Genomic DNA, 144179 nt, shown 5'->3' with positions numbered 1-144179 from the left:
TCCTTTGTATTCTCCTGGTACCTTGTTCTCACCCCTCTCGTAGCATTTGTCACAATGATTTGACTATTTCCCTTGTAAATGATGGATTTCCTCAGGATAGGCAATATATCTTTATCTCTGTATCACTGTTGTATAGCACATAGTCCACACTCACACGTTTAGCAAATATCAACTATCATTTATGTAGCGTTTAAATGCGTTACCTCATTTGTTACCTATAATAATCCATGATGTAGGAGCTATAATTAAGACTATATTTCTGTATATAATCTATATTTGTATTTATATAATATGTAAATATTATATATTGTAAACTTATAAAATATATTTTAGATAATATACATGAATTATATATACTTACATATGTAAATCTATTTTATATGTAATTATAACTAATTAAAATGAAGAAGCTGAGGGAATTTGGTAACTGTCTACTTAGAAGTGTAAAAGTTGAGACTCAAATCTATATCTGTTTGATTTCAGAGGCTCAACTCTTAACCCTGACATATAATAGACAAATGAATATCAAGAACAATTTAAAGTACAGTTCCTTCAAAGAAAGAGACATCATACGATGATTAGTTAACACAATCAATACAAGCAATATGAAGAACGTTGTCATGGAACATAGTTCTGAGAAGTGCTATTTTCCTGCCTGGGCTCTGAGCTAGGGGTTTCCAATACCTCTCATTGGGGTCACCATAGTCAGACATGTGACTACAGAGTTGCTGCAGGTGGGGTAGGACTTTCTTGAAGCAGATAAAGAAACATCAAGATGCCTAGTAACTAGTAAACTCTTGGGGATGAAGATTTCTGGTGAAACAGGAAAAATCCCATCATCTTCACAGCATCCTCTGTTACGGGCTGAATTGTGTCCCCTCAAAATTCATATGTTGAAGTCTTAATCCCCTGGACCTCAGAATGCAACTGTAGTTAGACATGGGGTCTTTAAAGAGGTAATTATGTTCAAATAAGGTCATTAGGGCGGTCCCAGTCCAATCTAACTGGTGTCCTTATAAGAAGAGGAAATTAAGACATAAACAGTTGAACGGGTGAAGACACAGGATGACCAGCTGTCTATAAGCAAAGGAGAGTAGCCTCAGAAGAAATCCACCTAGTTGATGCCTTGCTCTCAGATTAAAGCCTACAGAACTGTGAGAAAACAAATTTCTATTGTTGCTAATCTGGGATCTATGGATAGAGTTCAGGAGGACTTTAATGGATAAAATAAAAATAAATATTTATATTCACTAACCCTTGACCAAAATTTACTCTTTCCTTCAATTTTCAAGCTAGGCAACACATCATAACAGCATTAGCAATAATTGTGGTTGCTATTGTGGATATTTTCCTATCACTCTACAGAAGGTCCAGATAGGTCCAAGTATCTTTATAGTCATCACTATTTTGAAATTGTAGGCTTTACTAGCCTCACCATCAGATCTTGTTAGGTAAAGCATTTATATTAATACATCACAAACTTATTTAAATACTTTATTTACCATATTTTGATAGAATTGGCTTCTTTTGTAATTTTAAGTATTTTATCAAATTCATTTAAAAACATTGTCTTGAGATAGGGTCTTTGGGTTCCATCAGACTGACAAAAGTTTTGGAGCCCATAGAGTAACCATTTCCTGCCCTTGTTCCCTCAAGCCTGGTGGTGGTAACTGATTCCCAATCACTAGCCTGAGGGACCTGCACTTGCTGTCTCTCTATACCTTGCCACACCTTTGTAGCTACTCTATGAAACCCTCCTAAAATTATCCTAAATTCTGCATGCCATCTGTGTCCTGCTGGGATGCTGATTGATATACCTTGCAAGGGACTTTAGCTTCATAGGCAAGAGTAGCTGTGAGACCTAGGGCAGGTGACTTCTCTGAGTTTCTGTTTTTCTCATTTGTAAAATGGAAATAATACCCAGGCTACTAATATCAAAACATACAGGAGGTTGTCAGGACAAGTCAATGCAATTTGTTTGAATACTAATTGACATACTGAAAACACTGCATAAGCCCTGTCCTTTATATCTCAGTTATTTTTCCCTTCCTTCCACCTTTTTTGCTTGACCAGCATGTTGGCAGAACCAAAATATACTACTGCAACTTGAGATAAGGATCATTCCAGAGAATAATGGCACTTGCATTGTTTCTGTCATTAAGGCTTCGTGGCTGAGGCAGGGGAACTATCATCATTTTTAGTCTCTCTCTCTCTCTCTCTCTCTCTCTCTCTCTCTCTGTTTTTCTCTCCCCCTCCCTCCCTCTCTCTCTCTGTAATTTTTGAATCAAGTCTAGATGAAATAAGTGCTCATTTAAAAGCCCAGAAAAATATCTCTGAAACAGGGCTAATAAGTAGATGCCATTCCTAAGAACATTTTTTTAAATGATGATTTCTCTGTGTTGTTCAATTATTTCAATTGTAATAATACTTAAATGTGTACAAATAAGCTGGATACATATCCTTATGCTTATAATTCTTGTATAGCTATGAATCAAAAATAAATCTGTAAATTAAATAGAGGATATGCTCTTAAGATGATGAACTGAGCGTATGCTACAGTGTCCTTCTCCTCCCCCAAATATGCAGAATAAAAGGAACCATAACAGTGCTGTAAAACAAGAAGGACAAATCTCCGTAGACCAGAAATTATAAAGAATTCCTGCAAGGCTAGAGGCAGATGGGAGATATGAATAATTGATGAAGCTGTAGCCCTAAACGCACCAGGAGGGGTCGGCTCTTAGTTGGGAGTGGCTTCAGATAGGCTGTCTAAATGCCGAGGATTGGATACTGGAGCAGGCAGGAGCTTTTGAGAGTCAAGGTGACTTCTACAATGCTATACTCGGAGGGACCAGATGGCTTACACTCTCTCACCACCACTGCCGTACACAACACACTTGTGAGGGCAGCAACAGGAGGGTCTGTCCCTCGGCAGGAGCAGTAAGTGGAGGCATTGGACTTGAGAGGCAAAATAGCCCACTGGGTGGTTAGTGAGAAGGAGTCTCCAAGACCACAAGACTAGCTACAGACCATCCCACCTAGCAGTATATCCTCCTTCTGTTTATCACTGACAGGCAACAGGTAGTATAATACAGCTCTCAAATAGGCAAACAGAGAGTCAAAGATACAAAGACTAGCCCCAAACCAAGACTCAGCCAATGTTTAAGAAAGTCAATCTAATAAAACACAATCTACAAACTCAACCAACACAAGTTCTGAGAACTAAGGATATGAAGTAAATGTAGTAAATGTAGAGAGATGAAAGAGGACATTGCATTCAAATAAACAGCCTCAACTAGGAATCTTGGACATAGAAAGTTGTTGAAATAAAAGGAAAAATTAGTATGGAAGAACAAATAGAACTAAAAAGAGAACTCATAGTTAGAAGATCTAGTTGAGAAATTTTCTCAGAACAAAGTAAAATGACAAGATGAAAACACGAAAGAAAAACTAAGAAATTAGAAGAAGAAATCAGAAGTTTTAAGAAGAGTCTGGAAGAAAAGAACACAGAAAATACATAGAAAAAATAGTCAAAGAATAATAGAAGAAACATATCCAATTTGAGGTAGACCTGGGTTTTCAGATGAAAAGGAATTGGGCAGACAGGATATTAAATAATTCACATCTACAGATATTGTAGAAAAATTTCAGACTACCAAGATAAAGAGGAAATCCAAAAACTTTTCAGGCAAGGGGGGAAAAAAGCTTCTCTACAAAAGAATACAAATCATATTGACATAAGTCTTATTAGCAACATTGGATGCAAGAAGAAAACGTAACAGTGTCATCAGATTTCTATACTCAGTCAAAATACTGTTCAATTTAAATGGTAAGGCAACTTTTTTTGTACCATTCTTAAATTTTAACTGAAACAATTAGTAGAAATTATACTTGGCAAAAGAGAACAAAATAAATCCAAGAGGAAGATGTGGGGTATAAGAAGAAAAGAGAAAACAAAAACAGTAAAATATATTACAAAGAATCAATGTTTTGATTATTAAAATATCTGATAAATAAATCTCAGATGATCTCAATATGGTATCTTAAAACAGACCAAGGAAATGTGGTAATTTAAAATTTGATTAACTTTTGTCCTATTTGGGAAGAAGTTATAGACACCAGTTAACTTTAGATACTGATTAAAAAACAACAACTCAAAATAAATGTGTAAGTTGGGAACTATGAACTCACATATGGCATAGATGGCTTGTTTAAACACTGTGCCAAGAGATTTGACCAAATTTTAGCCTGGTTTCTATCTGCACTAGCTGTGTCCCTAAAGGTGACCCCATCCCATGGGCTGAGTCTTTACTTAAGAAAACACAATAGTACCAAATCACAACACGTATGTTTTCCCAACCAGCACTGCCAAACTATTTTCTGTAATTCTCCACTTACACCCCTTCTGTAGCCCATTTCTCCATAGCCCACTATTCCCCCTTTTTTCTTCTCTGTTCTCCCTTTAAAACCTCAGTCACCTTTCTTTTTCTTTAAAATTATTTTTCTTTTCCTTTTTTTTTAAATTAAAGTTTATTGAGGTGGCAATTATTAGTAAAGTTACATAGATTTCAGGTGTACAATTCTGTATTACATCATCTATAAATTTATTTTTCAATTACAGTTGACATACAGTATTATATTAGTTTCAGGTGTACAATACAATGATTAGACATTTATATACCTTACAATCACCCTGATAAGTCTCATACCCATTTGTCACCATATATAGTTATTACAATATTATTGACTATATTCCCTATGCTGTACTTTCCATCCCATCAGCCACCTTTGTTTTAGTTGGAGTTGAGCTCAGTGCATACCGGAGACTCTCTTACTGCAGTAGTCTAAATAAAATCTGTCTGCTTGCCTTTAACAAGAGTCTGACCCTATTTTTCTGGGACAGTGTTAAAATATTTTAGATAAGGATTAGAATAGTATAGGTAAAATGTATAGTTTCTGAGTCTGAGGAGACCTGAAAATAGGAGGAGACATTTAAGCCAAGAGCTGAAGGATGAAGGTGAGGTGATATGACAAAAGCTGGGGATGTAATGTTTCAGCCAAAGGCCACAGCAAATGCAAAGGCCCTGAAATAGAAAAATGCTTCGCAATTTGGAGCAACAAACAGAAGATAAATGTGAAAAAAGTGGAAAGTTAGCAAGAGGGAGAGTGGTTTGAGGTGAGGTTAATAAGGGAGGCAGAATGGCTTGTAGATCACTGGGCTGCTTGATTTGAGGGGCACCCACATTTTTGGCTAGAGGCCTGCAGTAATTCTGAATGATTTATAATTCAGTTGTGTCCTTGTCCATGTCTCTCCCTAGGCAGGGAGTTTGAAGACGGAAAAGTCTGTGTCTCATCATTGATAGTTTTCCAACATTTCACACAGTAGCCAGTCCATATTAAGTGATCAATAAATGGATGGTTGTCAATTCTGGTGTTTTTTTTTTTTTTTTTTTTTGTGTGTGTGTGTGTGTGTGTGTGTGTCTGCCTCACAAAGTCTATAATCCTGCCAGATTTAAGATTTAAAAGGAAAGAGAAGCAGCAGATGTCTTCTTATGTTTCTTCAAAGAATCCTTAGGCAGTTTAGAAAGAAAGGCTATAGCTGCAGGAAAGTTCTCAATAAAAGGTGCAGCTCTGAGGGTGGGGAACTCCCCAACACTCAACTTGTCTCTGAACCTTCTTGCCCCCCTTATTTCCCCATTCACCTTAATATACAGGGAGCTTAGACCTGAGAAGCTGAAAAACAGGCTTCTACGTTTAAAGTACTCAGCATCTTCCCGGGATATGTGCCCACACACTACTCTTCATCCCACCTACTAATGGGAGATTGACTCATAAAGATCTACAACTTTTAACCAAGATACAATTAGGTGCCACTGGACAAAGGTAGATAATGGGCAGCAGTCGGCTGGCCCTTCCACCTAAGAGAGGTTTTGCAAAGAACTCCCTGTTCCCTTTGATCAGACAAAATGGAATGAACTAAGAAACAACTCAATGGGTTTGTATTTTCTTGGAAGAAAGAAACACTAGGAGAGACGATTTCCTTCTTTTTTTATTTTTGATGACTTTCTATAAGAGAGTCTTCTAATTCTGGAGAAAAGTCTTCTGTTCCTTGGGGAAATCTAGAGGGGTAGACAGGGGTCCTTTAGTCTAATTCTCGCCACATTAGGGACCAACATTGTGTAAACCTTGAAGTCAGTGAATACCCCAATCTTAATTCAACTGAAGGTGATGCAAGATTATAAGCATAAAGACCTCATGATTGGGAGTTTTGAAAACAAGAAAGCTCCCCAGATGATTCTGATATGCTCCCATAGTTAAAACCATCACCTAAACAAACAAACAAACAACAGAATGCATCCAATTTTTGGTGTGTGTGTGTGTTTGAGGAGTGAAGGTGTGGAGGTGATTTCTAACTTATGTTTCTCACTGAAGGCAGTTTTGAAATACATTGATTCCTGGGAAAAGTTGATCTTACAAACTTTCTTACTCATCTTCTTAAGACCTGGGTTAGACGTATCCTTCATGAAGTCTTTTCTGATTCACTCAAGCAGACTTAATCCTTTTTCTCTTTTGACCCTACTCTACCAAGAACAAACATTTATTAGGATACTTATAACTCTGTGTAGTAATTTATGCTTATCTGTCTCTCCCCATCCATAAAGACCTCCATAGGCTGGGGTATGATTCTTCCTCTCTATAACCCTCGTTTTCTATAAATGTTTGCTGATCACATGAAATTTAATGGGTTGGGCAATCATTTCCAACCAAGGGACCGCTGATCTTCCAGACATTTACAAACGTAATAACTAGCATTCAAAACCTCTTTACAATGTAAAATCATTTAAGTGAATACTGAACATCTACTGCTAAGAGTTTAGCTCTAGCTACATGAAGTGCTTCTTTGTTTGGTGGTTATTTTATCAATTCTGTGCTAGTACTGCTGTCATTTGGGATACCATTGGCTATACGTGAATCAATAAAGAAATTATTACTTAGTCAATAGGATTTTCTTTCTTTGTAGACAAAAATCATTGAAAACATTATATCTTTGTTGAGAAAATAAAAACAATAAGAAGAAATGGACAACCGAACCTTTGGGGCACATTGTCTCACCAGATCTGTAATGACTAAGGGTGACAGCTAAGTAGGAAGAGTTGCTTTGCTGACTGTCTCACATAAAGCCAGATAAATGAGACTTCTGGGTGTAGAGAACGATGGAGGCACCTTGATTTTAAAACTTTCCCACACTATCCCCAAAGGGAGATGCATAGAAATAAGGAGAGTAAATAAAACTACACATTCTCATGCCTTTGGCATTACTAGGAGGCAGAGACACCTGCACCTTTAATTTACCTGCAAGTAGAAGACAGCATGAATTCCAACAGAGTCCCTGCCTGTAGCGGAGACAGTAGAGAAGAGAAGGCTTAAAAGAAGTGTAGAGGAGAGCACAGAACCTAGACAAAGCCCAAACAGAAATAGAAAGGCCTATTTTAAATGCTCAAGTATGAAATACAGGCTGCAACTTGGAAGTTCACAGCACTGGATAGTGGGAAAGGTTTTGAATGTGTGAGAGAATAGAAAGGCAGAATTTTAGAAACATTACTTCTGGGGGAGACAGAGATATGTTAGAGAAAAAGTGGTACCCCTTGAAGACAAATCAGTGAAGGAAATAAGTAAGAAGGATCAAGAAGTTTCCAGGAGAACAAAAACCCTTTCTTTCCCTACTCCACCATAACCAAAATCATCCATAAAAGAAACTGCACAGTAGAGGGAAGAACTGACATAAAGAGGAACTTTTAAACTAGGAACCATATTCAAGGAAGAAATAAGAATCTAGAAAAGCAGACCATATTCATATAAACCTACCATAACTAGTGAGAAGAAAAGCATTTCTGCTGATAAAAATTCTTACCGGGAAATTTAACTAAAAAGCAGAAGAAAAGCATAAAATAACTGTAAAGAAACAGTTCAAAATGAATTAATTTAGGGATATGAAATAATATTTTTAATAAACATATAAAAGCTAAGACCAAAAATAGACACCCCCCCCAACAACAACAAAAAAACTCCCCCCAAAACTAGAAAGAAATAAAATGAGTGAAAACTGATTGGAAAAAACTTGGGAAAAAAAATAGAGAAAAAGATAAAATTATATGAATAATGAAGACTAAATTACAAAGTACCCAACAGGATAATAGAGTCAAATAAAAATTTAATAAAGGTTATTGAAGAAAAATCGATAAACAATCAAAATAATAAAAATGAAATAAAGTACAAAGAGTTGGAGAAAATGTAGTTGAAATGAAAAGCAATTGGCAGAGGTGGTCTAACATAACTATGATTGCAACCCCAAAGTGAAAAACATCAAAACAAAGAAACTAACCTAATTTTGAAAACCGTAGGCCCAGAAAAGTTCCCGAAGTAAAAGAAGAACTGAACCTACACGTAAGTAAGGTCAAAGGGTAATAGGGAAAACTGACCTGGAATGATCAACTGTGATACATGAACTGGTGAAATGAACAGTCTTCCAAGAAAAAGAAGAAATATATTTTTTTTTTTTTTTTTTTTTTTAATTTTATTAAATTTATTGGGGTGACAATTGTTAGTAAAATTACATAGATTTCAGGTGTACAATTCTGTATTACATCATCTATAAATCCCATTGTGTGTTCATCACTCAGAGTCAGTTCTCCTTCCATCACCATATATTCGATCCCCCTTACCCTCATCTCCCACCCCCCACCCCCCGCCCCCGTTACCCTCTGGGTATCTACCCAAAAAATCTGAAAACATTTAGAGATAAAGACACGTGTGCTCCAATGTTCATTGCAGCTTTGTTTACGGTGGCCAAGACATGGAAACAACAAAAATGTCCTTCGATAGAAGAAGAAATATTTTTAAGTCCTGCAAGTAGAAACATGGAATAATTTAAAAAGACAAGAGAATTACATTGGCATCAGGCTTCTTAAAAACAACATACAAAGCAAAGCAACGGTGAACCAGCATTTTCTATTAGAGAATGGGCTTCATTCAAACAAGAGACGACCGGAAAAACTTTGGCAAAAGGATAGATTAAAATTATATGTAGACATTACATGTTCTGATAAAGAAGAAAGAATGCAATTTTATAAATGGGAGGAGACTTCTATTTATAGAACGATGGAAAAGACATAGTTTTCTATGTTCTTACCACTACATAATGTGAAAAAACCTGAACATTATATATAAAATGAACATAAGAAGACTCTGTTAGGTGGGGAGAAGAAGACAGGAAGACAGATTTTCTAGGGATCTTGGACCCTGGAAATGACATGATGGCAAGTTTCCTGGTTTATTTTTTGCCTGGATAGTGGAAAACGATGAAAGGAGGAATTTTAAAACATTGGAAGGAAGAAAAAAACAACAAAAAGAGTAAAAATATGGGTAAACAGACTTTCCTTTCCTCTTAAGTTTTTGTGGCATTGTCTGATGTGGTTCTCAATGGATGAAGGGGAAATATATGACAATTTTATTATAAACAGGGAGGACAAAGGGACATAAAGAGAGGCAAGGTATCTACACTTCCGTCAAACTGATGCTATGTCGTCAACAATAGACTGCGATGTTGTGTATGCTTAATGTAACGCCTAGGGCAATCACTGAAAAGGCTATGCAAAATCTTCTGCCAAAAGCTGGGGAAAGAATGTTTCAGTCTGAGGGCAGAGCCAGTACAAAGGCCCTAAATTGGACAAGTGCACCAAGTCATGCCAGCACCATAGATATATCAGAATGGAATTCTCAAAAAATATTCAAGGGATCTATCTACAGGAAGGCAGGGGAAAAAGAGAGAGAGTTGAAAAACAGAGGAAACGAATAGAAAACAAACAAACAAACAAAAACCATGGTAGATTTAGGCTTAACATATCAATAATTAAAGGTAATATTCTCAAAATTACAAACTATAGGCAGAGGACAAGTGAATGATTGTCATTGTTCAAGGATATGGGGAGGGATGGCAGCGGGTGTGACTAACGTGTAGCATGAGGGAGATTTTTGTGCTTCGGAATAGTTTTGTGTGATTACACAAAATAGTTTTGTGGCGATTACGCAAATCCACACATGTGAAAAATGACATGGAACTATACACACCTCTTACCAATGTCAATTTCTGGCTTTGACATTGTGCTGTAATTTTATAAGTTGCAACTATTAGAGAAACTGGGTGAAGAGTACCTACGACTTCTCTGTAATATCTTTGCAACCTCCTGTGAATATAATTATTTCAAAATTAAAAGTCAAAAATAAATTTGAAACATTTTAAATGGGAAGAGAAGGGAGGTAGTGGGAAAATAGAATAAATATTTTAGATGTAAAGAGATACTTTATAAAACCAACAGCTTAGACCATAGCAAAGGTTAAGTAAGAAAATAGAAAATGAGTGGAACTATGAAAAGTAGTGTTACCAAGAGAACCATCTAGGAATGAAAGTTTTTCTAATACTAAAAAACAAAACAAAAAACAAACAAATGAACAAAACAACACACCAACTAGAGAAGGAAACACAGTAAATATAATGTAAGAGATACCTATATCAAAATATAAGATAATAAGGCAAAATTGAGACAAAACATGTCAGACAAAACTGGCCCAACTCATCTACTAAAAGAAAATTATTTCAAATTGGTTTATAAAGTAAAACCCAACTCTATACTATATGCAAGAGCCACTCTTTAAATAAGTGTTTCAAAAGAACTACAAATGAAGGGAGAGACCAAGGTTTACCAAGCAAATGGAAATAAATGAAGCTGAGTACTTCTACCGTGTGAACTGATTCAGAGCAAGGCTATGGAACAGACTCTCTGGCTGTGAACCACTGCTCATTCCCTCTCCGATCCCATCTCCTACTATTTCCCCCTCATTTATTCTGCTCCAGTCATGGTATCCTCAGAAATCCCAAGTACCCGCCCATCTCACTGCTTTCTTCCTCCATCACTCCTTCTCCAGGTACCCACTTAGTTTGCTTCTACACTTTTTTAGTATTTCTTTCCTAAAGTCTCCTTATCAGAGAGGCAGAACCTAATCCTACCATAAAATGGAAACCCCTGGCACTGAAATATACAACAGCATTCTCCATAGCACTTACTGCCTTGACATATGACATTTATTAGTCAGCTCAGGTTATGTAACAAAATACCACAGACTGAGTGGCTTAAGCAACAGAAGTTTATTTCTCCCAGTTCTGAAGACTGGAAGTTCCAGATGAAGGTCTGGCAGGGTTTGGTTTCTAGTTTTAAGGGGGACACAATTCAGTCCATGACATGACATATTTATCCTATTATCATCTGTCTGATGCGGGTTTCATGAGGGCAAGAACTGGCCTGCATTCTGTCCACGGCTGTATCCTTATTGCCTCAGATATGGCCTGACATCATTGGAACTCAACAAAAATTGTGTATTAATGAATACATAAAAAAATGGCTGAAGTTTTTAGTGTGTCCTTGCCCTTGTTAAGCTTGCCTTTTCTTATCTATAAAAAGAGGATAATAAATGTGATAATTTATGCAAAGTGCTTCGATTGTACCTAGCATAGAAAGCCCAATATAGATTACTTATTGTTGTTATTATTGTTGTCTCCAGTGTGATTATCATGAGGTAAATCCTTGACTGCATTCTTTCCAGAAGCAAGCGAGACTAAATGGTGCCGACAGGAAGAAGCCAAGGCCAGCATACTTTAGATGGCTGCTGGTCGGCTCTTTCACAACGTGTCCCATGTAGGTAGTCCTGGTTTTAGTTTGTACTTTGATATAGAATTTGCGATGTTTTCCTGGCTTCAGAACAAAGACTCTTGTCCGTGGTTTTATAGTCCATGTGGGCAGCTCTCCTGCACCACCATCCTGTTTCAGGTTTTACAGTGTGGCTATTATCTGATCTGTAACCATGTTGCCATTTCTACACCATATTGGTAAGCTTCATTTGCAGTTGGGATGGTGGGGGTGGTTGCTCAGCTCTCCACCAGCTCCATTTCAGTGGGGAAGACCTTGGTAGTTCTGGGCTGATGCACTAGAAGGCCCAGAGCCAGGCCCCCCTGGGCAATAGACCCCCTTAGAGGAAGAAAACCAAGCGGATGGGCTTGCCCAACCCTGAGACTCAAATGGCTGCTACTCTTTATGTTATCTCAGGAAAAAGAAAGCATTACCATATTTTCCTGTCACCACGGTTCTGTTCCCAAATCCTCCCTGCCTGACACAAGCACTTCATAGAATTCATAGCCAAAAATGAGCCCTAGCTGAGCCTTGACTCTTTGAGCTTTTTTCTTGAGGGAGAATTAATGATGGTGAGATTTGCGTTTGTGCCTGGAGCCCATCATCCTCCCAGCACTCGGGCACCATCCAGTTGGTGGAGGTCGTCACCAGCTGACAAAATATCCTTCTGGAACATTTAGGTCCATACTGTCCAATCAGCTAATCCGAAGGGTGTTTTCTCTTTCTCTGTATAGAAGGCAGTTACGCCCACACAGACTCCTGGACTGAGGCCTGGTGGCCACTCAGACGGACGCTTGGTGTGCCCTGGTGTCAGATTCCAAAGCTTCCTTAACAACTGCTCACCTGTCCCCTGTTTTTGCTGTTGGGAATAGAAATATTCATCAGGCAATAGTTATTAATATCTTCTGATGACAATTACCTTGAGGAAAGGCAAACTTTGAAGGAGGTCTTAAAATATAAACAAACACATCTGAAAACTCCATCTAATTGAAACTGGTATCACTTCCCACTGCCAGAAGACGGCGCCACAGCTATTTAGCTTTGTCCTTTTGCTGAATACAGGTACTGTGCGTAAGTGGTTGGGGTGGGGGTGTGGGGGTTGGGGAAAACCTGTGTTGGTAGGTTCATTCCACAGGAAATGGTTTTAGTCTTGGCTTTATTTTTGCTCTCTTCTCTTCTCCTTTCCTTTTTTCTCTCTCTCTCTTTTCTTGTCATTTTTTTTTTGGTCACTGCTTTATTTTTAGGAAACTATTGGAGACCCCCCTACACACCATTCTTTTTTTTTTTTTCTTAAATATACATAATGACCACCCCTTAAGTTTGTCTTTGAAAATAAATAAAATGGAAGCCTTGGCCCCTCCACTAGGGTGTCACTTCCTTTGTGTTCTACTCAGAAAAATAGAAATGTAATAACATCTGCTAAACTTATTCAGTAGAGCCTTATTTAGGCCACTGAAAGCTTTGGAAGGAAGGTGGAACACCAACCAACAAAGAGTCATTGTCTCTTGTCAGGGACCAGTTTGGGGACCTCATTATCACGCCACTCCCACAAAGACGGGAGGTAATATAACAAAAGGAACTGAAACTAAGGCTACTATGAGTGTTTTGGAGGGTGAAGGGGGGAATCTTTTGAAGGATGAGCAGAAGGAATGGGAAATGAGCAAGAACTGGAGAGAAATGCCACTTTTTTAAGCTTTATAATTTACTGTATTCATCTTCTAAAATGCTCCATTGTGGTTTTCGTTTTTTCTTTTTTTCTCAGTTACAAGCCTAATTTCTCCCTTCATTCAATTCCTCTGCCCTACTTTAAAAAAGAAAAAAACACACACCATTGATTAGAATCAAGTATAGTGATAATTTCCCTGACAATATTAAGAGTTTCAAACTCAGGCTCACAACTTTGGAGCAAAATTACACGGTGGCTCCTGTAAATTAAAATTGGCTTCACAGAGTAGCTTCTGGTAAATTCTAATCTGGTTTCCAATCAGCACAGCACACAGAGAACCCTTGTCAGCAGAGGGAAACATCGTTCCTTGGGTCTGATTGGGTGGCGAGGCCAGCCCCTCTCAGACTTCTTGGCAGTACAGAATACAAGGAACTTACAGATTTTATTGTGCAATTTAGTTCCTGATGGAGGTTCATAGGCAAATGGTCTGGCTGTGGTTACATCTTGCTTGTCTTGGAACCACTCTCTGAATGGAAATTGCCAGTTTCCTGTGTTCATATTTTCTATTTAAGACACTCTGGAGTCTTTTAGTGTCAGTAAGGTCTTAGATTTGCATCATTATGTATAAGATATTCACTGGCTAGAGACACCTGCCTTATATACCTTGGTTTGTGGGCTAGCTTAGCGAAGGTTCTTTTGGACTTGATTCAACACCCTGAGTTCTGAGCCATGTTGTGGCATTCTGGAGAGGTCAGTGGTGTTGCCAGAAATGCTAAACTCCCGGAAGGTCTGGTCTAATTCAATGCAAGCCCAGTTTTCTGTCAGACTCCAAACAATCCAGTCAGAGAGATAAGAACATTCACCACCCATGGATGTTACAGACCTTTGTGTCCCAGCCTTTTGTCCCTACAGATGAGTTTAGGCTTGACCAGCTGGCCGACCCACCTTCACCAAACAGTTCTGGGAAGGCCGTATGCCCTGTTTTGTCATTTGCACTATCTTCTTCTAACAAAGCAGGTGAAGTATGAGTGTGTTTCAGCTCCTAACCTTTCTCCCTAGACAACTTAAAAGGCAATGTAATAGCTAAGACACACTGACTTCAGCTCACATCTTGACTTTACTCACTACCGCACAGCCTTAATGGAAGCCCTTGTCCTCGCCTATAAAATTGTAATAATCAGGGTATCTCTAGTTAACACAGTGCTGGGCACATAGGACTCAATACCTGTTAGCCATTATTCTCTTTCATCCTCATCAACAGACAAAAAAATGGAAAAGCTGAGAGAGATGTCAGAGATAATCTATTCTAGTAATTTTCAAATATTTTAAAACGATGAATGTTTTATAGAAATGAAATTGTGGGTAGAAACATAAACCTGTGAAATAGAGCCAAGAAGACTATCTCTGAAGAAGATATGAGGACCTGGAAGATGGGGGATCGTACTTGTTTGACCCTCCTTCTTTCTCCTCTTTCCTAGAACACTCTTGAAAAAGTCTCTAGAATTCAAGAATTTCAAGGTTTACAGTCTGACAGTCACTCATCTAACCCAATTCCACCATTTTAAATAATTGGCCAAGAGAAAGAAGGAGACTCATATATGGTCATGTAGCTAAAGAAAGACCTAGTCAGACTTGAATAGTTTTTATTACATTCCCTTGACCTAGTCACTGGAGATAAAAATCATATATATATAAATATTTTATTTATATAAATATATAAATAAAGATATATATATATATCTTTATCTAATCTATCTATCTATCTATCTATCTATCTATCTATCTATCTATCTCTTCATCTACTTCATTTATTGATGCTAAAATCAGGGCTTATGATCTGACAATAATTTTGATTCAAACTTGTCCTGGAAAATTAGAGATGTTTGGTCACAGTCAATCTAAGGTCTACTCCAAGTATATGAGCTAGTAGCTGAGGCCAGATATCCTCATAAAAGATGATTAAGGCATCCATGGCTTGGAACCAAATGTGTGGTCCAAACAGTATTATAAGATTAAGAAAGTGGTAATAATCTGGAAAGTTTGGGGCACAGGGGGCATGTTCCATGAATGGTATTGTACCGTTTGAAGGAAGGCTAGTGCATGGGCAAGTGGAGAGATATAAAGGTCATTCACTATAGAGGGAACTCAATGGGAAATGGCATGGAAAACACAAGACCTGTGGAAAGTTGAGGAAACAACCAACTTTGTAGGAGATGAAGATTCTACTAGACAAGTTGATGTACGTAACATTGGAGATACTGGGGAAGGGGGTAGGGTTAATAAAGGGGCACTCCTGGAGATCTGAAGCATGGAGAAGCCGATGTGTGCAGAATAATGCTCTGGGAAGATTAGTGAAGTCAGAAGTACAGGAGGAAGGGAGAAATCGGGAAACAAATTAGGGAATAATTACCCGAGGTCAGGCATGACATCATAAAGGACTGGACATGGGGGTGGCAGTGAGACCAAAAAGGAGGAGAGGGTGTGAAGAAATACACAAAGGAAGAAACAACAAACTCAAGTGACTCAGCAGATGTGGACGAGGAGAGAGAGGAGATAAGAATGTGGGCCAGATGTGGAGCCTGCCTGGCAGCCTGCGTGGTAAAAACAGAAGTGTATAAGAAACTCTTAAGAAGGCGTAATTGGATTTTTGTCTGGTTGAGTGTGTAGGGATGGTGGGATATTAGGTAAACCTAAAGGGTGTGTATCAAATGGTGGTTAAGACCATGTGGCCTGGAGGCTGACTCCAGAGTCCTGTTAATTTCACCACTCCAGCAGTGTGACTTTGGGCAAGTTATGCAAACTCTCTTAAGGGTCAGTTTCCTCACCGGAAGAACTCTGGAATTTAGCCCATCACAGACACCAAGGATAAGACAAGGTCAGCCATTATATCGGCCCTTTTCCTTCATCCCATTCTCTGATCCTGAGCCTCTTCTTGAGGTTTTACCGTTCAAGTAGTAACAAAAAGCAAGGTAGGACAAACCCAAGAGCAGAGTTTGCTGCAAACATCTAACCCTACAAGGGAAGAAAATGCCCATATTATTATGACTGCCATTTGAAATTAGATGAGGTGGGGGAGGGGGAGAAGGGGGAGAGAGAGAGAGAGAGAGAGAGAGAGAGAGAGAGAGAGGTAGTGAGAACAGCATGATTTTATAAAGTTAAGATGCTAAAACAGGCCTTGTTTTCTTACAAAAGCTCTCCTGTGCCCCAGTGACATTGCCAAATGATGTACTTAGTGTGAGCAATTCAGAACTGCCATCCTGGCAGGGTACAGTAATAAAGGTGGAAGAAGTACGCTTCTCCTAGTGGATCTTGTCACCAATAGAAGCCATAAACCACACAGGAGAAGAAACCTGCAGTGCGATGGTACAGAGGAACAAGTCTAGAAAATGATGCTATCACGAGGATGAGCAGAGAAGGTGAAGATGGATGGTAAGCCTGGGAGACAGTGAACAAGGCATCCCAGAGCTGAAGAAGAAATGGGACAAAGAAACCTTTGCTGGCGAAAGACCACAGCTCTGAGTGCCCTTTCATCTCTGACCCTCACTTGAGTTAGATCTCATTTGAGGTCAGTTCTGGACACTTTTCCAGAGTCCTCTGAGTTCCAGGTGGAGCTCTCAGGACCACCGCCTTGAATTTGGATTTGGGTTGGTCCAAGAAAAAAAGCTGATGATTTAAGTATGAGCAGTAGAGACCAGAGCTAGCGAGTCCCAGATTCGAATTCCCAGACATTTTCTCAACTTACCAGCGCCTGTCATCCGGTTCAGGCCCCACAGTGTGGGCCAGCACCAGCACCACCCATCACCACAGCCAAATGGCAGTTATTCATCTCATGGTATTCAGCATTTTGCTATTTGCCAGTTATGTTGCTATAAAAATGACAATAATTATAATAACAATAGCAAAACAAAAACAAACGTTACTGTTAGAAACAAAAGGCCCTTTACAAATGATTTAGCACATCGTATTTCCTTATGTTGGCTCAAATTTTCTTCTCAGATTGGAAGTGTTTGCAGCTTTGGTCCAGGAGGAGGAATCCCAGGCTGGGAGTCAAAAAGCCCAACTTCTGATCCAGTCACACCTTTCTTGCTCTGTGACCTTAGGCAGGTAACAACTCTGAGCCACCATTTCTCCATAACAAGTGGGGTGGATAATGTAAGCTCTGTCTTTCCCAGGTTTGTGGAGAGAAGCACAAGAAATAAAGGGGTGATGAGCACACTGGTACCTAAATGTACTGATTAGAAGAAACACACAGAAGGCGTGTGGTCCTCCATTTACTTCTCAGTCACTCAAACTGCTAGTTCTTGCTATGTTTGCTGTTACTAATGTTAGGTGTTGCAGCCAACCTTCTATCTGAAAGACCACTCTTGGCAAATGTCCAAAATGACATTTATGAGGTTAATAACAGAGTCAAGTTACTTCCCTCAGGATAAGGTAAGTTATGCTGAAAACATTCAGTGACTTCAAAAAACAAAGGTGTGTCTCTTGCTGGTGCTTTAAATGTTCATCAAGGGTGTTGAGGGTCTCATCTCTGTAACTGACTGTTCAGTCTGGAAGTGACACATCTCACTTCCATTCACTGCTTGTTGGCCAGAACTGACCGCACGGCCCTCCCCAACCTCACGGACCCAGGAAGTGTCATCCTACTGCGGAACTCCTGAGACACCCACACAGACCCTCTGTTGATCCATGCTGACATGGCACTTTGACTCTTGGTGTGGTGATGGAGTAACAAGCATTTATTGAGCACCTACTGTATATCGGGGACAGTGCAACCACGGAAGGTGCAAAGTCATAGGCAAGTTCTCTGCCCTTGAGGGAGCACAGCATTAGAACTACACACTGGATGTTATATGAGCTTCAACAGGTCACTTATGCATCCCAGGGAGAGAGGAATGGATTCGTGGAGAGGTCCTACTGGAACAGTCCGCCATGGGGAGGAAAGGTGTTCCCTGCAGTCAGGACAGCATGAACCAGGGCAGGTGAGAGCCGGCACTGTGGTGTGGGCTCTCCAACAGGAACTTGTTGCTGGCGTATCAGCGGTGAGGCAGGATGTGAAGATGGGGGAGCCTGGGTGGATGGAGGACGGGGTAGGATGCAGTGACAGCATCCAGGGACGGACGAGAGGGTAAGGCTTGTTACAGGGCAGGTGAAGTGTGGATAGAGGGAGACCTTCAGGCTCCAAAGACCATGAGATGCTGGCCTTCATCTCTGAGCTCCCCCAGAAGCAGCAGAGCAGAGAGGGAGGGGTACTGTGCAGCTATTAGGAGGAGAGAACTGGCCACTGTGTCCATCCTCTTAGAAGCCAGCTTTTTTTGGTTTAAGTGCAACCTTCTCCCGGCCCTGCCCCCTTAATGGCTGTGTTACCCTGGGCAAGTGATTTGCCCTCTCTGTGCTTTGGTTTCCCCATCTTCAAAATGAGAATAATAATAGACAATTCACATCTATGAGATTAAATGGGTTAATGTGAATAAAGAGCTCAGGACAGGGACTGTAGCATTTGGCCAGGGCTGCTGAGTATGGACCATGCCTCCCAGTGTCCGAGGGAGGCTCCGGCCTCTCCCAGCCAGGCCTGGCCTGTTCTGCCAGCTGAAATGTCAACAAGGGCGGGTCCTGTCTGAAGTCCCTCCTGAGGGACAAAGGACGCTTTGCACCCCGGGTGTGGGGAGGGGGAGCCTTCGCAGTGTCCCTTTCTGTTTGCCTCACAGAGGCCTTCCTTTTCTGGCTGGCAGGGTGGGCGGCTCTGAGCTGCAGGCCAGCTTCTGCTGAGTCACACCGCCCAGGCTCTTCAGGCTGGGGTCAGCCCCGGGTTCCTAGACGAGGAGCCAGCGCCCCTGGAGCTATTTCTGTTGGTCGGGGGAAAGAATAGCATTTTATTTGGGGGTTCAAAAAGCCTTCGGAAGAAACAAGAGAGGCTTTTTTTTTTTTTTTAAATGGGCATGGAGGGCTGTTTGCCAAAGCTCAGCTTGCCAAATCATGCCCCTGGAGGACAGACTGTTGTCACTGGGCTTTCTGCCATGAATTTGCAGTCCTCGAGCGGAGCAGGAAGTAGCAGACAAGGAGGGCCTGGGTTCCCATCTTATTTTTATCGCGTAAGAGAGATGTACCCTTGGTGGAGCTTTAGAGACTCTGGATTTTACTTCCGCAGCTACGCACGTTGAGTAATAACAATCGCTGGTCGTTTGTGAGCACTTGGTACGTGCTAGGCTCCCTCCATGCTTTCAGGCGTCTCTCATTCTGTCCTTACCAGCTTTTGACCGAGGTTCTCTTCTTACTTCTCTCTGGGACACTGATTCCTAGAGATGTTGAGTCACAGGTGTGAGGTCACACAGCGGTAGGTGGGGAAGTAGGCCATCTGACGCCAGGGCCCATTCTGTCAGCAGGTACACCTGGCAAGACGCTGTGGAGACTGGTGAGCGTGTGTGCATCAGCGGGTGGGTGAGAAACGGCCTTGGCCACTGTTACTACATTATTCACTCCTTTAACACAGATGTGAGTATTTATTCCTTTAAAACAAACAAACAACAGCAAAAACACCACACAGCAATATCATTTTCTAGGCTGGTTTTTGTCCCAAATGAGGTGAGGACTTGTCTTGCTTCTGGGCACACACAGGATTATGACGTGGAGGGTCTGTGGGCAGAGAACACAGGGACAAGGGCACACCCAGCCACATACTTTACCCGGTTACATCTGCTTCTGAGCTGACTTGGGCTGACCTTGTTTTGAAGCAGCGTGACCTTCAGTCTACGTGTCCTTATTTAGTGCTTCAGGACTCAAGTGTGTAGGTTGTGGGAATTGCACAGATTCCAGACAGGCTTATGGCGTTTAAAATGCCACTGACAGGTGGGTGACATTGAGTTGCTTAACCCCACGTGGGTCAGATACACAACTCCTTAGCGAGCAAGAACTTCCCTAAACCAACTCGGAACCGGGCTATTTTGCTTGCTCCCTGGTGTTGCTTTTTAAGAGTTTCCAAGAAGGCAGATTTGCTCTTCTTCCAGTTTCCCCTCCCAGCTCCCCAGAACTAGTCCCAGAGGCTGAAGCCACAAGCACATTCTTTACTTGTTCACCGTCAAAATCAAATTACCGGGCAAGTAGGTGCTGACGAGGCTTGTCAGTACACAAAGTTAATTAAAAAGCAAAAAAGGTAAGTGACCTAGTTTCCTGCAGCGTGTGTCATTTTGGAGCTCACCCTTCCCCCACACAGTGCGTTGGCCACACCGAGGAGGATGACGTCAGCTCGCTCTGCAAGTGACAGGGAGATGGATTGACAGGATCTGCAGCTTGGAGCCTGGGATCTGACTGCCATTTGGGCTCCTGTCGGAGGTACTGTCAGGACATTAATCTTCAATTGATGGCTGCACCTTCTTGGGGGTTGAGTTTTCTTGTTCTGTTTTGTTCGGCATGGCATTCCAGATTCCTTTACAGAATTCTATGTTGGGGAAGGAAATGCAGCGTGAATTATGTCCTTGGGAAGTCACCATCTGGCCGATCTTCATCTTGCTTCATGAAATACCAAGGATATATCCGTTGGCACAGACTCCGGGCCAGATCATAGCACACGAGTGACCGCAGTCATAAACCAACATGCCGAGTGTAATTAATGCACCTGGCGCCCACTTCAGAGTCCCCATCCTGCCCTGGCACAGTGCTTGGCTTTTCTTTTTGGACGTGGGGTTTGCTTTTGTTTTCTTTCCTTTTGCGGGTGGAGAGAGAGGTTTGCAGCCAGAATCAGCCCCAGCAACTTCGGCAATAATTAAGTCACCTTCACGGGGCTGGTGAAATGGGAGTGCTTGTGTGTGTTCAAGAGGCTACCTCACATGCAAACAATGCAACACCGAGCAGCTTTCTGGGGCTTGAAGAGGCCGTTGTCCTGAGTACCTGGAATCCACCCTTCTGTTGGCACTCACTGGCTTTGGGAGGCCAGGCCCAGCCACTGGTCTCCTACCACTGGTAGTGGTTTTGTGCCAGATGGAAGGAATGAGGGCTCCCAAGCTTGAGAAAATAAAAGATACACAAAGCAGCCCACCGTGACTTCTCCATGAGCAGAATTTCACAGCCGCCTTCCTCTCTTCCTGTACCAGTCCTGCCTGGTAGGGTTTTAAGGTGGTGATGGCACTGGGAGGGATGCATCCTGCTTCTGAGGAATATACAAGTCCATGCCTATACAAGTCCGCAGAGGCTTCATAGAAGAGGAAAGACATGAGCCTTGCTTTTCTTCTTCCAGTAGACATGAAGGCAAAGGACAGTTCTAGGGTCAGAAGTACATTTACAAAGTCAGAGAGGCAGGGAACAGATAGGCGTGCTCCAGGAATGGACGTTCTCCAGGAGCCCTGGCTTCCAGGGAGTCCAGGGTGGGGCAGAGTGTAGAAGATGGCCCTAGAGACAAAGCTGGTAGCCAGGTGAATCCGGCCAAGGCCCCAGCTCCCTCATTTGGCAGGCTGCTCCCAGAATGTGCTTCTAGAAAGCCACAGATGCTCAAAGGAGGACAGAGACCAACCAGGGGTCACCATGGGAGCAGAGTTTGCAGAAGGGCCCATGGGGATGGTGACTGCTGGTCGTGGTGGGATGGGGGTGTCCACAGGCCCCTGAAGCCTCCTCCTACCCCAGGAGCCTTGTGTGGTGTTGGGGTGCAGGAGGTAGGGAAGGTCTTGATCTTGGGTTCAGGGACCTGGAGGGGACCCTGAACTGGGCTTCTTCGCAGTGTCCCCTCTGCACAAAGGGGAGGGGTGGTCCTCTCACAGTGACCTTGCTGAGGGCGGTACAGCCTGGCTCATATAGAAGCTTCAAGCTTATCCTCCCATGCCATGTCACTTCTATGCAGAAATAGAAAAATTGAAGGCAGCAATTAAAGGTTTCAAAGGCCCTTGAGTGTCATTAGGGGCTTGTCACTGCTGTTCTCTGAGCTCCACGATGAATGGTTCCCAATCGTCTCCTATCAAATTAAAGCTCCTTATCACAGGCTGGAGCGTCCTCAGCTAATTGGCTCCTGCTTACCTAACTCATCTTTTATTTTGAGGCACCTTGTCCTATCTCCTGAGCACTGTCTCCTAAGCCTTCTAATTGCCAGCTCTCTTGAAAATCAATTCCATTCAACAGATGTGCATTGGATTTCTACTCCTGAACCAGGCACTGATAGATGGGGAGGCAGTTAGGTAAATGAATCCAATGCCATAGGCATCATGATATAGGAAGCATTTTGTAGTGTCAGAGAGAGGAGGTGATAGTTTGAGTTTCAGTCCAAACTCAGGAGCTGAATCACCTTGAGGAAGTTAACCCCTCCAACCCTCTGTTCAGGAAGCTCAGGGGTTGGGGGGAATGGGGATACTAATGCAGAGTTGCTCTAGGAATTGAGTGAGATTTTTATCTGTCTATTGACTTATCTTTGTATATCACACACACACACACACACACACACACACACACACACACACACACCCCTCCAGAACCCATTGTTATTTTGACTGCAATGCAGATGGAGCATGAGGAAGGAATAGTCATCCACGCCTATACAAGTCCTGCAGAGGCTTCATAGAAGAGGAAAGACATGAGCCATGCTTTACTTCTTCCAGTAGACATGAGGGCAAAGGAAAGTTCTAGGGTCAGAAGTACATTTACAAAGTCAGAGAGGCAGGGGACAGACAGGCGTGCTCCAGGAATGGACGTTCTCCAGGAGCCCTGGCTTCCAGGGAGTCCAGGGTGGGGCAGAGTGTAGAAGATGGCCCTAGAGACAAAGCTGGTAGCCAGGTGAATCCGGCCAAGGCCCCAGCTCCCTCATTTGGCAGGCTGCTCCCAGAATGTGCTTCCTCCATCTTTTCTATATCATGCGATTTTTTTTCTCTCCTCTATACAACTCAGACTCAGCTTTTCCATGCTGACTTATCTGCTCCCAAGCACCACTCCAAGCTAGTCAAACATCATCTGTTACAGACAAGTTGTCTGGCTCGTAAAATCCTCTAGGAGGGGACCTCATAGAGGACTGCCCCTCTAACCACATTTCAACAGCATTTCGCATACAGAGGCAGTTTTGTAAATGCTGTTGCTTCACCAGGTAGACTCTTAATTAGCAGATGGGGAGTAGGGCTGGGAAGAACAGACTCAGTGACAGGACAGCAGAACCCAGATAGAGATCTGACACCCTTTTTCCGGTGACCTCAGATGAGTCACCAGCCCCTTTGATCTTAACTTTTTGTATCACCAGTACAAGGGCCACCTGTTTTCAAGGAGGTTCTGAGAAGTAGGGAGGAGGCCCAGGGACCTTGGGAGGAAACTAAAGGGGATCTTTATTTCCCTGACTGAGGTTGGGAAAGAGCCTGCCAGGTTCCAATGGGCTTGTTTGTCCCACGGGCTTAGAGTCCCTGAAGCTGCACAGCTTCCCTCTCCTTCTCTAGCAAACAAAGCCCCAGATGGGCTTTCTTTCAGTAGCCATGGTGTGTTGATGTCACACCTTGGACCCTTTATCAGGAGGTAGTGTGTGCAGTGGTAACCAATACAGCCAGTGGTGGCATCACAGAACCCTGGGAGGAGGGAGCCTGGGCTCAGACGATTGACACTTGCCTCAGTCTCAGTAAATGACTAATCTGGGATTGGAATGGAAAATTTTCTGACACCATGTCCATGCTCTTTTCCATCTCACCTAGTAAAGATGTCTATTGTGTAAAAACACATAGAATCAAGAACCCCATGGGAACGAATTATGAAGACTGGATCTTGCAATTGTCAAACTTGAGAACTGTGGGGAGTGGACATACAGCAAACAGGGAGGGGAGTGGTGACCCCTTGGTAGAGGTTGGAGGGAAAGGCTCAGTGTAGAGTATAGAGTTGGAGGTCTAGCATTAAAATCTAGGCCACCAGAGAGAGGAAAAGAGGTTGCACTGGAGAGAGGGCATGGGCTAGGTTCTAGATGATGGATGATCAGTCATGGCTCAGCAAATGCTTGGGGACCAGCCGCTGAGTGCACGGGAAGAACTATCTGGAACACCAACTGTGCACAAAGCGAAACAGAGTTGTGACTTTAAGAAGAAAGCACTCTCTCTTTAATTAAGCTCACTGTGTCTGGAAGGGCGTCGGGGCATCATCAGTACGATTGCAGAAAAAATGTCCTTGATGGTTACACCCACACGAGGTGTCTACCTGCAGTACGAAATGTGTCTTCATTTTCCCATGTGTACCTGTCCTTCTATGTACGATCAACGTGGAAGTGTCGCTAGGTGTCTCACCCTGTCTTGCAAACCTCTCCCCTTTCCTCCTCCACAGCCCCTGGGGGGCTGCCTTAGGCCCCTGATGTTCCCTGTCTGCTCTCTTTTTCCAGCCTGGAGCAATAATGCTGGATCCTCCAAGCTTCAAATCCTTCAGATTCTTCACAGAGGAGTCTCCACCACACAGACAGGCATCTCCCTGTTAATATCCTCACTCTCCTTGTATAACTTCACCATGATATTATGCCAAGGGAATCCCATCCAATTACTTGGTTATATTAAAGACCTCTGCTATGGAGCACAAGGTCCTGTTCCCCCCAAAAATATGTTGAAGCCCCAACCCTATGTAATGGTATTTGGATGTGGGGCTTTTACAATTAGAAGAAGTCACAAGGATGGGGTCCCATGATACACTTAGAGCCATATACGAAGAGAAAGAATTAAATGACCTTCCTTTCTTTGCCATGTGAGGACACAGTGAGAAGGCAGCTGTCTACAGGCCAGGAAGAGGGCCCTCACCGAGAACTGAATCTGCTGGCACTTTGATCTTGAACTTCCAACCTCCAGAACTGTGAGAAATAAATGTCTATTGTTTAAGCCACCAGTCTATGGTATTTTGTTACAGCAGTCCAAGATTAAAAGACAATAATGTCCCCTCAAAACGCGAGGGGAGAAGGAAGAAAGGAGTTCAAAGGTAAGGGACAATCCAGAAATGCTAATTCTTGAGAAAGGCATTGGATGGCAAGACATATGACCACTTCTTCTATGAAGCCCTCCTTGAACTCCCCAGATTGAGTTGACAATGACCTCACTTACACACAAAGTCAGCTGCCACCCCTGCCATGTTGAATGGCACTGATTTGTATGCTTATATTCCTCTCAGTCAACTCTGAGCTCTTTACGACTGGATCTTGCCTTATTTGTTTTGTTCTCTGTGCACACTGCTGGCACCTAATAGGACCCCTAGAAGTGCCTGCTGAATTGAACATATAGTATGAGGCACTGGAGGATAAGTCTCACAGGAATCTCACTTAGGGTCATAGACATCTCAGATCTGGCACAGCATAGCAGTTAAGAGTGCACGTGCTGTGTCAGAACGCCTGGTGTAGAACCCACCTTCTCCCACTTAGCTGCCTGACCCTGCCTGGGCAAGTTACTGGGTCTTGCTAAGTCTTAGTTTCTAAGACCATAACATACAGGTATTAAGCATCTTTACTTCCTAAGAATGTGGTGCGTATCAGCTGAGATTATCCATGGAAAGAGTATTGGGCCCATAGTAAATGCTCAATAAATCTCAGCTATTATTATTTTCCAAGGAGGCAGAGGGCAGGGAGATTGCTTTGTGTGATGCAAGGACATGGATGGTGGGGGTTGGTAGCACTGAGAACTGGGTATGTGCTAGCACCTGCCATGGGGTTGCTTATTTCATTCTCAGCCCAAGTCTGCAGAGAAGGGATTATTATCTCTGTGGTAAAGATGAACAGATTGACGCTCAGGGAAATTTTGCAAACCTGTCCAAGGTCACACAGCTACTAAATCATAGAGCTTGGGCTTAAACTCTAGCTTACCTGACCTCAAAGTAAGGCTTTATGGGCACAGGTAAAGTCTCAGGAGCAGGAAAGCCCAAGGTCATCTAGACTCTGGCTCCAAGAGAAGGTGCCTGGGCAGACAGGAGGACAGATGAGGGAAAGAAAAGGCAGGCAGGACCTGGGGAGTTCTCCAACACCAGGCTGAGGAATTTGGACTTGTTCCCATAAATATCACAATGCCATTTCATGGGCGGGTATAGGGAAGAAAGCTGATGAAAGGGATGGGAGGAGGTCTAGATTGTCTTCTAGTCCTTGTCATTTATAGTTGAAGATCTAAGCAGTGTTACATCCACAGGAACAGTCGTGATAAATAGAGGCTTGTTGGTGGCCACTCTACCTCTGTGATCCAGAAACTACCAGCCTTTGTCTTATATCCACTGCTGCCGTTTGCTCAATTTCCAACTCAAATTTCAGTGTCTGGATGCGAACAGCAGCCAGGCCTTGCTGGGAGGGAAGTGACGCCCATGAGAATACTGTTAAAAAAGCTATTGCTTCCTCTGAGAGCACCCTGAGCTGCAGAAGACTGCTGGGCAAGGGGACTCCTGTCCCAAGAGGCTGTGTCCCGGGATTCAAAGCAAGACTCCCAGCGTCGCAACCACTCAGCTATTCAACTTTGTCTCACCTCTCAGGACTTCAGTTCCCATTATAAAACTGAAAGACTACAGTGCCATCTTCTCTAACTGTTTTGATGTATCAAGTGAGCAAATTACAAAATGTGCAAACCCATGTATTTGTGAAAAGACCCAAATCATTCTCCAAGCACTCACTTTGCCATCTTGATAACTTTCTTCCTCCGGCACCCACCCCCAAGTAGACTCAATTAATTTCAATATTTAAGTTTAATACCAGAAACATGTACAGGGCACCATAGTAGGCACTGGGTATGCAGAAACAAGTGAGAAAAGTCTTTCCCTAAATATCTCCCTCAGTAATAGGGGAATTTCAGACATAGAAAATCTGGTGCTGGGCAACCTGGATGTCATCTGAGATCCCTCCCTCGCTGCTCTCAGTACCAGTGATGCTGTCATGTAGCTCCCTGACCTTTGTGTTTTTATTTAATCTTTAAAACAATCTGCCTCAGACTTTTTCAAACCAAAGTTCATCAAAAGGAATGTGCCCTAGGTCACCCAGCTACTAAGTGATGTGACCAGAATTCTAAATATGACCCCAAACCTAGAAACTTTTCTTCTGCCAGCTGGTCTTACAATGAGCAAATATTACTTCTCACACCTGCCTCCCATTCCCCATCCACACATGAGCTTCGTTCCAGGGCCCCATTGTTTCTTATAGAGATGAATTAAATAACCATTACCTGGGTCTCACTTGCTACTTTCCCACCCATCTTCCCCATGGCCACCAGAGTACCCCTTCCTGAACACAGATATAATCATGCCACCACTGTTTAAAACCCTAAATTGCTTCTTTTGTCCAAGGGATAAGGTCAAAAGTCCTTGACATGTCATGTAAAGCCCTTTCTGATCTTACCTTTGCAACCCCCTTTCCATGGCTTCCTGCACACTCTAGCCAAGCAAACAGAACCACGGATATGGCCCCACCCATCAAGTCTTTCTTGAGTTTCTATGTTGGAATTCCATTCTTCTCTTCATCTGTCTAGGAAAACCCTACTGTGCCTCAAAATTGAAGGTTTCCTCTTATAGGAAGCCTCTCTGGGCCATTATAAGCCCAGTTAACCAACCCACCCTCGTACTGTCAACTGTAATTGTTACTTCTGTTATGAGGAAGCTGATCTGATGAACAATTATGCCCCAGAAATGAGGTGGGACAGGGGAGGAGCACTTATTTCTCTGTGGTCTTGGGGAACATGTCACTGAAGAGATAGTAATGGAGCTGGATTTTGAAGGAAGAAGTATACGCATTAAGCTCACTGTGTCCTGAATTTTCAGCTGTCACCCAGGAGAATGTCAATATTGAAGCCTGTCGAGTAGGAAGAAGACAAAGCCCCTTAAATAAACCATGGACAGTGGTATCTTTGATTCCCCAGGTTTCGCTGCTAGCTGGTGGCCAGTCTGGCAGTGAGCCAGGTGTCCCTCAGCACTTGGACATTTTAAGCGATCTAGCTCAAGTGGCCAGTGTGGGTGAATTTGATATTTACTAAGACTCTCTCCCTCTAAAAATATCAAGTTCCAGCCATCAGGGAGGGGACTGTGGATGTTATCATTTTACTGACTGGGGATGTCTTTTGTTGCCATTAGAAAATAAACACCAACCTTCCAACTCTGCCTTGAGCAGTCCTGGGACTCTCATAAAACAGCGTCATTCGGGGTGTTTTTCTCAGGGCAACCAGAAGCAGCTTCCTTGAGCCCTGACTTGGCCAGTTGGAGGCAAAGAAAACAAAGAATCAGTCACCATATCATAATCATCAAAATCACACTGTATCTTCTGAGGATGTCTATAAGATGACTGAGGACCTATTTGGTCCTATCTAACCTCCAGCACGACAAGTAAGGACTTCCTCGTTTCCAGGAAGATAATTCTCTATTCCCACAATTCGTATTTTAATCCTCTTGCAACCCATCTTTTGTTTTGTTTTGTTTCCACTTTTTAAATTTCCACCACATACCTCCTACTCCAACCCCTTAATCTTAGTCCAAATGACCACTTCCGTTGTTGTTTTTTTTATGTATTTTGAATATGAATAGGCTGTAATTGTATCTTCTGCCCCTAAACACATCTTTTTAAGACTTACATTTTTGTTAAGGTCAACCCCTCTATTCTGTCCTTTTATTTACAGTGCTTCTGCTCCTTTTAGAATGTGGATCATGCTAGAAGGGTTATTAATTCCCTGCTGCTGAGGGTGGATTAGGCCATCTGTCATGGGTCCTCACCTGATGATGGTAACATTAACAGCAACTACCACTTATGATGGGCTTGGTACTAGCCCAGCACTGGATGAGACTTCTGGCCGGAATTCATTCATTGTTACAACGACCTTGCCCCCTGGTATTACTCTTGTTCCCAATTTACAGGTTTGGGAGTGAGGCGCAGAGGGGATACGTGACATGGTAAAGGTCAGTTAGTGAACGACAGAATCTGGCTGCCTCCAAAGCCACAGTTCAGCGTCCCACACAGTGCTGTATCTTGAGCTTTTGTTGATGTCTGCTTGTATTTCTCCTTCTTAAAAAACAATTACAACAAATAGAGAAAATAAAATCTGAGAGATAAAAATGCTGGACACCCTGAAATTGTCCTTACCCCCCCTTTAGGGCCTCCCTGCAGGGGTGCAATTCAATTTCCTTTGTGAAATCCATTTGAAATCCTGTGCAGGAGTTACAGTTTGACAAGCAGCTGTAACCACACACTCCAGCGAAGTCCGGGACGGCAGCCGCCTCATGTGCTAGTCATGGTCTTATTTTGTTCTCTCCTGTTTGCCTGGAGTGATTTGTCCTTTATAAACCAGCCTCATCTGGGAATAGTGTGCATTTGTTAATTACCTTTACAGAGCCAGCAGATGGTGCCGAAAGCACTGTATTGTCTGTGGACCTAAGCCAAAAGGGAGAGAAGGCGGCATCTGTTTATTTGTTTAATTTCTTTGCAAGGAAATGGTGGGTATAAAAATAAAACCAGTTGTCACTAGGCATTTCAAAACGAGCAACACTTCCGCTGTCACATAACAATGGTTTGAAATAAAATTCTCTTTGTGTCCCCAAAGCCTTGCCATCCAAAGACGTATTTGAAACCAGGAGCTGGCCATGTTGGATTCAGTGAGGGCCCATCCGCCAATCTTGAATGCTGGCTGAACTACCTGTCAAAGGAAAGCAAAATTACCAACCACAGTCCCGGTCCTATGCTAGGCGTGAAAAACTACCCAGCAAAGTGTATCCCACATACAGGCTCTCACTACGTGACCCCCCTTCTTCTCTAGTAGCCAAAGGACAGGTGAGTTTCAAATTAACAGAGGATAATGACTTCTCTATCTAAATGTTTGGGAGTAGGACTCCAGAATGTACGTCTGGACCACTGTCCCTATAATCAGAGAATATTCCAGGTGGAAGGGCCCTTAAAACCACCGCATCGAATCCCCTCATTTCAGAGAGTAGAACATTGGGACTTGTGGGGACATAGTCCCAGAGAGCAGTTTCCAGGCTCTCGGCCTCACGTGGAAAGGTGCTGGCTCAGGTAGTAAATGGCCATCAACTGTGATTGGATGGCCATCAGCTGTGACTAGTTGACCATCAGCTGTAACCAGTGAGCCATTAACCACTGATATAACTGCCGTGGCTACAGTGGTTGATTGGTTGGCAGAGAAGCAGACGGCAGGTTGTGGATCATGTGGCTCCTGCTTCTTATGTCTCCAACCCAGCCGCCAGCGAGAATATAGTGATATGACTCCCCTATCTATGGGGTCATCTATCCATAGGTGTTCCTTTTTGGCCTCACCACATCCTGCATTCTGGTGCGGGGAGCGGGACCAGAGACCCTGTATGACAGGACGCAAAGCAAGGAAGCACTTTACTTCAAGTCACTGAGCTTATTAGTGACAGAACCAGAATCAGAAGTGAGGGGCCCATGTCTCTCACTGTGCTGCCCACTTTCCCTTCCCCAACTCTGCCAGCTGAGCAGAAGGTGAGGAGAGACAGGGATGGTCTGAGAAGACTCTACGTGGGTTATATGAACGAAGTCTGAGAAACTGCCACTGTGGAAGGGACCTAAATGATCAAGCACGTGGACATAGCAGGTACATCACTGGAGAAAGGAGAACTCATCTGGAAGGACAAGAGTATGGGTATGGGAAACAGGGCAAGAAAGTTGGCTTGGGCGTCTGACTGTGAGGGCCTCGTCATAAAGCAGATGTGGCTCCAAAAGATGAGTAGGGAACAGTCATGGTTAGACCTTGTCTGACATGGTGGTGACGTGAGGGTAGGCTGGTGGGGACAAGATTGGGGCAGACGTGTCACCTCAGAGATAGATGAGAAGGGTCTGATTCAGAGCAGTGATACTGGAGAGAAAGAGGTTTCAGGGACTTCTCTGTTCAAAGTCCCCAGTGATCTCTAGCTTTGACCTGACTTTTCTTGACAGCCACTGACTTGTTCTTCAGAAAGCTTCTTAGGCTCCATGATACTGCACTGTCCTGGTTTTCCTCCTTCCTCAGTGGCTAGTCCTTCTCAGTTGATTCAGCTTTGTTGGCTGTGTCTCTAACGGTGGTGACCACAGGCTCCCACCTAGGACTCACCCTCTTCACCTTGACTCTTCACAGGGCTTTGAATATCATCTATGTACCAATAACTTCAAATTTTGTCTCTCTAGTATTCACTTTTGCCTTCAAATCTACAGATGTATATCCAACAACTTACCATCTAAAAACCAGATGGATCTCTGGGGCGCAGAATTAGATACGTGAGAATCCTTGGTTCCTTACCCACTGTCGTGGTTGAGCCCTATAATGTACACTCCAAGGGTAGGACTTGGACGGAGCTAGAAAGTTTTATACTGGCCTGTGTGCTGATCACCTGCTCACTCCCCTGTCCTTCTCACCCTGAGTTAATCACTGCCCTAAATTTTGCATTTGTCATTTCCTTGTGGTTTTTTTTAAAAAAAAAACAAAACTTTTATCGCATACATGAGTATATTTATGCCTAAAAGAGATAGTTTTTGGTTTTAGTTGTCACTGAATTGTGTTGAAAGGTGTCATGCTACACGTGGTCTTCACTGAAAGTTATGTTACTAAGATCCATCCATATCATTCTATGGAATCTCATCCAATCATTTCCACTGTTCTGTTGTCTAAATATACCACAATTATTTCTCCTGTCAATAGGCTTTTGGGTTGTTTCTAGATTGCTATTAAAATCAGCACTGATTTCATTCTCCCTTCCTTCTGCCTGCACATTTGTGACCCTCTCTCCCTTTTCCCCATGGCTTCAGCATGTGAATATTCTCCTAGCAGGAAGGTGCAAATAAGTCTACCTTTGTAGTTCTGTTTGAAGTCAGATTTCTCAAGGTTACCTACTTATCATCTGGGAACCCTCCGCCCCTTGAAATCTTGGTAACTTGATTCAAATCCCGTAATTCTATGGCCAGTGAGATTCCAAAGTCCTCCCCCACATTTATTTATTTCTGAAACGCTTAAATTGTGCCAGGCTCCTCAGTCTTGGGAAAAATATGGAAGGCTTCTGGGAAAATCTGAAGGTGAAACAAATATGAGAGGAAGAGATAATAGGGTAAATAATAGAGTCAAAATTCAAAATGATCTTGAGAGACAAAAGCCAAGGTGAAATCGGCATCATGAGATTAGACAGGGATAAATGCAAGATTCTCTGTCTCATGTTCTCTTTTTTTCTTTTTTTTAAGTAAAAGATATAAATGAATGACTAAATGAATGAATGCATATATATAGCTCTGCTTAAAAACAAGAAGTGGAATCGCTTTGAATGGAGAAAGATAACATCAGCAATGATCCAGCCTCTCTCCCTAGAGGGAGCTTCCATGGGGCCAATCACAACAGGGGGCACCTCAGTCCAGGACACAGTCAGGGCACAAGGAAAATCCTATATTTTGGATTAAAATTGAAATGAAAACAAAGCATTTAGGAGATCTGAGTCTCAGTCTAGGAACAGCTCATGCATTTTATCATCTACAGGTAGAAGTCAAAACATTCTAGCATGGCATATGAGTGAGCCTCTCTGACTTCTATCTACTTTCCCTTCTTCACTCCATAATTGCCTGTGGTAAGCCAAGCTTGCAACAAAACAACTATTTACCGTGTTTCCCCCAAAATAAGACCCAACCGGACAATCAGCTCTAATGCATCTTTTGGAGCAGAAATTAAGACCTGGTCTTATTTTACTATAATATAAGACTGGTTCTAATATAATAAAATATATAATATAGTATAATACAATACAATACTGGATCTTATATTAATTTTTGCTCCAAAAGATTCATTAGAGCTGATTGTCCGGCTAGGTCTTATTTTCAGGGAAACAGGGTAGAAAGCTAACAAAATAGGCAATATCATTAGGAGTTTAAGTTCCAAATTAAAGGAAGTGATAAACTGCATTTTTCTTCATTGATTCAACCTTATCTGGAGTTCATTCTGTATCAAATTCTATGCCTTACATATTAAAAAAGGCAATGACAAGGTGAGGAAATCATCCAGCGTTGGGAGCTCACCAGCCAGTGTAGAAGTGTGCCCTGCAAGACTAGGATGCATTTTGCTCAGCAATATCTTTAAGCTCCCTTGAGTTCTATTTTCAAATGTTTGAAAGGCTAAATGTAGGTGATGGAGCAGGCCTATTGCAGAAGAAAAACTAGGGGCAATGGGTGAATCTTGCAAGAAGTGAGATTTAGCTCTGCATAAGCCCTAACTTTCAAAGGAATTGACTACTGGGAGGGATGGCTGGCTTTCTGTATCGTCTATATCTGGGAATATCCACCTATGGAGACATACTCAGTGTCAGAGATGTGACCCTGTGCACCGGGGAATCTAAGATATTTGAAACGCAGCCTTCTCTTAGTGACCATCTGTAGGCTCTAGGGTTTCTTAGATATGTCCAGAAGAGTTGAAAAGAATTGGAGCAGTCAGGGAAAAGATTACAAAGATATCTTACTTCTACAATTTTTGCAAAAAACAGACAACATGAGGAATACTGTCTAAGAGCATCATGCAAGAGAGGGGTGAAAGTTTCTTACCTTCACTATGATTCCTCTTCTGCTCATAGCCAACCACACTTCCAGATGGCTTGTATTCACCTCATTTCACAGAACGGTACTAGGTAAAGAGAAGAGTTATCTTCACCGATTCTTTAGTGTGTGCCGGCATCTCATTTCATTCTCAGGAAACCATGAAGGAGACTGGACTAGTTTCCTGTGGCTGCCATAGCAAATCGCCACAAACTTGATGGCTTAAAGCAAGAGGCGTTTATTCTCTCACAGTTCTAGAAGCCAGAAATCTGAAATCAAGGTATTGGTGGGGCCATGCTTCTCTGCATAGACCCTAGGGGAGAATCTGTCCTGTTCCTCTTTCAGATACTCGTGGGTGCTGCCATTCTTTGGCTTGTGGCCGCAGCACTCCAATCTCTGTCTCTGTCTTCACATCCACCTTCTCCTCTGTGTGTCTCTCATAAGGACACTTGTCATTTCATTTAGGGCCCCCACGGCTAATCTCCAGATGATCTCGTCTCAAGATCCTTCATTGAATTACACTTACAAAGACCCTTTTCTAAATAAAGCCACACCGACAGCTTCCAGGGACTGGGACATGGACGTATTTTGGAGGGCCACTATTCAATCTACTAGAGAGAGAGTTTCGTTACCTTCATTTTTCTGAGTCTCAGAAATTAAGAACATCTCCCAAGGTCTCACAGCCTGTAAATAATAAAGCCAGGATTCCAACTTTTGTAAAATAGCATTATTTTGTTTTTTGCTTTTTTGGAATGTAGCATTGATTTGGAAAGTCTCTTGTTTTTCGTTTGTCGGTTTTTTTTTGTCAGTTCAGGTTCACTTAGGTGTTCTCATGTAAAACTTATATAGGAACTCTTATGCAGTGCAGACTGTGCTTTGTGTGCAAGGAAAGCTACAATGTAAGACATGTTGTCATGACAACATAGGCAATATCTCACATGACTGTAGATTTTAAGGGCTACTCATCTGACTTGGACATTTACGTTTATGATAAAGAATGTGGAGTTATAGTTAAATATTAGTAGCAATTCAGGTTTATAATGTTTGGACTAGTTTTCCCGAAGAATGAGTTTGCCAAGATTCCAAGATGAGTGATTTAGGACCTGCTGGTCCTTTCCAGCTATGTGTCTGTGTAGAAAGGAACTTTGTTCAATTCTGAACAATAAAAACAAAATTAAAAAATAAGTCAAATTCTGAAGCCTACAGAAAACCTGTAACTGTTGTGTGGGCCTTTAACTTTAATATCTTGTGTTAATTAGAAATGACTCATTGGTTTCATTGTCTTTAAATATATATGATGAGTTTAAACAAACAGTTTATGTTTGTATTAGCATACCACCTATAGTTTTAGATAAAGTTTGTGTATTTGCATGCTATGTAAGATTTCATTTGAAAACGAGACTTCACTGATAAGTAAAAATAAACAAAACAAACACACTGGGTTGGTGGAGAGAATGTGGAGTTTAGAAGTAGGTGGTCTTGGGTTTAGAGTTAATCTATGCTGGGTGTCTCTGTGTCACATACCAGGTATTAATATTTTATAAATGCTCTCTAACTAGGAACGTGGCTTTTCCACGTTCCTGTCTTTACACAGCAGCTTCCTACATGCCTAGCTTTGGATCCTCAAGCTTCTTCTGCTTTACTTTTTGTTCCAGAAAACATCTCATGTGAGGAAGACATCACCCTGCATGTTCAGAGTGCAAGAAGAACGTAGAAGGTGAGAGACATTCATGAAAAAGTGCTAGGTAATCAGGCCTGCCAGGCTCTGAGCCCAAGTGGGCAGCTGAACTCCTTAAAGAGTTTTGTTTCTCCAAGAGGCCGCCAGGACAATACAGGCCTTATGCTAAGTCAACTGACCAGACCTTACCTCCTGCCACCACCCCCGCCTCCAGCTTTGGGGACCGCCTGTAATCTTCTACCATGCACAAAGTAACAAAGGCCAGTCTATTTCCCTCCACATTGGAGATGCCATCAGGGGAAACAGACCGTGTTTTCTTTATAGTCCAAAATATTCAGTTTTCGGCTAGAAGGCCAAACTTGTTGAACTGGGAGGGAGTGGGATCAGATGGGAGGTACAGAGGTGTTGGCAGTTTTTCTAACTTTGGATGGAGCATGGGCTCCGGTGAGAGCTGTGGTGGGGGGTGGGGCTCCAGGAGGAATAAGGGAAACTCGCCAGAACTGGCTGGCTCCAATTATGCACATTCTTGGCAAGAAGAGAGAGCTTTTGGATGAGGAAATCTCAAGAAGCTGCAGAGAGGGTAGCCTTTTCTCTGCCTACGTGTTTGCAAAATCTTAAAGGCAAACACATGCTTTATTAGCCTTTAAACCAGCGAGTTCTGCACAAACGAAAACAAGAAACAATACCAAACGTTTTAAACAGGTCATCAGAAAGATTTCTCCTTCGCGTTGACAGTCAAATTTCACCTTCGTGTTTCACTGGCAGACACTAAGTCTGTCTTGTTGCAGTTTTGGGGTACGCTCCTGCACAGTCCTTCTGGCCCCAGGATTGGTCTCTTCTGCCTGCTCTGCACCTGGCAGGCAGAGTGGCCACCTCAGGTAGCACTTCGATGATGTTGTCTCGTGGCTTTAACCTCCTGTTTCTCTCCATTGCCTATAAAATAATCTTAGGCTCTTGACCCTGACATCGACAGCTTTCCACAGTCTGTCCCTAAACGATTCGGTTGGTGCAAAAGTAATTGCAGTTTAAAAGGTTAAAAATAATTGCAAAAACCGCAATGACTTTGCACCAATCTAATGTTTTTTTCAATCTTAACTTTAGTGTAATTTTAAGCAACTTGTGCCTTAATCAGTGTTGCTTTCTGTTTTCCATTCGTGCATCCTGCTTTTCAGTTGTGTCTTTCTTCCTGCCATTCACACTGCTCCCAGTACCCTCTCTCCCCCTCCCACCTTTCCATGCCTAAGTTCCACTTACTTGAAAATACCTACTTCTGATGGGGTACCTTGTGCAAAGGCTTCCCAACAAACATTTATTAAGAAAAACAGATTTACTCTAGATTTGCCCTTTCATCTACAAGCACTATGATTGGGGGTGACCTACATAACTTCCCTGAGTCTCAGTTTCCTCGGCTACAGAAGTAGGAAAATTTACAGGACAGTGTAGAATTTAAGCAAGAAAATCTTAAGCTCTTCTTCTAGTGTGTAGCACATAATGAATGCTTCAAAAGTCCATTTTAAGATTTATTTTTATGCTTACCACATTCTACCTTGTTTTACGGTGGCAAGAAATATATTCCTATTGGTTTACTCTGCCTTGGAAAGAATTCCTGCAAGACTACAAAAACAATTTCATGTAATCAGCAGAGAACTTCAGACTTACATATTTATCACCACATGCCACTCTGTGCTAATTCACATATGGAATCCTTGTGGTAAGTCTCATTTGCCGCAGACGTTTTAACTACCCATTATAGTCTACCTGCTTCCTAAAGGAGCTGTAAAATCAGCATTTACAATACCATAGAAGTCTTGTTCCCTGCTCAGATTTCCAGAACGTAGAGCTATCATCCCACATTTATTCAGCACGTCAGAGTTTTCAAACTATAAGTCTTGTTTGGTCACCGTGTCCATCCTGGAAGTTAGGGATACTTAGCACCAATTTACAAAGAAGGAAAGAAGGACTCACAGTGACCAGGCGAGACACGCAGGCTAATGACACAGCCAGCGAAGACACTTAAGTAATGTGAGCACAGGGTAGATACTCCGTAAGAATTTACAAAATGAATGAATGAATGAATGAATGAATGATGCGAGCAGTGAGCTGCCTTCTGCTCTGACTGAGAAATATAATTCATTAGGAGTTAGGGGAAGTTTATGTTCATCACAAAGTCCTTTAAAAATTTGGGGGTCTGTAACTGTTGGAGCACTTCAGTTTTGACAGATGTTCTGGCTATATTTGTTCAAGGAAAAGTGAGATTTATTGGCTCCTATAAATGGGAAGCACAAGGACAAAGCTGCCTTCTGAGTTTCAGAGTTGATTCAAGGCTCAAGTAATGGTATGAGCACTCGCTCTGCTTCTCTCTGTCTCTCTGTCTCCTCTCTCTCTCTCTCTCTCTCTCTCTCTCTCTCTCTCTCTCTCACACACACACACACACACACACACACTCTGCCAGACCAACTTCCCCCACTCAGAGAAGACGACAGCACCAGTGCCTCGAGCTCCACATCCTTCCTGTTCTGTGGTCAGGATGATAAAGAAGGGGAGTGGGATGTGCTGGGAATCAACAACTAAAACAGGGCCCTGGCAAGGCTGTATCAGAGTGATTTTAGGGTTATTTATGAGCTGTCCAAGTGACAGTGTGTATTTCATAGTGATATGAGCTTTGATTGCCCAGCCCAGCCCTGCCTATACCAGGAGACTGTAATAATAAATTCCTATGAGCGCTTACTAATCGGCAGCCCCCGGACTTCATATCTGTGTTTTCTCTCATTGAGTCCTGTCAGCAACTCTACAACGTAGTTCTATTATTAGCCTCAGGTACAGATGAGCAAAGTGAAGCACAGACAATTGAAGTGAGTTCTCCAAGGCTCTGTAGCTATTAGGTGCTGGAACTACTTATGCAGGTCTAAACGGTCTAGCTCCAGAGACAGCACTCAGAACCACCACATGTCGCCTTTCAGTTACCACCTGTGTGACTCATACATGTCATATGATTTAGTAAAAACCTCAGCTCCTCATGGATCACTATACATAACTGGTGGAAGAAATAGAGCTAATGAACGCATTCACGATGCATGATGTATAGCAGGGGCTCAGTTAATGCTGTATTCCAAGAAGATGCTTATTTATGGATCTCAGTGTACCCCAGGAAGCTCACAGGGACAGCCTGGGGCAACAATGACAGAAGTGTCACTGACTTGGAGATCTTTGTGTGAACAAGCCTAGGTCTTCGATACTGGGGTCATATGTTAGTCTGTCAAAGTTGAGATGCTGAACACTATTTGGGAGTGCAAGGGACAGCAATCTAAATCAAACTAGCTGAAGCCTAAAAGAGGAATTTGTTCTCATAAACATACTCATTCTCAAAAGCACTGGCTAGAGCCCATGTTCAAATAATCGTTTTACAAATCTGTCTTCATCTCCCAGTTCTACTTTCCTCTTTGTGGCTTATTTCTCCAGGTTGCCAAAGACGGTCATATAGACCATCTCTCCACACTAAAATTAGTGTAGCTCACTGACCTCCACCTTCCTGCGATCAGGACCTCTCTTTCCTGAAACGTCCATCAAAAGTCCTGGGGAACCTCTCATTGGTCCAGCTTAAGTCACATGCCCATCTTTGAAACAATGGCTGAGGGAGTCAGTGTTCTGATTGGCCCAAAGCAGCTCACCCTCAATTCCACAAAAGGAAATCAGGGTGTCTTTACTAAAAGAAGAGGAAGAGAGCCAGGCAGGCTTAAACAGGGCACTGTAAACAGAGGTGGAAAATTCCAATCAGTTCAGTGGAGAAAGAAAGAGTTCTTGAGTTTCATTTGGAGAGGGCATTTTAAATGGGGAAAATAAAAATTTGGCCTCAATAACTTTTCACTGTGCTTCTCCCATTTGTTCAATATTTGTTTATTAAGCACATACTATACATCTACTGTGAAAGGAACTTTGTACCTTGAGGGTACAAAGCGGAATAAGTACACTTGCTGCCAGTCTAGTGACAATTGCTGGGGGTAGGTGAGATCAGAATTCCAATAGTTATCTTGCAGCTCTGCCCTCCAGACACAAACACGATTTCTGAGTAGCATATATATTCAAATGTTAAGTATAAAACTATTAGTCACTGAAAGAAAATATAGCAATGTGTTTATGTAATGAGTTGAAAAAAACGTATTCACCAAAATCTTTTGGAAGACAGTAGTACATTTGTTTGAAAGAAACGCTTGCAAACCTGCTTGGATTGCATGTCAAGACCGTCCAGGAATGTCTACATATCAAAAGATGGTTCATTAATTGCTCTGCGTAATTAATGAACTTTTGGTGCTCACTAAGGAGGGAAATGAAGAGGACATTTGGCAAGAAGGGAAAAAATGGATGGTTGTACGTACTGGTGATGTGTCCTTCATGTGAAGCCCTCCCTTTGTGACCTCCCTACAAAACAATTGGAGTGAGTGGATCTATTGTGGAAACTGGTGAATGGGCCGAGCTTCCTACATACAGAGCCTGTGACTGCAGACGCCACAGCTGGAGTGGCTGCGCCGACATCTGCTTTACATTTACCTAATCACAGGGTGGGGATGGACTCTCAAAGCATGACCCCAACAGCAGAAACCATAAAAGAAACTGGAGCTAAATATGGCTGCATCAACATGAAACAGATTCTGAATGGTTAAAATACCATAAACAAAGTTAAATTGTCAAAGATAAACTGGAATGACTTTTTTTTTTTTGCAATGTAAATGACAAAAGCTTATTTTTATAAAAATATTTTATAACATGAAAAGAACAAAAAACCCCAGTAGAAAGAGGGAGAGATCATGAGCTGGTCATTTTCAAAAGTAAAAAATATAAATGATCAATAAACATATTTAGAAGTTTAATCTCATCAATAATGAAGGAAATACAACCTACCATCAAATAATAACAAAATACCATTGTCTATTAGATTGGGAGGAAAGGGGAGAATGATAATTCCCAGGTTTGTTGGGTTGTGGAGTGATGGACAACTTCAGATACTGATCAACAGAGACAAACTTTTGGAAGAACAGTTTGGTATTCTAAATCCTTCAAAGTGTGTACATCTTTAATGGAAAAAAAACCCCTTCATTTCTGGATATTCGTCCTAAAAAATATTTATACAAATGTGAAAAGGTATGAGCAGGGATACTCACTATAACTTATTTATAAAAGTGAAAAATTAAAAACAACCTAATAGTCAAAGGCTACAGACTAGTTTCCAAAACTGCTGTGAAACTCCAGGCAGCCACTAAATATTATGATATAGATGTATATGGATGGACATTGGACTGTAGTTCCAATATCAATACTACGAAGTGAGAAAAAAAGCAGACTAGGAAAGGGTGTGTATATTGTGAGACTAATTTTGATTATGGACACACACAAATGCACACTAGGAAAACATGTCCAAAGGGCGTCCGCCAACTAGTTTACAGAGGTTATTTTTGGGTGATTGGATTATAGATACTTTTCATTTTTTACATTTTAAATTGATCTTCATGTTCTGAGTATCCTCAAAAGAAAGCTAGATTCTGGAATCATGAAACGATAAATATTAACACAGAGTGAATTGGGCAGGTTGTGCAGGGGGGCATAAGTGTGGTGTGCTGGCTGGGGGGAGGCACAGGGGAGCGGCCCCGAACACACAGGACATTTCAGGAGCGGAATCCAAGGCGTCTTCCTCTGTGGCATTCCCTTTCCCTTGTCCTCCTGCCACAGCACAGTGTCCCTACTCCACATGTGCGTCTCTCCACTCCACGTCTGATCCCTCGTGACCATCGCCAGTGCTCGGTCCTGGCCTCCAGGTGCCCATAAAACTTACCCACCCCCTGCCCCATCCTAGAGTCAGAGCCCTGGTCTCTGCCAATGGGCTCGTGCTTTTGTGGCTTCTGCACAGGCTGTTCTCTCCGCCTGAAAAGTCATCTCTCTGTTCCTTGTCCCTTCTGTTCCTTGTCCAGTGATCTCCAAAGATTGCTGAAATGTCAGATGCTGCGTGAACGTCTCTCAGGCAGACAGAATTAATTGATCTTTCCTCCGAGCTCTTGCCACACCTCCATTCTATCACTTCCTGTGCTTTACTATCAGTTGTTCAGGTGCCAGGATCCTACCCTCATGCCTGCACTCCAACCTGCCCTGCACGCTACGATTTGGGCTTCATGGTTTTGCTGTCCTGTAAGCCCAAACTTCAACAGTGAACTGCTCACGTGAGTTGGGGGTGATTACACAGGGCCCCTCCCTGCTTTCCTGCTTGGCATAAAATCCAACCCCTTTACCGTGACATATGAGGCCCTCTTAGGTCTGACATTACTTTGTAGGTCTACTTCCTACCTCTGCTCCTGTGCCCCACTACTGGAAAGTGGCCACCACGGCAGAAACTGGAATGGTCACTTGGTGGTGTGCAAGTTATTAGCTCTGGGTATTCTGACCAGCGCCTAATGGCTGAGCAGGTGCCTGATGGTCAGGCACAACCCTGGTGTCCAGGGACATGCAAATTGGCAGCCGGACAAGGCTCATCCGTCCGCTACCATTCAGGGCTGCAAGTTAGCTTCAGTATTTCCAAGCTGTCTAATCGGTGGCCACAGGGCTTCTGAACGTAGCACTGGATGGCATTTCTCAGATTGTTTTCTAAGACGGGTTGGAAAGGCAGGTGCCCTGATGACCTGATGTAGTGGTGACGCTCAGGGAGATACCGAATTGCATGTTGGTTTTAAGAAGATCCCTTGGACTGAATGGAGGTGAGGAGACGAATCAGGAGACCCTTATCTCCAAGGTGGCCTGGACAAGAGTGACAAGCATGGAGAGGGAACAACGCAGGTTAGTTAGGGGTATATTTAGGAGGTATAAGTGACAGGACTTGCTGATGTGTACAATTTAGGGAAGGGGATATGAAAAAAAATCATGGGAGATTTTTTTTGTTTTATGGGTTGAGCGACAGTGTGAAGGGATGGTGGTATACTTACTGAGAGGTAAAGGGATGGGGGAGAGTAGGTAACCACTTTGGGACAGCTTATAGGATGTGTGTGGGGGAAGAATGGCGTTCTTCTGCTTCCAGCACAGTACTTCCATTTGGGATGCCTGAGACGTCCAAGGGAAGATGGCAGTCATACAGCTGTTTACATGAGCCTGGAGCACAAAATCTGGGCTGGAGGTTAAAATCCTGGAGTCATCAACATAGGGGTGGAATTTAAAATCCCAGGAAGGAAGGTAGAGACGGATTGTAGAGAAAAACACAAGACCACGAACAAAAAGCAGGGTCACCTTGCACAATCTTTCTGTGCCTCATCTTACGTGTCTGTAATATGGGGGTTAAAAAGTGCCTGGCATGTGGTAACACTATGGAAATACAGCTTTTATTGTTAGCATTACGACAGGTCAGCAGAAAAGGGGAGCTAGCTGTGAAAATACAAAGGCAACAGTGAGGTATGAGGGGATGTGGGACATGCAGTTCATTTCAGAGAGAGAGAGAGAGAGAGAGAGAGAGAGAGAGAGAGAGACTGTGATGAGAATGGAAGGGACACAAACACTCGAACAAGACAAAAGCCCATCTCTGTCCTTGAGAAAATCCTCTTAAGAGAGCAGACACTGTTCTTTTCTATGCTTAACCTGATTACATGCAAAGATGACTTTTGAGGCCATTGTTTGATGATGAGAACAACCACAAAATCTAACACCAAGTTCGCATGTAACATAGTCTTAGCCAGTCCAGAATGCCCATGTCCGTCCCAAAGCAGGCACACCCTGAACATTCCCATGTGGTTTATTACAATGGAGGATGGACTGGTTGTAAATTACTACTCAGGGCTCTCTCACACAGTCCAGGCCACTGTTTTGATCAGAACAGGGAGCAGAGGGAAAGCAGGAGGAGTTCTGGAAATATGATTTTAATGAGTTGATTTAATAACGGGGAAGGGATTGTGTCCCATATCTCATTTTATTTACTAATGAAATTTTGCTGAATTCTTAGATCATTTGGGGAACAAAGTCTCTTGACATAACAATGATAAAAATCCATGAACTTTGAGGAACACATTGAGGTTTGAAAAGCACACTTCCCTAATCTCAGTTTATTCTCTCGTCAGCCTCCTGTGAGGGAGGAGAGAGCAGCAGTGACAGCCCGGACTCTGAAGTATGGGTCTGACTCCAGCCTCAGTCAGTGTGTTAGTTTGCTAGAGCTGCCATAACAAGTTAACACGAACCAGGTGGCCTAAAACAACAGAAATGTATTGTCTCACAGTTCAGGAGGCCAGAAGTCCAGAATCGAGGTATCAGCAGGATTGTCTCTTTCTGTGGGCTCTGAGGGAGAATCTGTTCCTTGCCTCGCTTAGAGCTTCTGGTGTTTGCCAGCAATCCTTGGTGTTCTTAGCTTGCAGTTGCATCTCTCCTATCTCCACCTCCATCACCACGTGACTTTTCTCCTGTGTGTCCCCCTGTGTCTTCACATGGCCTTGTTAAAGAATACCAATCATTGGATTTAGGGCCCTCCCCAGTTACCGCCGCAAAGATGCGATTTCCACAGAAAGTCACATTCTGAGGTTCCAGGTGGACATGAATGTTTAGAGGGTGCTCTTCAACCCCATACAATCTCTTACCAGCTATCTAAGGTTCTCAGAGACTAAATTCCTTCATTTGTAATATGTAAGGCTTACAGTATTGGGTTGTGAGAATAAATGAAGTAAAATACCATGGTAAAGACCATAAGAGCTGTGTTACTCAGGCCAGATTCTGGCTATGCTGGCAGATCACAGACCTCTCTGTGCCTGTTTCCTATTTCAATTCAAAGCTCCTTGGAGGAAGGGACAACATTTTCCTCCATTCCGTTTCCATTGCTGTATCTCCAGAGATTTCCACAATACATGCTCAATAGCAAATGCTTACTAAATTATCTTGGCGTGAACTCTTAACATGAGAAGAACAATGTCTCTCACAGAAGTGGTTGTTGGATAAAGTGGGATGAAATGAGAGAAATTTGTGTTTGCTTCTTAATACTCAGTAAAATGTCTATTCTCTTTCTCTCCATCTTTGATAGCACAGACTGCACGTAGTACAGCCATTCAGAGAGATGCCAGTGAGAACAGGATTTATCAGTAAAACCTCAGGAAGGTGTCAGGGGAGGGGATGCTGAGCTCAGTTTAATGCCTGGGTAGAATTTGGAGGATCAGAAGGGAAAAGGGAAGCCAGCTTGACAGCTGACCAGCACACCCTCCAACCTGTCTGTCTACAGATAGATGCTCAGAGCCAGTTCCGTATCAGACATCGTACCCATGGTTTGGGATCCCAACCTGAACTGCCCTGTTCTCTTTAGCTCTTCAGTTCAGTGGAGAAAACAGGTTAATATAATGTTAGCATGCTCTGTGGGGCCATTTTACCATGGTAAAAGAATTTTATGAAATATTTTAGACATGTACAGAAGTATGCAACATTAATAGTGACCAGTTAAAGGAACGAAGCATTGTTAATACAATGGGAGCTCCTTGTATTCTTTTCTCCATCAGCACCTCTCTCCGTGACAGCTGGGAATGCTGTCCGTGAAGTAAAGGATAGAGTGAGGAAAAGAGACTGGCCCAGGGTGCCTCATGGCACAAAAATTCACCTCAGGGTTCCCTAACCTTTTATAAGGGGAATAGGCAAGTGTAGACTTGTGTTTCCTGATGGTGTTGGTTGCTTTCCAAGCAAAGGAAACAGTCTATTATTCTAGAAGTCTGAGAGTGGCATAACGATGCTTTTCTTGCTCCCCATGATGCCATTTCTAAGGTAGTCATTATCCTAGTTAATAATAACATCACAGAATGGTGAGTGAGACTTTTCCTGAACCTTGAAATTGGAGGACCAGAGGCACCAGTACCCCACATTCTAAATAAGACCTCCAACAATGGCCAAGATCAAGGATTAGCCACCCTCATCCCTGTCAGCCCTCATACCATAACACTCTTCAAGCTGTGAGAATGAAGGAGGGGAACACAGAAGAGGAGGAACTAGTGGAAACTGTCAACTTTGTGTGGGGCGAGACACCTCCCCTCTTTGGAACACAAGTGTGGAGGTGCTTTAAGGGAAACACTTTTGAAGGATGGAGGTGCCTCACTTGACAACTGAATGTGGCTGAGCTTCAGAATCTTTCCCGGTGCCACTGTTGAAGAGGAGTAACACATGGTGTGATAGGCAGGGTTTTATGATGGCCTCCCAGTCTCAGGCTCTGGTGTACACACACCTTCTCCCAGTCTTCGATCACACTCTAGTAGAGGTACTGATGTGAAGGGATTTTTCAGATGTAGTTAAGGTCTCACAAATTAGTTTGCCCTAAGATGGGGAGTTTATCTGGGGTCTGACCTAATCACGTGAGACCTTTACATCTGGGTCTAGAGGTCAGAGAAAATCAGGGATTTAAAGTGTGAAGCAGATTGGGCACGTGAGATGTTCTCTATTGAGGACTTAAAGAAGGAGTGGACCACATGGCAAGGCCATACCCTCTAAAAGATGTGAGTGAATCTGGCCAGCAGTCAATGAGAAAATGGAGACCTCAGTTCTATAACCACAAGGAACTGAATTCTGCCAAGAACCTGAATTCACTTGGAATCAGATTTTCCCCAGAGCCTCCAAATGAGAACTCAACCTGGTCAACATCTTGAGTTTAGTGTAATGATACCCTGAGCAGAGCATTTTAGACCTACAGAATTGTGAGATAATAAATGAGTATTATTTCAAGCTGAAATAATTTTTTTAGGCAACCTAGAAAATTAAAAAATGCCATAAGGTATGTGTGCCATGTAATTAGTTGGGGCTGCTTCCTATGTGAAGCTGTCTACATTCAGGAGGCTTGTGGATTCTGGACAATAGTATAATGTGCTTGGCATCCCTGATCTTTTCCCCAGCTCTCTCCAATCCTCAAAGAATGGGGAACAACATCTTGGTGGTTCCTGAGTTCTGCTTGAAGGAACATTGGAAATTAGACAGGGGGAAAGAACAGGAAGAAGGTGTAAATAGCAACAAAGTGTGGGAATACCATGTCTGGTGAAGGGATGGGGGACATGGACCATTAGCAGAGGCTGAAGAGAGACATCAACTGTTTTTCTCCAAGGGAGTACTCAGTGAATAAAGATGTGGACCACAGGACGAAAACCACATCCACCATCATTGGTACAACTGTAAATAGTGGAGGAAGACAATCAATCTGAACTTGGGAATAACAAAGTTTGTCTTCCAACTTTCACAGGGGATCAATTTTACCTCCCCCCACCCCATTTTGTGGCAGACTATATTTTCCAAAATGACTGCTCCAATGTCTCCCACCTTACATGCTCTTCTGCATGGTAATATTGCCTCTATCTCATTGAGTAGTTAAGTCTATTTTTTCTCCCTTTGAATCTAGACTGGACTTAGTGACTTGCTTGACCAAGAAGACACAGCAAAAGTGATATTCTGGGGTTTCGAAGACTAGATCATAAGAAGCCTTGATGTTTCTGCCTGAGCCCTTTGAAATGTTCTTTTCTGGGGCATTTTCTCAGGGAACATACCCACCATACTGTCATAAGCTCATACCACATGGAGAGGCCCCATATAGGCTCTCAGGTCAGCAGTCCCCAACTGAGCTGCCAGAGGTGAACCAGCATAAGATACCAAGCATTTGAGGAGCCATCTTGTGTGCCCAGCCTTCAGATAACTGCAGCTCCAGACGCCCCACATGAGACCTGCCCAGCGGAGCCCAGGCAACCTATCGAACTATGAGAGATAATAATAAAGTGTTGTTTCAAGCCAAATTGGGGGTTTGTTACACAGTAAAGAGATAAGTGGAACACTTTATTTTTTCTTTTCTCTGTGCCTTCTAACTCTTCAAGGGAACTGACACTCAAAGAAGTTAAGTGACTTATCCAAGGTCACATAACTAAGTAGCAGAGCTGAAATTGGAACCTGGGCAGATGTGACTCCATCAAACACACTTTTCTAAGGAGGTGTCTTAGTCAGCTCTGGCTGCTATACAAAATGCCATAGATTGTGTAGGTTAAACAACAAATACATATTTTTTCATACTTCTAGAGGGTGGGAAGTCCCAGATCAAGGTTCTGGCCTATTCGGTTCCTGGTGAGAGCTTGCTTGCAGACGTCTGCTTTCTTGCAAGACGTGGCTGAGAGGAGAGCAAGGTCTCTGACACCTTCTTGCATGGGCACCAATCCCATCATAGGGGCTCCATCCTCATATTTACCAAATGCTCACCTTCTAATACCATCACATTGTGGAGTAGGACTTCAATATATGAATTTTGGGAAGAAACATATATTGAGTCCATAACAGGAGGATTTTTCCAGGGTCAGATATGTGCCACCAAATACTTTGATCAGAAGCCCTGTGACCCCTGAACTTGATGTCTTAGAAACAAAAATAAATTGAAATACTGAATGAGGGGAAGGAGAGAGCAAGCCTTCGTGGGGCTGCCAATTTTCATGCCGTTTTGATGCCAGAGCGGCCCTTGAACATCAGAAGTCCCTGGTCATTAAGCCCTAACCAGCCATTCAGGCCCAAATTGGCACACTCTGAGCCAAGGACAGCTTTATCACCCTGGTAACAATTCAGGCTCCATCATAGGGACCACATTCCGGAGGCCAGGGAACAGGCGGAGATGGAGAGATGACACACAAAGCAACACTACTCAGAAAGAAGCCAGAAGAAATTCACAAAAGCCACGTTTGCTTGGGTCTAATATTTGCCATTCCAGAATTGTCCATCTGTCAACAACAGGGTTGAGCCCGTGGTCATGGACACAGCCTGGGCTGGCTGAGCACTGCTTCTTGCTCTTAATGGCTCTTCCAAGAAACAGGCTGTGGTCTGCAGACATCACATGATTTCTCTTTCAAGCCGCTCTCTTTGCTTCCCTTCCTCCTTGTCCCACTCTCTTCCCACACAGCACATGAAGCTTTGAAAGAAGACATTAGCAAATTAACATTTATTGAGCAATGCCTATGTTCTGGATGTCGTATTGGGTATGCAATGCTATTTTATTTGATTCTCATGACAATCCATGGAAAGGGGTCTATTGTTCCCATTGGTGGGCAAGAATAGTTACTTTAAGAAATGTTGAGTAAAACGCCCAAAGTTGCACAGCCCATGAGAAGAGGCACTGGGTTTAGAGCGCTTGTCCAGCTTCCCTCAGATCCCTGCTCTGTCCACCTTGCCTTTCCAGAAGAAAGCTGAAGCAAAGCAAAAGCAGAAACTGTGAGGTGGTAGGTCCCCCTTCTGGGCCAGAACTCGAGATGAAAGTCGTTTCTCTTAACACCCATCGAAGAGCGAACCCCAGAAGCATAGCCCTGTCTAAAGGACAACATGGGGAAAGGTTGTGTAGGGCCAACATCTCACCTTTCATCACGCCTTCAAGCAAACATTTTCTGAGGTCCTCAGGACCATCTGTGGAATGAGTGAGGCTACAAAGATGAGAGATTCAACTCAGTCATTTTTATAAATGTCAACAATGCTGCTGTCATTGTTTTATTGCTGAATGAAAAAAGACAAAGAAGACCAGCTCTACCCTTACGCTAATAATGGCATACGGCATTACCAAGCATTTAAAGTATTGTACTCCTTCATTATTTAATTTTCACAGGAAATCTATGAGGAAGCCATTAGTACACCCATTTTATAGACAAGAAGGCAAGAGTCAGGTGATTATACAAAGACTCACAGGCACGGCAGACACAGCTGCTGCCAGAGGTTGTACAAGCTGCACATCGCCAGTGGGAATCACGTCCATCCCAGCCACAGGTGTATCCTGGATCAGGCAACAAAAGGATCCATTTTTTGAAGACAACATCAAAACAGTACTAAAACCAATGAAAAATGCTCTATTTTTTATTAACACTATGCCCTGATAATGCTGTACAAAATGTCAGTGATCTAATATTCTGTTCTGAAAAAAAAAAAATCATTTGCCACTCAAGGTTGCAAACAATTCTGCAGTTAACATTGTGTTTCTATATATATGCCAGCTTCTGATCAGCTCATTTTTATTTCCCATACTTTAATAAATGATATAGTCTATGTGGAACTTAACTCAGAGGCCTCCCCGGCGTCCAGTTCATCCCCAACGCCCATGGACTCAGCTACACGCTCTTGTTTCAAGAGTGTATTTGTAATGGTTTGAAATCGTTCAAGCTCACTCCGCGCAAGTTTGTATCTCCAGCTCAACATATTCAGCTACTGGTGATTACTGAGCACCGCTGGGAGCCAGTCTGTGCTGGACACGAAGAAGACAGACAAAGTCCCTTCTCTCATGGGGGTCTATATTTTGGACGGAGGCAGATAATGCATAAGAAAACAGATGGAAACACAAAATGACTTCAAATGGTAAAAATATACTCTGAAGGAGAAAATAATAGGTAGGATTCTTCAGGAGCGTTAGGGGATAATGACCTCATTTTTGATAGGCTGGCCAGGAAGCCCTTTCTGAGGAAGCAGCATTTTCACAAAAGCATGAAGAATGAATAGGAGTTGATTAAGATTAAGCCCCTCAAGAGCCAGGGTATGAGGGCCCTAGCCACAGAAACAGCATGTGCAATAGCTTGTGAGAGAAAGTTCTAGCATGTCTGAGGACCTGGGGAGAAGCCCCGACAGAGCCTAGTGAGGGATGGGAAAATGGCAGGAGAAGAGTTTTGAAAAGGAAGCGGGAATCAATGACATACTGAGAACTCGAATGGGGAAGGGGCATGGACTTTATTCAGATTTTATTCCACTTGCTGCACAAGGATTTTAAGAGGGGAAGGAATTTATTCCGATTTACATTTTCAAAAGATCTCTCTTGCTGCCATATGGTGAGGACATTGGGAGTAGTCAGGAAAGATGGTGATGGTGTCCCCGGATGTGGAGAAAATGGGTGGGTACCAGACCTATTTGGGGGTATAATCTTGTGGTGGGGCTTGTGAAATCAAGGGAAAAGAGAGGGTCAAGGAATACTCCTAGTTGTCTGTTTTAAGTAGGTGCTGAAGCCATTTGTTGAAATGGAAGAAAATGGAGGCGAAACATTTAAAGAGAGAGTTGAGCCCATATACTTCCAGTCTTCTTTCTTTATATTTTATTTGAATATATAGTAAGAACAATTCTCCTTCACCATATATTTGATCCCCTTTACCCTCATCCACCACTGTGATATATAGATGATGTAATACAGAATTGTACACCTGAAATCTATGTAACTTTGCTAACAATTGTCACCCTGATAAACTTTAATTAAAAAAATAAAAATTAAAAGAAACAATTATACGCAACACAGTGTGTCACAGTAATTAGGAATTAGGTAAGCTAGAACTTACTTTACCTGCCTTGCTGTGTGACCTTGGCAACGCACTTATCCTCTCCAAGCTTCATTTCTTCATCTGTAAAATGGGAATGACACTAACCTGCAATTCAATGCATTGTTGTGACGATGGAATAAATGATGCAGATAATGCACTTGACACAATCCCTGGGGAATACTAAGCATGAGAATTGTCAATTATAAGTAACATTTATATGATTATTTTCCTAGGATAAACTCTTAGAAGTGGAATTGCTACCCTAAAGTACTATACAATTATAACAATAATAGAGAAAAGAAAACCAAAAAAGAGTAAACTTATACATTCCACAATAAATCCCTGAATTTTTTCTGACTCAATGACTCAAAGGGATTTAGGGTGGAAAAAAGGCAACAAAACATTCACATAGTAAAAAAAAAAAAATCAGTCTGACTTAAAGCCATAGCCATATATTTTCAGATTATTGAATTAGCAGGGATCAGGCATCAGAACTTTTCTTTCTCAATTATGTTAAAGATGATTCAATATTGCATTCAAGTCTGATTGGATGGAATTCTTTCCTTGCCACAAATTAGTGTCACATCACTACTCTAGGAGGGGGCATTCTACCTGGGCCAGGTGAACCAATGGATGTCTCACCTTGGCTTTGATGCTTGCTGGTAAGAGCAAACAGATGTCATGACAAGGTAAACTGGAGCCAGTTAGAGGCAAATTTCACCTGGACCTGCCATCTCTGGTTTGCCTTTACCTTTGGCTCATATGCTCTTTCTCAGTGATTTTGCTTGGCCAGATTCTCATGCTTTAATGGTGCTTCTGTTTATACCAAAGTCATTTAAAGGACCAAACAAGTCCAGCCCGGGGTTGGTGGCTGCACTGAAGGCTGGTCAAGAAGCCAGTGAAATCTTCAGTTCAGTGTAAGAATAACCCAACTATGAACTCGAAAGGGGCTTCCAGTAATGGAATGCCTTCCTATTTTTATTTCTCAGAATACTAATTTATATCTACAACAGGAGGTATTGGGACAGAATTCCAGAGAGCAGTTTCCAGGCTCTCGACTTCACATGGAAAGGTGCTGGCTTGGGTAGTAAATGGCCACCAGCTGTGACTAGTTGGCCATCAGCTGTTACCGGTTAGCCATTAGCCACTAATGTAACTGCCGTGGGTAGGCTAGGAGGTTTTGGTTGGTTGGCAGAAAAGCGGATGGCGGATTGCAGATCATGTGGCTCCTGCTTCCTGTGTCTCCAACCCAGCCGCCAGCGAGAATATACAGGTAGGACTCCCCTATCTATGGATCCATGTGTGTTCCTTTTTGGCCTTGCTGTACTCTGTGTCCACCCACCGAGAGCGGGAGTGGGACCAGAGTCCCTGCATTACAGGGGGTGGGCAACTTTTTCTGTAAGGACCAAATAGTAAATTATTTTATGCTCCATGGGTCATATGATCTCTGTTGCTGTTACTTAACTCTACCAATATAACCTGAAAACATAAATGAATGAGCATAAGTGATTGTGTTGCAATAAAACTGTATTTACAAAACAGATGGCGAATGGGTGGGATTTGGCCCATGGGCCATGGTTTCCTGACCTCTGATAAAGTAGAACATTTGTTTCCTAAAATGAAGCTTGGGTGATGTTGCCTTTTGCTTTACATTCTATTCGTTGATAGTTTACAAAGTGCTAGAGCAAAACAGGCAGGTTACCTGGTCTCTCCCACTGCAAGCATCAGCGTCTTGAGTCCAGCAGTTAGGTCGCGCCCATGCAGTAAAGCTATCTGTAAAAGTATCTAGAGGAGCTCTTTAACTGAGACTTTATAGAAATGACAGAATTAGCTATTACAGATGACCCTACGGTCTAGAATAGTTAATCCAGGCATGCTTCTGTACAAAAACCACAAAGCAGATTCTGCTTTAGTCTCCTAAAAATAAATCAGATGCAAAAAATTCAGGATGTTAAAATGGCCATGAACAAAATTTAACATCTATTTATAATAAAAATGCTTAATATGTAGGGACTTGAAGTCTACACCATTAAGGTGACAAAGTATCTTCCAAAATAGCTAACATTGTGCTTAATGATAAAACACCAGAAGTTTCTGCATTGAAGTCAAGAATGAAACCAAGCTCTTAGCATTACACTTACTATTTAATTGTATCCTACATGTCTGGGCAGCCTAATAAGACCTAATCAGAAATAAGTGTTATAAATATAGAATTGGATATCATTATGTATGGATGATATGGTTTAGTACTTAACAAAAATCCAAATGAATCAACCAAAATGCTATTAGAATTAATGAGCTTATGAGTAAAGAGTCCAGAGAGAAGATAAATCCGTATATAAAACTCAGTGGTGTTCCTCTAAGCCAGCAAATTTTAGTTTGAAAACATTAGAAAAATATAAATCAAAAGTAGAATGGCAGTTAATTATAAAATACAAAGCAGTAATTTTGACCAAAAGAAATGTGCATGTTTATGTATCTTCACTAAAATATTTGTATGATTTGAACCCAAATCTCACTGGTTCCCACTCAGGAGCAGAAAAGAGATTTGCATTAAACACCAACCCCCTGGGGACATCCCAGAAATCTCCCTACTGGGTGTCACACCAACAGAAGAATAAAAGTCAGAACTTGGGCCATTAATCTTAGGAAACTAGTGGCCTCACTAGTCATAAAGGAAGAACATTCTAGGGGTGGTAAGAGACATGAGATGGTGTTAGTATAATTAAGAATTTGTCTGGTCTTTGTCCAGAGTTCCTGGTGCAGGGCATCTGAAATGCTGCTAATTTCCCAGGTGATAAAATTGTCTTTGTTATTCACGCGTCTCTTGCACCACACCTGAGTTTATGCTAATGAAGTGACTCAGGGTTGGCCACTAGATAGTTTCAGGATGGGGACTGGTCATCAGAAAGACCAACCACATGATTAGAGGGCTGAGACTTTGAGCCAGCCTATCCTGGGGAAGGGAAGGGGGCTGGAGATTGGGTTCAATCATGTGTCCAATGATTTAATCCATCGGGCCTACATAGTAAGACTCCAGTGTAAAACTGGACACCAAAGTTTGTTGGAGCTTCCTGGTTGGCAGACACTTCGATGGGCTGCGAGAGGGATGTGTCCTGGGTCCATGGGCAGAGGGCTCTGCATTCAGGATTCTCCCAACACTTACCCTCTTTGTCTTTTTGCTTGGCTGTTCCTGAATTGTATCCTTTACACTGTAATTATAAGTATAGTGCCTTCCTGAGTTCTGTGAGTCATTCTAGCAAATTGCCAAATTAGCAGGCGTCATGGGACCTGACTTGGAGCCTGTTGGTCACAAGTAGGGGTGGCTAGGAATCTCCACTTGTGGCTGGTGTCTGAAGTGAGAATAGTCTTGTGGAGCCTTGCCCTTTGACTTACAGAGTGTGCACTCATTTTGGGTGGTTAATGCCAGAATGGAATTGCAGTACACCGTGTTTCCCTGAAAATAAGACCTAGCCAGACCATCAGCTTTAATGTGTCTTTTGGAGCAAAAATTAATATAAGACCTGGTCTTATTTTAATATAAGACTGAGTCTTTAATATAATATAATATAGTATAATATAATATAATATAATATAATATAATATAATATAATATAATATATATAATATCAGGTCTTATATTAATTTTTGCTCCAAAAGATGCATTAGAGCTGATGGTCCAGGTAGTTCTGATTTTTGGGGAAACACGGTAGCAGCTGGTATCAGAATAGATGAAGCAAATCTTTCCCTGAACAAATAATCATGTTTATTTGCCTGTTAAACAGCTTTACTGTACAATGTCTCCTAGTGTTTAATCACAGTCCACACTCTCTTATCTGAAATCTGCAGGGCCAGAGTTTTGCTTTGTTTCAGAATTTAGAATTTTCAGAAAGGTGTGCCTGAAGACTCCCCGAAGACTGTGGGTAGCACCTCACAACCAATCACTAATACTTCTACAGAGATACAGACGAAAATGCATACTGAGATCAGCAAGGACCATCAGTAGTCCCACTTCAGCTCAAATTAGGTGTTGCCATCCTCTGAGTTAAGTAAAACATTGGTTTAAGAGCTTTCTAGATTTCAGAAATGTGGACAAGGAATCAAGGACTTCTATACACTTGAAGGAGCTTTGACTTGCAGTCCACACTCATCATGAGAGAATGTGCTTATTTTTAAAAAAAATTTTTTTTTTTTAAGAGGACAAGGGTAGTGAAAAAGAAACAAAGTTTGAAATATGTAGAACCAGAAGCTAATCTTTGGAAAATTACTTTAATTTCATCCTGTAAAATCACCAACAGAAAATTCAGTAATCATAAGTGACTAGTTAAAATAGTTAAAATAGAAGCTTTTCTGCTAGGAATACATACATGATAATGTAGTGTGTACAATTATATGTTTATAGTCCTAAAGGGGATCACACTTATAAAATACGTCAGAATTACTGCATCTGGAAGGCACAAGTAATAGAGTCTCGGGAAGGCAGAATTACCAAACGGTCCCCTCAAATTTCATTTAATTATAAAATTGGAAAACCATTCTAGACCCATAGTGCTGGCCAATGTGCACACAAAGGATAATCTCCTTTTCTGCTGGGGAGAATAGAAATTGGATGGGCCTTTCTAGAAAACTGTAAGTTTGTAGCAAGAGCCTTAAGTAAATCTGTACACTTTGATGTAATTGTTGCACTTTTGACAAATATATCCTAAGCAAATAATTCTAAATATGGAAAATGCTTTATGCAGGCAGGTGTTTATTATTGTAATAATGAAAAATGGAAACAAATTAGATTTGAAACAAGCAGTGGGAAATTAAGTCAATTATGGCTCATATTCTCTTCTTGTGCAGGTATTTAGAAATGATGGTTATGAAGAGTAAAGTAACAATTAGAAATGTCTATAATTTAATATAAAAATGATATAAAATTATGTACAGTCTAATTACATCTTTGAAAAACAACAACACCAGTATGTGTAGGGAAATGCTGGACAAAGTGCAACAAAATATGAATAATCATTGGATTTGAACAGTGGAATTATCAAGTTTTTTAAAAATCTTTTTTTAACTTTCTAAATTTCTATAAGATGCTAGTTTGATAATGAATCATTTTAAAAATCAGAGCAATTGACTTCAAAAATGTAAAAGGTGTTGTATTAGTGAGTATATGCCAGAAAAACAGAATCAATAGGATATAATGAAAAACGGGAAATATACATACAGACATATATCTACATATGTAGCTAGCTAGCTAGCTAGATAGATATTATAAGGGGTTGTCTTATGAGTTTATGGAGGCTGAGGAGTCCCATAATCTGCCATGTGTAAACTAGAGAACCAGGAGAAGCCTAGGGTGTAGCTCCAGTTCGTATTCGAAGGCCTGAGAACCAGGAGAGTGGATGGTGTGAGCTCCAATCTGACTGCAGTAGAAGACCAATGTCCCAGCTTGAAAACAAGCAGAGAGTGAATTGTCTCTTGCCCTGCCTTTTGTTCTATCAGGCTCCAGTGGACTGGATGAGGCCCACCCACACCAGCGAGGGTTGTCCACTTAACTCTACAGATTCAGATACCAATCTTACCCAGAAACACCCTCACAGACACACTCAGAATGTTTAAGCAAATATCTGGTCACCGTACCACCCAGTCAAGTCTACACATAAAATTAACCATTACTGGTGTTAAATATTTGATCACAGTAGTATTGTATTAATTATTTCACTCAATCATATATATCTTAATGTCTACCTATCGATCATCTATCTAGCTAGCTATCACCTATCTATAATCTTTCTAGGTCCCAGGCACAGTTCTAGGCCCCAGAAAAATAGCAAAACAAAATCCATGTCCTTACAGAACTTACATTCCAGACAGTGAAACAGATAACTGGAAAACAAATAAAGAAAATAGAATAGTAGGCAATGAAACACACTATGAAGAAAAATAAAGAAGACTAAATGGTAGGTAAGGAGACATTTTCAGTAACATTGTCAGAGAAAACCTTCTTGAGTAGATAGTATGTGAGTGAGCATAAACGTGAATGAAGTCAGGGAACGAGCTCCATGACAAAGGGTGCTGGACAGACGGGACATTACAAGGAAATCCTGAGGAGGACACACTTGCCAAGGTAGCTGGAGCTGAGGGAGGGAGGGCATAACAGGAAACCAGGTTATGGGGTGGGCAGGTCCCAGAGCATTCATGGCCATGGGAGAGGTCTGGAATTACTTCAAGCATGCTGGGAGCCAGTGAGTGGTCCTTAGCAGGAAAATGACTTGATTGGATTTATTTTTTAAATGCTGGCTGGAAAGCTGACTGTAACGTGGTCAAGAGCAGAAGCAGGGAGAGAAGTTCAGAATCTGTAGCAGTAGCCCAAGCGAGAGGTGTTCTCCTTCACTGACAGGATATGATGCTAGGGACCCCTCCGAACTGACTGAGGCTCGGAAGTGAATGAAAACCAAGGGAACTGAAGACGTGGGCAGAACTGCCGGAAAAGCCTGGTCTGCATGCTTTGGCCACTGCAATCATAAAGTGATGTTAGCTGTCCCAGGGGAGAGTTAGCCCAGCTTGTCATGTGCCTGTTACTGGCTGGCTGGGGAGGGATGTGGTGCAGAGACAGACAGGATATGCCCCAATCAACTTCCATAGTGGGAAGTGAGCCCTGCCTCCCAGCAAGCCTACACTCAGTGGGGGAGTCTTTAAAATGGAAGTTGGGCATTTGTGGAGTGGAGAGGAGAGGACGGTTGGGTGCTGTGACAGACAAAGAGTGACATGTTCACTTTCATTTTCAACAAAATAAACTCGTCTACGTACCAGACGTTGTTCTGGGCGATTTCTCTTAGATGTGCAATGACCTGAGTGAACACTCATTGGTTCTCCCAAAATCCTTGTTGAATACATTCATTTGCTCCTCCCCATAGTCCTATATGTGTCATTAGGTATGTTTATAATATTCGGAAAGTGGCCCTCAGAAGGCATATGAATTCACTGAGGTCCTTCAGCTAGTAAAGCATCATGATTAAAGGTCAGACAGGCTTGAGTCAGAATCTCAAATCTGACACCTGCCAGCTTTGGAATCTTAGGATTGTTACTCTACCTCTCTGTGCCTCAGTTTATACATCTGTGGAATGAGGTTAATATTAGCAGTTACCTCGCGGAGTTGCTCTGAGGATTAAATGAGATTATGAACAGAGATGATGTTATTATTATCATTCCCAGTCCTTCTGGCTCTAAGTAAATGTACTTGCTCTTGGTACTTACCTGACTTCTTATAAAATTGTGTCACTACACAAAATCAAATCAACATGGTCATCTGGCATTTAATAGGAGCCAATTTCTCACAACTCCCTTGTACATGAAAGAGTCAGCTCATAACCACGAACAGCTAAGAGCTGCTCTTTCTTTTCCAAAGGACCTTTGTTTGGGAGAAGCGTCCTGGTGTGCAGGGAGCAGCCGTGCCCAGTGAAAGAACACACCATCACTCTGTTTCTCCTGCATGGGCTGGTCCTTCTGCTTTTTCCAAGTCCAGTTTCCATGAGGGTGTCATATGTCTTCCCGAAATGGACCATTGGTGTCTTGGGAACAATGTGCCAACTATTGAACAAAGACCCTGTTTAGGTCCTGCCACTAGAGAGCTGAAAGGAAGGGTCAAATTCCGTTTTGGGTTTCTCCATGTTGCATCTCTGTTCACTGTAGCACATATTTTTGGAGACTACAGAGTACACACCGCTCCCATCGCACCGGCCGCCGCACATACATAGCTCCATTTTGAAACTTCTCCTCCTCCACCATTGCATGGTGGAGCGTCCTGTGAGTCGAGGGAAAGTCTTTGTTATTGGTGCCTGTTTGGAAGCATTCTTTGCAAAAAAACTTGAACCCATCTCAATCATCACTGCTTCTATCACCACATGGAGGGAGGGTGTTTCCATTTTATTATAGTAGAAACTTATGACCCTACTTAGAACTGGAAGCGTCGTCGGAGACCGTCTTGTGGGTCTCCTTTCTGATGGTTTAGAACGCTCGGCGATGTCCTGCCAAGTGCTGACTCTGTTCTGTCTTAATTCTACTCCACAAACTCCCTATTACAATTTCAAACGACCTCATTTTGAATGAAAGCTCTTTCTGCCTGAACAGGGTGGATACATAACTTCCTTAGAGCAGCCTTTACATGTCACTGAAGTCAAGATTTGTATGAGAAGAGCATGTCATGTTGAATGAAATTTATTTATTTGGGCCTCAGGTAGGTAGGAGGTAACAAACTTTCAGAAATTGTTTTTATCCCTCTTACCACCTCCTCCCCCCACTCTTAACCCTCTTCTACCCTGCTGTGCGACTGAAAAGGCTGACTTATGGATACCAGTGGACTTCCTTGCCCTCTGACTTCATATTGGTTTCATTGAGATTAGGGAATATTTTATCCAGATTATCCCCAAAGCAGAATCCAACAATAGGGTTGGTTATGGGCAGGTAGTTTATTTTGGAAGTTGTAGTAGGGAGCAGGAGTGAGGACTAGGGAGAACAAAATAATGGAGAAAGGAAAGTTAGTATAAAGCCTCAGAGCTGGCTGCTGCATTGAATTACTGGCATTTAATCCCACTAGCTCAGTGGTCCTGAGACGAAAACAAAATATGCCTCAGCAGGTTCCACCAGACGGGTGCAAGGGAGAAGCAATTAACCATTGTCTCCACTCTCCGTTATCTGGAGGTTGCCCCATTAATTGCCCCCGCATTTCTGTGTTTCTCATGGATGAGTGTGGAGAAGGCTGTCATGGGCATCAGAGAAGGTCTGGGGCAAACATGATGGCAGAACAGCGTGTACGTGAGAGGAGGTGCTGTCAGCCGAAAGCAGCTCAAAACCTGCAGGGTGTTGTTCACCAAAGTGATGGCTGGGATTAGACGTGAGGGCAGGAGTGTGCTAGTTGGTGTGCCAGAACTAGACAAGACGCTGAGACAAAGGTGAAAAGGAGGGACTCACTTCAGACTGCATGGACACAGGAGGCTTTATGGAAGCCTTATGGGAGACTAGAAGAGACCTGCGGGAATTGCATTTCAGGCAGAGGGAACAGCCAATGCGAAGGCCCTGAGGAGGAACGAGCTTGACATGGTCTTGAGACGTTAAGTGACATCCAAAGAAGACACTGGGCTGCAGGTGAAACAGCATTTTCCATCATGACTAAACTGTCCAACTGTACTTAAACCAGCAGCTTACATAATGCAAACCATTGCCCCTTATTAATATGCTATGTTGTCGCTAATTCAGGTTAAGAATAGTCACCCTATAGGAGAAATGCCTGTACCACTTTCAGATGTCCATCTTCTGCCCTTGGGTATTGGAGATCCTGGTTCTCAGGACTTCAAATTCTGACTGAGTTAGAACAACAGCTTTCCTGGTTCTCTAGCTTGCAGACAGATCGTGGCATATCTCAGCCTCCATTGTCACATGCACCAATCACAATAATAAATCTCCTCTCTCTCTCTCTCTCTCTCTCTCTCTCTCTCTAGCTAGCTAGCTAGCTAGCTAGCTAGCTAGCTAGCTAGCTAGCTAGCTATCTAGCTATCTAGCTATCTATCACCTATATCCATCCATCCATCTATATCGTATGGGTTCTGTATCAGGAAAACTGACTATTACTGTTGTATTGCTAACAATATCTAACTTAATTGATGGCTTTCCTTATGTGGTAAGTGCTCAGTTTAGAGGTAATTGGATGAGGACATAGGTGCAAAATCTAACTTCATTGTTTGGTAGAAAATACTTTTCAAATATACCGTAAGCCATTATAAGATATTCAAAAGTATATTTTCTAAAATCTCAGGAGCCTGTTGTTTCTGATTAAAAGTTGCTTAAAGTTTTAAATCAGATAAACTTGTTTGAAATATTAATAGAAGTCTAACTTTAAGTTTCAGTTATTGTTGAAGCTGGTATACATAGTTGTAAAGAATTACATCCACTCAAATTATAATAGGCCTTATTCAGAGACAGAGCCCCCATAACTTACTATATTACTCTCCGTATCTTGATATTATTACCATATGCCTGCCATTTGCTCTCTGATACTGAGGTGCTGACACAATGCAACGTCTTCTTCAATCTTATGTAAGAAGATGACAGGAGGTCTGAAATAATCAAATAAGAGGGTAGTGCTAGGGCTAGAACTCATGTCTCTTAACTTCTCTTCTTAATACCTGTCTAACTCCTTCCTCCAACTTGTTCTGATAATTTTCTGGAACACAGCAAGTGGGCATATATTTAGTAAATGGTTGCTTTTGTAACAAACTGAATTAGCATAGTCGTGATTCCACTGGATCTGCGTGCTGTTCTGGATGCTGAGGGTACAGCCCTCGTCGCTTCCCACATGGGTCCCACAGTAGTGACACAGATACAGGCCAGGATGTGGGCGCTGAGAATACAAAGCAGTGAGGATGAGAAGAGGAGACAATGGTAGATCCTAGCTCAAGAAAGCGTGGGATGGAGAAGAAGATAATTGAAAGGAGGCTTCCTGGAGGAGATGGCAATGAAGCTGGGTCTTGAAAACTTCCATAATCCGGCTCACTTAGCTCTCCGGCCTCATCATCTGCCACGTCCAGCTTTGCAGTTTGGCCCCTAGAGATGCACACAATAGGCCGTTTTGAGCTCTTTGCTCAGACTTGTACCTCTCCCTGAAATCACAGTATCACTTGTTTCCATGTGGTTAAAGCACACATATCCTTCATCCTAATTTTAGGTTTAATCTCTTTTAGGAAATGTTCTTTAAATCATTGAATTGGGCTACTTACCTTACTCTGTGCTCTTGTGGCCCATTGCATACATCTCACCCTTCCTTTAACATGTTATTGAAATTATCAGCCTGTTACTAGGCTTGGCCATAAACACCAACACCTTGTCCTTTTAATATTCATATCTCCATATCGATCTATATCTATTTCTATCAAGCTCTATCATCTATCCTCTATCTATCGTATCGATCATCTAGCATCTATCATTCTATTTATCTAGCATCTATCTATATCTATCATCTATTTATCTATCTGTCTATCAAGATCTATCATCATCATCTAATCTACCTGGTCTATCTTTCTAATCTTTACATCCACTATTAAATGCTTGACAAACATCTTCAAGTTAAACTGCAATACGACTATGCTAAAACTCTCCTAAAAAATACTGCAGGCTTGATTCATGTTGCCTGAAGTGGGCTTCAGCTCTAACTCAGAAGTTGTTGGAAAGCCTTGCTTTATTACCCCCTGAATTTAGTGCTCTGCACAGCTGTTGCTTACTGGGAACTGACTGCAATATGTAGGCTTCCCAGCTGGTGCAGTATTGCTTCCGCGTTGCCTGCTCTCACTGACTTCCAAGTGTCAAGTCCCTTCCGTCCGTGCTTATGGGCGACACAGTCCTTTCAGATGTACTGTTCTCTGTTGGGCTTCTGAAAGACCGATAAGATGGAAGTACTCAGGTAGCTCACAGGCTATTATAGAATCTGGAGCAGTTGTTAAATGACAAGTGATTTTAGTAGCTGTCCTTTCACAAACACAAGTCAGACAGTAATCAAGACTGTGGTATTGATGTGAGGATAAACGTATGGATCGATGCATCAGGATGAGAGTCCAAAAATAGACCCCTGCTTATATGATCAATTTATTTATTTATTTATTTATTTTTCTTTTTTAAATATATTTTTTTAAAATTTATTGGGGTGACAATTGTTAGTAAAATTATATAGATTTCAGGTGTACAATTCTGTATTACATCATCTATAAATCCCATTGTGTGTTCACCACCCAGAGTCGGTTCTCCTTCCATCACCATATATTTGATTCCCCTTACCCTCATCTCCCACCCCCCACTCCCCCTGACCCTCTGGTAACCACTAAACTGATCAATTTATTTTTGACAAAGATACCAACATAATTCAATTGGAAAAGATCGTCTTTTCAACAAATGTTGCTGGACTAACTGGATATCTGTATAAAAAAAATTAACCTTTGACTATTTCCCAACATATATAAATGTAACTTAAATTGATCATAGACTTAGATGTAAGAGCTAAAACAATTAAATTCTAGAAGTTGCATAAGAGAAAATCTTTGTGACATTAGATGAGGCAAAACACCAACAACAGAAACTCTAAGAGAAAAAACAAAAAAATTGATTTTATCAAGATTTAAAATAGCTGCTATTTGGAAAAGGCACTAAGGAACATAAGAAGATAAGACAAGTCACAGACTGGAAGAGTTTTTGCTAAATATGTTCAACGAAGGGCTAATATTCAGAACATATGAGGAACACTCATAACTTATTAATAAGACAGCCCAGGTTTTAAAAATAATAAAAACAACTAGACACAAGACTTGAACAGACATGTCACAAAAGAAGATACAGAATGGCCAATAAGAACATTAAAAGAGACTCGACATCAGTAGTTATCATGTTCATTTAAAAATAAACTTTTCAATGAGGTGTAAAACCTGCAGATAATTGTACAAGTAATAATCATCAGAGCGATGATTTATTCACCAAATAAACACCTTGGTTTGAGTACGTGTGTGACATATATGCACAGGGTGTGTCTGAAAACAAAATATACACATTTTAGGAGAAGTCTTAAATGAAGAACAATGAAAGTATAGTATTGTGGGGACAGAGTCTCAGAGAGCAGTTTCCAGGCTCTTGGGCTCACGTGGAAAGGTGCTGGCTCGGGCAGTAGGTGGCCGTCAGTTGTGACTAGTTGGCCATCAGCTGTAATCAGTTAGCCATTGGCCACTAATGTAACTGCCATGGCTATGCTCGGGGGTTGGTTGTTGGTTCGTTGGCAGAGAAGCGGATGGCAGGTTGCGGATCGTATGGCTCCTGCTTCCTGTGCCTCCAACCCAGCCGCCAGCGAGAATATAGTGGTATGACTCCCCTATCTATGGCTCCGTGGGTGTTCCTTTTTGGCCTCACCATATCCTGCGTTCTTATGTGGGGAGCAGGAGCTGAGACCCTGCCTGACAGTATTTAGGTATAAGGAAGTAAATAACATGAAAATGTAAAAGGATTAACACTAAAGATTTAAAAGTGGTTGCCTCTCTGAAGAGAGGATTGAGGATGAAAAGGGGGTGGGGCAGGATTTTACTCTTTTCATGATTTACGAATTTCACTTTTTAAAATATATACATATTACATATTTTGATTTGAAAAGTATGTACAATAAGTTAATGAATGTCTATAAACTATCTTCCTTCATTCCAAAGCTTTTGTCATTGTTTCACATATTCATCTAGATTTTCATTCTATTTAAATTAAGCTTGAGTTTTAGTATTATCTTAATGATGTTGTTTTAAATTATGTCTCTACTATTTAGGACCTATTTATTAAGTTTTTTTAGCCACATTTTCTCTCCTAACTATACCCTAGACTTGTGTCTTTACCCATAACAGTATCTAGTATCCCATGTTATGATTCTAACATCAATTATGCTGTTTTTTCCCACACCCCCGAGCCATTCTCCCACACCAGCTTGGTGTCCTACAGTTCAACTCAATTCTGACACTATCTACCTGGAAAGAGCATCAGATCTCACAGGTGAAGAAGGGCTCAGTCCTACAAGACTGTTTTCCCCTCCCCCCATTTCAGATGCCAATCACAAGTATAGGTTGTCACCTGTGCTTCTGACTAATCAGTATAGACCAGAGGTTCCAAGGACCTCCTCATTAGTTCAATTAATTTGCTAGAGTGGCTCACAGAACTCAGAGAAACATTCCACTTACTAGATTACCAGTTTATTATAAAAAGACATAATAAGGAACAGCCAGATGAAAGAGATGCATAAGGCAAGCGGAGGAAGGAGCACAGAGCTTCCATGTCCTCTCTAGGTGTGTACCCTCATGTTCAATTTGAAAGCTCTTTGAACCCTGTTCTTTTGGGTTTTTATGGAGACTTCATTACGAGGCATGATTGAGGAAATCATTGGCCATTGGAGCTTGATTCAACCTCTAGCACTTTGCCCCACCCTGTAAGTCAGGGGATGTGGGACCAAAAGTTCCAACACTCTAATGAGCCGGTTGGTTCCTCTGGTAACCAGCCCCCATCCTTAAGTGCTTTCCAAAAGTCATCTCATTAATGTAAACCCAGGTGTGTTTGAAACGGGTTTGTCATAAATATCAAGATACCTTTATCACCCCTATAACTTAGGAAATTTCCAGGATTTTAGGAGCTCTGTGCCAGAAACAGGAATGAAGACTAAATTACAGTATCACATGTATTACTGTTTCCTGGATATTTTGTTATGCTTTCTTTTTGATAGATCTTTAATTCTCTCAGACACAGTCTGATTGCTAAACCTTGAGTTAAGTCTTAGCTCATGCAAAAATTCAAGTGAAATGCTATGTGAATTCTTAATCAAGTAAAATCATTTCAAAGAAGTTAAATCCTTTCAGCAGAAAGTCCTTCCCATCACGCTGATACACGCTTATTATACCACATTTGATCTTTTATAGTATATGACATTGAGTTTGAGTAAACCTGATTTTTCACCTACAAGGCTATGGAATGTTCTGGCAACCAAGGATCCTATATGGTTGTTTTTCAACACTTAGGCAGTATTCAAAGTTTATCCTTTTCTTAAATAACAAAGGGATAGAGGAGCACAGGAAGATAAATGATCTTTATGCCAGCAGCAGGGGAAAGAGTGGAGACAACCTGAAATTCTTCCTAAGTCTTAAAGCCAAGCCAGAATGCAGAGGGAGGAGGCTCTTGGTTTTTGAAATAGAAGGGGATTTGTTGAGTAAAGAGAAAATGATTCCCAATAGAAAAATGGCAGTATATGCCGAGATATGATGTGTGAAGATGCATGATTTGCTTGGAGGACATGGTCGATAGTGGCAGGATATAGGGGCTAATAATGTCAAGTTAGCCCATTTGAGGAGTTTCGGTGATGTCTTCTAGAATGTGAGGAAATACTGTTTTACCCTCTCTGGGATACTTATGTCCTCATAGGTAAAACACAAAGTTGGTTAGGATCAGTGATTCTTGAAATATTTTCTTAAAAAGCAATGAAATCCTTTCCTTCCTCCGCCCCATGCATGCTTGCACACCAATTTTTAAGTAGAACTCCAGTTTTGTTAAAGTTAAAAGTAGAGTTGTTCTATTTATAACTAGACTAAGGAATCTGGAACCCCAGGCTACTTATGCTGTACCTCTTCTTCTCTTTCTACAATGTGGTCAAAGAAGAACTCATAGGTTGAGCAGAAAATGAGCAGAAAAATTATAAGACAAGTGGTTTCCAACTAGAGGGCATCTGAGGAAGCACCACGGAAATTGTGCATTCAACAAAATGGTGAATAGTTTTCCATTTTTTAAAATGTAGCATCAATTCAAATATTGGCCATGACTGTAACACCAAATTTCCTATAATAAGTATGTGGGGGCTGAGTGTGAGGATGGAAAGAACTGATGCAAAGGGTCTTCCGGGCCAAAACACTAGACTAGATGGTCTCCACAATTTCCTCCCAACACACTAAAATGTAGAGTTGGCCTGGGCTTCATAATTTAGTCATGTCATTAAACTCTCTTCATAAGATTTTACTGGTGTTGATGGATATTTTGAATAGATTTGAACTGAAGAATAAGATTCCACAACTATGCCAATAACTTAATAGTTTATTAGTCAGTCAACAATATTACAAATATTTAAAAATTACTTAATATAAATAGTTGGCAGCAAACTATTCCATTACAGAGTTAAATTACCAGTACAACAGACAGACTGGAGATTTAGACACCTGGAAGATAACAATAAAATAAACTAAAATATTTTAACCAAAAAATTTAAGCTGAAGGAGTTTACCTAGTGTCCATAAAAGCATGGGTTCTCTTTTTATTTAGAAAAAAATAAAAAACGGCTTTAACACCCCATTAGGAATATAAAATAAAATCAACTGAAAATATTAATTTGCATATCAAAGAACCATTTATAATTACAATCCAAACACTCCATAAACCACTTGTGCGATTCTATACAGAAACTGGGAATTAGAAACTAGTTGCTTTAATATTACAAAGATTTCAGCTCCAAAAATAATTCAACATAAAATAAACTTTAGCAATTAGTGTCATAAAATTATATATTTCCACATAAAAATACAAAATAATATTAATGACAAGAATATGAAAAATTATTCCAAGTATTTTACTACTATTAAAATAAAATAAAACCCAAAAAAACAAAATAGAAATATGCATGAAAAAAGTCTCTCCTTTTGTTAGCAAAACACTATCCAAAATAACTACAATCATTTACATCAGTACAAAGATTTCTGGATTTAAAAAATAGTTGCAATGACAAAAGGGGTATCTTTTCTGACAGTAAAAAATGACACTGTGGATAAAATCTGCAAAATATGCAATGAAAAAAATAAATTTGCATTAAAAAGGTTTACACTGTTATTTTTTTATACAAACATTAGAAACAGTATTGCACATCACAACACAGAATCGAGGTTAGTCAGCCTTCCAAAATGTGTTATATTCAAGTTTTGTAGCATCTTTGAGGAGAGGCTCTGTGCAGCCAGATGCAACAGGGATAAAATATCAAGTGTTTTCCATACACAAATATATAAATGCTAAATGTTTCCTTCTTAACAAAAAGTGTGGATTTTTAAAGTATTTTTTTTTTCCTCCACAGTCATACTTTTGGGCAGCAATAAGAACATTTAGAGAACACAAGTGAAGAAGCTTTGAAAATACAAAAATACAATCAAAATTAATAATTTTCTACAAAAATAGTAAAATAAATATGATCTGTAAATTAAAAAAAAAAATTCCAATACAGTGTTCAACAGTTAGAAAATAAGAATGTAGTACATAAAAGGCAAAAAAAAAAAAAAAAAAAAAAAAAGGTAGGGGTGAGGTGGGGAAAGAACAAAATATTAGACTAACAAGCTTTAATTGTAACAGAAATGAAGGTGAAACAAACCATACATTTCTGTCATTTATACCCGTGGCGAAAAGGGTGTTCTATTACATTTCCCTTAATTCCCAATACTTATTTTTAAGAAGGGAAAGTGATTTTCAACATCTCCAATTATTTTCATCATATAATTTATTTTAATGTTCATTATTTAATACACGAAAAGGTTCTTCAATTTTAAACATTAAGCAGAAATTATGAAAATAAAGTTTAAAAATCTGCGAAATTAAATATCTAAATAATTAACATTGCAAAACTACTGATTTCTTTTCTAAATTCCAAAAATTGAGGTATAGCAAAGGAGATGTCATCAGTCAAAAAAAGTGTGCCATAAAATAGCTGACTGTTGGAAAAATCTCTCACAGAGATATAAAAATAGTGCATAACAAATGTCAAATGGATCAAGGTTGGCAGGGTTAAGGTTAGAAAAGAATACTCCAAAAATCTGGAGGATCATGGTTAAGTAACAAATAGGGAACATTGACAAATAAATTAGTAAAAAGCTCTTCTGAAAACAGCATCAACTTTAAACATTAAAAACTTGAACCACAACCACAATAAAACAGCAGAGTTAGACATGAACCACATATTTTTACAGTACAAAAAGCACACCATAGACAACCAATGTTACGATCAACACTTTGCTCACGTGAAGGATTGTCCCAAGGGGTTGCTCTAAGACAACATCCTTGTAATTTTCTCTCTTTAGAGTCAAGAATCTTAGTTCTGCATTTTAAAAAACATTTACCATTGTTGGGTGCTTTGCTTAGATTGCAGAGTAACTCTTACATTAAAATATAGGGACTAGTTGCATTAAAAATGCTCTAAAGAGAAAAAATATCAGTAATGATATTCTAATAGTGTTCAGTACCAAGAGAAACTCATTAACTATTGCATGTTTCCATGCCACTTTCCCCAAAACTGCAAGCAAAGTCATTACCAAAATTCCTTCATCGAAATAAAAAAAAAAAAAGCAATGCTTAACCATTAAGAACAACAATGTTCCATGCAACAGTGACCCCAGTTTAGACAGAAGACCCCAATATACATAGGTCAAACGTGTAAGCAAGTTCAAGCCAGATTTCACCATTGTCTGTAAGGTAAAATTGAATTGTATGCAACTAGCCATCTGTATATTTCCCCATCTCCATTTTGACTTTACTTAGGTTTACTACAGTTTTGCATTCTTCCATCAAGTTCCTTTGTTTAAATATGGGCTTCTTGTGGGTCTTCCATTTGGTGACTGGTTAGCAGTGTTCTGGCCATCTTTGGTTTATTAAAGGATGTCTTAACCATGAACTATCGAAGGGGCTAAAATCAACTTCCTTTAAAATTCTAATATTTTTCTTGTATTCAATCTTTTATCTATACTATATCACTGCACATGAATTAGAACCGCACATCACAAAATTGCACAGGGATTACAAATATTACATCCAGTCTGCATAAAATCGAATTCCACTACTGACCAGATCACAAAATGGCTGCACTCTCTAATCTAAAACTAATTTGCATATTGTACACATGTAGGACAATTTTTTTAACTTGAAGTCACAATAATGCATGCAAGTTTGCTTTTTTAAACAAATTTTATAATTTGTTCATGCTACCTAGATTCAAGAGAGCTTTTTTTGAACATTTGCAATACCTCACCTCGTTAGTTAATAATTCTAGTGCATGCATATGGTGTATACAGGTAAGTAAACATGCATTTTTTCACATTCTAAAACTATGGCAGTTTAGGCCATATTGTGCTGCCTGCATTTTATCTGCAATGCAGTGTGTCTCTAACGTTTTCAATCCCGTATTAATAGGTGGCATTTACACATAACACCTATATAGCAGCAAAGCTAATACAGCTTGTGATTAAAAATGTTTAAAAATAGCTAATAAATCAGATTATCTTGAGGTATTATTTCTTGCAAGTCAAAATGGAGAGCAAAAAAATCAACCCTAATTTTAGTTTATGTATACACTGAAAATAGCAACAATAAAAATAAGCATTTGTAGCAGACATCTTCCATCTTCACTATTAAGTATTTTGCTACCTTTGGTAATTCCCGGGGCAGATCTTGAAGTGAAAAACCCACGTTTAGAAATAAGTGCACGCTTCACCCACGACATAGCAGCAGACTGTTCGCCCCTATGCAACACATTCTTGTATCTAATTTTAACTTTACATATAAAAATAACTTGGAGAAAATACAAAAAAACGTTTTATTTTAACATGAAAATATCACAAAAATCAGTAAGCCTGAGATGTAGGGTTTTGGTGAAAAACAAGAGGCTTGTAGTGTTTTGGCTGCTGATAAAGATGCATGTATTGATAGCTGGGGTGAAAGCAGAAGAATGCACTTATCTCTTCTGCGTGTGTCTCCAGACACAGTAAGCCACATGCACCCTTTCTTTCCTTGTTCCAGAGGCCGGGGCACTTTTCTTAGTTCCAGCGAAAGTGGATCTGACGTGGGCGATCGGCACCTTCCTTTACCAATGGCTTATGGAACTCACGTCCCGCACGAGAGTGGATATTTGCCCAACAAAACTCACAGTAATACTGCAGGCAAGTGACATTGGCACAAAAAAAGGGAGCAAATTTTCCACCACAGCGTGCGCCCTGGCACTCATCACACATCTGGTCATCGAGCACATATGGCTTTACCTCCACCTAGAAAAAGAGGAAAAATGTCTCATTAATAAGTCTGCTTCAGAAATCATTTTAGTAGTAGTTTAAAATGTGCCTAGTGTTCTAGCGAAAAGGACCAGCATTAAACACTGAGAAAGTAGGCAGCTTGCCAGGGAAATAGCTTTACCATATAGTTGGTTAAAAAAATAAAATCATTTTGTTCTTGCACTAATCATCTTTTTATATGGTGTTTCATGTTCATAATTGACCATATGATTAAATGAATGCTTAGCTTTGTAATTTTATTATATTTTTGGTATTGTAATCTTCAGAAGGCTATAAACTGAATGGTATTTACTATATTTTCCAAAGACAAAAAATACTTTTAAAAACCATAAAAATCTAATTGATTAGCAAAACATTCCACCCTCGCTTTTCTCGAAGTAACATCTTGAAAACACCTGTGTGCTAATATTTTCAGAGATAGGGATGACCATGAGTAAAAAAGTAAAGGGCTATCAAGTAGTCATGGAAGACAAAAGGTTTTTACATCTTTTCTTCCTCTTTCCAATACCACCTGTGAGATGGCACGACCCTAATAGCCACTAATTACAGCAGCTCTTCTCTTCTGCAGAGAGCTGTACCCTGCTTGTAAATAACTGGTACAGAACCAGAACTGAAGATAATGCTATTGAGGGCACGTCTATACCGTGAATTTATAAAATATTAAGTCGAAGTTCTGTGAAGGCCTGACTTAGTAGATTTCAGACTCAAGTAAAGTCTGAACACTAAACCTCTTAACCTCAGTTTCCACATCTGTTAAATGAGGATAAACGAACCTGCCTTACAGAGGGAAGATTGAATTATGCAAGTAAAAGCATTTAAGACAATGCTTGGCACATGGTAAATAAACACTCTGTAAATTAGCATTAGCTACGACCATGTTTCCCCGAAAATAAGACCAGGTTTTATATTAATTTTTGCTCCAAAAGACACATTATGTTCAGGGGATGTCATCCTGAAAAATCATGCTAGGGCTTATTTTCCGGTCAGGTCTTATTTTCCAGGAAACACGGTATTAACTGAGATAGCCTTGCTTTCTTGCTTGTAGTAACTTTATGAACAAAAGTTTACTACCTTTGTCTGACTGAATGGTGTTGGGCAGCCTAATATTTCAGCCTTCCTTGAGGAGAGCAGAGAAAATTGAATGTTTAAAGAGCTTGGTTTGAGATAAGGTAGTGTGTGTCGGCAGTAAAAAAAAAGACCCAACAATTTCTATTCTGAATGTATTCTACTAAAATAATTTCTTGCATGTGTGCAGAAACTGAATATATAAGTGTATTTTCTACAGCATTATTTGTAACAGCAACAATAACAAACTGGAAACAACCTAAAAGTTGATGAAAAGGACTGTAAAACATACCTTTCATAGGAAGGTAATGGAATTACATTGTTGTTTATATGTATTTGTATTTCATTAATTAGGGTTAGGATAAACATATTTTATGTATATTGGACATTTTGCTTTTCTGAATTGTCTGTATCTTATGCATATTTTCTTGCTGGAGTTTTTTTTTTTTTTATTGATTTATAAGTTCCCTTTGCCAGTTGAAGATTTTTAACCTTTTTTTCCACTGGCGTTTTATTTTTAAAACAATCTGTGATACAGATTCTAAAATTTTTATGCTCAAACTTTATCTTTCATCTTTTTCCCTTATGGATTCTATCTTGAGTGCCAGACTACTATTTTTGATTCATTATCTTCATTATAACTATAACTAAGGAAGAACTTTACTATGATCACAGAATATACTAAGGTAGCATGAGAAGTACTAGATTGCATTTCATCAGATGATAAATTCCATGAGCACAGGAAAGTATCTATTTGTTCGACACTCAGTACTTAGTACCTAGCTGAATATCTAACACAAAGTTAAAACTCTATAAATAGTTGAATAAAATTGTGGGACATTTACAAATGTTTTCTGGTTTTTCTTTCTCATGGTTATTTCTTGCCATGGATTTTAAGCAAACTGAAGACAGTTTCTGTGCTGTTTACTTTGTTTCCATAATACCTCATAAAATGCTAGGTGTAGGCACTTAGGAGTTACTTAATGGAAAACTATTAAATAACATTTTATAAATGCAAGGATTTCAATTATTTCATTTTAAAATTCTAGATATTATTTTATAAAGCTAATCTAACTGAAAATCATACACTTCAAAGATGAAAACTGGATTTTAAACTGGTTTATGATTTTAGAGTATAATTAAAATCTATTTCTGATTAATAATAATCTCTACAACTCTTGTATGTGTGAAACAGAGTTTCATCAGTTCTTCACCTATTCTTATTTGCCATAATACCTTAGTAGCAGATAATCTTAAAAAATACTCTCCTCACAGGTATTTCAGTGCCTTTTTAAGAAGGCATGTGTTTCTCAATTCACTTGCTCTGCACCAGGGTTGCTCTTTGAGATTAGCCTGGTTGTAAATAACTGGTCCTTCACCATTATTTCAGAAACAAAGAGATCTGAAGTTTCACACTGCAAAAACCTTTCCCCCTGCTTCTGCACATTAAGCAACTACAATTATACACAGTGTAACTAATTTCCTTGAGACTGTATCACCTGTCTGTAAAAGTAGGGGTTAGATCAGTGGTCGGTTCAAAGTGACCTCACATCAGAACCATCAGCAGAGCCCTGGCTGCATCCCAGACCCATTACAGCAGAATCTCTGGGTGAGGCCCAGCTGTCAAGGTTTTTCTAAAGTTCCCAGGTGACTTTAATGTGCAGCCAAGGTTGAAAACCACTGAATTAGAGAAACTCTAAGGTTCAAATCAGTTCAAAAAATTTTCATATGCATGTCTGAATAAAAGCAGAGCCTTCTCTCTCTGTTTTCTTTTTTGCAACATTTTCAGTAGCAATGAAAAAAAAAAAAAGGCCACTCTGCTGAATAAACCGAACCTATGCTGTACTTCAAATGGTTTGGTAGTGAAACTGATGGCACTTCTAGAGTTCATGGCCATTTAGCATCAACCAGCTCCCCTGGCCCAAAAATAGTCTTTTATTGTGCAAAGGGCCTTAGAAAAGAAGATTCAAGACGGGCCTTAGAAAAGAAGATTCAAGACACTGTTACACTGGGAAAATAACCCACTCAAGTTATATCTACCAATTTAGATACAAAAAAGTTAATTTACCTTATATTGTTAGTATATCTTATCTGCACTATAAATGTAAATATGATTACTTAAGAACATTGCTTGGGTTTACATAGGAATGATTCACAGATTTTAATATGAAATAGATTTGTAAATGAACAACTGAGTTTTGTTCACCTCTTTCCCCTAGTTTAGATCATACTCAGTACTCAGAATTATTCAATGGGATGGCTTTCAGTTAGCATTCATAGGACTTCCTGAAAGTTCTCATTGTGATAACTTAAGCAATGCCACTAAAGAGCATTTTAAAGTTTAGGACAATTATTTTGTATATTTAGTTTGTACATTTATTATTGTATTTTTATTTTAGATTTTATAACAAATGAAAAATAAGTAACACTTAAACAGCATTTAGTACCAAACTCTAAGTGCTTCTACATACGTGAATTCATTTAATCCACAAAATAAATGTGAGGGAGATACTATTATTGTTTTCCATTTTATAAGTGAAGAAAAAAAGGCACAAAGAAGGTTAATTTGCCCAGGAACACAGAACAAATGGTGGAAATGGGACCCCAGGCACTCTGACTCCAGAGTACAAACTCTTAAAACAAGCTCTGCCTCCATGATTGAAAGGATTTTAAGACCTTATTGGCTGATAAAAAATTTTGACATGCCTTAAAATGACATTTATATTTTCTATATTATACCTCAAGTTTATAGTACATTCAAGAATTTTGCATTTCAGAGGTATATTGATATAATATATATCTTTAAGAGTTAAGGGAATATAAAAAACATTCAGTATAGTAAGCTTTGTATCAGCACCTCAGTCTAGGACATGAGTGATTGCCCAATATGCAACTTACGCGTTTATCAATATCACCATGCTGAAGCTGAACAAACCGAGCACTAATGGCAGCAATATAGCTCTGTTGATTGGAGAAAGCAACTCGACCAGCACCTTTTGGGTATTTTAGCTCAGGATCTGTATCAATTCCTGCGTAACAAACTCCACCATACAGCCGGTCCATGATCATGGCAAGTTCCACTTCAAAAGGAAAAGAAGTTCACATCAAAGGTGAGAACACAGTAAATCAACAACTTTTAAATAGTTTTTTTAAAAAGTAAAAGTCAATAGATGAAATAGTTTCATGCTCTTTTTTAAATCCAGTCCTTTCACTTGTATACTAGATCCCACTTGCTCTCACTACAGAATTACTTTGGTAATTCTCTCAGCTCTCTTACTATTGGTTTTTCTCTCTATCCTGGATCCTTCCCAAGAATGCTGTAATTTGTCCCATCTTAACAACAACAACAAAAAATCTCTTAACCCTGTTTCTCCCTTGCAGTGACTACTTCATTTCTCTGTTCCCCTTTATAGACAAACTGCTAAACATTTTCTATAATCCTCAATCTTTCACAACCAGACTTTCACCCCATAACTCCACTTCAATTGCTCATGTCAAGGTCACCTTCCCCACTGACAAGTACAATGGTCAGTCAACCTGTAAGCAGCACTGAACACACTTAATCTCTTCCTTCTCCTTGAAATATTTTCTCCCTCTGGCTTCCAGGATACATTGTTCTAATTCTCCTCCTACCTCACTGTAATTCCTTCCTACTCTTCCTTGCTAGTCCTCCTCAACTCCTTGACTTTTCACTCTCAAAGTACCCTAGGTTCCAGTCCTTGGACATCTCCCTACATTCGTGGCTTGGGTGGCATCATCCTGTGTCATGGCTTTACATACCATCTACATGTTTTCAGCTCCTACATTCCTCCAGTTGGACCTCTCTCCTGGACTCCAAACTCATCTATGCAGCTGTCCACTGGACAGCTCACGCTGACACTTCACAGACACTGCGACACTCCTGTGCACGCCTGACCATCCACCTGACATTAAACCTGCCCCAGTGAGTTTTTGATGATTCAGTTAGCAAGCACCAGAAAAGAGGAAGTTGCCAAGTCAGGACCTTGGGCTTCATCCTTTCTATTTTCCTTTTCCCTACTGCACAGGCAGTTCTGTGTGCCTGATTTTCAGGACATATCTAGAGTACAATCACCTCACTAACATCCTGTTCCAAACTACCATTATTTTCTATCTGGATCATGGCAATAGCCTTATGTATTTGCTTCTCATTTCCCCCTGCCCCCAAGTTTATTTGCAAAAGATCAAGTGATTCTCTTAAAAAAAAAATAAATAAATACAGGTTTTCCCCCACTGTCCAAAAGTAGAGGTTCTTTTGAAAACTTTTGTAAAGGTTAGCAAAATTTAAAGGCAAAAATTCTCTTAGAATTCTTTTGGTTAGCTAAAACAGGTCTAATGTAAGTGTTTTGTAAAAGTGTAGTAGTGCAAAGTAAGGCAAACTTTTGAAAGGTAGAGATACCTGTTATCAGATACCAAGGGCTTAACTGAAATTTCTACTTGGGAGCTCTGAACAGTGTCACAGACTTGCTTTCAAAACCAAGACCCAAATCTTCCCTCCAATCTGCTCCTTCTCCAGTGTTCCTTATTTCAGTAAAAGGTACCACTATCTACCTAGTGGCTTGAAAGTGAAAACTGAGATTCAACCTTTGCATTTACCTGGTGACATCTGTTCACTTGGCTCTTTCTCCAATCCCACCACTAATCTAAGCCGCCACTGTCTGTCTCCTGGACTGCAGTCATGGGCAACTAAATTGGTCTACCCATATCTACTCTCAACCTGGCTCTCCCCTTCATGAGTCAATAGCTAAAATGATATTTCAAAAATGCAAATGTGAGCATGTCTCTTTGATTAAAAACCCTTCACTGGTTTCCCCTTACTCTGATGATAAATACCAAATTAGCCTATTAGACCTGTATGACCTGACTCCTGTTTTATTTTTCAGTGTCTTCCTGCACCTCTCCCCTCACTCCTTACACCCCTCATCAGCCACTCTGGGCTTCTTTCAGTCCCTCCAATGCATTCTGCTTCCGACCACTGAAGACCTTTGAATACGCTGTTCCCTTTACCTGAAAACTCCACAGAACCCTCCCTACTACCCAAACCTATTCCTTCTGTTCAATCTTTATATGTCAGCTCAAATACAAGTATCTTTAAAATATCAGACTGCATCACATTCCCTTGCCACATGCTCTTCTATTCCCTACAGTCTTATGTTATGTTCTGTATTTACATGTGTGAATAGTTTTTTAACCTGCATCTCCCATCTAGAAGAGGATATTCTCAGTGATGGCAGGCACTAATACACTTCACAGGATACAATGCTTGTATAGTGGGCATTGTCATCTATAATCATGTTCCTCTATGACATCTTTTGTTAAATCTCTGGTTCCTGATGAACGGGAGTTTATCATTCACTTATCTAAAGTGCTCTTTAAGAAAAAAAAAATCCCTTATTTCTCCTTCAAATATCAGAATCAACCCACATTAAAAAACAAACAAACAAAAACAAAAACAAAAACAAAAAAACAGACAAAAAAATTTCATATCTTAGAGAGTTACACTTAAGAAGTCAGAATTATTTGAGTGGATTCTTCTTATAGTCTGTTTGAAGTTAGCTCTTAATATGGATAGATGACTGTCCAATTCTCCAGTTACTTGGTGGTTTCAAGAACGGTTCTCCGAATCTGTCTCAGAATTACGTAGTTAGCAACTACTGGGGCATGAGGAGTCTGCCCCTGGCCTACCCAATAGTGCCATGTACACAATAACTACCAAATGTTTACTGAATTATTTAATTCACATTTAAATGACTTAACACAAACATAATTCATTAACAGTCCACTTACCAGCCCTTAGTGGCCTAGGAACACCTCCAACAAAAATTGTTTTTCGAGGATCCAGAGGCTGAGAACCATCCATCACAAAATCACTATCACTTAAATTCCAAGGACGGATCTGAACCTACAAAAAAAAGGACATTACTTTTTTTGGGTCTTATTCCCTTCGTAGCTTATGCTGTTTTGTGCCAGTTAATAGTGGTCCTCTCATTGTTTAAAATTTTAGATAGCTGGATTTGGAAACAAATTATTACTTTTTTTTAAATATCTAGAAACGATAAATTATCCAAAATTAAACAACTGAGCTCTTAAATGGTGGTTTAATCTTTTTCCACTAACAATCATTTCAAAACAGTTTTTGGAAAACTTGCACTTGTAGCTTACAGTTCACGTAATATTTACTTACTGGTTTATCTTTGATGGTAGGGCTGGAAACACACAGATAGAGTTTTCCATCTTCTTCAATACAAGCATCAATTAATGCCTGAACTGAGCTCTCTTCTTGAAAGAGAAGGAATGCATAGCCTGTAATAACCATGAAAAATTAGGTAATACATCAAGGTAAGTGATTTCACCCCAAATTTCATTACTGTTTATAAAATATAAGTTTTTGAGAAAGAGAAAAAAAACCTATCAAATAGGGTTAGAATCATTATACAATATCCTGTGGAACACACACAAAAATATACACTCAGTAAATTAATTAACTGCTTCATATACAGCACTTACTATTCAGTACTGTGTTAAAAGCTTTACGTTAACTCTTTTATTTGATTCTCACAAGTCTATGAAACATTATTCCCATTTTATAGAGAAAACTGAGGTATCAAGTGGTTAATTACTAGCTCAAAGCTAGTCACATAAGCAAGTAATTGGCTGAGTAATTTTAAACTCAGGTCAGCCCCAAAGTCTCCCATGCTCTTTCTAGCAGTGATAGTACCTTCTTAAAGAATTTGGAAGGATTAATCAGTTGAGCATCTTCAGAGCTGACGTTTCCTATAAATGCCCTTGGGGGTAAGAACATCTACAGCATACTTTCAGACTAGAGCACACTTGGAAAGGCCCAGGAATTTCCATATGTAGAGGGAAAATTCCACAGTCAACCTGACAACTTCCAAATGATACTAAGAAAACTACCCTATGGAGGCTGGAACGAAACCTTCAGGATAGGTTAGAACTTTTAAATCAAGTCTCAACTTGGATGAACAATTTTTTTCAGTCTGGAGACTATTTAGACTTGTAGATCCAAGCTCTTGCTTACATTCCTGTACCGTTGGGAAACATGCCCTTCCTCCTTTCCTTATTGAAAAGCAATTGTCAATCTTTAATCAATCATGCATCCCGCAGGCAGGACAGACTTCATTATAAAAAGAAGGCATCAAAATTTACATTCCAAGTTTACTATTACGTGATTATTCCCAGCAGCTGATAACTATAAATGACCTAAAAACATTTCTTTCCTTGACAAGATTTCTGTGCAAATAAGCATAGAGCCCTGTAATCTAGTCCTAATATGAAGAAACCATCAAGCAGTCGACGCACATCTGTTCCATTAAACAATGGGAGGTGTGAGGCTATGTTTCATATAGAATTCAAAAAACACAGCTTATTGCTAACAATGGCTTTTTATTGCCACAAAGTTCTAATGTGACACAAAAGTACTTCATTTTAATAAAACTGCATTACTTTATTGCATAGATAAGACATCAAACCAACCTACACAAATAGAAACTTCCAAAGGTAAAATTATGAAAGATTAGGAGGAAACACATCTTAGAACCTTTTCAATTACTAGAAACAATTTAAATATGCTTGAAAAAAAATGAATACTGGTTTTCTTTAAGTGAACGCTTTAATTTTGACACAAGCCAAGCATTTGAGAGTTATAATTGTTTTGTAATAAGTGAGAGGATATAAGACTAATTTACTAAAACAGTATTTTAAATTCAATATTTTAAATGTTGTTTAAGTTTTGTGATATTATTTTTGTTATAATTATTTTAATATTACCTAATTTTAAAATAATACTTTAAATTCAGTATTTTTAATATTGCTTTATTATTTTTGTAATTGTTAGGAAATAAATGTTCATACCACAAAAATTAATTAAGGAACATGGCAGGTGAATTATGATCTAGCTAAGGCAAGCCATTAAATATTAAAATACTCTTACCAAAACAAACCATCTAATAGTTCTTAGACTGTAGTAAAGCAAGCTAATATTCACGTAGGGTGAACTTCATTCACTGTAAATCCAACATGCGTACACGTGTGGCTCAGTACAGGGGCTCCAGTCACTGCCTAAATTACAAGGCACTTTCACCAACTGCACGGTTCTACACCAGTGTTTTCCAAACCAAGAAAAATGATGAATTACAACGATGACAAAAATACTCAAAAGAACAAGGTTTGGGAACACTGGTTTTTGGCAATGGCCACAATTAACTATAATTGTACCAAAAAAACCTTTGATTTGACATGCTAATATTTTTGTTTTTTTATGCTTTCTGTTTGAGAAGATAAACTAGCAACCACCACAAAACCCACAGTGACAATGACAATGACAATAGTAGTCACAAAGACACAAGTATTCTGGTTCATCCAATTTATGCAACCCGTCTTCTCAGGCTTATAGTCCACCCTCCCCTTAAATGATCAAGAGGCTCATGGCAAAATTGTCTCTGTCTCCACACAAACCAATTCTAATTCCTTTTAAAAATTGTATTTCAATTCCTGCCTGAAACTCTGTTCAACATTTTTTTTAATCTATCTAAATTGCACAGTTTCTTTTAGATTTACTTCAAAACTTCTCAGTGAAGACTTCCCCCACATCTACTTTACGTCAAAGTAATTTCTCTATCCTACAGTCCTTGCAGTTGTTTGTATCATGTGTTAGACAATTACTAATCCATGATTACTGGGAATACAAAGATGAGTAAAGACAGTCTTATACACTATTGGAAGACCCTGACATTAACAAACCAGTCATGCATTTTTAAAGTTGTAAAAACATAATACTGCAACTATTATGAGTGCTATGAAAGAGAACAGTGCTAGGATAGCCTGCATTTTAATTTGACCTCATTGGGTATGTCCTGAAAGTTTCCTGTGAGTAACTGATATTTAAGCTGAGATAAGTAAGGGATGTACAGATGTAGACACATGGGAAGAGCCTTCAGGCCAAGAGAACACCATACATAGAAGCCCTGAAGCAGAAGAAAGCAAGGTTGGTTTGTGGAACCAGAAGGGAACAAGAAGCAATAGTGGGAGAAGAAACTAGAGAGATGAGGAAGCCAGGAGGACAAATGCATTTTTGCCTGTATTTTAACAATAAAAGAAACCACTGAAGGATTTTAAGCAGGAGTAGCACCATCACAGAAGTTAGAGACATTACTCTAGCTGTACTATGGGAGAGAAAAGGGAGAGAGCCACAGATGTGGACAGAATAGTCACATGCTTAAAGCAGTCCAGGCAAGGAATGACAGTAACTTATGTAGGAACATTAGAAACTAACACGCATTTTTATTGAACACTCAATAAAATAAACTTTATAAAAGGACAAGATAGTGAAACTGTGGACAATAGGTTAAAATTAAACTAACAAATAAATATCTGTATCTATATGGAGCTAATTTTCTAACACAAGGATTTGGGACCTCCAAGTCTGGGAAACTCCAAAATCATGTGATAATTTAGTGTATATGAACAGAGACCATAGCTTTTATCGGATTCTCATAGAGGCCTGGGGTCCAAAATCCATGCTCAAAAGATAGTCGCAATTCCATTAGCATAAGATCTAAAGTTAAGACAAATCACTGCATTATTACATTTCTCTAGAAAATTATATGAACTAAGTGGAGGTTATTTAATTTTCAGTGACAAAAAGTGGAGCTGGCTTGCATAATTCATCACCAGAAATCTTAGCTAGTTTTTGTATGCCAATAACTCTAACATGTTTCCTTTCCCAGAGCCAAAATCAAACCATTTAATAGGTCTAGTGGAGTTTTTTCTAGGCTTAAAAATTCACTCAGCCATGAGAATACTACTGTGTTTTTTCTTTTCTAAAATTATTTCCATCATATTCAAAGGAAAGTCCTCGTCTTTGAACTTTCCCCTTTATTTACTTCGAGAATCTGCTATTAGGAATTTGAAAGGAATAACGTTCAATTCTCTCCCCTTGTCTCTGCTGCTCACTGGGGCCAGGGAAATCCTTCCCCTCCCCACTGACGGTGGCCTTGCTTTGCACAAATCAACATCAGCATGACTTGTGATTCTTGTACTCTGGTGACCAGCCACAGCAGTACCCTAGCAATAAGTGACGAGCACAACTACGTATCGTCTTCACGTCTTGTCTCTATATACTTGGGGGTTTGCTGACCAGTCATTTTCTCCTCTATCAAAACTCCCCAACAGAGTATATACTGCTATTGTGATCTGCTATTATTTGGAACACTTAAGTAAATCTTGCAATATTTACACTATTCATTGGTTTATATTTTAGTCTCCATATGGATCATAATTTCACTTGAAATTATGAAGAAAGATTTTTATATGTCTGTACTCAAATTACTTAGAACGATGCTTTAGACAGAAAAAAAAAAAATGAACATCTAAGTCTTTGAAATCATCATCAAATCATAAAAAAAGCACAGTAAGTCTCTTATAATTCCTGAACAGCTTAAAGTGAAACTGGAATAGTTCTCAGGACCATTTTGCCTCACTCCATACATGTTACCAGCCTCTACAACTTATTAGTTTTTATACAAAGATGTACTCATATTCAATTTTAGAAGAAAACACTAAGTAATTGATATTGTCTCTTTTGCTCTCATATAACTGATTCCCCAGCAAATATTAACAATAAAAACCCTTACCTTTTGGTGGAAAATAGGACTTGCTTTCTGCTTTATGAGGCCAATCTACTACCAAAGGCCCAAATCTTCTGAAGCTAGCAGTTATTTCATCTTAAGAAAGTACAATAATACGGATTAGGAATTAGCTTCAATGATTCATTCTAAAAAATCCCATGTAAGTTACTTTAAAGATTTAATATTTAAAAGTACCAAACAGCCTATAATAGATTAGAATATAAACAGTTAAAATGTTTAATATCCTTATTAAAATAATACATAAAACTTAATAGCTATTTTAGTAAAAATAAATTCATTTTTAATCAATTGGCCAGAATAATCAATTCAGAATAATCAAGCGTGATCTTTGAAATTTTATATAACATTGCATGGATATTAATGGATTTATAGTACACCAAACCATAAATATCACTGGCTTGAAAAACATGCCAGCATTATGTTAAATTAAATAAATAGATCCATTATTGCTTAATAATTAAAATCAAAGGAAAAAAAAGGTCTGATAAAACAAAATGTGAAAATCTGTAATACTCGGAAAATATACGAGAGTCTGACACATGACAGACCTGAAACACACACAGGTCAAATCACATGATATGTCTCCATTTCACCAAATGGAAACCTTATTATACTGATTAATATATAGAATTAGTTTGTGAACATTTTGTAACTTAAAAAGCTCCTAAAATGTAGCAATATCATCTCCATTAGTTGAAAAAGTAGCAGATTTCCCACAATCTCACTAACATTAGTTTTTGTATTTTTAATCTTTATCTTGAATTATTCTTTTGTTTGTATTACACATGATCATTTTTACACACATTTATTAGCCTTGGTATAACCTGAATTTCCTGTTTATGTTTCCTTGTCATTACTCTTTTGGGTTTTATAGACTCTTTCTTACCTGTTTGTAAGAGCACAAACAGGTAAAGAAAGAAATTGAACTTCTGACTGTCATGCATTGCAGGTAGAGTTTCATGGTTGGTTGCCTTTATTTCATTGTGTGTGACAAAATATTTAAACAGAGATGGACATCTATTATAACCTGAAATCTCAAGAGGTAAAAAATCCCATACCCCCATTCACATTATATATACACACACACACACACACACACACACACACACACATACATACATATATACACACATATACACACATATATACATATGCACATATATACGTATATCTACACATACATATACATATATACATATATATGTGTGTGTGTGTGTATATAATATATATATATATATATTTTTTAAGCCCAACTCATTACCTTACCTTCATCAATATCTGGAGGAAGACCACCAACAAAAACTTTTCGAGAGAAGCGTTCAATTCGCTCTCCGTTTTGATGAGCTGAGTAACATGTGGGTGAATTTAAAACACCAACTTGATCATTATGACCATCATCCAGCAAGCCATCATCTATTGGAAAAAGGGAAGAACGACCTAAAAGACAAGAACAAATATTAACTTGAATCTCAGGTCTTAGAAAATGATAAATTGAAGTCAAGCATAAAAACAGCAATGACAAATTCAAAGGCTTAAAAAATGAAGGTGACATAGGCATAAAAAATTAAGGGAAATTCAGATAGTTCAAGATTTTAATTACTTGGATTCAAGAGAAAAGCAGTCTGAGGAATGACTTAGAAATAAACACAGTCATATGACAACAAGTATACCACAACCAAACACTAACTAGATCACTTCAGTTTTTTATGGACAGTAGCAAGAATCTGATGTATGGGATGGTTAGACTGAATGTGTAACAGGAGAAACCTCTTAGAAATTGGAGACAAAATGGAAATGGCACAGACTAAATAGATAAGAAGACATAATAAAAGAAACAAAAAAACACTTGCAGACTAGGGTAAGGACAAAGGCAACAAGCAATACTTACATATAAAGTCTTGAATAAATTTATTATACATGTAATAAATTATATGAAAGGGTAGGCAGGGCTTCTGCACATGTGCAAAACAGAAAAAGCCATTCCCTCTAAGACTTCAGTCCCCATCTGTGCTCACCCTTCAGGAGTGTAACCCTGCATAGGGCACATACTGTATAATCCTCTGCAGCAATCCTGATGCTAGACTACATGGGGATCAAAAAATAAAATGACCTAATAAAATATAGTTCCCTGCCCTCAAGAAATGTACATTTAGAAAAGATCTATACATATAATTATGGCACATATCCATAAGAAAGCGTCAAAGTGCTTCAGAAGAGGTATGTTGAAGGAAGGAAGTAGTCTGGCTAATAAATGGGTAATTTCTTAAAACCCCAAGTGACACTGAATAATATTTGTGGTAAAATGAGAACTGCGGGCATTAGAAAGGGTAGGATATTTATAAGTAGAGATATTTGTAAGGATATGGTTTTGAGTAAATTTTTCAAGTGGAAGAAAAAGAACATAAGAGAAAGTAGGAAAAATAAATTTAAGAAATATAGTCAGGGTTGGCTGAGACATGTTGAAAAAGGAGAATAAAAGCTAGAAAAGCTCTTTGAGGCTAGTCAGAGTACTCAGCATTGAATGCCAAACTAAAAGACATTTTATTTAGTAGGTGATAAAAATAAACAACTAGATACAAGGGTTCAAGCAAGACAATAACTTTTCTTGTGCTTTAGGAAGACTTGTCTTCACAAATATGGTTAAAGTAGATATGAGATCAGAAGTTCTTAAAAAAATCCAGGAAGGATGGATGGCAGAGGTAAAAGTAGATGGGAAACAAAACAAAGAAAAAGAATGGAAAGAAGGAACCAAAAGAAGGTTTTCTAACATGAATGGTAAGAATCATTAAATATAAGGACAGTAGAGATGAGAAATTGGTACAAGAAAGGGAAATACATTTTAGTTAGATATGTAAAGTTTCATATGTTGATAGGATGTTCAAAAGTAAATGTATTGCAATGGAGGTTGCAAATGGAGTGGAGAAAGGAAATAAGTCATATTTCCGAGGAAATAAAGGGAATCAGCTCCAGAGAGGTGATAGTTTTTCTTTGTAACATCACTGATAAAAATTTCAGAGAAAAATGATAAGAATAATTCCTTGGGAAACTTATAAATAAGAAATGTAACATTCAAGGTGATAGAGAAAGGAGTGGTAAGAAAAATAAGAGGAAAACCAAAATATTGAGACAGAGTACCAATGAAAAATAATACTAGTAATGAAGTTACAATGAGAGATAAGATAATAATTTTTAAAAAATGACAGTTGTGTTTGAGGACATGAATGATCTTTGAAGGTAGCAGTTTTAATAAACTTGGGTGGGAGTCACACTGCATGTAGAGCTTTGTAAAGTACAGACATCAGAAGAAGATGATTCTTTAGAAGTTTATTAGAGAAGGAAAAACAGAAAACAAGAATGTAGACAGGTTGTTTTTCCTTCGAGGTAGAATGAAGGATTTTTTCTTTTTTTGGATATGAAGAGAAGACAATTATATAATCTATAGCATATGCCTTAATATATACAAGTAATACATATTCAACATACAATATCATTAATATGTTATCACATTAAAATACAACATAGCAAATGGAAGTGATATAAACAAAGACAATCTGAAATGTTACAGCCTGCATCTAACTGGGGTTGGAGAAGTAGAGGGGTGCATGTCTGAACTATAGCTAGTGAGATGTTGGAAATAAGAATTTGAAGTTTATAAGACATGAAAACAAGGAGTAAGATCACACTGAGTATATAAACATAGGAATTATTCTAGATTTAAATTCAGTTTCCATAAATTGTTCGGAAAGATACCCGTGTTTATTGGGTAACTTTGTAAATGTTAATTTAACTTCCCCAATACCTTTGCTATCAGAAATAGAGACTAATGAAAAACAAGTGTCAATATTCCTTGTGATCAATGGAAAGAAAGTACTTCAATGTGAAACTATTTTATGTAACAAAATGAACCTCATCAAGATCCATTAAAAACAATATTGTGAATAACTGATTCAACTTTCTAAGGTTAGATTAAGTAAATAATTCTAACTTTAAACAGGAATAAGATGAGGCGGAGAAAACACATGCATACTAACTAATTTTTAATATAAAATGAGAGATACAAATCTTATACTTATTTCAGACATGCCAACACTCTGGAAATTATTTCACTTTAAAGTGCCCTAACATACATACACAATTAGCAATCCCATAAATACAATAAACGAAGTCTTTCTAACAGGTGTTTTCATGAGAAAAAGTATGGATCATAAATATTTAGGGTTTGTGAATGCAATGACCAAGGAAATCACTATATAAGCAATGCCAGATAGAGAGGTGACTCAAAAATGACAAACTTTTATATTAATTACATTATTCTAAGTATATTTATATTATAACTACATTTATAATTATTCTATATTACTAATGTTCTAACTATAATAAACATTACAGTTAGTAAAATAACTAGCAAAAATCTAGAATCTATATATCTATAATCTACTAACCAAAGTTCAGCTGAACAAAAGATGTAATGAAAAGATTAGGAACATATCACACACTAACCATACTAACAAGAATCTTCAGTGCTGGAAAATAATGACCACTTTCTTTCTAGAAACTATAAAAGCTACAGAGTTAAATTAAAAGAGAAGATAACAACAAATACCACCAACAAAAATATTACTTTGTACCTTGCCAATTATCCTTTCCTATAACCCAAACCAACATTATAAAAGGAGATCCACTAAATAATTATGTTTTCCATGTACAGTATACTTTACACATACTTTCTAAGAAATAGACACACATATATTTAGTGCATGAAAATGACTGGCAATAAAGGTAAAATTACATGTGCTGAGAGAAGTAGAATTTGATTATAAACTGATTTGGACTAAAATATTTACAATAGTTTTCATTCAAATTTAAACTACCTTTATCCTTTTTTGCTCTGAAACTAGGACATATTTTCGGGTTCTTACACTCCAAAAGAATGAAATTGAACAATAATGAAAACAATATAAAATTTGTGGGATGTAGCAAAAGCTACATACTTAGAGGAAAATTTCCATACTGAGACGAAAATTTATAGTTTTAAATGTATGTTAGAAAGCAAGAAATGCTTAAAATAAATAATCCTAGTTTCTGCAATAAAAAGACAGAAAAAGAGTAGCAAATTAAATACAAAGAGAATAGGATAAAGGAAATAAAAAATGAAAATCAATGACATATAAAACAGAGACTAACATGAAAGAAAATCAATAAAGCCAAAAGTTAGCTATTTGAAAACTTATAAAATTGACATCGCTAAGAGAAGTTCATCAAGAAAGAAAAAAAAACCCTTAAATTACCAATACTAGGTATATATACAAAATTGTTTTTTCCAAATATATATATATATATATATATATATATATATATATATATATACACACACACACACACACACACATACACATACATATATATATACACACACACACATATATATGTAAATAAATATAAATTTACAAGAAGTGGAGCTCAGCATTAGGAATAGAGACAGTGGTAATGTAATGGCTGTATTCGATGTCAGAGGGGTAGCAGATAGGGGGAGGGGGTTATCACTGTGTGAGAGATATAAATGATAAATGTCTAGTACATTGTTTTGTACACCTGAAACAAATTAAAAAATATATATAAAAGGCTAAAGATGGGAATATTATAAACAACTTTATGATAAACTCAAAACAAGAGGAAATAAATTCCTTGAAAACAATAACCTTTGAAATTAGCATAGAAGAAATATATGAAATATTCAGAACTAAATAGATACAGAACTGAATAAATAAATATAGAACTGAATAGTTCTACAAAATTGCTGTTCTTTGTTCTTTAAATTCTGGTTCATTCATCAGTGAAGCCATCTGGGACTGAAGTTTTCTTTGTGGAAAGTTTTAAGTTATAGATTTTATTTCTTTAACAAACCTAGAGCTATTCACACACATGCATGTGTATAAACATAATTACGAACACACAAATGAAAGGCAAACTAAAATTTTGTAATAGGAAAACGTACAAATAGAAAAGGTAAGAATTAATATAACGTAATATGAGATTAGTTATAACCAAGATTTCAGTAAGATTCTAGCTCTGACTACAGTGGTTATGCTAACATGTCTAAACATTAGTAATTATACGTGACTTTTCAGATTTCAGCCTAATTCTGGAAGCTCAGAATGAAGACATATCCTAACATATCAATAGGGGCAGACGAGAGAAAAAGAAAATGTTACATTAAATTAGTCATTTTATAGCTTGAAGCTAAGCATGGTTCTTTAACCTCACATGGTTCTTTGATTTCACTGTATTATTCTGTATTTTTATTTACTGAATATTATTCTAAAAATAAAAACACAAACTATATTAATTAAGCATGAATATAAATATTCTTCCCATCTTCTAAAATAGAGCAGCCACTCTATTAGGGTAGATTGCCTACCAGTGTGATGGCACGATTTTTATTTAATATGCAAGGATGAAAAAGTACCTTCAAAACAAAAGAAGTAAGTCCAGGACTGAACTCTCTTGAACATCTCTTTAATCAGAATCACTGACTGATCAGACATATTTCTCCAACGAACTTAGAATGGAGCTATAAGTACACTTATTACTTGAAAATATTCTGACTCAATTAACAAGTTTGTCCTGTTCTCATACAGGATGAATAAACTTAAACAATCAATTATAACCTAGTACCCTACATGTCTCTGTAAATTAATTTCTAGACATGATATATTACCTTAAAATAAAGTTCACTGCAATTTTGTTTCTTTTAAAAATTGGTATGGCTGGGTATAGGTGTAGAGCGGGCAGAGTCAATCTTTTCAAGGAGGAGGGGTCAGCAAAATTTTTCTGTAAAGGGTCAGACAGTAAATATTTCAGACTTTGCAGGCCATACATTCTGTGTTGCAACGACTCAACTCTGCCATCCTTGTAGCTTCAAGTCCACTAGGCAAAAAGTAAATGAATGTGTTCCAATAAAACTTTGTTTACAAAAACAGAAGGTTTGGCCTGTGGGTCATAGTTTGCTGAACATTTTTGTTTTGTTTTGTTTTGTTTTTCATGCTTTGGAGATTTTGCCCATTCTCCGATAGTCATTAAAAGTATTTATCAAAGATGAAGGATTTTAGCCTTGATTTCATCATAAAAGTGTTTGTTAGTGGTGACATTATGGGGTATACACTTACGCTGGCTACTTCACAAGATTGTTTAGAAGTCACATGAATTCAATTTAATTTTATCAAATCAGAAAATCCTGGGTCAACTTTAAATTAATACATAGTATACTCTATCAATAGCTCCTTTTTTATTATAGCACATAAACATGAATGGTTATACAGTCTGAATAAGTCCAAACTCTCTAGTTGAACTTCCATAATTTCACTCCCTTTATTTCTCCTATCTTACTCCATTTGTAATCTATTAACTCAAACTTTGGGTTTACCCACTAGAAAAGATTGCTTTGCAGTTCATACCATTAACTAAAAAAGGTTCTTTATTTCTATTATTTAAAATATTGTATATATTTTTATTCCTTCTGGAGCACAACAGCCCTTTAGTCCTTTATTAAAAGAGACAGATTGCAATATAGAAACATTTTAAGTTGAGAGCCAGAGCTTAAGCTATACTTCACATCTCCCTTTAGAACCCCCATCCTGCTCCAAGCCCAGACCAATATGTTCACTCTCAGAATGAGATGTTAGACAGACAATAAATACAAAAGATAGTTTTCAATCTATTAAAGTCAGCTGCCCTTGTGGAGTCTTCTGTCTTCCTAACCCTGGTCCCTAGGCTGCTCTCAAGTAGACAAAGTATGTATGGCTAGAGAAATATGTAGGAGTAGGAGCAGGTTCTGACTGAAAAGCAGGAAAAGATTTCTTTGCTCTTTCTTAATTACTTCCAGTATAATTCAGTGATTCTGTTCCTGGATTTAAAGGTGAGTTAGAAAGAATCAAAAATAGTTCTTCCTAAACTGGACTACAAACTCAAAAAAATAACACAGTTTGTCCTTGTGAAAATAGCACTGTTTGTCCACCAGTGCTGGTAAAGAGCCACGTCTTATTTTTGGCAAAAATTATATCAACTCAATGTGGCACATCCCACATGAACAATAGATTTGATATGTATGAGATTTTTCATTTCTTTTAGAAAAGAAAAAATTGACTAAATAAATGAATAAACGCAGTTCCTTTGATGGACCAAATCTAAAGCATGAAGCCCGAACAAAGGGGACCCCTTGGTGGTTAAAAGGTATCAGTCTGATACTCTTTTCTCAGTTGCTAGTAACAATCTTTAGAATGTTATTTAGCTTCAGTTTTCTAAGTCTTGAGTTTCTATATCTCTAATTTTTTTAGTTAGAAAATGAAATAATCATATTCAGTCAATCATATTTGAAGAAACCAGATTCCAAAAATGAAGTTAAATTCAGACAATGTAAAATACAAAACTGGAACTACTTAAGAATATAAAATACTAGTTTCTGTCATCAGTGGTGGTAAATGCTTTTGCTTGTTTGTTTTCTAAGTACATGCACTCATTATTTGATAAAAAGAAACTGAAGCACTTGTACACATATAGAAAATTTATCGAAAGACACTATTATTATTGTCTGTCCTCCATGGCTCAAGGGAGGTTTTAGGGGTCAAGGAAAATCCTTTCTATTTAGTTGGCCACTTATAACAACTATATAAATATCATGATTATTGCTCACTTAGAGAATAAAGTTACTTTTGCTTCTTTTCATCCCATCTACTTTCCTCCCTCTCAAATTCTGCACATGAAAAGGAAGGCAAAGTTTAAGCCACAGAAAATGTCAGCTGCTTTCCTAGGAAGTTTAATAGTCCAGCAACACACAGTCCTAGCTTTTTCCTTAAGATAATAAGAACTCTGAGGGGAAAACTGTCATGGGGCAGAGAGAGAGAAAGAGAAAGAGGAGGGAGTAGGGAAAAAGGATTATATCCTTACAAGACAGATATTAGCAACATTATTTCTACATATCAGTGTTAACAATAATCTATTTGGTATTTGTTATTTTCAACTGGGTCAAACACAAAACGAATAAACTAGTTGTAAATTATATACTATAGATAAGACAGTTATAGATTTAGAGAGCTGAAAATCATATCGCATGTCACCTTCACTAATATTTATTAAACATAATTCTTAAGCAAATTATAAATGACAGCTTTATTTTAGAAGATATAAAAATAACAAAAAATAGTTAAAAACTGGACAGTTTAAAAGGGGTTTTATTAAATAACCATATTAGTATGAAAATGTACTTTAAAAGTTAAGAGATTTAGGATTAAAAACTGACAAGTGCTCAAATCAAAATACAATTCTTCTGTGAGTTTTCAGACATTGCATAAGAAATCTGTGATAATTAGACACTGATCAGTAAAACCCAATTAGAAACAGTTATACCATAGCAAACAAAAGTGAATTACCTCGTCTTCGCCCATAACTCCTTGCTGCATGTAAACAAAGGACAAATTGTAAAATGTCAGAACTAAAAATAAGCCCACATATACAAATATTTGTGATATGAAATGCTATGTGGGCATCTGAAAATTAGTGCTACTTTGTTTTCAGAGCTATGACAATGTCACCATACAACATCTGCATATTTTATCATTTACAAAGCACTTTCATTATCGATATCATCTGAACTACATAAAAACAAATTAACAGGAAAATATACAATTTATTCTCATTCATGTTAAAATTCATGAATAAATATTTATTTCATCAGATCAGGATAGGAATGTAACACTTTACAGTTAAATAACATCACAAATAATTTTTCCAATGAATGGGAACAACTTGAATTAAATCCTTATTTTTCTACTTATTATAAAGAGTGATGCAGCATACATAGTCCAACAAATAGCTATTCAGATCCAATTCACATTATACCAAGCCCTGCATGAAAAACATACCAGAAGACAAAGTAAAGAAATTAATCCATATTCAAACTTGCTTAGTTGAAGAAATGATTAATGATATATTTTAGCTAATAATGCTTTCTATTCTTTTAGTACATTTTTAACAGCTATCTAAGGGTTTATATCTCTACCTCTGGGTAAGAGGGATTCAGATACAAATCATTATTAGTATCATCATAGAATAGTACATGTTAAATATTGTAGAAGTAGAAAGGCATTTCAATCTATGTTACTAGCAGTTTACATAACTCCTTATGAACAAAAAAATACTGCAATTTATTTTTCATAAGAAACTACCAGTTGAATAAAATTCAAATTTGTTTTTAAATAACTCCTCCCCCCAAATCTGAGTATACAGTGACTACTTTTACCCTGGAATTAATATATAAAACCAAAGCAGTAAACCAAAATATGACTGTTAAAATTCAGATCCTATTTCATGTTTGTAGGTTTTTAGAGCTTGGAAAATTTAAATATTGAATAAATCTCAAATCAAAATAGGTATTAAAAGTCAGAAATGTCTCCCTGAAAGTATAAAACTTAAGATCAAAATAAAACATTTCACATCATTAAATACATTCTATTACTGAAGTTTTACAAAATGTATTTTAAATTTTATGCTAAAGCTTTAATATAAAAGCATGTGTCTGCAAGGTGAGAATATAGTATTAATTCCCCTGTAATAATAATTAAAAAAAGGATAAACGAACGGGTCAATTTTTAGTCATTAACACTTCAAGAAATAAGTCAATAACTATAATGCTTAGATCAGTCTTTTATACAAAATAATTTCATTTGCAACTCTGTCATTCTACTGTTTATATTTAGCTATAAAATCTACAGCAGACTTAACCTGTTCACAAACGCCAATTACCTCAAGGCTCTACAGATTTATGTGAACTGCATAGCTTATATACATATGTGTATGCATATATATATATATATATATATATATATATATATATATATATATATATTTAGTGTGTGTGTGTTGTGTGTGTGTGTGTGTAATCTACATAGAGCTTACCTGACCTATATATTAGTTTAGGGTGAGGGTAGGGATGGAATTGTCATTAAGAATTTTGTTGTCTAGGTCTTTTAAGACTTATAAAGGCCTTTAAAAAAAAACAAACAAAAACAGGGTCTTAAAGAGATGGGACATCACCTGTGGAGAATCAGACCAATAAAATAGGAATTTTAATATAGCTATCAAGTACAACCTATAGAAGAGTGAATTCCCTGAAGTTTTTAATGTTGTATTAAGCCTGGAAATGGTCAATAGGCCCTCAAACACTTCACAGTACAACTCTCTGGAGTTGGGCTTCCTGCTTATGCCTACGCACGGTCTAATAATATTAATTCAGTACAAATTTGCTTTGGGACATCTCATTCATGGCTGTAGAGGTTCAAACATTTATAAGGCAAATGAAACTATTTTCATTAAGTTTAAAGACAAATTATGAATTATGATGAAGTCATAATGCGGCACATAATTCTTGACCTACTGAGAAAAATTAGTAACATTATAACCAGTTTATGTTCTTAGCTGTTAGGTTCTTAGCTGAGGCTACTTAATACTAAAATCATGAAAACAAATATGAATGTTCACAGCATCATAGATTTCATTTCATTCCTAATAACACAATTATTTAGAAAATTTCTCCAATTGTCTCATACCTGAGGGATTTTAGAATCCTGTAAAGAGATATTCCACTTATTTTTTTAGACAACTTATAGCTTCCAAGTTTCTCCATCACCAAAAATAGAACTGACTGCAAATGAAGCTAAACCACGTGAAACACTTCCTCTTCCCTGTCATGGAAATAACCAATCTGCTTCCATCATGCTAACCAATGGTGTATGAACTCACTTCCCTCCGAATATTTTTATGTGAATTTCTGGGGTATGCTTCTACAACTTTAAAACCCTAGTAAGAAAAAAAATCATTAAATGAGTACTATTTTTGTTTTTAAAAAGTGTTCTTTAAACAATACGTCCCTCCAAACTCATTTAGAATATGATTTAGAAAAAAGTGAACAATTTTTTAATAAAATCTGTATTTAGAATATAAAATTTCAGGTGTATTTCATAACGTATTCCAAAAAATACCTCACACAAAAGTGAGGAATTGGCTATTTAGCATACACATGCAATTATATATATTATGTGTGTGTGTGTATGCATGTTAAAATATATATATCATATATTTATATACATATCTTTTCTTTTTTTTAATAAAGATAGGAAGGCTGTGAGAAATGGCTGAAGACCTCTCCTATACAAGTGGCTTTACAATTTGGTCCTGGGTTACTAATAATATTATTAGGTTCTAGCCCATAGCCACAAAAAAGAAATAGAATAATTCTAATATTCTCCTTTGTATTGGCTCTTCACTCAGTTGTGGTGCCAGAATTACTGCAGATGGAGGAAGGGACAGATAAACAGCAAGTCAGCTGGAAATACAGGTTAAAGTTCTCTTGGTGTGAAACCAAATAAATTCTTATTTCTTATTCTAAAAACTTGAGCCAAAAGCCAGGAGAGAAATATACCCATTCCCCTACACCATTATAATCCTTTTCAAGATCCCAAATACATCTGTTATACACTCCCCTCATTTCCATCAGCATGAAAAAAGAACTGAAAATATACTCAAGTTTCCTATTTTCATGACTTAATATAGCATATTAAGAAAATCTGCCTTCAGAAATACCATTTCATTTCTGAGTAAATATTCTCAATTAAAAGAACACATAACTTCTCTGTTCTCAAAAGTATACCAAGCTCTTGATTACAAACATGGCTGTATGTGGTTAATAACTACAAATTTAAAATTCAAGCTAGCTTGCTAATACCATCCCCCCAATCTTCTGCTCTATCTGTTCTCCTTTTGAAAAACCACATGTACTGATAAAAATGTAAGCTATATTCCTTGGGAGAAAGGAAAGGGGAGTACAACATAAATCCAAATAGAAAGAAATACTTGAATGATACATCATTTTGTATTGCTCCTCACTACTATGAAAAACAGAGGGTTCTTTTTGTTTTGTTTTGTTTTCAACTACTGATAATAAAAAGTGTAAGATTTATACACTTAGAAATACAAACATTCAAGCTGTCATTCTAACTTCAGATAGTACCTTTCATTTTCAGACAATTTACCCTTTCCTATATAATGTGACTTTCCTAAAGTGCTTCTTCTGAATGTTAAATTTGGACTCTTCCACAATATCTGAATTATAATTGGAAACAGTGGCAGTCTCCACCAGTCAATTCAACTTTATTTCCATGTGATTTGAGGAATGTTGTCTGTTCAGAAGTAGGAGCTGTATATAGTTGTATTTCTATGGCATTTTTTGTTGTGTAAATTTTTCTAATCTATACAACTTCATGCGACGACATGGGTGTGGGATTATACCTCTTTTTCTATCTCTGACTTAACAGAGGCTCAAAGTTAAAGATTTGCCAGAGGTACTTCATAGTTTTATCCAGTTTGACCAACTTCCTGACCTTTATCCCATTCTCTGTTTATCCTTTATTTAAAAGAATATTTAAAAGTTTAACCATAACGCTAATTAACTAGGAAGATAAGATCATAAAACCTTTACAATGTTTGTCCTATCTGTATAACAACTATACTAATATTTATATATTACTTTTCATTAAATGGACTGTAACATCATAGATTTCTGCCAGTTCTGTATTTTCTAAGGAATGACGTTAAATAGTAATAGTCATACATTTATTTTAATGTGTATTTGTGCACCATCAAAAGTCATCCGGGGTAACACAAGGGGCAAGCACTCCACTTTAAGAAACTGCTTTTATTGATCCCAAATTTGTCCTTATAGAGTTTCTTCCAAAAAGTTCTGGTTTGGCTCTTTCTGCAATAACACAAAACAAGCTTCCTTTGTTCACTATATATCAATTCTGTCTTCTCTAATTTTATATAATCCAAAGTAAATAGATCAAATTCCTTCATGTATTCACAGGACATGATTTTTACTTTCAAAGACATTTTTGTCACTGCTAATCATCACCCACTGTCACAGATAACTTTTACTTTCAGAAACTGTTCTAAACCCTTATTTTACATGAATGAATCATTCACTTCTCACAACAAACCCCCTGAGGTAGACAGCATGCTCTCTCTCTCTCTTTTAAAGAATCTGAGTCAAAGTGAAGTTAGGTAAGCAGCCCAAGGTCACACAGCTAGAAATAGCAAACCTGAGTTTAAACTCAGATAACAATGTTATATATAGATGATGTATTACAGAATTGTTCACCTGAAATCCATGTAACTTTACTAACAATTGTCACCCCAATAAACTTTAATTAAAAAAAAAACAAACTCAGATAATCTGGCTTCAGAGTCTGCAGTACCAACAACTATGAACTACTGCTAAGCTGCCACAAAAAATACTAATGTATATTTTTTTTACTAAATATTGATTTTCAAAGTCAATAATACTAGCTATGCTTATTGGCTAAGTAATACAATTTATTTAATCAACTGCCTAATAGTAAGTTAAATCTGTGACATACTAAAAATGTAATGATTTAAAGGCAGGTCTATGTATGGAGATGCTACAACTGCTTTAATCAGTCAAAATATTTAATAATAATTTAGGATAGGAAGAGGCTTGGTATTAACATCACTTAATTCCCATATTTCTCAGGGAGACAATATACTAAGAATACAGTTGAAGTACAGCAGTTAAAAAGTAGCTCAAAAAAAATTTCCCCTTACTTTTTAGTGCCCTTTGTCTACATCTCTCTTCAATAAACCTTGATGTCTACAAAAATTGTTTAAATCTTTCATATTCAAATACTTCTTTGTCCTATAAATATAACCAATTTTCTGATTCTTGCTTGCCTTCTTAACCAATGATCTCAAATGAGCAAAAGATTTTTTTTCTCTTTGGATCAAATTGTCTCTACTGACTTAAACACATTTGAATATCCTAGTTTCATTATCTTTTATCTCCCCCATCCCTTACCAGAGAAAGTTCAGAAATTTCCAGGACAGCTTACTATACTGAATATGTATCATGGCCTTAAGGGGCAGACTGTGAAGAAGGCTCACATAATAAAAAACCAGATTTGTCCACAAGATACAACTCTTTCCTGAAATAAAATATGCTTGTGTCTACTATGTGATGAAACACTTTCAGTCAAATATCTAGATTATTTATAAGGGATTTAAGCAACTGATGAAATCAATTAGTTTAATAATATTTAATTGTAGAAGTTGGAAAAAACAGTGCAGCCACTAAACTCTGTGCTCACACATAACTGACATCCTATTGTGATTACAGTATACTTCTGAATTATCCTAGGTTATTATGCATTTAGCAATCTAAGAATATCTGTGAATGATCTAACAGATTATCTCAGAGTACTTTCCTTCAGATGGATTTTAACTGAATATGAGAAACACTGGTAAATTCAAAATTTTCAACTGAATTGCTTTTTATAGAATTTAAAATAGAAATGTGAATGATCCTTATTTACCACAGAGGATGTTTCAAAAGATAACTATTTAAGGAAGAATCAATATATTAATAATTTAATGTTACCTAAACCTATTATTATTTTATAATTCAAGACACAAGAATAAAAATTATGATCTATTTTCAGTTTTGCAAACTTAATTCTAACAATATAATTTTTAGTCATAGATTTAGTTTAGAGATCACCTACTCAAATAACATGGTTTTTTAATTTTGTGATAGAAAAAATGTTGAATGAAGTCCTGGAACATAATTTCTAGTAACTTTTTGGTGAAAGTCTATGTAAATATCGTGATTCACTGAATTCATAAACTTGGCCTGTTGGACTGCTGGGAGGTCTAGCGTGGACATGGCTTCTGCCTAGAGTGCACAGTCTGGCCCCAGTGTTAGTATCTTGACAATTCTACTTCTAACCATCCTTAACGATCTTCACTAATAGACAACCCAGTACTTAGACTAGGCTGCTATGTGGTGGGCAACTCAATGCATAACAGTCAAACACTGAATGAACCAATCACCTCATGTGCAAGGTTATACTTTTGCTTTTTCAGTTTTCTCTTATTTCAAAATCTTATCCAAGTTACAATCTCCCAGATAGCCCAGACTTATTACCATCTTTTTGTTACTACAGTGTTCACTTAATATTAGTTCACAGGGTGTAGCTTTACATTGGCCTTTTTCAACCTCTGTTCCCCAACTTCATTGTCATCTTTTTTCAACAAAGCTTTTGTTGAAATAGAAGAGTCAAGTTATTCTAATGATATAATTATGTATTTTAAAGTACATACTATATTATTATTTCTTCCTACTTTCGGCTCATCACCCACCCTCTGATTTAAAAATACCTTCGTGAAGGATATTTTAATCCTCCACGTCTACTCCCACAGTCATGGATGTGTTAAGTACTGTGACTCTGAATACAATGTTTATCCAACAGAGAGAATGTTGTAATGAACTTCACATCGTAAACTTTCTAGTTACAATAAATTAAGTTACTGTGACCAATGTTTGCAGAATCACCATTACTTCAGAATCAATATTACTTAGTTGAACATAAATAAGCACAAGTGCTAAACTAAGTTAACACGTTTTATACACTTTGCAAACAATACCTCATTTAATTCTCATAATAAACCTTGAGATTTTATTCCCATTTCACAGATGGGAAACTAAAGCTCACAGATGTTACTTGACCAAGGTCATACTATAAACTGGAAAGCCAATATTCAAACTCAGGATTGTCTCCAAAGTCTCACTGAATTAAATTATACTATCACAAAAACACTTCAACTGCTTTGCCAACCAGAATACACTCAAACTCCCAATTCTGCTTTCTTTACAGGAAGAGCTGTAGCTTTATTTTTATACTTATAAAATGACCACCAGGTATATGGGGAAGGTTTATAGTCAATCATCCTTATTTATATAAATCAATTGAAAAACTAGAATGTTTTATGCAACTTACCATTTAACATCAACAGATTGTCAGTTCCTGGATGTGGATAGCTCAATCGACCTTTAAAAAGACAAGAAAGTAAAGTTTGAAGATTATTGTGCTATTTAAAAATTGAAAAAAGGGAAGGGGCATAAGGAGGAAATTATTGAGCATAGCATATTTCTTAAGAACTAAACAGGTAATGTTTAACTCAAAGTATATTAACTAAAATTATCTTTGCAAATTGGAAACAAAAACAGTCAACCTTAGTTCCTAGATCGTAACAGCACAATGTGATTTGGGAGCTATACGTACAGAACAAAGCCTACTTGCCTGAAATGTAGAAACAACTTAGGTATTCTAGTCTTTCAAACTTAATATAGGATGTTCAAATTAATATTTTCACAGTTGTTCATAATGTTTTCTACAGATCTCTTTCCAAAATTAAATTTAAAGGAAAGGAATTTCTAGTCCTAAATAAAAAAGCAATCAAAATATTTTTAAAAAGCAGCAAAAACTCATACGACTTGCCATTTTAATTCAATGTCATTTTATATAGTTGTATTTAAATAAAGAAGTTTAATGAAAACACCTTAAAAGTATTACTACAAATGTTATTGGAATTTTAACTTGTTCAAAGTTTATAAATAATATAAAAATATATAAAAAATGAAAATGTTAAAGCTTAAGAGCATAGTAGCATAAGTATTTCCTTTGAGTCATTCTTCATTTAAGAATTGTGTATGTATTAATTGCAGAAAGGACAACAGTACAATAATATACTGCTGTGGAAAAGGGAAAAAAGGTATGCACAGACATATTACGGTTTATCCACCATTTTTATACTGTAACACTTCTTTGACTAAATTCCAACAGCAAGGATAATCATTGTTTTTAGTCTATTAAAATACAAGATTTTTCTCTCTGATAGACTATTTGAAAGGTACATTAAAATCCATTTAGAAATCTAAAAATTAAATGTCTGTGAGATTGCATTTTAGCAACATTCAGCACAGTCCCTTTAAAAAGACACAATGATAGCAAGTAATGTATTGCCACCTGAAATATCTGAACGGCTATGACATGATTAGTAAGGAGAACAGACTAACTGTATCTACCTTTACCACCGCCGCAAGTACTCTATACTTTTATTATATCCAAATGTCCCATAAAGACAGAGATTGTTTGTTAGATTTCGATTTAATTATGAAATTAAAGAATTTGATCATCTACCAATGTAAGAGCAAGTGGCAAAGATAATCCAATTTTGACATTAAAATAAATACATATATATTAGATAGATATAAAACTATACCTATACATACACACACTTCATTGGAGCTCTAATTTTACTATAGCACATTTTCTTTTTAGACTCCAGAGTTAAAATAAATGTTACTGTCCTTCAAAGGACAATTTACCACTTCTTTACTCCCGAATTTCATGCAGTATGATATTAGTTAACTAAATGATCTCTTACAATAAAGTTGTCATACTATAAAAACCTAGAAATACGTTTATTGTGGTATCTTAGTATGGAGCGAGATATAGGAGAGCATGCACAGAGCATACAAGATACATAAGTTAGGAAGCAGAGCTTTCCTAAACTGTATTTCAATAGCATGGTGCATTATTTTGTCTGAAGTTATCATAGCTTATTTTTGAAATATGTCTATTTTTAAACATCTTGTTACAGATGACCAAACTTAGAGAACAATATAAGGCCAATAAAAAAATTACTGTTATTTCTAACTTGAGATTGAAAATAAAAACTCCTGTAAAAGTGGCAACCTGTCAGGATAACAAGTTCACTAATTTCTGCATACTGACAGTGTGTGGGAGGCTGAGATATGAGTGAGATACAGTCTCTGCTTATGATGCTGTAGTGAAGACAGACACAAACATACAATTTCAATACAACCTGCCAAATATGGAAAGAGCTATGTACATTCTGCTATATAAAAAACACAAAGGAGTAGCTAACCAAGTCCAGGGATTCAGGCAAGACTTCCTAGAAAAGTAAACTGAGCAAAAGTCTTAAGCCTTGCTGTACTTCAAGAAACACTCAATTTTCAATTGCCATGTAATTATTCTCTAACAGATTCACTGTTCACTTTATTTATCCCAAAAAACAGGTAACAAGATCATTTCATGGTTAATAGTCTTTTGACTTTCTGTCTCTGAAGGGACTTAAAAGGCACACCATATGCGGAAAGTTCAAAAAACAGATACCTATTTGCTAAAGGATATATATTTGCACATAAGTTCTAAAATATAGATCTACAAACTGGAAAATATCTCAATATAACTGATAAAATACTCCAAAATAAAATAAACAAATTTAGACTATTTTAAAATTATCCAGCTACTTTTCCTCTACTACAGTGAAACTATCAATACATCTTTACAAGTTAACTTTTACTTAGGATAGTATACTTTACTTAGGATAGTATTAAGACTACTCTCACTAAGGAACTGCCAGTTGATAATAACAAACATTTGAGGGCTTACTATGTGCCAGGAACTTTTCTAAGTTCTTTACAACCAATTATTTAACCCTCACAACAATCCAATGAATTAGTTACTATCATATCACCTTCCCATTTGAAGATGAAGATGCTGTGCCACAAAAAGTGAAACAACTTGCCCACAGATAGCTATGGCAGGACTCGGACCCAGGCAGTTTGGCTCCACACTCTTAATCACTATCGTACAATGACTTCCTAGTTGATAACATAATACAGAGAAAGGTGTATAGTTAGGGGGCAAATTCAGCCATTAAAAAAAGTCACAGAATTATTCTATAGTATATTAGATAACTTATGCTTTAATACAGAAAAAAATACATTGCTGTGAAATCAACTTCTCCCTGTTGTCCAAAAGGCCTGTGATGCAGAGACTTGTGGTTGTACAACAACACCTGTTCCTGTTAACAATAGAACTCCCAAATGCTAGACAGGCACAGGGCTGTACAGAGTAAAAAAAAAAAAATTTTTTTAGCCATCCTTGTGGTTACATGTGCCCATGTGTGTAAGATCTGGCCAATGAGATGTAAAGCAAAATTACTGTGCAGTTTCTGGGATATATCCTTTAAAAGGAAAGATCTTCTTTTTCTTTACCTTTTTCTTGCTTGCTGGAATTCAGATGAGATGTCTAAACTGAAGCAGCCATTTTATGATCATAAGGCAGAAGTTAGGTGTTAAGGATAGCAGAACAAGACAGAAGGAGCCTAGATCCATGAAAATCACCATAACACTTCTAAGAGTGCTATGTTTGTATAAGAGAAGTAAACTTCTATTTTGTTTAAGACACTTAGGAGTTTTTTGTTGCCCCAGAAGAACCTAACCTTACAAATAGTCCTTTAGTAATAAATTTTGGCAAATTGCTTATGTATTATTGTGAAAACATCACAAAGTACAATAATTTTATGACAGTTTTAATGTATCTATAAGTAATGGGTATATGTTACCTCTTGGCACTTTTTTTACATTAAGATATTATAAAATTTAAAATAATTTTGAAAAAATATATTTATTCTTAGGTGTCAGTAAATAACAGTATCTTAAAATTATCTCATTAGTCATTGTAATTTTAATAGTAATTTGTACTATACGTATATAGACAATTCATTTTAGATGTATATTTGAGCAACAAAAAAACACTAAGAAATATCACAACTACATACAACTTATCACTTAAACAGACAAATTACCAGTTACTAAAATTTTGGGGGTCATCTACCAAAATCTGTGCATAGGTCTGTACCTTCAAGCCTTGATCCTGATGTTTGTAAGTGGGTCCTGAAATAATCTATATGCGTGGCAAAGGGGCACAAGAAAGTACATAAATGACCGTAATCTAACTTACAGAGTAATTTGTGCTACAGAAATAATTTTAACTAGACATGAGGAAAGGTGTCTCGTTTGGAAGCTTTATATTATTATAAATCAGGTGACCCAGGTACTAAGATGGACATGACCCTAAACTTGTGTTAGCATATAGGTTGTTTACCTGCCCTCTCTCTCTTTCCTCAGGGGTACAGTGAAAATATTATTAGACTAGGGGAGAGCTAAGCTTTTTCTCTAAACAAATAGATTCATTTTTTTTCAACTTTATTGAGGTATACTTAACATACAAAAAGTTGAATGTATTTAATGTGTACATGTTGATGAGTTTAAACATATGCCTACACCTGTGGTACGTTCATCACAAACAAGGTAATAAATGTATTCCTCACCTCCAAAAAAAAAAAAAATTAACAAAGAGTATTTAAAGACATGTAATAAATTAAGCCAACTTTAAAGACTATTAACACACACATATATATATATAAATTAGTTCTTTCTCCAAAATAATTACTACCAATAAAAATAATTTATAAAATAGTGATACTAAAAAAAATAACACTTATGTCACTATTCCTTGGATTTAAACCTACTTTTAAAATTGTGGAAATGTGAAATTAGAAAGAATAAAATGAAGCAATCACTTCCCCAGCATCTCTTCATAGTAACAGGAAGATATCCATTTGATGAAGCATCACCTATTTCTTTCTGGATATCATACTCTCTTGGTTCTCCTCTATCACCAGCCATTCCTTAAGTCTCCTTTGCTGTATCCTCCTCCTCTTCTGAACCTTTAAATATTTAAGCACCAATATTCAATACTTGGATTTGACTTCTCTTTCTATGTGGCCCCCCTAAGTGATATTATCTACCACCAGAACTGCATACATCATCTCTAAGCAGATGAGTCCCCCATTAATATCTCTAACTGCAACCTCTCTACCTCAAACCCACACTTCCCCAGATCAGTACATAGCACTGTCTTCCATTTGGATGCTCATCCCAAAAGCTGGGTTAACTTTACCCCTCACTTTGTCTAATCTATACTCCAATCTATTGTCAAATCCTGCCTACTCTATTATCAGCACAGAACCAAATTTGATTGCCCTTCACCAGCTCCTTCGCTGTTTCCCTAGCCCAAGCCATCCCCATTTCTTCAGTCTGCGAGAATTACCTAACAGTCTAGTGTCCATTCAGCAGCCTGTGAGATCCTTTTAAAACCTAGGTCAGCTCATGTTGCTCTATTGCTCAGAACCCTCCTATACTCAGAATAAATATCTGGCCCTTCATCCTCCACCATTCAACCCCACTGGACTCTCTGCTATTCCTCAACAATGCCAGTCATATTCCCATTTCAGGATCTGTTTATTTTTCTTCTTTCTGCATAAAATGCATTTGCCCAACTATGACCAAAACTTGCACCTTTCACTTCATTCAGGTCATTAAGAGATGCCATCACAGACCATCCTGTCTAAAACAGCAGCTTCTTTCTTTCTCCCTTTGACACTATGTTTTTTCTCTTCACAGCACTGATTCTTTTTGTGTTTATCCTTCATTAAAACAGAAGATCCACAAGGGCAGGTCTTTGTCTTTTTTGTTCTCGACTGTATCTCTAGCAGCTAATACAGAGCCTAGTGCACAATAGCCTCTAACATATTTGTTAATGAATGAAATATCTCATTCCACTAGGTCAAATCAAAAGCACAGTAACTAAATACATTTTTTATGTGGGACATAGGAAAGATATTCTCTAAGTAAAATGAAAAATTACAGAACAAGTTTTTATCAGTTCATTATAAAGAGCTTATGTATGGGGAAAGGAGGAAGGCAAGTCCTGCTTTTTGCTCTTTACCAAGATAAATTTTCCCCTTCACCATAACTATTTTCTTCTCTTTAGTGAATATACCCAAAAAATGATCCCCAAAGCCCTAATATTCACAATTAATGATACCAACCCATTCCTCATTAGTGATGAGAAAATGCTAGGGAACAATGCTGCACATTCTGCCAACTCTTTTTAATAGGAAAAAAGTCACCATTTAAATCACGTATTAGAATCATAAAGAACCTGGGTTAGAATTAACTTTAGACCAATTAATAAGAAAGGTAGTATGGTGCGCAGTGGTTAACAGCTCAAACTCAAGAGCTACTAAGTTTCACCACTTACTAGCACTGAAATTTGGGCGATTATTGTTAATAAGCCACCACAATCACCCAACTGTGAAATAAAAATAAATATCTATATCTTACTTGGGAGAATTTAAGTTAACATATACATGTAGAGTTCTCAGAACAGTGCTTGGCATATATCAAGTGCTCACAGATGATATGCATGACATGTTATATATTGTGTGTGTGTGTGTGTGTGTGTGTGTGTGTGTGTGTGTGTGTGTGTATACACATATCTACTCACCCTTAAAGGAAAAGATCCTATATTTCCTTCTTATGTGTTTTAAATAAAGCATTGCTCCCACTGGCTTGGCAGACTTTCTAATAATTTTTCAAAGTCTACATTTCACCTTTATTTCCAAATCCAATTAGAAAAAAAAAGTGGTTCATAGGAAGTCTGGTAAAATCCACTTAGAATGTGGTCATTACCAACCTTGAAAAACTCCAATCTCTGTTCAGATCCAAGGGGCAGGACAGTCATTCCTGACCTCCCAAATCTCAATGCATGCCTCATAAAAGCCTAAGAATAAGATCATACAAATGCAGAAAAGACCCTTAGATCCAAAGTACCAGATCTCAAGAGAGCAACAGAATCATTCCTTACCTATCTATATCTAATAAAAGCCATCAATCTATTTTGTTTCCAGGAGAATTAATCCAGTTATCTCACTCTTAAACCAGGATTCCATCATAAAATTTCCCCCTAATAATTATTTACAACTTTTAAAATTGTTATCCAATCTATAATAGGAAACATACTAAGAAACATCAAGGAACACAGAATATCAAAAAGGTTGATTCAAGTAAAGCATAATTGCAAAACAAAGGCAATAACAACAAAAGACTAAAAGTAAGTCATTAATTATTTAGTAAGATAATATAATATTACAATAAAACTGGTACTAGTGAAGATATATTCAATTAAAGTCAAGTTGAAATAATGGCTGCAAAACTTTAAATTGTAAAAGAGTTTTAAATGAAAATAATATTAAGAATAACAAATGGGCAACCATTGCCAGTGGCAGTGTAAACTGTCATAAAACTTAAAAATAAGTTGACAATATGTGCCTAGAAACTCAAAAATAATTGTATTAAGTCTACTTTATATAAATAAACACAAAAAGCTCACTAAATTTTATTTAAAAATTTGAAATACCTAAATGTCCAACTATAGGGGAATGATTACATAAACTATTTTACATGCATGTAAATAATTTTTAAAAGTTATAAATAAATTTGAAAAATATGAATACTCTTGGAAAAATGTTGACTCATTTAACCAATAATTTATTGAACATCTCTTATTTGCTTGACACTTTGACAGATGTTGATCAAAATAAAGCAAAAACAAGTGGTCACAATATCCTGTGAAAGACATACACATTGGGAAAAAAAAATCTAAAATAAGTGAGAATGGTGCTCTGATTAGAAAGGACTTTGATTCTTTAACAATCTTTAACAAAGTAATCTATTATTGACTAGAAATCTTAGGGAGGCTTCACTAAGGAGATAAGCAGACTAGGGATTATAGAAACTTCCAACTGAAAGTGGAGGATTGAATACCTGTGTTCATCACTGTTGCTTTTTGAAAGTCCTAAAATGACAGTGCAGAAGTTTTAAGCAGGCATAACCCCATTAGGACAAAAAGATTCGGATAGGCTTGCAGAAGAAACATGTCAACACATCTCTGGAAGCTGTGGACATGAATGGTTCAGTGGTAACTGACTTTGCAGACCAGAAATCACCGAAAACACCAAAACCTAAACTGGTGTGTACATGGGGAAGACTATCCAGAAAGAAGCCACTGACTGGAGCCGATGCATAGAGAGGTTCAGAAATAAGAGGCTCTGAATATCACTGAGAGTAGATTGGGGTGGAACTGAAATCAGGAAGCCTGATGATTGCTTGTTAGTTTTTACATGAACCAGGGAGACCCACAGCCTCTTCCTTGGTTCTTCTAAGTATGTTAGCAGCCAGGCTTATAGCTCTCAGGCAAAAGAATGGAAAATATACATCCAGGCCCATTTCCCACTCCAAAAGAAAAGACCTAGATACAGAAATCGTGCGAGTTCCACCTGGCAGGATTATAGCAATGCTCACTCGTTTATAAGCCCCAACTATATGCATATAGCTTCCAATCACATTTTTGTCTTTTCTTTAAAAAATGGACAGCAAAGGGATTGTAAGATACATGATGAAGGCTTCCAGTGAGATAAAAAAAACCCAAAAAATACAAAACAAACAGAAAAAAGGAACTTAGAAGACGCATAGACAATACAAGGAATTGGAAAAACAATCTTAAAACCTTATCATATAGTGTTTAAAGAAAGATACTCCAGTGAAATAAGATCGAAGAAGAATAATAGAAAAGTTCTGATAAATTCTTTTTCAGAGGTTCTTAAAAGATTTTCAGAGAAAATTTTTTAACTAAGAAAAAAACTGATAGAGTGAAAAACAGAGATGAGAAAATTTATCCAAAAGCAAAACAACAAAAGATAAAGCAATAGAAAACAGAAAAGTTGATGATGAGAATAGGTTTAATATTTAAAGAAAACAAATTCCAGAAAGAGGTAATATAAAAAAACAGAAGGGAAAAAATATCTAAGAAATACCAAAATTTCCAAGAACCAAAGGAACTTAATGTCTGAATTAAAAGGTCTCAATGAATGTGCAGTAGAGGAAATAAAATAAAGAAATGGAAGGAAGACAGGCCAGAAGAGCCCCTCCCCCACACATACACCTAAAGACCCCTATTTCATTTATCTAAAACTTCAGAACCACAGTGAAAATAAACTAAAAGCTTTCAGAAAGAAAAGCAAAAAATTCAAAAACACAAAGCAAAGCAATCAATTATACAAATGAACAGGTTTCAGAATTGTACTGTAGTAAATCTGGATGTAATGAAGCAATGCTTTCAATATTCTAAATTACTAATATATAATTCTATACTAAGTCTATCATCTTATAAGGTAAAATAAACATTTTTCCATGCATATAGGGTCTCAAAATTTATGTTCCTTCTGAAGGAAGATACTGTAGGGTAGGCCCAATAAAACAAAGGCCTAAACCACTAAGAAAGGGCGTGGAGATCAGGACATGGGTTCTACAGGAAAAAGGAATTCTCAGGATTAGGGAAGTCCAAAAACGAGTTATGGAGGGCTACTAAAAGGATGCCTCCAATGGCAGGAAAAATATCTATCTAGATAATTTTTTGATGGTTTTACATGTATTGAGAAGCTTTAGAGTTCTATTAATAAATTTTGGGATGAATTAGTGACAAGTACTTGAAATAAAACTATGCAAAGAAACCCAAAGAGACAAGGATTAATTCCAGGAAAAACAGTTAAATGAAAAAGAAAACATTATAGTATAAAATGTAAGTAGCTCATCTATGAATATCATTTGCATTATCATAGTAATATATCCCTTAATTTAAACAAAAGTGCTCTTATAATCAATTTCAGAGGACAATGGGTAAGTCAAAGTAGACAATCAACAGACAACACTTAAAATGTAGGAACTTTAAGTGAAAGCATATTACTTACAATGATGTGAAAAATCAGTAAAAATAAAAAATGTTGCAAGTGGCTACCTCTTAAGAACAGGAGTCAGAATTAGACAAAAATGAGGGAGGGAACATCTATTTTTTGTTACATAAGCTATGGCACTATTTGACTTTTTAACTATGTACATATATATTTTAACTCCTTTTATCAATCAGGTTGGGGGAGCTAAAGTTTTGAATATTGCAAATCTGTTACTATATATCATATATATGTATAAAAAATTAGAAAAATTATACATAAAAATATCAAACATGATTATTTTAGTCTGTGGAACTGTGGAACTATTAATGATTTTATAACTTTTTTCTTCTAGTTTTTCCAGATTTCCTTTAATGAATACACACTACTTTTTGTAATAAGGAAAAACTACATAAGAAAGATAAAATAAAGTCTTCTACTCTGGAGGAAAAACCTTCATTAGAGATTTTCAGATACTCTTTACATACTACAAGTAGCTAAAATTTATATGCCTAATTATCCCATGTACTTACTTTTATCACTATATTTAAAATATTACTTTTATTGTTTTATTTTCAATTTTAAAATAAGTTATAAGCCCATATTTAAACTCCTAAGACAGATGCTCTGTGGTGAATAACAGGCTTTTAATAAACACATATATGCTCTAAATAAACAAATGTGATTTTAAGAAAAGTCATTATAATTTCTGTCTGACGTCTTTCAATTTTCAAAAAAGAAAAACTGCAGTTTGTGGTAACTCAAATCGTTGAAATATTCAGTGATGATTGGAAGAAACAACTATATTTTCAAATTTAATAATACTCTTGCTAATTAAGACAACTACCTAGAAAGAAATAAAAATAAATATAACTTAAAAGTCTCTATCCATAATACCATATTTTAAATAAGGTTTCTAAAACAAGAACTTTTACAACCACATTTTCATGATTTCCTTTTCAATCTGTAGATATTCTCACGATGACAAAAGTTAAACTCTTATAAACTTATAAACTGTACTTTCCTTAAGATGAACTAAATTCTGAGAAGTTGGAGGGTAAAATACTAAGGCATCAGGTATATCACATTTAAGAAAATGAATATGGCTTCTATATAAATATAATTTATTCCAAAGTTAATGATTTTTTTTCTTTTCATGAAATGCCAGTGAACAGAAAATGGGAAAAATAAATCAACGCAGTAAATGGGAAAGAGTATGTAAATTCTACTCTCACTTTAAAAATGAAATGAATCATTTTATTTAAAAACTGAAAGCACACACAGTAATCACTCCTTAATTATCTTTTTTTGAAGACATTCTAATGTACATGCTTTTCACCTACACTTTTTCTTAGCACTTGTGAAAATTTTGACTCCAGGAAAAATAAGTGACTGAAAAGTAAAACTAGTTCTGAGAAATACATCCCTCCCTCTGTCAGAGTGAGGGCAGTGTAAGTGAAGTACAGTAACTGCTATGATATGTATATTATTGATATTAGTTTTATTTGGCACTTTGCTGTATTTTAATAAATGCCATTAACATTTTTACAATTTTTCATGAATCTCTTTGATCTTGTTCTCCTATAACCAGAGTTTCTCCAACAATGTGCAATGCACAATCTCTAAGAGTGGGGACCTGAACCCTAAATGTTAATTAAATATGATCTCAGAGCTTGAGAACCTCTGTCCAGCTCAAAAGTTCTAACAGTCTAAAATACAAGTTCTCACACCAGAGACTTTTAGAAATTTACACAAATTATTCTGTGACTATGTACTTCAATTTTATACTAAGGCCAGGTGAAGAGAAGTAGAGGAAAAAGAAAAGTGGAAGGAAAGAAGCCAGACTATGTGGTACTACCACAACCACCTAGCACCTTGAGAAATAATTCCTTAGGGCGGTTGGATGGCTCATTTGGTTAGAACACAAGCTCTTAACAACAAGGTTGCTGGTTCAATTCCCGCATGGGATTAAAAACGGCGACTGGACTTGGAGCTGAGCCGCGCCCTCCACAACTAGATTGAAGGACAATGACTTGGAGCTGATGCGCCCTGGAGAAACACACTTTTCCCCAATATTCCCCAATTAAAGGCCAAACAATAACAACAACAACAACCAAAAACAAAAACAAAACAAAAATCATACATTAAAAAAAAGTAATTCCTTATTTTCTCAGAGGTTACTTTCCTTAAAATAAACAGAAATTCTTACATCAGGAGCCTAAGAAAATAAGACTTTAGCAGTCAAGTAATAAAAATGAAGGTAGATATACTAAATACATAGTTAATAAAAAGTTTTAAAGGCATCCACTTCTAAACACTTGTTGGCATAAAACCATGCTCTAAATTCTTTTTTCCTGAATTCCCTTTAATTGCTCAGGAACATTGGTAATGGCATGTGACTTGCTGAGACAGATCCTCCCAAGAACTGTTATATAAACTGCATTTCTTCCTACAGCGTTCAAATCAACTTTTATGAGCTGAAATTAATTTTTTTTGTTTGCCCTTATACTTTGGGAAAGGGTAAGCAATTTTTTATAAAAATGCTTACACAGCAAGATCTTTTTGAAAATTGCTGAGAGTAGGGAGAAAGAGAGTTTAACAATAATGACTCTTTTGTTCTTTTGTTTAAAGCAGAATGAACTGACCCACACGTACATAAAAGATCACAGGTTATTTAATATAAGTATGCAAATTCAAAACTGTAAAATCACAAAACTGTACTTGGCAAAGCAGGATTTACTTGAACCATGAAAAGAACCCATATTTGTTTCTGTAAAAAGGAAAATATTTACCAAGAATCAGGACAGTCATCAGAAGATGGGATGTTAATGGTGAGAAACCACAGCAGAATAAATACAACAGATTGGCCAGTGCCACTCATACTAAGGAAAGCATACAGCAGTGTGCTTGTGTTCACGATCCAGAGCAGCAAAGCACATGCTGCACAGGGCTGGCTGAGCGCTGTTACCGTTGGGCAACTAAACAAGCTCTGCCAGGACTAGTCAGCTTTCAGTTCCTGAAGCGTGACAAGCTCTTCCTTACATCCCAGTCCCTTTGTCTAGTTGACACTTTCCCCCCAATGGTTTTTCATGTTTGTGCTGCTTATGACTTCAGGTCTCAGTTTTCTTTACTCCACATCTAAATGAGGTGCCCCTTCTTCCTACTTACTACTTTCCCAAGCACCTAATAATCTCCCTCCATAGTATTTCTGACACTCTGTAGTTACATGCATATATTATATGTATACATTACATTACATTAGCATGTTATATGTATATATGTATATTGTACATGTAAGTATAAGGTCTCTCTTTCCCCAATAGGCTATACATTCAACAAGAACAGAGACCATGTCTGTGTCACACAGTGTATACAGCCAGGGTCTTGTACACTGCCCGGCATGAAAGTAGGCACACTCAATGGAATAAAGTGTACTCAAGAGTTTGACCTTGGGTTGCCATCATGTCTGCAGAGCCCCAGCAAGACATGACCCTTCCAACCTGTTATGATAAACCATAAAAACCTTAACATTAAACAGTGGAGGGTCCCTATTACCATGTAAATGCCACTGGGGAGTAGGGAAATAGAAACAAGCCATAGTGAAGTATTCTGGGCCTAAGTGGGGGTGGAGGGTCTTTCTGTTAGTACAGTCAGTCAGTTTTCACCCAGGCCAATAACCTGCCACTGACTTTCTTTGGATTTCAGAGATCTGCTTGATTGCTGTTCTTTCTGTTGACATTAACTCTTCAGTAGTTCCTCTTTTCCTTTAGGAAAGTAGAACTAAATGCAAATTTACAGTTTCTGTCTTCCATCTGCATGGAAGCCAGCCTCCATGATGGCCTCCACTGATCCTTGCCTCCTAGTATTCACATCTCTTAAGCAGCAGAGCCTCCACCAACTGAGCAGGGCTGAGCTAGTAGGATGTCATGGAATGATGGTGTGAAGACTTCTGAAGCTAGGTCATAGAAGAAACTGGGGCATTCGCCTTGAGCCTTGTCATTCACCCTGGGGGGATCCAGCAACTACACTGTGAGGACACTCCAGCAGCCCTGAGAGAGGTCCATGTCATGAAGAATGAATGGTCTGCACTAACTGGCCAGCCACGTGTGTGAGCCATCTTGGCAAAGGACCCTCCAGCTTGAGTCAAACCTTCAGATGACTGCAGCCTTGGCCAATGTCTTGACTGCTACTTCGTGAGTTCCTCAGCCAGAACCAATCAGCTAAACTGCTCCTGAATTCTAACCCACAGAAACTGTGTGCGATAATAAATGTTTATTGTTGTTCTAAGCTGCTAAATTTAGAACTTATTTATTATGCAGCAATAGATAATATAATCAATCTCATCACTCAAGTTCACAAAGAAAATTTTTTAGAAACTTTCATCATTACTATAAAGGAAAACGACAATCATTAAAAAATTTTATCCTACAACTCCCTTCTTTTGTCATTAGATACCATAAGGACTACAAAGCAAATGCCTGGTTATTTGAAAACATTTTAAAAGAATAAAATAAGATTCATTCTGTTTTTTGGAAAAAAAGAATTTCCTTGTATTAAATAAAGGACAGAATTTTCTGAAAGAAATGAACAGATGAGATAGAAGAGATGGGACACAGGAGTGAATTGCAGCTCTTAAGATCAGGAATGGAAAGACTGGAAAACAAATTCAGGAACTGGTTTATTCCATTTGTCACAAACTTGTGTTAGCAGATTTTACTGAGGTCCAGCCCAAAGAAGACATGAAATGATTTGAGTGTAGGGAGGGAGGTATACAATATGGTATCAGAAGGCAGTGGAGTTTGTACTAGTAATAAAAGCACAAAAACAAAGTTTTAAGTGCCAGCACTTGGGTACCAAGATCATTTTAAACAGGTATATGATGGCAATTTGCAGTCTTACTTCTTTATTCTTATGTAAAAAAGGTTTTGCAAATGCTTTTTCTTTTCTTTTTTTGTTTTTGTTTTCATTCCTGCCATAATAAATGTAGAATATAAAATACTCCAATTAGAAAGACAAATATGTCACCATAATTGCTAAAGGTGGTGGTGAGCACATTTATCCCTTCCTATGGCCAGAGATAATTTTTCTAACAAAAGAATTTTGAATTCACTTGGGACTTTTTAATTATTAAATTCTTCCTAGCCTGATGCTGCTTCCACTTTCTGAAAAGTCTTCTTTCTAGGTTTCCCTCCACTTTTATTATAACACAGGCTAGAGAAGAAGGAAAACGGAGATTATTAGTGCAGCAGAGAATATTTTCTCTGAACGTCTTCCAAAGGCCTTTTTAAAGAAGACTGGGAGAAACAACAATGAAAACCTTTTCATTATCCACTGGTAATAGTTAATGTCGACTTTATCTTAGGATTTCTAAGAGTTTTCCTTCTAGATAAAAGTCAAGGAAATGGAATTTCTTCATAATCATAAACTATTGGATTTTATTCTTAAACAGAAGATCCAAGATAAATGCCACTGGAACTGTTAACATAACAGTGAAATATAACAAGTCCCCAATACTAAACAAACACTCATAAAACTAGGCTAGATTTTGGTTAGAATCAATCCCCTCCCCCCCACACAAAACAACAACAACAACAACAACAAAAAACCAAGTATAACTCTCTATATTAGTTTATGAGGAGAATTACCATTGTCACATGTTGTCAACAATCACTAATGATCCTTGACCTTCTCAAGCTCCTTACAAATAAATTAGATAAACAAGAAACTCCTTTATATGCAAAATCCAGAAACGGGAACAAAAATGTTTAGCTATCTGGTAGTGCCACGTCAGCCCTGAGCCACCACCTTGCTGCCAACATCAACGTTCTAGAGTTTTTAAGCTGAAGTTTGTAAGGGAATTCTCACTTGGCTTTATAAAATTAAAAATGTAGAAAGATTACAAAGTAACTCATGGTTTTGATTCAAGGAGAGATTCTGAGCCAAACTAACCAGTTAATCTGCTCCTGAATTCCTCACTCTCAGAAACTGTGTGAGGTAATAAATGCTTATTGTTGCTTTTAGCTGCTAAATTTTGGAATAATTTATTATGCAGCAATAGATAATGTTTCTCATCACTCAAGCTCACACAGTTTGCTAGTTATTCACCATTAATATAAAGGCAATAAGATATTGTATAAAGAAATGTAAAAGAATTACTAACAGACAAATGAAAACAAATATGTTAACGGAATTTCTTCAGATACAATCAATAATAAGGTTGATACTGTAAGATCAGTGGGGCTGATTCTTTTTCCTAATCTGCCCCAACTTCTATGAAGATAGAGAAGCTACTATAAAATATCCCCTATTGAAACCCTATGATATGAAGCAGAAGAAAAATAAGCCAGTTAACCTAGGACAATTCTAGGCTGAAATCACTGCAAATTGTGAATGAAAGCATTTTAAGCAATTAAAAAAATATGTTTCCGTATTTGATGGAATTCTAGAAAAGTGATTATGCTATACACTTTTAGACCCTTTTAGATCCATGCTTTATCCTCTAGTGAACTGCAGAGTATCTTTTAACAGTAGCTTTTTCTTAAAAAATAAGTCCAAAGAGTGGGGTTTACAATTTTCTCTGTATAAATCAGCATACATCTAAATAAGCTACAAAGGAAAAAAGGATGACGTTTCACAAAAACAAAGGTTCTTATTAACAAACGTAACAGAATTTTGTAAGTGATGTAGGTGCTACTTAATCCTCATTTTCACATAAAAGTGGTAAAACAAGCGGACATATTGATGGATGATATAAGAATTTTTTTTTTAAAGTCACCTACCCTTAAGCGGATCATGCTCTGCTCTCATAATATCAATAAGGGAATTTTCCAAAGAGTGCATATTCAAACTGTCATACATTCTACTTCGATCCTAGAAGAGAAAGAAAAAAACAGACTCAATATAATCTGTGCAATTCTATCCAAAAAGTGATGATAAATATACTATCTAAATCTTCTTACATAAATAGGACATCTGATTAACACAACATTACTAATCAGTTTGCATCCCAAGACAATACCAATAACTAAGAATCTTATAAACTATAATATCTCCCCTACTGAAGGACAATATATTTCATATATTTATCTCCAAAATCACGTATCAAAAGCAAATCACATATCAAAAGCAATCTTATTTCACTGGGAGTATTAATGCAATACAGTAAAATTATTTTTTATTGTTATCATTCTCAACTACAAATATTTCTGAAATATAACACACATAGAAGCATTTTTAGTTGTTATTTAACTTCTAAACTTTTCTCATATATCTAGGAAGACTGACACTTGAAAAATTATTTTTGGGGAAAGGACTTAATTCCATAATTGCACCACACTTTAAACATCTATCAAACATTGTATGTTATTTGACTTAGCCAGAATGTCACGATAATGAAGGCATAAACATATTATACCGTAAAAATCAAAAGCATGAAATACTATTATCAAAACAAAGATTAACACCTGGAATATTTATATTCAAATCTTGCTCTTTACAGTCCTCACATAATGGTCTCTGCATTTCTAAACCTTCTCTCCCTTCTACTTCTCTGCCAAAAAGGCAGATGGGGGAGCAAAAGCATTCTCATTTCACAGAACTTCCTATCTCATCAAGTCTCAGGACAAAATCTTGTTTGCTGAATGTTATAGCCCTCAACTTGCTTGCTACATTCTTTAACATTCATGAATTTATACTGTATTCTACTAAACATACAATCAATGTACTTGAACAAATATATACAGGGAACTACCATGGCAAGCTCTGGCCCATGCCCCCCAAATCGCCAGGGATATTTTTACCAAAATATGGCAATGCTAACTCCCACCCATTTAAATCTGTATGTGTACATGCAAGTGCATGCATATGTGGCAGAGGCAGGGCAGGCCATTTTTAACTCCCCCCCAAAAAATGATTAACACAGAAAAAGGAAAGAGAAGAATCAGAAAAGTAGAAAAGTCTCCGCAAAAATCAGAATTCGGCACTTCTTAACCTGCATCCATGAGCTTCCAGAAGGACCATGAAATCTCTGAGATTACCGTGTTTCCCTAAAATAAGCCCTGGCATGATATTTAAGGATGACATCCCCTGAACATGAGCCCTAATGCATCTTTTGGAGCAAAACTTAATATAAGATCTGGTCTTATTTTCAAGGAACATGGTATATACAACATTCTGTATGTGCATGTATACACATCATTTTTTTTTTTTTTTTTCTGAAGAAAGGTTTATGGGTTTCATCAGTTTTCCAAAAGGGTCCACAATCCAGGGTAGATTCAGAACAAGTCTTTTAGAAAGCTGAAGAAAAACAGAAGAAGCTTCCTGAGAATATGTTGATTTATTTATTCTACTTTGATGTTTAAATTACGGCTGTGAGCTTTTAAAAGCTAAGGGGCCACAATCCGTATTGTAGACTAAACAAGTTGCTGTCAAAGAATTTAAGTGTGAAAAGTAACACTGAGTGATGGAAAGAATGCTAGACTAGAGGCTCTTACACACAGCTTTATCACCAATTTGGTATATGGGTATATCCCGTACTTACTGTTACTTAAAGACTCCGGAGGTAGAACACATCAGTAACAGAGGTTCACTAGAACAGTGACCTTGATTGGTAAGGGAGGCACAGAGAATCACTGAGCTGTAACAGTGGTTCTCAAACAAGAGCATGCTTCAGAATCATCTGGAAAGCTTGTTAAACACAGGTTACTGGGACTCATCAACAGAGTCTGACTCAATAGATTGAGAGTAGACCCTGAGAATTTGTTTTTCCAACAAGTTCCCAGGTGATACTGAGGTTGCCAGTCCAGAGACCTTAATTTAAGAAGCACTGAGCTTCTTAATCTTAAATTACTAAATCTCTTCAGGCTCTGTTTCCTCTTCTAGAACATGAAATAACCATGTTGAACTTGATGATGCCTAAAATCCATTTAAAAAAATAGAAATAATAGAAAACCAAAAGACTCAAAGTGCTATATATTATAATAAAATAAAACTGAAATAGAGAAGAGTGTGGCCCTTGGGCAAAAATGACATAGAATTTTGGTAATCTATGCAAATATTTCCATCTTCTGTGCTTCCACTGTAATTTGTTCAAACTATGTTTTTTTGTGTTTATTTTTTCCCTGCCTCTCCTACTAAACTTCTAAGTTATTAAGGGGTAGGGACCTTCTAATTATGGAATATAGCTAGCTCTCAAACATTAAATGCATACTTCTACCATAAAAATTCTGCATTGAGTTCAGGTGATTAAGTTGAGGTATGTGAGGGCAAAGACTATTTTTTATATGGCAATTATAAAGGATTACATATAAAACCTTGTCAGGATCTTCCATAGAATAGGAACGCAAATGTTAACTGATTAAACTGAGACAAGCCTCAGATATTAATGTGGCCTTGCTCTCAACTCGAATTTCTGACCACACAATGGAAGATCAAGTGTTATTATATTCAAGGTTCCTAGATATATTTAAAAAAGAAAAAATATAAACTGTCAGGATAAAATGAAGTAATTCTATAATTCTAATTCTACTGTCACTGGGCAGTATTTACGTCATGGAGGAAAACACATAAGCAAGCTATTCAATAAATATCAGTGACCACTATACAATCAACTCTGACAACTGTTATTCAAAAAAGCTGTATGTATTAATAGCTTTAGCTTTAATCCCTATCTATGTCCCACTGAAATAGTGAGAAGCCCACTTATAAATTCCCTTATTATCCTTCACATAAAAGTCTTTCATCATGAAACAAACTCCTACTTTAGCAAAAAAAATAGCAAAACTATTTAAAAACTATTGCTTAGTTACACTTTGTTAAACATCAGCTGCATCCCACATGATTTTTAAAGCACTGAACACAATATAGCCTTGAGCAGGCAAAGAGCTCATGACATCTCAAAATTGCTTTCTGGATTTAAGAAACTTATAGATTCATATGTTCAAAAATACATATAATTTCATTAACTAAAGTGTAGGCATCAAAATATGACTTCTGAAAAAACCAAAATCAGAAACAAATCTGATTATAAAACACTCATGCATTCTTTTGAAATATAGATATTAGAAAAATTTGTGTTCACACAAAGTACCATTGGTTTAAAAAAGAAATTGAAATCCTGAAACCATTTTAAAGTAACCATAAACACACCCATACTGATTAGCATAAATGGAAAAATCACAGCAACGTAACTTTATTTATTACTACATGGCTATTTGCAAATAGCCAAGATTTTCACAAATCAAGAATCTATCAGGAAAAGTTTATTCCAATCTACTTTAAATATGAAAACTAGCAAAGAATCAACTAAATGGGCTTTCAGAAAGTGAGATTACAGAATCCTACAATAATGAACAGGTGAAAATTAGAACACATTGATGAAAAAAGTATAATTTCTTATATTCTAATATTTTATTGTTTTTATAAACCCAGACGTTTGCCACAAAAACTTACAGAAGCAACAATAAGGTCTTAGAAAGATTGAAAAACACAGAAAACACAAAGTAATCCTAATCTTAAAAAAGGATAGCCCCAGAAGATTACAAATGCTGAAAAATAACTAAGGACGTCAACAATATTAAAATTAGTACAGCAAAAGGAATTCTATAACTTAAGTAAAAGGAACTTTTTTACGGGATGTCATATGTTTGTTTTGATGTATTCAAAAGCCTGTTTCTTTTTTAAAAGAAGTGGTCAAACTGAACCTTTCTCTCTTGACAATGCAGTATTCTCCCAAAGAAAATGGAGCTGGATTGTAGAAAAACCCTATGTCATCATATTTAAAGATATACCAGATGCTTAAGCACATATTCTTCTGCCCAAGTAGAAGATTAGCTTTTGTTGTAGTTTTGTGTTTAGTTCTCTAATTTTATTTTATTTGTCCAACTACATTGTCTTTATTTTTTATTATTTTTTTATTAATTTCAGGTGTACAAAACAATAGTTAGACATTTATCATTTATATCCCTCACACAGTGATAACTCCCCTCCCCCATCTACTACCCCTCTAACGTCGCACACAGCCATTACATTTCCACTATCTCTATTCCTAATGCTGTAGTCCGCTTCTTGTAACTATATATACATAAAATTATAGTTGACATTCATTATTGTTAAGCTTCAGGTGTACAGTGCAGTGATCAGGCATCTACATCATCCCTGAGGTGGTCTCCCTAATGAGACAAATGTCCATCGGATACCCTACAAAATCTTTACAACATTATTGGTTACATTCCCCAAATTGACTTTCGTATCCCCGTGGCCATCTTGTGGTTACCGATTGTGCTTTCTAATTTTAAAGTTGGGCTAATATTGTCCTCAATTTTAAGTAAATACTGATTGTACATTCCTGATTACACACTGTGATTGCACTGTATTGAATTAGAGGCATGTGTTGTGCTACTGTGCCTTACTACACAATGTAGCACTCAATCTCATACTCTCTCATATTCTCTAGTTGTTCCACAGATACCACCCTTCTTTGAGACTTTTACCTTCTCAAAGGTAAAGAACAGTATCCCCCCATATATTTCAAGGGTAATTAAAACACTACCACATATAAAATAAACACTCATTTTTTTATTATTATGATTCTCAACAAAGTGCTATAACAGTGATTCTGAATATATATTTTTAATTTCTTAAAGGCCCCAAATGGCCTTTAAAAATTCTAGTACCCAGAAGGGTTAAAGAAAATGGAAAGGCAAGTAGAAAAAATTTGGTGTAAGAATGTATCAATATAATTAAAGAACTGAGCATAGGCTAGGAAACAGAAAGAAAGCATCCATTACCTAAACATGTGTAAAAGAGCCCACTGTCTCTTATTTTCAGTAGATGTAACAGTTTGATGACTACCAATGTCCCTGAAGCTCATCTTGTTTAAGAACCACAATTTAAGGAATCCTTTATTAAATGAGAAATTGGACTTGGTCTGCTACTACATATTTTTTTTGTGTGTGTGTTGTGTTGGGTGAACAAAGACTCCAAATAATACATTTTTCTGAGAGATGCCCATATTACTATTTACCACATTTCATAATGTCCTGGATATTAAAGACTGGTGGAAAATATCTTAAATTAATTCAAAGTAGTTTATGTGTCATGCTCAAGAACTGCAGGGACAACTTCCATAAGAACAAAAATCTAGAGCTGAATATATTGACAATCCCCCAGCCAGAGGACAGGCCAACACACATCTTACAGGCTTACAGACTGTATTACAGTTTTAAAGGCATGATGTTGTTTTCATTACAGAGAACAACTTGTAAGTTATTACCTCAGCTCCTATTATATTTACTTTTTCATTTAAAATATTCAAGTATTAATGAATAAATATACTGTGACATTAATATCTAATTCACAATTCAACTGTAAGATAACTTAAAATTCACACTTTTGAGTATGATTTCTTGCAAGGGTAACTATTCAATAGTGTTCTAAAGAACAGTAATTCTTAGCCTTAAAGATATTAATAGATATATCTATTACTCCTTTTAAAGTCAGAAATGTGCACAACAATCCACATTTGCTTTTAAAAAGTTTCAAATTTGAACCTTTTCCATAGAAAATATATTTAAAATAAGAACATGCTAACCTGAAAAATTTTACATATACCTGATATAAAACCAACCTATAAAACTATTTTTGCCCCATTTACTGAATTCAATTATAGGTAATGCCTGAAGCATTCAGGTAGAAGAATTAAGACTTCAGTTACAGAATTTAGTGTTGCCTAATCAATCTGAGACTAAAGGAAATAAAAGTTAAATGTTTTAAAATAATGTATTTGTTAACTAAAATTTATTAGTATTGCAATGTTGTATATGATGAAAAAGGATTAGAAATTAAAATAATCTTCCAAGATATTTAAGGGCTTAAGTATTTTCTATAATTTTTAACACTGCCAAATAGTGAAGAACTACCCAACTGTTTAAGATAACAATTGCAGTTTGTAGCAGCTGCTGTATTTTTAAGAACCTCAACTTCAAATACCTCAACCTTTTATGGTAGAAACACAGAACAAATTTTGTATAAGTAGCCTTAGGGTACTCAAACATGACAACAACACTGCTTTTAAAAGCATTTGAGAGGTTATACACTATAACTGCCTCTGATCAATGCCCATTCCTCCATCTTCCCCCCGCCCACTCCCCCCAATAAACCAAGATGCTTGGATTCAAAAAATAAGGAGGGAGGTAGGAGGGAGCAGAAAAGCACAGAAATGGCCAAAACAGATCAGAGAAAGTATAAGAGCTGGGTAAAGAGCCTCACATGACCTAGTTCAAAGTCCACCTTTTATTCAGGTTTCAGACCTCCTTTTCCTTCTAGTTTAGTTGACTTTCCACTATTTTTTTTTTTCACCACTCTCTTCAACTTCATCACATCACACCTCTTGCTCAAGAGTCCACAGGGAATGCTAGTATCTCAGAAAATTACAAAACAAACAAACAAACAAAAGAACAAAAAACCAAACAAACAAAAAACTTGAATCACCAAAATCCTTTGTCTAAAACGAATTTATCTAAAACACTAGTTTATAAAATAGATAAAAGCAGAGTGCCTTAGAGAAGTCTAAGTGGGAGAGTTAGAGGCCCTCATCCTGTGGCAGCCCCAGGAGCACCTCTGCTGAGCCCAGTCATCACCTCTATGTACTCACTAGCATTCCATCAACTGACACCATCTCAATAATCTAATTTCTCAGCATATGATGCACCTCATAAACCCTTTATATGGCAGCTAATCTGTCCTCTTTCTTCTGTATAGATACATATCCCTCTCATGTGTATCCTCTTCCTCTCTAAAAACACGTCCTTGCCACCTCCAAAATAATTATAATTTTCCTTGTCTAACATACCATTTCCTAGGCATTTATACATTCAATTTGAATAACATAAAAATGACACTAAAATGGCCTAACTGAACCAGAGTGGAAAAGAGATTAGAAACAGATAGATAGATAATTTACACAAACAAGACACAAATTACAAAATTATAAGAGATAACTATTTAATTCTAAGTGGAGATCCTGGCAGGACTACTTTGGTAAATAGGTAGGACTTGTCTAAAACAAGCGCTAACGATTGATTATTGAAGTCACTGTTAACCCTCTAGATTAGAATGCTCTTCACAAATGTATTGATCTATTTATACAGTCCTTACTTGTAAAATCATCTCATGATGATAAATTAACTAGGGAAGAGCCTTAACTAAGGATAACATTCAGTGGACTCCCACAATGTCAACTCTGTGCATTCAAACTTGGGTTCTGTAAGAAAGAACCCTCATGTATAAGAACTAAATTTCCTATTTATCTTGTAATAACTCTCATGACCTGGTACCCAGTATGCATTCAAATTTATTCTGCAGGAAGAGAGTGAGCATTTTGTAACCACAAAGGACTTGAAAGTAATTAAGACTGACAGCCAGCTTTTTGACTCAGCGTTTTTCCACAGAAAACAAATTATTTGGAAGAAGGCAGTATATAAGAGCAGTAACAAAATTTAGAACAAACAAATCCTATACCATAAAGTTTTTTATAAAGGTGAAAACTGAACTAAGACAGGGATTTTTAAGAAATATATCTCAAGACCAACATAGCAAATTTCATGACAAAAATTTACTGAAAAATTCTGTAGAACATTAACGAAATGTAAAGTTAGAAGTTAAATAAACAAATGACTTTGTATCTAATTGTAAATAATTCTGAAAGGAAATAAAATGTGTTCAGTTTGACTGATGTTTAAAGCCAGGTGCTCTTGGGTATATAATTCCTTTTTCCAAAAACAAATTTATTATGTTTTATAAATATAAGATGATTATGAATTACTTTATATTTGAAAATGAAGCATTTTACATTAGTTTGTCAAGTGACCCTTTAAAAATAAACTGCTTTAACACTCTCTGACACATGGTTAAATAAATATAATTGAAAAGTAAATAATAATCCTCCTTATAATATAAATACTGAACTGCTAGCCAAAATCCTGAAAAATATACACTGTGCAGCCTACCTGGTCTATTCTGGATGTTCCGGCTGCAGTGCACCAACTATCTTGGAGTGAATCTGAGCCCCAAGCTGGCAACTGCAAACTAGATCTCACCTTCAATAGCATAGAAGTTTTCATCAGAAATAAGCAGTTCTCTTCCCCATGCCCACCCATTAAAAAAAAAAAAAAAAAAATCAAAACAAAGTTCTTGTTATCTTTTTTTATCTTTATTCTGTCCTCTAAAGATTTTAGGAAAAAATCCCATTTTAAATAGCCAAAGAGAATTTCATCAACCTGCAGTATCAACAAAAAATTAAAAGGCTTGGAAAAAATGTCAATCATCGTAATTGTTAGACCACATTTAGGAAAAAAGTAGTCACCCAACCAGTGAAGACACATTTTAATGCAATGTAAAAGCCCTATTATTTTGCCATAATCACAGCTGTATTAAGTATATTCTAATACACATACAGCTGATAATAATCAAATCTATGCATGATTACAAACATTTTAACTATATTACAGGAGAAAATCATTTTGGTGGTGCACTAAAGATTAATAAGTTAAAGCATTCTTAAGGAATGCCAATTAAAAGCTTCAAGATGTATTTAAGAAATATGGCAGGTTTTTCTACTTTTTATGAAGTTCTTTTCGATTGTACGCTTAGAGAATTTTTTATAGTTTCAATTTCCTCTGTATAGGTATTTTATCCTTTGATAATGAAATTATACGCTGAAAAACTAAAACATTTTCTTTTTTTAAATCTGTTAATTTTACCATACTACTACTACTAACTACCACCACCCAATTTCCTATTTTGAAAGATTAACATTAGCAACAAGGCCATTTATTACATACAATTCTTACCTGTAAGGGTAAGAGTGTATTACTATTGTTGTCTGTTCTGAACACATTATCTTCAATCCAAGATTTTGGAGTCAGTGATGGAGTAGAGCGAGTAAATTTCGGTGGTGCTATGACATTACCAGAAAACGGTTTCTTCAATGGAGATATTTGATTCATAGTTCCTGGAATTCCCATATTTCCAGTTCTACGATGGTCTCTGCCATGCATTGCTCCCCACGACATACTTCCAGTGCCCCAGCCACTGTTCTGATGGTTGCTCCAAGGAGATTGTTTCAGAAGAGGCTGGAGAAAACATAGCTATTTAAATTATAGGCATTTAAAGAGTTTATCATTCTAATTTTAGACCTGAGCTAAGAATTTATATGATCCTTAAAAAATGAACTACATAGAGCAACAAAATATCTTTATCTAGTTTACAGAGGTAATAGTCTTGAAATCTTGCTATGTTTCAATATTCATTTAATCCGAGATGAGTTTTCATTCTCTTGTCGACTATAAATTATAAGGAATCAAGCAGATATTTTATGACAATTACTAAAATAGAAGCATGAGTTACTTTTTTTCCCTTCAGAGAGAACCTGACACATGATAAATATGAAAAGAATATTTTTAAATTGAAATTAACTTTGCAGCTCCTTAAAGATATAACCTACATTGTGATCTTAAAACAATCACATTCTGCTAGACACAAACAAAACTATGATCTTTATTAATTAAAATATACCAACCACATGAGTGAAATAGACTTTAGGTTTCCAAAACAAGATGTACTACTGCAAAAGTTAATAATGCTAACATTTGGTGTTATTCTGCTGCGCAAATTAAAAATGCCTTTCGGGATGAGGACAATATTGGAAATGTGTCCTTTTCTGCATTGTTTATTGAACTCTTAAGATATTTTATTCCAGTTTTAGCATTTCTCTTAAAGTATTTTTGTTTTTATTTCACTTAATTATCCATGAACTGCTAAGCAATTATCTAATGTTACCCATAGGTGGATCCACTGAGATATACAAAGTAAACAACTATATGCTTTGATTATTCTAGTAAAGATCCTAATAATACAAATCTGCATTAACTTCACTCATTTTCAAAATTAAATTATATTCCAAACTGGAGTCTATGGCAAAAAAAGTTACGTCATCAAAGAATGGAAAATCCACCAAAAGTCTATAATTGTAGGTTTTTAAAATCTATTAATTGGTAGCAATTATATTATCAATAAAGTTATACTTTAATAATTTTGTGCTAACATTTAGTCAGAAGAAGTATGAACCATGCAGTTACTATAAGTGAATAAATACAGGACCGTTAAAATTAAACCTGCTTATTAGACAATGCAAAAAAAAAGTCTGCTATACAGCACCTATTTTTTAAATGTTTTTAAATGCTGATATAATCATGAATATATGCTAAGCTTTCACCCTCCACATAGGTAGTCCAAAAGCATAGCTAAGGGACCATGGACAAATTAACTCCATTCTGGAGGGCCTCACTTTCCTCAGTGATTCAGTGTCCAAAGTTCTCTTCCAGTGAACTAAAATTCCATGTGACAGCTGTTTGACCTCTTACACTCCACTGTGAGACCCATCTTTTGACAAAAAGCAGCTTATACTTAAATATGGATCATGGCATATGGTCTTCTGATGTTCTATGTCATGTTTTTAAGAATTCTAAAATACCTATAGATAATTTTATGTGGCAAGTTTCCAGTTAAAAAAAAAAAAAAATGAAGACCCTGACATCCAAATGACAGTTGCTGAAGATTATGCAAATCATAAAAAAGTGGAATATTATTTCAAAATTCCACATTTTCATTTCTTACAGGCCACATTCTCCTTTCTCAGCGAGAAACCAGTGAGTCAACAAAAACTGTTAACTGTTACTTTGGTTAATTTAAATAAACTGTTAACTGTTACTTTGGTTAATTTAGATAGTTATTCACCCCTTTAAAAGGTTAATCGTTGGAAACTTTAACTGGCCAATGGAAAAAGTTATATGAGTAAGCAAGCACTGGCTAAGGTCCAAATTTGCTTCTCTCTAAATCCTTAATCACGAAAATGGCCTTAAACAGAAATCACTACGATAAATGCTGACTAGATCACAAAAGAACAAAATACTCTTTCAATATCCACTAACCAACCCAGCGGTCACTCAAACACTGTACTGAAGGGATAACAAAACAGATCTTGAATCAGAAAGGACCCGGATGAATAAAAAACCCTGCCGTGTTATTTCATAATTACACTATCCACTTAAAATAGAAACGCCCTGTAATTCAAGAGAAGGACACCAAAAAGATGTACTTAAGTCTCCTCTTCAAGGTAACACACCAATCCCAGATTCAAGTTTCCTTTTGTTTTAAAACCCGTGAAATAGTACCCAAACGTTAAAAAGCACCGAACTAAAACCATCTCGGAACATCTCAGTTCTAACCAAGTAAGCCACCACTACCAGGTTCTCGTTCAAGTCCTCTGACAGCTCAGGTGACAGAGCCCGGGACAGCGGAGGCAGGCGGCGGGCTGCGCAGCCGGGCCGCTCCTCTCCCGACGCCGGGTCCCGACGCCCGGGCGGGGCGGAGCTGCCGGCAAGTGGTGCGGGCCCGCCACCGCTTCCCCGGCGGGCGACGTCTGTCTCCGGCCAATTAAGAATGAAACAAACTCGAAAGGAAAAAACCTTTGCGCCAGTTCCCTCAGTGGGCGACACGCACGGTCTCGGGTAACCATCTCCCAGCTTCCCAAGTTCGCTTCCCACCGCCGCTCCTCAGAGCCCGCCGCCCGAGCCCGCCGGCCCGCGCCGCGCTCCAGCCCGTCCTCGCCGCCTTTCTCGGATCCCGGGACGCGGACAGCGGCCCTGCAGGCCAGGGGGCGTCGGCGGGGCCCGGGTTCGCGGGGCTGGCCGGCTACTGGGGACGCGAGGGACGACACGCCCGCCCACCCGCCGCCGCGGCCGCGGCCCCCACTGGCGCTCGGGAGCGTTCGAAGGGGCGCCCGGACGGCGGCTCCCAGCGCGAACCCGCCTCCAGAGCCTCAAGCCCACGGTGGCTGCTGCCTGCCCGCCCGCCCGCCCCGCCGGGGACTGCGGTCCCGAGTCCTGTCACTCTTTCCGCCCTCCCAGTCGCTCTGTCACTTGGGCGAGTCGCCCTCGCCGCTGGTCGGGGCCACCTGGGCCGAACCCGGCCCCCGGCCGCCTCGCCCGCTCCCCCGGCCCCATGGCGCTGCCCGGCCGCCGCCGCCGCCGTACCTGGTGGTGGTTGTAGGAGTTCCTCTGCTGCAGGAAGGCGGCGGCCGCCGCCTGGTGCTGCTGCTGGAGCTGCGGGCTGACCGGCGACCTGCGGCTGGGCGGCTGCTGCGGCGCCGCGGGCGGTGGGGGCTGCTGCTGAGGTAAATTCATGGCGGGCGGCGGCGGCGGGGGCACAGCGGCCGCCGAGAAGGGGCCGCCGAAACCGCCGCCGCCGCCGCCGCCGCCGCCGCCGCTGGCCGGCACGCTGAGCCCCGCGCAGCCGTGCGGGGGCACGGGCGAGAAGCTCGGGAAGAAGGCCGGGTTCATGGACGACGGCAGCCCGGGGTAGAAGCCGTTCTCCGAATCGGGGCTGGGCGGCGGCATGGCGCTTAGCGAGCCGCCGCCGCCGCTGCCACCACCCGGGGTGGCGGCCGACGAGCCGGGCTGCGGCGGCTGCGGCTGCGGCGGTTGCTGGGGCGGCGGCGGCGGCGGCTGCTGGGGCGGCGGCGGCTGCTGGGGCGGCGGCGGCGACGCGGTCTGCACCGACCAGGGGGTGCCGAAGCCGGGCAGCGGCGGCGGCGACGCGGGGCCGCCTCCCCCTCCGCCTCCGGGGGGCCCCCCGCCCCCGCCGCCGCCGCCCGGGTGCGGAAGGTCCGCGCTCTGCAGACTGCTGAAGGCGCCCGCGCCGAGCGCCCCGCCGGGCAGGAGGTTACTGGGACTGTTGAGCAGGGGGTGGTTGGGGGACTCCATGGAGCCCGGCGCGGGGTTCACCGGCGGCGTCGAGGGGGCCAAGCTCGCATTGGGGGACTCGGCGGCGCTGCCCTCGCCCGCGGCCGGGGTCTTGCGAGGGCTGCCCGCGCCTCCGTGGCGGCGCCGCGGGGCTGCGGGCGGCGAAGGCTGGAGCTGCGGGAGCGGGGGCAGGTCGGCCGGGCGCTGCCGCGGGGCGAGGTCCTGCGGCGGGAGGTGCTGCGGGAGCGGGCGGCTGAACTGCGGCGGCGGCTGCGGGCGCTGGACGAGCTGCGCCGGCGGGAGGAGCGGGCCGGGCGGCGGCGGCGGCGGCGGCGGCTTCGAGTCCGGAGGGTGGGGAAGCTGGGCAGGGCTGAACTCTTTCCTCTTCTGGCTGCTCGGCGGCTGCTGCTGCCGCTCACTGAAGTCCTGCGGGGAGGAGGTGCGGCGGCGGGAGGCGGAGGAGGAGGGGGGGTGGTGCAGACTCGGTTTGAAGTCCTGGGAGGGGAGGAGGTGGGTCACACCCGCGTTCGTGCCGCCGCCGGGGTGCTGGCTGGGGAGTTTCTCCGCGGCCGCCGCCCCCGATAGCGGCCGCGCCGGCTGCTGTGTCAGCCCCAGCAGCAGCTCATCCTGCATGGTCTGCTGATGCACCAGGAACGGGGAGGAAGAGGAAGCGGCAGCAGCTGCCTGCGCCGCCGCAGCCGAGGGGGACCGGGAAGGGGGAGGCGGCCTCTGAGAAGCCGGTGACAAGCAACGGCGGCGGCGGCGAAAGGGGGCCGAAGGGCGTGGCGGAGGGCAGAGGGGCGTAGGGACGGCACGTCCCGCCGCCGAATAGGGACCCCGGGCTGCTGCTTCGGAGCGGGGCGGTCTGCAGCACCCCAAACCCGAACTCCCTCATTTATCAGGCCGGCGGCAGCGGGAGGAGACGCGTCCCGTCCGCTGCCCCGCCTAGGAAGCCGCTGGATCTGGGGCGGCGCGGCCGTGGTGGAAGGAGGGGGAGTTAGTGAGAGAGGGACACCGTGATTGAGCCAGGGGCACCGACTTCAGCCCCACAGCTCCTCGCGGCGGCCACCGCCGCCTCCCGAGACCGGCTCGGGCGCCGCCGCCGCCGCCGCCCTCGCGGCTTAAGAACCCCGGAACGTGCGTCAGCGCCACCTCACAATCGCGCCGCCCCCCGCGGTGCGTCCTGGCACGCGCGGGCGCGAGGCCGCCGCGCCCCCGCTGCCCCGCCCCCGCCCCGCCCCTCGTTAATATGCAGGCTCGGCCGGGGGCGCGCTCGCGCTCCTGGGAGGGCGGGGAGCGCGGAAGCGAGCGGCGTGTCTTCTTGCGCCGGGTCTCGCGCCCAGGGAAAAGGAAAGGCCAGTTGGGGCGACGGGCGGGCGGCCGGCCCACTGGGGTGTGAGCGCAGGGCGCGCGCGCGCGCACGAGGGCGAGCACGCGCGGGAGGGGCGGACGGTTTGGGGGCAACGGCCCCTCCCAGCGCGGGGTCTGTGCAAGGCCTGCTCCATGTCGCCCCCCGCCCCCTAACTTCAGTCCCGTCACGCTCGCGGCCCCGCCTCCTTCATGTCACCTCCGCTCCACCCTCGGTCACGAGAGGCCCAGCCAGAGGGATGGGGGCTTCTCAGTGTGGGGATGGCCCTCGAGGTAAACTGAGCCCAGGGAGTCGGGCTGGGAGCGGCTCCCGACCCCGGCGGCCGCGCGCGGCCGGCACTGCGCGAGCGGAACGGGGATCCGGTCCCCTCCCACCCTCGCTGTTCAGCACGGGTGTCCTTTGGCCAACTCGGCCGTGCAGGCTCTGCCTGCCTTGCAGCCCTCCGGGCCGTTCGCCCACACCTCTTACTCCACCACGGCTCCGACTTGGAGCCTTCTCGCTTGCCCTAGAAAGCGCCTTCTCGGGCTGGTTTCTGTTTTAGTCGCTTGTGCTGTCATCGACCTTTCTGCCTCCGCGTGAAGGTGTTTTCTGTGAAGGTAAACATGAAGCCCCGGCTGTATACCAAACATTTTCTCTCCAGTAATGAGGAACAAAGTCCCTGGAACCTAACACGGCTCCGTGTGGTTTTTTACACACTTATATGCATATAATGGGTTCCGAGGCGAGCTCCCATGGTAACCCTGGGCCAGGTCCAAGTCTTCCTATTTCATAAAAGCATTTAATGTGCTATCATCAGGGCTGCTGTGTGTGGGACTCCTCCCCACCACATTCATTCTGGCATCCCCGCCCCTTCCCCCTAGGGAGACTAATTTAAACATTTCCGAAGCTTTATGAATTCTAGGGAGAAAGATTTCTCACGTAGGGAAAAAAGGAGGTTCTGACTCAGCAACAGACTTGTCGAGGCTTGCAAAATGGAAGGGGACTGAGCTTTCCGTGCAGGGCTCTTGTTGGGAGCAAAAGAAGAGGAACTGATCTTGTAGATTTCAAAAAGAAAAACTTTATATAGAGAAAGAAATTATGTGAGAGTCTGGGGAAAGTATGGCAAAATGGTTCATATTGCATAATAAGATACGGATTATTTGCTCCTGTTTTGTAATTTTAACTTTTTCTGGGCACTTAGAGAACTGAAACTACCGAATGGATCCTAGAATACAGACTACTCCCCAAAGCAGTAGAAGGTAGATTTAGACAACTTGATTTTGATTTACAACTGGACTAAGGTTAAATAGTGTTATAAATTAGCACACTCTTTCTGATGTAGGCAGAGTGTACATTTTTACGAGTCCTCATTCTCTCAGTTAAATTTCATTTCCACTTTTGTGACTTCAGTGCTTCAAATTTATATAAATCAGAATAAATACAGAAAAAGAGAACAACATTGCAAGGGGAAAATAGGTGTTATGTATAATGTGTATGTCTGATATCCTGTCTAATGAACTAAGCTTGATACTACCTTTACAATAAGGAAAAAGTACTTTTAAAAAACCTAATAAATGATGCAGAAATTGGTCAAATGCATAGAAACAGTTTGAATTAGTAATCTCAAAAGCGTTTTTAACAATCAAGCAAAATACAGAACTGGAGAAGTACTTTTATTATTCTAAATTACAGTGTCTAGAAAATAATCTGAGCTCATGAGAATTAAAAACAGAAATGGCCATTTTCACAGCACCTATTGACACATTGTTAACTATAATTCATTAATGTATTTTACAGGGAAAAACTTTCAGCAATCGAGGCATGTGAAGTCTTAAAAATGAACACATTTTTTTTTTAAGTAAAGTTATATTTGATTAGAATCAGCTGCAGACCAAACAAATCTTGAAAAAGAAAGGAAATAAGGCATAAAACATAGTTCAATCACCCATTAAAATTGCAGTTAGTGCAATATAAGGATAAGAGAGCATACATTTAAAAGCCAAATGGTGCCATTCTGGGTTAAAGTTTGAACAAAAACAGTATTTCTTCATGTTCTCATACTGGTTTTGTTTTAGAGGATTTAGAGCTCTTCAGGATGGAACAAAGCCATCAAGTTAGGTATTACGTAATAAGGTCAAACTTCATACTAAGTACATCAAATTCCAAAGTCCAACTGCCAGACCCTCCACTCACTGCTTTAACACCTCAGACTGTGTTAATGAAGGCCCCATTTTTTATGAGAGAAAACTTACATTCTGAAGTCTAAAACTTTTAAGGGAGGGAGGATTCCATCATTGAAAAATATTCAAACAAAAAGGTTTCCTATAGTGGAGTGGTGGTAGGGATGGCGTGGGGAAAGGTGGGCAGGAGGGGTTGTGGTCCTCGAACAGGTCCAATGTCAAGATCTTATGAGTCTATATTATAATCTTTCTCACATGAAAATATGTTAACTATATGACTACTGTGTTTCCCCGAAAATAAGGCCTAGCTGGACAACCAGCTCTAATGCGTCTTTTGGAGGAAAAATTAATATAAGACCCGGTCTTATTGTACTATAATATAAAACTGGGTCTTATATAATTAATATAATATAATATAATATAATATAATATAATATAATATAATATAATATAATATAATACAATACAATATATAATATAATACCTGGTCCTATATTATTTTTTGCTCCAAAAGACACATTAGAGCTGATTGTCCGGGTAGGCCTTATTTTTAGGGAAACACAGTTATTAAGTTGGTCCTTGACTTTATTTGACAGTCCCTTGTTCGTTTCTTCCCACTGTCCTAGGCCAGTTTTTTAAAAAATATTTTTGCTACAACCAGGGAAGCCACACACACACAACTGAAATAAAGCTTTTTTTAAGTAATTCTTAACACATGCCAGAAACTCTAGTTTTAAATTCTATTCACCTTTTTACATTGATCTTAAATCACTAAGTTGATTTTGAGACCCACAATTAGGTCATGAGCTGAAATTTAAAAACACTGTCCTAGAAGAGTATTTCACACTTTCTCCTCTATCTTAAAGCCTTCTCGCACTTTCTCTCCTGTCCTCATTCTCAGCTGCTGACCTGGCTTCCTATTAAACTGAGAAAAGAACAGTTACAGGAGAGCTGCCACAGGTCCACACTGTTCCAGTCACTCTTGCAGCCACTCTGTCCCTTTACACGGCGTCTTATCTCTGCTACATGCAGGGCCTGTCCATACCCCACACTCCGTCTAAGCTCTGAGACCCTCCACTGCTACATGAGATCCTCCCCACACCTGCTTAGGACACGGCGTCATAGCCATCCCAATGTCTCATGACATCCCCAATTTTACATGTCCAAAATTGAACTCCCCCACTTCATTAATCCCCATCTCTGTAAATAAGGCACTCCATTTTTTTCAGTTGCTCAGGCCAAAAATGTTGGGGTCATCCTTCTATTTTTCTTACAGCATATACAAGCCATTGTTACATGCTGCTTGACCAGTTCTCACCACTCCCACCACAAGCAGCCTGGGCCAGGCCATTCAGGAGGCTCTCATTGACGAAAATATCTAGAATCTTCCCCTGATGATCAAGTATATAGCCTCAAACACAATAAAATGTCTTCCAGGTGGTGTCACTCTTTGTAGCAGTTGGGAGATCTGTCACCCAACTCCAGTACTCTCATCTAAGAGAGAAGCCTTCAACCTCTCAGTAATTCCTTCCGTGATGCCCACGGGCACATCTGTAGACTGACTTAACTCTTCCATGGCTTACTGCCTGTTACCATTAGGCCTAGTGAACTTGACTAGATTATAAATATTTGAAAGCAGTGGCTATTTCTTACATAGTCCTTTATTTTCCCAATTCTTGATTCATCTATGTATCCAGAAACTATTGAGTCCTACTGCGTACCAGATACTGCCAGGTACCGGGGCTACGGCCATGAACAAAACAGGAGACATATACTCTGCATAACCAGGGAGGCTGTAAATAAACATTTGCTGTTGATACTTATTATGGTAGTTCCCAGCCCTAATTGTCTAGACAGAGTCATAAATAGTGAGATTCTAGGCTGAAACTGACCTACAAAATTGGAGTCATACGTGCTGCAACATAGCCTTGCTGGGCTAGTCATGGGTGGAGCCCCGAGATGACTATGGAATATTTAGGTGAGGCAAATTCAGCAGGAAGGCAGAAGAAATTACACACTGAAACACATTGTAATCCTAGCTTGAAATGGGATTTCCATTCATTATCTCCTTTACTTGTCACAATATACTTTGTGAGCAGAGAAAGCAAACAATATTCCTATTTTATAGTTGGAAAACCAAAGCCCAGGTACAAAATAGTTTACCTCAGGTAGTTTGTATAGCCTGTTCTTAATTGTTCTGTCTCCCCATTTCTCAGTCTCCTTCTCCATTAATTGTTCCTCAGACTATCACCAGAGATGTCAAGATATTTGAGCAAAACAGAGCCACAGTGATAAGCCCTAAAAGCAATGGTTGCTACTTCTCCCAAATGATAAGGGATAGAAAGGATAACCCTGAAGCCTTCTCAGTAATATCTAACTAAATGAGTAACAATTGGCAGTAGTGACCTCAGAGTGAAAGCATCTTCTTTTCAAAATACATATCCCACAAAAAGTCAGAAATACTCCTCAAATGTGCTTGTTTATTTTTCTCCTATGAGAAGAATGAGGCCTGGCTGTATATATTGGATATATTGAATTGAATTCTTGTATTTCATATTCTAGAAAGCTAACTCTTTCAATTGATAAATTATTCTATGCAGAGAAAAGTGAAGATGTATTTTGACTAAATACTAAACATTTAGGTTTTATGGAGATGAAGAGTAATTGCATCTATCAAATTTGTCTTAATATTTTTAGACTCTTAGAAAGAAGATTAAAAGTTTTAAATGTTTATTTCAGAAACTATGAATGTTATGTAAAAAAGGAAAATCAGGAAGATTATTTGGTAGCAGACATTACCCACCAGCCTTTGTACAAGGATTGATTAAGCGTCAAGACAATGGATGAAAAGCATTCTGAGAGAAGGGGGATATTTGATTTTCGTCAAGGTTAGTGCATCATCCTCACTGTTATCAATTCACTTATTACTAACTTTCTACTTTGCGCACTGTGCTCTTGATAAGACTGCAGGACTTTATGTCTTCTTGCATCCAAAATTTATAAGTGCAACTCATTGCGTTAAGTTTGCAGGACAATAATCCATAAAAATATGAAGAACAATAGATCTCAATTTTCAGTAGAAAAAGTTATAGACAAGACAGAAAAAGCAGAGAACCATGTGATTTCACTGATATGTGGTATATAAACCAAAAACAACAAAAGAACAAGACAAACAAATGAGAAACAGAAACTCATAGACACAGACAATAGTTCAGTGGTTACCAGAGGGTAAGGGGGGGGTGGGTGGTGGGTGGTGGGAGATGAGGGTAAGGGGGATCAAATATATGGTGATGGAAGGAGAACTGACTCTGGGTGATGAACACACAATGGGATTTATAGATGATGTAATACAGAATTGTACACCTGAAATCTATGTAATTTTACTAACAATTGTCACCCCAATAAATTTAATAAAAACAAACGAACAAACAAACAAAAAAGAAATTTTAGAAAATTTTCATGAGGTTGTGAATCATACATGTGAAAGTACTGATGTTTTTAGGCCCACAGTTGATCCCTATTTATCTCACATTAAGAGACAGGGAAGAGGGGTATGATGGGCTCAGAGGGGCTACGGAGTCAGAGACCTGGTTTTGAATCCTAATTCCCTCTGTTACTGTGTAACTTCAGCAGTTAAACTTTGGGAATCTCAGTTTTCTCATCTTTATAGTGAAAAGAGAACCAACCATTATCTATCTGTGAAGTCGGGGTTATTATCAATAAGAGTAACAATATTTTCAATGGAGAGTCTTCTAGTGTTTCACACAGAATAGATGTTTAAATAACAAATAAATCTTAGCTGTCATCTGCCATGCAGTTTAGGGTAAAGAATAAACTAGAAAGCTGTCTAGAACACACTGGTAATCCAGGGGGGTGGATAACAAAACAAAACAAAAAAATTACCCAAAACATGCAAATAGGTGATGGTAATGGTAGTAAAATCCCATTAACAGTAATGAAAGGATAAATCCAACTTAAAAATGGAAAAGGAGAGATTATATTCTTCCTACATTTAAAAATCAAGAAAAAAATTCTAAAAGTTAAATATTAAGCTTACTCAGTGACTACTTAATCCCTAAGGAAGACCAGTGTTGTAAATAGGGCAAACTCGGGCTTTAAGAACAGAGCTGAATTCCAGTACCAGTTCTGACACCTACTGGGTGGAGTGTGTTAACCTGAGCAGGTTAACCTTCTGTCTCTTTTTTCCCCTCTGATAAGTACTAGAGTAAACGATGCATGCAAGACACCTAATGCTGTTAGAGCACTGGTCTTCAAACTAGGCTACATCTAAACCATCGTGGTCCAGTACAAATATAATATGAGCCACAAGTGAGAGCTACGTATGTAATGTGAAATTTTCTAGTAGCCACATTTAAAAAAGGAAAAAGAAACAGGTGAAATTAACTTGAGTAATGTATTTTAACTCAACATATGAAAAATATTATTTCATGATGTAATCAGTAAAATGTTATTACTGCTTCTTCTGTATCTATTGAGATGATTGTGGTTTCTGTGGTTTATTCTATGAATATAATGTATTAACATTGATTTTCAGATGTTAAACTAATCTTGCATTTCTGGGAAAAATCCCTCTTGGTCACGGTATGTAATCCTGCATGTATATGTTCCTAGATTTGGATTGGTTGTATTTTGTTGAGGATATTTGCATCTATATTCATAGGGGATCTTGGTCGGTAATGTTCTTTTCTTGTGATGCCTGTGACTTGCTTTGGTAGTGAGGTAATTCTGCTCTCACAGAATATGTGAAGTAGTGTTCCTTCTAATTTTTGTAAGCATGTGTGAAGGATTGGGGTTAGTTCTTTAAATGTGTGGTAGTATTCACCAGTGAAACCATGTGGGCCTGGACTTTTTTGCGTGGGAATTTTTTAGATTGCTAATTCAATCTCTTGTTATAAGTCAATTCGGATTTTTAATTTCTTCTTATTTCAGTTTCAGTTGTTTGTGTTTTTCTGGAACTTTGTCCATTTCATCTAGGTTATCTAATTTTTTGGCATACAACTTCAGAGGATTCCCTTATAATCCTCTTATTTTTCTGTGAGGTTGGTGCTGAGGTAGCCTCTTTTATTCCTGATTTTAGTAATTTGAGTCCTTTCTTTTTTTCCTGGTCAGCCTAACTAAAGTTTTGTCAATATTGTTGATGTTTTTCAAAGAACAGCTTTTGGTTTCATTAATGTTCGCTATTATTTATTTTCTCTATTTCATTTATTTGTGCTCAAATCTTTACTATTTTCTGTCTTCTGTTTGTTTTGGTTTTAGTTTATTCCTCTTTTGCTAGTTTCTTAAGATGGAAGCTAAGGTTATTGATTTGAGATCTTTATTCCTTTTATAACTATAAGCATTATAGCTATAAATTTTCCTCTGATTGCTGTTTTAGTTGCATTTCTTAAGTTTCGGTATGTGGTTTTGTTTTCATTTATCTCAAATTATTTTGTAATTTGCCTTGGGACTTTTTCTTTGACTCATTTGTTATTTAGGAGAGTTTTGTTTAATTTTCACATATCTGTGAATTTCTCAAAATTCCTTCTGTTTTTATGACTTTTAATTTCATTTCATCGTAGTCAAAGAACATACTTTGTATGATTTAAAATGCTTTTAAATTTATTGAGGTTCGTTTTATGGTGTCTTAACACATGTTCTATCCTTAACATATGTTCTAACATATGCTCTTGAGAAGAATGTATATTCTGCTGCTGATTGGAGTGTTCTATAGATATCTGTTACATTTAATCGGTTTATAGTGCTCAAGTTATCTGTTTCCCTGTTGATCTTCTGCTCAGTTGTTCTATCCATTAACAAAAGTGGGTTATTGAAGTTTTCAAATATTGTTGTTAAATTGTCTATTTCTCACTTTAATTTATGTATTTTATTTTAAGTTATTGGGGTCTGTGTTGTTAGGTGCATTATAAGTTTTTGTTTTCTTGATGGATTGACCCTTTTATTAATTATTATATCTTTTTTTTCTCTAGTAACACATTTTGTCTTTAAGTCTGTTTTGTCTGATACAAGTATAGCCACTCTGGCTCTCTTTTGGATACTGTTTGTATGATATAGATTTTCTATCCTTTCACTTTCAACTTACTTTGAATCTAGTGTGTCTCTTGTGAATGACATATGGTTGGATCATGTTTGCTCCATGTAACCATATTCTATATTTTGACTGGCAAGACACATATTCTTATTAAAGGAATAACACCACCATTATTTCATATGCTGCACATTTATTGCTTTATTTCACATTAGTTGATGAGAACTAGTATATTGATATATCTTCTTTTTTAAAAAAATTTTCTCCCAAGTTTATTCATTCACCAGAAATTTGTTTTCTTTCTTTATTTTTCATAATTAAATTTATTGGGCTGACAATGGTTAGTAAAATTACATAGGTTTCAAGTGTAAAATTTTATAATACATCATCTATATATCACATGTGAGCTCACCACCCCACAGTCAGTTCTCCTTCTATCACCATATACTTGACTCCCTTTACCCTTATCTACCATCCTTCTTCGCCACTTACCCTCTGAAAACCACTAAACTGTTGTCTGTGTCTATGAGTTTCTGTTTCTTCATTTGTTTGTCTTGTTCTTTTGTTGCTTTTGGTTAATATTACTCTTCCATAAGAAAAGATGAGATACTGCTGTTTGCGTTAACATGGATGGATCTTGAGATTATGCCAAGCGAAATAAGTCAGACAGAAAAAGTCAAAACCATATGACTTCACTCATATGTGGGATATAAAACTGATCTTCTTTTCAAATTTATATTAGATTTGTATTATTTTAATTTCGGCTAATTTTTCACAATCTGTTTTATGGGGTTCATTTTATAATTTATTTCTCAATGTTTTTATAATATTTCTTGCAATGATTATTAACACATTTGTTTGAATTAAAAAACAAACAAAAGCAGAAATTTTTTTCTGAAAGACAGTGCAATTTGGCTACTGGTTTACCAGTTAGGTATATGATGGACATTTTCCATAAATTGATCTATACGTAGCTACACAGTTTTCATTTCATATATATATGTATAAAATCCAGGGAGAAAGTATAATGGAAATGTGAGTTCAAAGAGAAAAAGGGAAGGCCTGAAATTTCCAGATTTTACCAAATAACTTTTTCATATATTTTGTAATAGCTGGTCATGGGTATTAAATTGTTATAATATTCAAATTTCATTGGATACATTTAAAATGACATAGTAATTATATTTAAAGGAACAATATTAAAATGTATATTAAAAATTACATCCTTTATAACAATTAAACTCATGATAAACATTTCTAGATGATTTAAAATGTTTAAGACATTTAAAACTATTCAAATATACAAGACATGTTTTAAATGTTCAAAATTTCTTTAGGTGATTCTTGAAGAAAAATCTTTAAAGTCTAGGTCAGAGAATAAAGGCAATCCAAGTCCATCATCTTTAGTTGCCTTATTTACTGCTATATTCCCAGTGCTAATCATATCCCTGTGATTGAATGAATGAATGTCCTGAATGGTGACATTACAAATTACATACTTGCTGCCTAAAGAAAGGATGATCCTGGAGGTAGATTTTTCCCTATTTAGGTTAGGTTATTAGTTGTAGTAGACAGAACAGGATCCTGATAGAAACAGGGAAAGGATACCTATACACCTGACTCAAGAAGACAGCCCTGCAGGCTTAGCTTTATATTTGTCAGACCCCAGAATAATGAAAGATTGAGACCTAGTCTTAAGGGAGCTCAATAAAGGAAGAAGATCCATACATAGCAATTACCTTGAATTGTACAAGCACTTTTTGGGCAGGTACTTCTTGGCTGGCACTCTGTTAAGCACTGAAAATGCAAAGATGAAGAAGACGGGGAACATGAGGAATACACTAAACGAAGAAGTATGATGAAGCAGCGTATGCGCTATAAGAGGAATATATTAATATTAAGTTATTAGGTTGAACTACTTGAAATTACTGTTATTTGACCATTTTGACCTACCAAAAAACTGTTCAAATTCTCATGATTCAACATACGTGGTATGTGTAAATCCATGTTAAAGAACAATAAATCCTCAGGGATTCATTAATCAGGGGAAATAATATGCAGTCAGTGTCCCTGAAATTGGACATTGAAGGATGAAGAAGAAGATGCATAGATGGGTAGGTGGCAGATGGGACATTTGAGATAGCAGGATCAATGAGAGCAAGAGTGGAGAGGAATAGAAGGTACACATATGTTCTGGAAAGGTACATTGAGTTTTCTTTGTGTTGAGGTCTGAAAAGTGTGGAAAGTCCTTTCTACTCTGAGGGTAAGAGTGCTGTAGGCCTAAGAAGATGCTCTTGAGTCAGCAATGGGAAGCCACTGAAGGTTTTCCTAGAGGGGTATTGTGACCAGACAACAGCTTAAGAGAATTAAGGTGGCTGGATGGGGAATGGGTGGTGGGTAAGGAGGTGGAGTCACTGAGATGCTTAAGAAGCACCTGCAATAGTCAAGATGAATGCACTAGATGTGTAGAGGGTTGGAGAAGTGGGGCATAATGTTTCTCTGGCAGAATTGTCATGGTTTGGTTAATGATTAGGTTGAGGGGTTAGCTAAAAGAAGTGTAGGTTCAGGAGTGGGGGAAAGGAGTAAGCTACATGGAGAGATCCTGCAGTGAGAGCAGAGATCTGGGTTATGGCTCCTAGCTCTGCTGGCACACAGTTGATAGTGGAAGCCATCAGGAAAGTGAATATGATTATCAGGAACATTTACCTAGGGAGAGCAGGGGAACAGTGTAAGGGCAAAAGAACAGAGCAGGGGATTAGGAATGAATCTCTGCCCTGTGCGTTACCACATTTTACCTCTATCATAACACTTGTTTACCTGGGTGTTCACCCTTCACAAGTCTGTGAGACCCCAAAGGTGGGAACTAGATCTTACCCATTTTTCAGCATCTTCACAGCTCACAGATGATCAAGGGATTGCCACTTAGGAAAAAATCCTTGCTGGGTCATATTCTAACTTTTATGGATTGTTTTCTAGGTTCCGGTCATTGTTCTAAGTGCCATAAAAGGTGCCCTTTTATTTTATATTTTATAAATGAGGAAATGGAAACATGAACTTGTTCAAGGTCACAATTAGTGAGTGGGAGCCTGGACTTACACTCGGGCAGTGTAACACTGGAGGCTGCTAGCACCTACCTCCCAGACATTGGAATGAGTGGAGTCACAGTGACATCTGTTTGGCACTTTACAGTGTAGAATTGTCTATGAATGCATAGACAATTTAGGCCCAGCTCCAGGCCCTACAACCAAGAGAGCATCTGTAGATGGTGATCATGTTTTAAAAACTCTCATGATATGTGGGCTTCAGGGCTTCAGGGATACTGAATAGTTTAACATATTCCGTGCTGTCTTCCACAGGCCTGGCAAAATTAACATATCATCTTCTATGATGAGAGATAGCTAGTATGAACCGAGAATCAGTTTGATCTTTGATAAAAGGTGTAAAGAAAGTTTTTTGTTTTGTTTTCTTTAACAATCACCCAGAACTTTGTACAGCACCTATATTTCAGTTCTAATTTAGTGCAAAAGTATGTTACTGAGATTCAATACTAACAACTATCATTATTTCATACCAAATATTTCCATCTAAATAAGTTTTAAATAAATATGTTGTGCTTATTCTAAGCATCTTACGAATAGTAAATCATGCAATGCTCTGATGACACAATGAGAGAGATGCACCATCACTATCTGTATTTTACACGAGGAGACAGTGGTAGAGTAATTTGACCGAAGTCACAAAGCTGGGAATTGAGTGCAAGCATCTTACCCCAGAGATGCCAGATCATCTCTTTGTTCATAATTATCATTTATCTACTCTTTCTATTTACATTTTTTCCCAAACTAAATTATGAGACAAATTTTGAAATTCTTTTAACCACTTGTTTAATTAGCATCACACTATATTATACAAATATAATTGAATATAAATATTACATTCTCATATACTGTATATGATCATTTATTACAACTCAGTAGTTCTCAACCCTGGCTACACATTAGAATCACCTAAGGAGCTTTGTTAAAAATTGTTGTTCACCCAAGCCCTACCTCCAGACATTCTGATTTAATTGGTTTGGGTGAAACCTAGACATGAGTATTTTGAAAACTCGCTTATGATTATAATATTCATCCAGGATTGAGAACCACTGATATAGACTGATCATTTATTGATTATGTATTGCTACATATTTTACACACATTATTGTCATTTTTCATGTCAACCTGATTAGATAGGTATTATAATTATCTATGTTCTGTAGATGAGGAAATTGAATAACCAAGAGGCTATCTAATTTTCCCAAGATTAAACTACTTGTGAATAACAGAGACAGGAGGTGAAGCCACATTTTATTAACCCTAACCACTGTGCATTCCACAGCATAAAAATTAATTAATCTACTGTCTCATAAGTGGATCAGCATTCTAGACTGTATTTATTTTATATGTCGGTGCTAAGACTCTAAAAATCTTAATAATTTAACTACCATTCCATTCAGTTTTTTAAAAATACTTTTTAAACAAATTATGCATAGATATACACTTTTTATGTTATACACATCTATTTTTATATTATATAATGTTATATATGGCATGCTTTTGTTGTTAGACTTCTCTTCATTCTTCTGCATTTCTATGTATGAATACGTAATACATTCCAAATAAGTCTCCGTGTACATGAATAGCTTATTAAGATTACTAGATGTTTTCTATTAGTATTGAGAAGAAAATGATAGAAAAGCAATTTATCCTTAGTAGAATAGATTTGGGTTACACTGTGTGAAGATTTTCCTAATCATAAGCAGCATCCTATAGCTAATATTTTTTTAGCACGTTTGCTACATGTCAAGTGAAGTTTCTGCAACTTTCCGTGCATTATTTCAAGTAATACATTTAATGTGTTAATTAATCTCACCCCATCTCTATATTGAAAACTCCTGTACTTACGTCTCTAGCTCAGGACTCCCTTTTGAAATATAAACTTGTTTATCCAACTGCCTGTTTGATGGTTCCACTTGAATGTTTTATAAGTATCTCAAACATAACGTGTCCAAAATTAACCTCTCAAGTATTTTTTCCATGTTTAAAAATTCCCTCAGTCTCCCCTATCTCAGTAAATGGGTCCATGATTTATTCTGTTGGTTCAGGCCAGAAATCTAAGACTCATCCTTGATTCTTTTTGCTCTCCTTCAAAATGGTCTTGTTGGTTTTGTCTCTTAAGTGTATTTCAAATCTATCCACTCCTCTACTCACTGCCACTGCCACCACTACCGTCCCATTCATCAAAATATCTTGAATGGACCATTACAATAGCCTCCTAACTAGTCTCCTTGCTTCCTCTCCGGTTCTCTTATAATCCGTTTTCTACCCTGCACCCTGCAGCCCGTGTTGTATTCAGTTTCATCATTCACTTGCTTAACATCTTTCAATGGCTCCCTTGCCTTGGCCTAGAAGATCCTGCATGATCTCCTATCTCCTGTCAACTCATTCCACTCTCCCCCCGACTCAGTATGTGCAAGCACCCTGGTCTTTCAGTTCTCCAGCCACTCCACAGTTCTTTTGTAGCCCAGTACACTTGTCTCCCAACTGCAGGGCTGGCTCCACATCTTTCAAGTCTCACCTAAAATGTTATTTCTTCATAAAGACCTTCATGGACCGTCCACTCCAAAGTACCCCCCCCCCAACTAGCCTTTATTTCCTTAATAGAACTTATCACCCATCTGTAAGATTTAATTTAATCACTTATTTTATTGTTTGTTTATTTCATTGAATGCAAGATCCATGATAGATTCACATCTACCTTGTTTTGACTTACCCCCAACTGGTTCCTTAGCACATAGCACAGAAGATGCTCACAAAAGAATATATTTCAGGTCTATGTTAAATGAATATAAATGTCATGAATCTTTGATGTGTAATAAAAAAAAAAGTAGTGATCCTTTCCTGAGATTTTAAGAGAAAATGCTAGACTACTAGTATTTTGTGCAGTGATGAATTAAGAGGAAAAAAGTAAGAGCAAAAATTTTGTTGCAAGATTTCACTGTTACCGTTGAGTAAATGTGTATACACACGACAACAAAAAAGCCACACTTTCTATGTTCACCATCATTTTACCAGACAGGACGGTAGAGGGCTAAAGGCAGTGTAGGCCAAAAACACTATAAAGGCACAGGGGTAGAAATTATATGGTGGCTTTGAGCAAAATCAGTAAAATTATTGGAAGACAGTGACCAATAAAGAATTT

General features: G+C 38.5%; 1 protein-coding gene and 1 long non-coding RNA gene across 2 annotated transcripts; one reads left to right on the top strand and one right to left on the bottom strand.

Moving 5' to 3' along the window:
* The first annotated feature begins 19438 nt into the window (after nt 1–19438).
* Nucleotides 19439–21427, top strand: LOC141568234 (uncharacterized). Its single transcript, XR_012491307.1, has 2 exons — nt 19439–20730; nt 20833–21427. It is a non-coding gene; the product is annotated as an uncharacterized LOC141568234 (long non-coding RNA).
* A 44962-nt stretch (nt 21428–66389) lies between these two features.
* Nucleotides 66390–129442, bottom strand: CPEB2 (cytoplasmic polyadenylation element binding protein 2). The gene is given in 13 exon segments (XM_074321496.1): nt 66390–70383; nt 74371–74552; nt 77278–77392; nt 77675–77793; nt 82143–82232; nt 83424–83594; nt 91583–91606; nt 99056–99106; nt 115343–115433; nt 123569–123658; nt 124412–124693; nt 127655–129044; nt 129046–129442. Coding segments are annotated over 13 exon segments (3045 nt in total). The 5' UTR covers nt 129258–129442; the 3' UTR covers nt 66390–70155.
* Between the last annotated feature and the right edge of the window lie 14737 nt (nt 129443–144179).

Source organism: Rhinolophus sinicus, linkage group LG02 (genome assembly GCF_036562045.2).
Source record: "Rhinolophus sinicus isolate RSC01 linkage group LG02, ASM3656204v1, whole genome shotgun sequence".
NCBI classification, from domain to species: Eukaryota; Metazoa; Chordata; class Mammalia; order Chiroptera; family Rhinolophidae; genus Rhinolophus; species Rhinolophus sinicus.
The sequence above is the reverse complement of the archived record's forward strand: the minus strand, read 5'-3'. Positions and strand labels throughout refer to the sequence as shown.